Source organism: Geotrypetes seraphini, chromosome 6, assembly GCF_902459505.1.
Source record: "Geotrypetes seraphini chromosome 6, aGeoSer1.1, whole genome shotgun sequence".
Classification (NCBI taxonomy): Eukaryota; Metazoa; Chordata; class Amphibia; order Gymnophiona; family Dermophiidae; genus Geotrypetes; species Geotrypetes seraphini.
The window spans coordinates 64,714,231-64,836,126 of record NC_047089.1 but is presented as its reverse complement, the minus strand read 5'-3'; the positions used below and the strand labels follow the sequence as shown (position 1 = coordinate 64,836,126).

Below are 121,896 nucleotides of genomic sequence, written 5' to 3'. Positions count from 1 at the left end.
TATTCAGTCAATAGACACCATGAAGTACCTAAGGTCTATATAGATTCAGCTTTTATAATTTATCCTCAAATCATTTCAGTAATTCGATCCTGTTTTTACTCACTGCGTAAAATTTGCTCAATTTATTCCTATATTAATACAACAAGCTGTGCTTCTCTTCTATTCGCCCTGATGGCTTCTAAACTAGATTACTGTAATATTAGTTTAGTTTATTGTCATTTCTAGCCCGCCTTTATCTAAGGCGAATTACAAAATATACATATACAATAAACAATTATAATACACACACAACAGTTAACAAGTTTCAAGTTTATTAAGTTTTAATATACCGACCATCGACGGACACCTGTCCGGTTTACAATGTCAAAAATGAAAGGTTAAGAGTAAATTATTATTTTAAAAAATATACTTAATGTCACAGAACACATACCTTCTTATCCACTGTTTAAGTTATTCTGTCACACTAAGGGCCTCTTCTTTCATCCTACGAGCATCGGGAGTAGTGCGGGCCATTCAGTGCGGCTCTCTGCTCTAAAAACTGCTAGCACAGTTTGATAGAAGAGGCCCTAAGTGATGCATGATGCAGAACAAATGTTTTTTAAACATTTGCTTAAATTCCTGCAGATCTTTCAACTGTCATAAATGCACAGATAATTTGTTCCACTCCATAGGCCCTGCACAAGAAAACACACTTTTCCTTGTATTCTCATGGTGAAGACTTTTTGAAGATGGAACAATCAAACTTGCCTTTGTGGAAGATCTTAATTGTCTCATTGAAACATATGGCGCCAAACAATCGCTTAAATACCTAGGTGCCATATGATTAAAACTCAAATAAACCATCAGCAATAATTTGTATTTTACTCAAAACTCCATGGTCAACCAGTACATTGCAATAGAATTTCTTGTGACATGTTCAAATTTTCCAATCCCACACAACAACTGTATTATTGAATTATGAGCCATCTGCAATGCATGGATGCAAGTTGCTGGGATCCCCCATAAAACAATATTGCAGTAATCCAACCCTGCGAGTACCACTGTTTGAACAACTTTCTTAAAATCATACTTTGATATTACTGTATCTATACTGGCTTTCCTACAATTATGTTGAAAAAACTTCAAACAATTCAAAATACAGTGATAAGACTGCTCACCAATGCCTGTAGATATGATCATGTATCACCATTACTCAAAGAGCATCACTGGTTGCTCATTAAGTTTCGTTTAATACATAAAGCATTAACTTTGGCTTTCAAAGCCCTAAGTTCAGGGAATTCTTACTATTTGGCCAATCTCTGATCCCTTACAGACCAGCATGGACATTGTGCTCCTCTATCTCTCTTCAATTAACATTACCATCAGTTCTTATGACAAAATTATCAGTTACCTACCACTTAGCTTTTTTCGCATCATTTCCGACCTTATGGAACTCTCTCCCTACTGAGATTTGATGTGAACTCTCTTATTCTAGATTCTTGGCACTTCTGAAATCCTATCTTTTCAGTCTGGCATTCCGAGTAGATACAAAATAAGGTTAGAAGTCCATGGTTATTGCAGTAACCTGGATGACAGTATGTATAGATAGATGATGGTTGCATTGTCTGTGTGTAGGTTGTATGAAGCGTCCTTTGTCTTCTTCCGTCTCTTGCTCTCTCTCCTAAAAAATGGTGTTCTTTTCCTATTCCCATTATTGTAAACTGCTTTGGTGTAAAGCAAAGGGTGGTCTAAAAGTTACAATAAACATAAACATCACATTCAATGAAGTGGATGATTTGACAAGCTTGCAGCACAAGCTAAAATCCATACAACTAGAGCTAGAAGAACTCTTGTATTTCTGGGTGGTTTGCTTACTGAATGTTTTCAAAGGATGAACTATGGCACAACATCAATATATCCTTAAGCATATGCCAAAAAGAGATGTTAGAATAGAAATTCATTGCTGACAAGATGACACACAGCACATAATTGATCCAAATGGCTACCGATTCAAATATAAATGTTTGTCATAGATCTTGCCAGAAGCTAACACTTATCACTTCTATGATGTTGCCTATTTATTAGGGCTGTTGGTCGATTAAAAATGTAATTCTAGTTAGTCTCAAATTAAAATTTTTAATCTTGAGTTAACTGTTCCGGCATTGCTATACTTGCCTGGGTCATGGGCAGCATCTGCAATTCAAGAAGGCTTTCTCCATTGGCTCTTAAAGCTTTCCTGCAGCCGCATCCTGCTTTCTCTTATGCAACTTCCTAGTTCTGTGGCTCTAGGAAGGCTCTTGGGGCTGGAAGAGTTAACTGGTCTGTTACAAATATCTCTGTACTTGCCAGGGTCACGGGTAGTATCTGCAGTTCAAGCAGACTTCCTCTGCCAGCCCTGAGAGCTTCCTTTGATGCAACTTCCTGTTTCTGCCATTGCAGGAAGACTCAGAGCCAGTGAAGGGACTTTTTTCTCTTTTTCATTATGTAGAACATATAGGAGTTAACTCATCAGTATGACTGAGTATGCTAAACCCATTGCAGATTATTTCTCCTTTTACAAAGTGAAGTGACTTGCTCAATATTGGGTGTGCTGGCACTTTTAAGGGCAATGTCTCCAAATGGCTTATTTGTGCACATCCAACTGGGATAGTAGAGAAAAAATAACCACCAAAATACCCTGCTCAAAAACACCGAGCAGCACCTACTATATAGAGTAATATACAACACCTCAACACATATTCATTTGTACTCAATTGCCTACCCTGGACATTAAAGAGCTCAACCAGAGGGAAGTAAAAGCTTCAGGTTTTCAATGGGAAGTATATAGAGAAGTTTCATTTGCTTGGGGCTAGAAGACTGCACTGGAGTTGCACTGGAGACTATCTTTAATGATTAGAAGTTGTAATTTCTCTGATGCAGCGGCATTGGTAGCTGCGAAACACTGTCAGTATTAGAGAGCAGAAAGTCTGTTAAGACAGAGAGCAGAAAGCCTGTAAAGACTTATTGGGAGACTCTAGGTGAAAGGTGTAGAGGAATCACAGCAAGTATAAAAGTTTTTTGAAATGTAGTATTTGATGGATGTCTGATGGCCAAAGGAATGTTTTGAAACTTCTGCATGATGGACTGATAAAAGAAAAAGTTGACTGTCTTTTGTTTGCTTAACTGGAGAAATGTTTATACTGTTTTAGGCATATTTTTGTAATCATGTAAAGATTTTTGAGCACCAGAGGGTAGGTTTTTATCCCAGTGACTGAGCTAGGAAGTTTGGAGAATTTCTCTATATAACTCCCGTTGAAAATCTGAGGCTTTTCCTTCCCTCTGGTTGAGCTCTTTAATTTTCAAGGTAGGCAACTGGATATGAATGAATATGTGTTGAAGTGTTGCATATTACTCTATATAGTAGGTGCTGCTCTGTGTTTTTGAGCAGGGCATTTTGGTGGTTATTTTTGCACATACCATGACAATAATGAAGCTTACTTATAAGTCAGGATATTTGGAGTATAATCTAAGTCTCTCAAATTTACTGCTAATGCTCCCTATAACATTGTGCAAAACAGCTGAATTGATCCCTAAAGATGATACTGAGCTTGATGGACCTTCAGTCTGTCCCAGTATGGCAATTCTTATGTTGTTATGATAGTTGCAACCCAGAACAACAGATTACAGATAAATGGTTTACAGAAAACATAGAAAAAAATGCAATACAAAAGACATCTGTAGATGCTGTAAGAAAGAATTGAAATGATCACTCGTAGCTGGCTTTGAAGGTCCAAAGGCAGAACATTTCTATACAGAAAGGCACCACAAGGTGGCACATTTCATCCATTGGAAACTTTGGAAACATTACAGCACCACTGTACTGGAAAAGCACTGGGATCATGACCGTAGGAGAATTATGGAGAATGAAGAAGTCATCCTTCACTGGTGCTAGACTGAAGTTTGCTGCTGCAAGGGGAAACTACTAAGTGCTGAGTAAAGTGCACCAGGATAGGAGACGCATTAGGCCCAAGGTAGCCCAGCTACCTCCCACAGCGAGCCTGGACATTCACTGCCAGGGCTATATCCGGCCCTGGCATTGAATATATGAGGCAAAGTTTGGAGGCTAGCACTTAGCTGGCCAAGCTGATTTACAACAGTTGGCTGGCTAAGACAAAATGGTCAAAGATAGACCTGCTTTTTAGATGAGTCTTTCTGGCCATGTGCCTTAGCCAGCCAATGAAAATCAGCGGTGGTCGGCTATGTTAGGCGACATAACCTGTCACTGGGCTAGCTGGCAAGCCCAACTATCTCCCACTGAATATCGGTAGATAGCCAGCCAAATGGGACTTAGCCCAGCCGGGAAAAATCTCCAGCCAACTAAGTCCTGCTGAATATTGGGGGGGATTATCAAGTGTGCTGAATTAAGGCCAAGTGATCCCCTAAGTACAGCCCAACAATGGTGCCTCTTGGCCCTTCCATTGCTTAACTGACAAGACATTAAGACTCGTTACATGCTGAAAATTATCATTATTGTACAAAACAAAACATATGTAGAAAAACACTGAAATTCATGTTAGATAATGGATGTGGCAGACCGCAGTGAAAGAGCTAAAGGAGAAATAACTCTGTGGTGTCCCCTTCCATTAGTGTCCTAAGCATGTGTTTATTTTGCTTAATGGTTAATCCAGGGCTGTATAGTGCCTGGGCATAATAAGAATGAAGCATGGGCAGAAGCCTAAAACTATACATAGCACCGCTATTTGTATGTTTACCAGCAGTCACCATATTACATCTGCAGTATATTAAACAACACTGACTGTACAAGCAAGGATATGGAATGTATGTACTGTAGCACCAAGACCAGCATTTGAGAAAGAAATACAGTAACCAGTGATGTAGTAAGGGGGGCAGGGGAGTAGACTGACTTGGCTGCTGCCTTCATGAGGGCCACCGCCGACAACAGCACCTCTCCTCCTCTCTGTCCCCCCCCACCACCATCACTACCATACTTCTTTATATGTTCGCCAGCGCAAGCAGTATCTTCCACTTGCTGCTCGTGCTGGCCCCTGCTCCCTTCTGACATCACTTCCTGGTCATGGAACCAGGACATGATGTCAGAAGGAAGGCAAAGCCAACGCGAGCAGCAGGTGGAAGATGTGCTCACACCCGCAAACATTTCAAGAGGTATGCAGGGGGCGGGGGTGCTCAAGTGGCAGGGAAGAGTTGGGGGGCGCACAGTGCAAAGATGCCAGACACCAACCTCCCTCACTAATTTCCCTCACCAGTTGATGGAGGTTGCCAGACATCAACCTCCATCACAACCAGCCACTGACGGTGACTGCCAGGTTTCATTATTGATTTGTTTATATTATCTGCTTTGTATACCCTGACAGCCATACTGTCTGCTGCTCCATGCTGCTCCAGGCCTCTCTTTTATGCACTTTTCTCTTCCCACCAGAGCTGCGCTCCATCATTCACACACCCAACCACACAACTTCTTGAAGAAAGTGGGGACACACTAAAGCTTATATATTCAGACCACAGGAGCTAGCCAGGCTGACTCCCGCAGTCAGTGCTGAGCCTGGATATTCAATGCCAGGCCATTTCCAGTGACCAACACTGAATATCCAGTCTTATTTTTGGTCTCTAAAAATGTAGCCAGCCAAGTAATTATTCAGCACTGGCCAGCTAAGTTTATGGCAGCCAAAGACAGACCAGCTATTTAAGCAGCCTAGTTTGGGCACCAAACGTAGCCGGCCAGTGCTTTAAATTTAGTGGATAGCCAGGTAAGTCAAGCAAGATATCCAGCAAGCCACTAAGGATCAGATTCTGCAGCCAGCGCCTCCAAAACTGGTGCCAATTGCATGTCAATCAAGCACATAGGCACCGGACATGTAGGCCAGGGTTTTGAAGGCCTACATTTCCAGCGCCTATGTTTGATGTGAATCATGTCTACAGAGGTGCCTACTGGCGCCTGAGGTCATTTTCGGCATTAACCACGCCTCTATCAACCTTAAACACTGGTAGGCACCTCCATAGATGAGATTCTGGTGCTGGAAATGTAGGCAGGCACCTAACTTTTATTTAATGCGATTTGAATTGCTTTTAAACAACGCAGTCAATTACTGAGTTGCTTAAAGGCAATTAAACCAATTAAGTTAGGCGGTGGTAGGGCACCTACCGCTGCCTGTCTTCTGGCACCACTTCCAGAATCAGGGCCTAAGTGCTAATATTCAGCGGCCATCTCACGCTGGATTTGCTATTTAACTGGCCAGGAGTCATTCCTGGATGGTTAAATAGTGCTGAACATCAGGTGGACTGAATTCTGGCTGGGCTGGCAAAGTATCCAGCAAATGATTTATCTTGTTATAAACTGCTGCAAGAATATTGTTCCACAGGAGACTAGTCAATTGAGGACTAAGTGACTTTATTGTGGGTGTATGACAGCGACATGATACAGTAATCTATCAGAACAATCAACAGACACACACGTTAGAGGCAGATATTCAAAACAGAGATATTTAGTCACTATTTTCCAGTTGTTATTTCCTGAGGCTTTCATCATCGCACAGCAACTGGACTGGAGAGGTAGAAGGTAGAGTTGGAGAAAAGGGTTAGAGAGCATAGAGCACCCACTACCAATGGCACACTAAGACAGAATTCGGTCACTTTGTCTTTCAGTAGCAAAGGGACCCGAAAACATTTCTATTTTGGCAAGCAGGGATGTTTTTCATTGTTCAGAATATCAATTTATGCATATCTTAGTACACTAGGGTTACTAGATTTACCATTCAGAAAATCCTGACCTCTTAGACCCGCCTCCCAGGCCTGCCAAGTTCTACCCATCACGCCCCAATCTCGCCCTAAACCCACACGTCCCTGCCCCCTGCTGCCTGCTCTAGTCAGGCAGGAGGACATGCGAGTATGCGACGCGATGACGTTGCACACAAGCACGTGTGTGTGACATGATTGCTTTGCCCTCCTGCCTGACGGCAATTTTGAGGGAGGCTTTTCAAAACCTGGACAAAGTGCTGGGTTTTGAAAAGCTGTCCGGACCCCCTAACATGTCTTCAAAAGGAGGACATGTCCAGAGAAATCCGGATATCTGGTAACCCTATAGTATACACTGGAAGCAAGAACATGGGAGTTAAATAAAATCAAGTAGCACATGAACAGGTTATCTGCATCATGTTTCAATAGTTCTCAGTATTATTTGCTCTATATTTACTATGTACTCCTAAATACCGTGTTAATCTCCACATTGTTAATCTCTCGATTTGTAAATTGCCTTGAACCTTGTTAGGCACAGAGCAACCAAGAAATTGCAGATTAGATTAGATTTGATTCTCCTTCAAAATAATAAATGCTTTCTTCCCTCAAGAATACACTGAATTTAATACTGTAGCCATTGATACAAAGCATAATGGAAGCCTGATTCTTTGGAACATTATCAGAAACATATTCCAGAACTCAACACCCTGACACCAACTATAGGAACTTTTCATTTTTCTAGACAAGAGTCTCTTTGATGAACAAGGATGCAAAGGATAATTTCATTCAACACATTTTCAATGATCAAGTGTTGTCTTTAGAAGAGCACTGTTCAACAGCTAAGCTTGACCAAAGAAAACTAGGGGAAAGATGTAGGCTTTCTTTTTGAGCATGGATCCAGTCATGTGGGAATCTAGCATGTTGCTAATACTTCCAAATTTGTTTTTCTTTAAATTATCTTCATTCCTCTTCCCATGAGGCAAGCAAAGACTGTCATGACCATTTTTGGGTTCACTTCCACCAAGTCTTCTGGAAGAGCGTAGACTCTGGCTCCAATTTTTCTCGCCATGGAAATGGCATACCTGCAAGAAAAATTAAGGTATGTAAAATTTCAAAGGCAAGATAGCCAGTGCCGGATTTAGACTTGGTGAGGACCTAAGCTATATAAATATTTTATTTATTATTTTATTTATTTAGATTTATATCCCGTCCTCCCAGTAGCTCAGAACGGTCTACAAGTAAACATACACAATGGAAGTAATTAGACAAATAAGATGTACAATAGGTTTAAATGTTTGGACATACAAGACTGTGCAGTATTTAAATACAGGGGGTATATGGCAAATTAGGAGTAGAGTTTAAGTATAAGCAGTTTAGTTTAGATAAGTCGTTTAGTTTAGTATAAGTAGATTAGTTTAGTACAAGTTATTTGAGTTTAGATACAATTTATCAGAGTACAGACTAAGAGAGGACTATACTGAAATTTAGGGAGAAGTTAAACAGGGGAGAGAAGAAAGAGGTGGGGTTTAAGGGGGGGTGTAGACTGAGGGAGACCTTTAGTTGAAGAGGAGGGTCTTTACCATTTTATGGAATGTCAATAAAGAGTTCTGTTGCCTGAGTTGAGGGGGGAGTTGATTCCAGAGATGTGGAATGAAGTGGCTGTAGGATCGTTTGCGGGCAGTTTCTGAGAGGAGGGACCTTCCAGGGGGAATGCATAGGCGTATTTCTGATTTTGAGCGGAGGGTGCGAATGGGGGTGTAGATGGGAAGCTTGGATTTTATGTAGGAGGGGGTGGTGGCATAAATTCTCTTGTGGGCTATTGCTAGGAAATGGAATTTTTAAAATAATTTTAGCATGCATTGATATATATGTTTATAACAATAATAATAATAACAATTTATATACCGCAATACCATTAAGTTCTATGCGGTTTACAATAGATTAAGCGAGGTACAAATTGATTGAATTTAAGAGGGGAGAAGAGGAGAGTTAATGGCAGATAAAGGCCAAATGGCCCATCTAGTCTGCCCATCTGCAGTAGCCATTATCTCTTCCTCTCTCTAAGAGATCCCCCATGTGCCTATACCATGCCTTCTTGAATTCAGACACAGTCTCTGTCTCCATCACTTCTTCCGGGAGACTGTTCCACGCATCTACCACCCTTTCTGTAAAAACGTATTTCCTCAGATTACTCCTGAGCCTATCACCTCTTAACTTCATTATTGGTTTGCCTCTACTTTTTTGTTGTTTTATTTTATTCTCTTTTTTTCCCTACTTTTGGCATCCATTGCCTCCATAGCACCCAATATTCAAAGGGGCTGGCCAACATCTAAAGTTACAAACCACAACCAATTCAACTAGCATAGCTGAATATACCTAAGGCTGATGATAATACTGATGATTATACAGATATCACCATTAAGGAGGCAATTCTACAGTTGGTCTTCATTTAGACACCCCAAGAATGTGCGGTAGCAGCCTGGTGCCCAGGTTTCATTATAGAATACTAATGGAACCCAATATCACTGCATCTAATATTTACACGTGTGCAGTCAAACCAGGTATATTTCAAGGTTTCAAGGTTTATTAAATATTTGATGAATCGCTAAATCTGATTACAAAGCGATGTACATAATTATAAAATTGGATAGAATTAAAAATAAATACAAAATAAATAAACATTAAGATTAAGACAGGACAGACATTAGTTGGAGGGGAAGGAGGGTAAAAAGTTACAACTGTTATATCAAGAAAACATATAAGGGAAAAACAAAAGGAAACTAGGTAATATTAAAAGGAAAAATCATAAAATCAAGAAAGTTTAAACGTTAAAAGCATCTTTAAAAAGGTATGTTTTCAGGGATTTTTTAAAAGAAGGGATATCTTTTTCGTTTTTGATATGTTGGGGCAAAGAGTTCCACCACTGGGGACCAATTACAGAGAACATGTCTGATCTTCGTGTGCCTATTATTTTTAAAGAGGGAACAACTAGTAAATTTTGAGAAGATGGCCTGAGTGCACGCGCGGAACTGTGGGGAATTAGCATTTTTGATATAAACTGAGGTTCATTGTTAACCAAGGTTTTAAATATAAGTAACAAGACCTTAAACATTATGCGATGGCTAATAGGGAGCCAATGAGCGTCAATAAGTAATGGTGTTACGTGATCATATTTCCTGGCGTTATAAATCAATTTGATAGCAGTGTTTTGAATAATTTGCAAACGTCGTTTTTCTTTTTGAGTAATGTTAAGCAGTAAAGAATTACAATAATCCATTTTGGTTATTACTAATGAATGAATTAAAATATTGCGTGATTTGGGCTCAAGAAATTTGGAAATGGATCGTATTAAGCGTAGTTTATAGAAGCATATTTTAACTATATTGTTGATATGGTCTTTGAATTCTAGTTTGTCATCGATTATAACTCCTAAGATTTTTAATTTGGGAACGATTTCAATTGGAGTATTGTTAAGAATAAATGGTAAGAATAAATATTTATTATCCACTGTACATAATAATTTCAAGAATAAACTGTACAGAAAAATGCTTAAGTACCTGAATGTAAACCACTTAGACAACCTCCATTGATAGGTGGTATACAGTAAAAATAACTTAAATAAATGCTTAATGCAGACATAAAGCTGGGCCAGAAGAGGCACTGGCTCAAGGCATCAAAATTTAGGCCCAACATCTCTCCTTTTCTCTTCCCTTTCCCTTGCAGGTGTGTGTGTAGGGGGAAAGCATTAGAGAAAGAAGCTAAACTGGGGTTCGGGATTCTGGGGCCATTATTCATAAGGGGGGGAACACTTTAGACAGGGGTATTGGGAGAGGGGTTACGGAAAGGCACTGGTCTGGGATTTGGGATTCTGGTGCCATTATTCACAAATGGAGGGAACAACTTTAGAGAGGGAAAAGCTACCAGATCTCAGATAGGGAAGGGGTGTCAATGTAAAAGTTAGCTCAGGATGTTACAGTCCCTTGAGCCAGCTCTGCATAGAAGGGTAAATTATCATTTTTGCATTCCTTTATCGGACCTTTGGCATATGTTCCCTCCCTCAGAGCACTATCTTGGATCGCCCTCTTAAAGGACCAATTTTATCCACATAAGCACCAAAAGTCAATCAAGTTATGTATTCGCCAACCATCAGCAAATGTATAATCTGCACTGAATATCAGGTTATACAGTACTAAATAATCTGAGATTTCAGTCATAGACATTAGAGAATGACATGGGGGCAACTTTTTCTCCGTCCCCGCAGGAACTCAATTTCCCCATCCCGTCCCTGAGAGTTTTGTCACTGTCCCTATTCCTGCCCCATTCCTGCAAGCTTTGCCCCAACCGCACAAGTCTCCTCTGATGCAACTTCCTGTTTCCGGTTGCATCGGAGGAGGCTTTTCTAGCAGGCAACCCGACGCGACTTCAAGGCTCCGGCTGTAATACAGCTCATAGCCTTATGGAAATCGCCAGTTTCAACAAGAAAAGGTAAGGGAAAAGGAGGAAGGGAGGGAAATGCACGGCTGGCTGGCAGGAAGGAGCTGCTGGACCGCGTGAAGGGTGCTGGGGGTGGGGAGATGGAGAGAAGAAGACGCTGAAGACGGGGACAGAGACGGGGCAGTGAAAGGGACATCGGGGACGGGGACGGGGCGGTGAAGGGGACGGCAGAGACGGGGACAGGGCGGTGAAAGGGACGGCGGGGACGGGGCGGTGAAGAGGATGGTGGTCCGGGGACAGGGCGGGGACGGGGACAGAATTTTTCCCCGTGTCATTCTCTAATGTGAATGTGAAAGTGGCATGAAAGCAGTAAATAGTCCACGTGAGGGACCCAGGTCACTGCATGATTTGCTTTACTTCTATTACAAAGTTAGGTGATCTGAACATACTTGGCATTATTGAGTTTCTCCTCATCATTCAAGTCCTCTGTTTTCAAAAGGTCATATTTGATTGAACCCGGCTGAATAGCATCAATGAGATCCAGGACTGGCAGACTTGTGCTAATCCTACTGTCCTACACATAAAAAACATGAAAAAGACACATGTGAAACAGCAAGATGTTAAGGAAAATATTATCATTTTCTAAGCAGTAGCTGTTATGGGTACATAACTGTTTACCCATGGAAATAAACCCTTTAAAATTTTCCCAGGGCCTCTATTTTTTTGGCGGGGGGGGGGGGGGGGGGGGGGGGGGGGAGATAGGGTTACCAGATTTTCCTTTGGGAAAATCCAGACCCATGGCTCCGCCCCCAGGTCCACCCAGTTCCACCTCTTTCCCTCTCTGTTCTGTCCTCCAGCCCTGCCCCAGACAGCATCAACGCATGCACGGATGCCCCTTCCCGACACGATTATGTTGGGATGCTTTTCAAAACCTGGACAAAGTGCCTGGTTTTGAAAAGCCGTCCGGACCTCCGGACATGTCCTCAAAAAGAGGGCATGTCCGGGGAAATCCAGATGTCTGGGAACCCTAGGAAGAGAGTATGCATGATGTTCACTGTGCAACCTAATTTTACCTGCAGAGTAGGATGGATAAAAATTATCCCTGCTAAACTGGCTACCATGAGATTTTCAAAGAGAAACTCTGCAAGGAGTTTTTCTTCGAAATGCAGCTTCCAAGCCCATGATTTCAAAAGGGGTAAGTCTATAACTGTGTGCCTCCATCGAGGGGCCCTGAAAACACGTGGTCAGAGCCTACTGTACACCACACCTGGGCATCCAAATTCTGTATGAGAATACTGGCACAACCTAGCATTGTCGTGCCTTGCATTGAACCCGGCTGTCGTGCCCGACATTTCCATGTCCACATAGTCCCTAAATTGCGTGTCTAAATGGGAGCCCTGCCAGTGCTCTGTTCATGTGCATGTCCCCTTGCATTTATGCCCTGTGCTATTTATGCACACCATTACAGAATAGCGCTTAAGTGCCTTGCCAGCATTTCATGGGAAAGTGTGCACGTAACGTGCAGAAAGTGCTATTAGTATTGTACACCAGTGGTTCTTAAACCCAATCAGTCAGGTTTCAAGATATCCCTAATGCAGGGGTAGGGAACTCCGGTCCTCGAGAGCCGTATTCTAGTCAGGTTTTCAGGATTTCCCCAATGAATATGCATTGAAAGCAGTGCATACAAACAGATCTCATGCATATTCATTGGGGAAATCCTGAAAACCCGACTGGAATACGGCTCTCGAGGACCGGAGTTCCCTACCCCTGCCCTAATGAATATGCATGACGCAGATTTGCAAGTCTGTCACCACTATAATATGCAAATCTGCATCATGCATATTCATTAGGGATATCTTGAAACCTGAGTGATTGGGGCTGGTTTAAGAACCACTGCTATACACTGTAGAATTGCCCTTAAAAGCGCCAAAACATAGCAGAAAAATGAGTACTAAGCTCAAACGTGGTCGCCGTTTATAAAATACCACTTAGCACTGGGATTTGTGCCCAATTTTAGGCATAAGGATTTAGATCTGGGTACAGATCCACACAGAAATCCAAATTAGTGTTAATAAACATCAATGATTGCTTGTTAACAGCCAATTATTGATTAACAGCTCATTACACTATGTAACAATTTTATTTTTTTGTTCCTGGGTAATAAGTGTTCTTTCTTAATTGCCTATGCCACAAAAGTATAGAAAATGTCTATCATTCCCCTCAAACTTTGCTGTTGCGATCAGGACATTGATATTTTGAAATTTACATTTTTTTTGCAGAACATTCCAGATTGATTCCAAGCTGAGTAAACTTAGGGGCCCTTTTACTAAGGTAAAAAAAGAGCCATGAAGTTTGCTTTACCAAGAATTTGGCAGGAACCCACTGACCACTCAAGCAACTGCTACTTCTGCATGGTGGAACCTTCCAAATGTCGAACTGGCAAGTATGCTTCTGCAATCACATATCCAGATATTCCTTCATCCATCGCCCCAGTGCCACATTGCCCTGATCTCCCAATACCACTCCCCCAAAGAGAAAGAGCAGCTTCAGAAAAGAGCAGCAAGTCATAGAGTAAAGGAGAGGTTGTAGATCCAGTTTACAATATCAGTGGTGCAGCTGAGGAGAGAAACCCATTCTATCCAAACCAAAAAGACCTCAACGACATGATCAGAGATCTTGGTCTCTCCAAGTCTAGTGCCGAGCTTTTGATGTCTAGGCTCAAGCAGTGGAACTTGTCAGATAAAAGTGTGCAAGTCACAGATCAGAGGAAGCGTCACCAAGCTTCTTCCACCTTCTCCACTCATCAAGATGGGCTCTGCTTCTGCCACAATGTGCCCAGTCTGTTTGAGGCAATTGGAATCACCTTTAACCTGAAAGAGTGATGTCTCTTCATTGAAAGTTCATGCAGGAGCATCAAAGCCGTGCTGCTCCATAACAGGAACAAATACCCATCTCTTCCACTGACTCACTCAGTGTACCTGTGTTGTAAACATCAAGACCTTACTAGGTGCCGTATGATGAGTACAGCTGGGAAGTCATTGGAGAAATCAAAATGGTGGCATTCCTAATGTGTCTCCAAGGCGGTTTTACCATGTCTCCCTGCTATCTCTACCTTTGGGATGGCAGGGACACAAAGGCACACTACTAAAGGCAGGGCTGGCCATAGTGGACCAAGTTCTGTGTGGGGAGAAATAACATCAAATGGGAACCTCTGGTGGATCCCCAGAAGGTGCTGATGCCACTACTGCATATCCTAATGAAACAATTTGTTAGAGCTCCACATAAGGAGTCAGAAGCCTTCAAGTACCTTCATGATATCTTCCATAATCTGTCTGATGTCTTCGTCGGACCAGAGATAAAAAAGCTAACTAGGAAGAAGAAAGTAGCTTGGAACAGCTTTGTCACAGCGGTTTGAGGCTTCCTGGGCAATCACAAGGCCAAAAACTACATGGATTTGGTTGAGAATCTGGTGAATTACAGTAAAATGGTTTGTAAGATGTCTCTCAAAGTGCATATCCTTTATACTCATCTTGAAACATTCAAGAAGAACATGGTCGCATATTCAGAAGAGCAAGGTGAGCGCTACCAAAGACAATATAATGCAAACATGATGGGAGACTATATCTGGGAGCTGATACATGAAAGTGACTTACAATATAATCGCAAATCACGAAAAACTACTCACTTCTAAATCTTCTGTGGTCATCTTTGTACAACTTCAATCTAAATACATGTTAACTGTGATTCATATGCTGCTTTTTATGATGTTAAAAGAATAAAAAGATGAAAATTCAGCATTTTCACATTTTAAATAGATAAATTGCAAAATTTGACTATCCTGGTCACAAAAGCAAAGTTTTATAGAAATAGACATTTTCTATCCTTTTTAGGCATGAGCAATTAGGAAAGTACACTTACTGCTCAGGAACAAAAATCGTGTTATAATTATCTAATTTATTTGCTTGTGGATCTCAGGATTTGTAGAATTTGCAGGGGCGTGCCCAGTTGGTGCTGAGAACTGTATGCTGAATGTGAGAGCAACCAAAGAGAGTAAGCATTATCAAATTACTGCTCTTGTCCATCAAGGGCACTCTCGCTGTTAGAATGTGAGATAACACGAGATCAATTATAGGATCAACAGCAACAATTAATAGGAGGGGGCACACATTTCAGCTCTCTTTGAACCTCAGTGAGCATGCATCCTAGGTCCCACCCATAGGTGTCACTGTTACATAATGCCTGAGTTTTCTTCTCTACACAGGCTGGGAATTTTGCCTATAAAATAAGATGTCATGTTTTAGAATGTACCTTGAAACTGGAGATGCAGGAGCTTTTCTCAGCTTCTTTCAAGATTTCATTTACCCAGTTAATGATTATGTCATCGTTGACCTTCTCTCCATCCCCGATATCTTCCAGCATGTTCAGTGTGTACCTTAACACAAACAAGCTCTGGTTCTCAACTTAATAGGCCCACAATTGCTATGTTATATATATCCCACTACGTGGGGCTTTACATTTAGGTGATTTTGCAAACATAGGGCTGACTTAACTTATGGACCAGGTGAGGCTGTGGACAGGGTGCCAGGACTAAAGGGTGCCAAATGCCCAGGGCTATGATGTCGCTGTCCCATAAGTTAAGCCTTTAGTAAAGTGAGCACTCAGTAGAGGGCAGTAAACAGCTTTTCCAATACCTCCGCATCAGCTGCCAGAGCAAGGCCAGTGTCAGAGTTCGATTTCCTTCATTCAGATCCTGACCAGCAACGCCAACCAGTGAAAATTTGGCTTGATTCTTTCCGAGCTCAACAGCATAGTTGCAGTTTTCAAGCTGTAAGTGAAACGAAGCCAATGACATGTGGTATGCTGCTGGTATTCAAACTTATAAGATAATAGGAAATAAAATGTGTCACAGTCTAATGAAAGGTACCAAGTCTTAGTGCACGTTTACTTGAGAAATGAGGCAACAATGTCAGTTGGGTTCTATTTATAACGAAAAAGTTTTGTTAATTGAAATGATATATCTCTGGCAAATGAAAAGATAGAAAGATGTGGTGTGCTCTCCTTTCTTCTTCTCTTTTTTTCCTTCATATATTTGGCTGTTGCCCTTATACCTTTAGGCAAATGCTCAGTGTTTTCCAATTCATGTGGCCCCCCCCCCCCCTTTTTTTAATCTACAATTGCAGGTTTGAATTCTCTGCAGCTAGCCTTAAAATTGTATCTCCGTTTGGATTTCTCTTGCTGCAATTAATTATTTAAAGTATCATTTTGTAATAGCCTTTTGGGGAGTCTTTATATTTCACATCATTTACATCTTTTAGTATAATGTGGTGGGCATTTCTAGATTATCTATCGGCTGTGTTGTTTTTAATTGCACATTACAGATATCATTTGTAAGGAAGGTTGGTTTTAAAATTATTGTTGTTTATTTTTGTATTCATGACCTTTTAAATTATATGAAGATTTATGATGATTGTTTGTTTATTCAGATGGAAATTATATGAAGACTCATGATGATTGTTTGCTTATCACTAATTTATATTTATATTTTATTAGTAATATACCATACTCTGTTTATTTTTAATTATTTTTCTCTTCTGGTCTTGACATATATTTAAAATTATTTTATGTTTATATGTTTTCTTTTTATGTCCCTTGATAGCTATTTTTCCAGGCATTTTTGTTATATTTTTCTTTTTTTCTTTATCACCATGGTATGTATTGCATATTTACAATTTTATCTCTCTTCTCTTTCTTTTCATTTCTCATTCTTTGTCCTTATCACTTTTTAGGTATTCTCACCTTTTCCCATATTACTTTTACACTCCCCCCTCTCTTACACTTGGTTAACCTTGGTCTAATTTTATATTTTATATTTTATATCTATTTGTTTTTCATTTAGATTCATTCAGTATGTTTATGCATATTAAAATCAGAAAAATTTTTTATATTTATATATACGCTTTTACCTATGCATGAATTTTCTCTTCTTTTCTTCACTCTCTTACTCATTTTTCCCTTTCCACATATTTCTATTTTCCACACATCTATCATAAGCACAAGTAGGATCATCATAAAATACAATATTTTATTATTTTACTATTTATTTCTTATATGGTTGTGTTAATATTGTATTTGTACCTATTAGGACCCCTGATGAAGGTTGTCCGAAACACGGACCGTGTTGGGTCCCTCGCCTGGTAAAAGATTTTTAGTTAAGATTTATTTGTCAAAATAAAATTTGCCTGCACCGTGTACAAGTCTGCAGTTTTGGTTTGTTTGTGCTGCATTTGAATCAGCATCTTTTTGATTATTTAGCCAGCTGAATAACTCAATTTCTAAGACTAGACTAGGTCCCTTTTCTTGTATTAAGACACAAATGATTTGAGTGAGCAGAAGACATAGAGCAGATTGCCCTTATATGGAAGGCTGACCCCTAGTGGTATTTCTGTGAAACCACTAATAGGGGTCTGGGTTACCTTTTGTAACCAGGAGCAAGATGAGGTGGGTTATATAGAATCCGTGGAATGGTATATTATTGTGCATTTACATGTACATGAGGGCCCACATCCTTGAACACTTTGTTTTATAGAATTGCTCTTTTTATTTTTAAAGGCATGCTAATGAACCAGATATACACTAACAAATGCATATTCCTAGTGGGTAGTTTCTTTATCTAAACTACTTCCACATAGCCACACAGAATGATTTGTCTTCCTGTAAAATGACTTATATGTTCCTCTTTCTTTATTTAACTAGCTATTTCATACGCGTGATGAGACATACGTGGGGCTCTTGGTAGTGACAGACTTGAGAAATTGCAGCAGCAGTGTTTCATACTCAAAAATACTCAAAAATAAAAATCTTATGTGTGCACAAGGGTAAATGTGCAACAACCCCCAGATTCTATATAAGGAGCTGAAGGCCAATTGTTGCTTGAAATTCCATCATTTAAGTTTGTGGTCCATTTGACTCTTTGGCACGCAATAATCTCCATATAAGGTGCCTCTTTACGGAATGTGTTGCCCACTGATGTTAAGGGATCTTCAAGTGTGTTTACAATTTGTGAAGACAGTTTTGTTTAAGCAAGCCTTTTCTTGAAGGCTAACATTATTTTATTGTTGTTTCTGCAGTTTTTGGGATTGCCTGTTTTGATTTTTTTGTATGTGTGTGTATGTTCTATTGAACCCCGCGCAAAATTTTGGGATGCTGCAGGTCATAAATTTTTAAATAAATTTAGGCACAGTGGCCCTGATTCTATAAATGACGCCTAAAGTTAGGTACCTAGATTGGCACAGCCAGCTGAGCTAGCTGCCTAACTTAGGCCCTCTTTTACAAAGGTGCGCTATGCGTTTTAGCGCAGATTTAGTGTGTGCCGAATCAATGCATGCACTAACCGCTAATGCGTCCATAGGATAACATGCACGCGTTAGCGTTTAGCGCGTGTTGAGTACGCGATAATATTTAGCATGCGCTAAAAAGCATAGCGCACCTTTATAAAAGAGGGGGTTAGGGTTACCAGATTTTCTGGAATGAAAATCTGGACCCTTGGTCCCGCCCCTGGGCCTGCCACTGCAGAGGTCTCCAGGAGCCACCATTTGCCCCCAAGTCTTGCATTGAAGAACACTGCCTTAAGCCAATGCTGGTCGTGAATGCAAACAAATCTGGTGTCATGTCCCCACATAGGAAAAAAAAAAAACCCCAGCATGGTGATTGGGCTCATGGTAGCATTCAAACAGAAAGGAACACCCTACAGACCATGTGAGCTTCTCTTTAAGTTTATTAGGATTTTATATACCGCCTATCAAGGTTTTCTAAGCGGTTTTACAATCAGGTACTCAAGCATTTTCCCTATCTGTCCCGGTGGGCTCACAATCTATCTAATGTACCTGGGGCTATGGAGGATTAAGTGACTTGCCCAGGGTCACAAGGAGCAGCGCGGGGTTTGAACCCACAACCCCAGGATGCTGAGGCTGTAGCTCCAACCACCGCGCCACACATTTTGAAATTCAAGATTCTTTCTGCAGTGAGGAAAAATTTGTAGCTGAGTTATTCAGATGCCCCTTTATGTTTATCTGTTGAAAATGTGCCCTTATTCTCTTGCTGTAGATTTTAATTTTGTATGCATTCATTTGGTCTATATTATGTTTTTATATGCTTGTTTTTGGTGCTATATTGGTTTTGTAAAAATCTAATGCAATTCAGAAAGCTGCTTAAGACCCATCTGTTTGTGCAGGTTCTAAGCTAATATCCTGCTTTTTTAAGTTAATATTCAATTTTCTGAATATCATCTTCTTTTTCAGGTAATTAGATCTGTTTTGCTTTATTGTGAAGAAATGGTAGTAGATGAATGGTTGAGAGGTAATTTAAAGGTTCAGATGATATAATCCTACGATTTTTACTGATGTATGTGACTTTTTAAGATGTGCAAACCTGAAATGTGTATGTGATACTGTGAGCCACCTTGGACAAAGACGGATTAGAAGTGTTCTGAGAAGAGTGAGAGAACTCTTTCATCGGCAACATTTCTCAGTATTGGTTCAATCAATCATTTTGTCAAGGTTGGATTATTGTAACTCAATGTATTTGGGCCTTTCAAAGGCTAGTCTGCAGAGACTTCAACTAATACAGAATACTGCAGCTAAGTTTATTTTCGGTAAGAGTAAATTCGATCACGTGACCCCTCTGCTCAAGGAACTACATTGGCTCCTAGTGTATCTCAGAATTCAATTCAAGTGCATTTGCATTGCATTTAAGATCTTATTTGGCATTTTCATCACTTTGGTTCCTTTAGACTGGAATGTGCATAGGTCTCATATTGCCAGAAGGTCTCAAAAATTAAAACTTACATTTCCCTCTCTCAGTGGTAAAAACAGAACCTTCAAGCGATTTAGTCACTCTTTATTACAAACACATTGTTTTACTAAATAGGGATGAATAAAGAGAAAAACTACAAAGGAGGCATTGTTATATCTGCTACAGCCCTGGTAACAATTGCAGTGGGCCATCTTGCAAAAAAAACTCCTGAATCATAATTTTACCTTTTTCATGTTGCCACCCCTATTAGGATAGGGTGCTTTGTTCACTCTGCTCCAGTCTACTGGAACTTTAATCTTTTCATACAGCTGGAAGATCACAAGTGCATCTCGTAAATCCCTGAAGTAGAAATAGACAATACATTGAAATTCGTAAAGTTAATGTATGATTAAATTTGTAGGAATGTATCAAGGCCAGATTAAGTCCAACTGATGCTCTAAGCACAACCCAACACAGACTTTCCATTACTTAAATGGCCATGCCTAAAATTAGACACGGTCGAGTGCCATTTATAGAATAGCAGTCAGTGCTATTTTTTTCAGCAGTGAAATTTTTTAGGCACCATTTATAGAATTGAGGCCACAGTGTTAATTACGCATAAGTGCTGTTATCGACTACTAATGTTAGTCTGCACCTAACTTTAGGCACGAGCACGTACGTTAGCTCAATGGTATAGTGAGAATGGAAGGCGCTGCTTCACCCACTTGATTGCCTCACTTTCCGCCGCACATGCTCCCTTCCCCGGTATCTGTTTAGCTCCCCCAGCGCAAGCAACATCTCTAACTTGCTGCCCACACCAGCATCGGCTCTTCCTCTGACATCACTTCCTAGTCACGGGAACCGGAAGTAACGTCATAGGGGAACACTGAGGCCAGCTCGAGTAGCAGGTTGGAGCTGCTGCTCGCCAGAGAAGAGCTAGAGGTGCTTGTGACTTGGATTGGCCTCCGTGAAGATCGCATACTGGGCTAGATGGAACATTGGTATGATCCAGTAAGGCTATGCCATGTGTTCTTAGAGGGGCGGGGAATTGAAGGCATGCGCATGGTGGGGGAGAAGTGGGAAGGAGCAAGGAGGTGAAAAGGAGAGGCCCCCACCATAATTGCTCCCAGGGTGGTCCACCCCACTGGCTAGTGTAAGTGTTTACACCTAACTCCTGTCAGTTAAGTGTGTAACTGACAGTGTTCTATAACTTTAGCCAGGATTCTCTAAATGGTGCTGCTGTCAGAATCACATATATAACCTTAGATACACATATTTTTTCCGTTTAGGACCTCAGCGGTGCAAGCTGTGAGAGCATTTCATTCACAGAGTTGTTTGCACTAAAGTCTTCATCGGTCTTATGTTATATATTTTTTTATAAATTATTTTTCTTATTTAAGTATTTTAATTATAGAAAAGTTAGAAAAGTACTCATCTCTTTTAGAGAAGCATAGCAGGGGCTCTTCACCAACATAGGCTATGTTTCGCCCAGGGGGCTTTATCAAGGTATTTTCCCCTTTGTTATGCCGGTTCCATGAATACTGCCGATAGTAAAAAACACACTATCGGCAGTATTCATGGAACCGGCATAACAAAGGGGAAAATACCTTGATAAAGCCCCCTGGGCGAAACTTAGCCTATGTTGCTGAAGAGCCCCTGCTATGCTTCTCTAAAAGAGATGAGTACTTTTCTAACTTTTCTATAATTAAAATACTTAAATAAGAAAAAGAATTTATAAAAAAAAATATAAAATAAGACCGATGAAGACTTTAGTGCAAACAACTCTGTGAATGAAATGCTCTCACAGCTTGCACCGCTGAGGTCCTAAACGGAAAAAATATGTGTATCTAAGGTTATATATGTGATACTAATTGAACCTAACCTTGGAAAAGAAATATACTCTTTCTTGCCTTAGCTGCTGTCAGAAGCCACCTTAAAAGCAGCCTTTGATCATGTATCAGTCACATGATGACGCCATTTAGAGAATCGCTCCTCCAGCAAAGATAGGCACCAGAAATGTAGGCCAGTGTTTTCAAGGCCTACATTTCCTGCACCTACCTTTGACATGTATTGTGCTTCCAGAGGCATCTACCAAACATCTATAAAACATCTACCAGGCATCCATAAAACAAGTAAAGCATGTGCAGGAAGTAATATTGTGCAGGGAGTAATATTGTGGAACACATTGCTATTGGAAATAAAGAGTGCTTCTAGTCTACTTATCTCTTACCCGACCTAATCCCTTCAAAAAAGTTCCCCCCCCCCCCACCTTCATTGCCTGTATCTTTATCAAAATTTTGTAAATCCGTGTGCTATCACGGACCTTAATTTAATGGATGTAAACCGCCTAGAACTTTACGGGTATGGCGGTATACAAGAATAAAATTATTATTATTATTATTATTACTTCAATTCAGGAAAATGATAAAAACTATAGGGTCCTTTTATTAAGACGTGCTAACCGATTAGCACCTTAATAAAAGGACCCCTATGTTATGTAGGAAATGTTTTTTGTAAATAACTGAGTCTGGAAGAATGTTATTTCATATGATGCAGTTTTTGATATGATGATTGTGGCTATTAATGATATAATTATTTTAATTTGTACTGGTTGTTTGTAATATTTGTTTTAATTATGTATGTTTTACTGTAACTCGCTCAGAATTGTTGGATGTTTGCGAGTAATCGGTTTTTAAATAAATAAATCTACTAGCGCCTCACACCACTTCCAGCGTTCGTCACGCCTATAATGGTGCTAGTAGGCGCCTCCAGAGGTGCGATTCCATTGCCTTGAAATTCTTTTAAATACTGTTTTAATTGGCATTTTGGAATTAACATAGGCGATAGTGGGGCACCTACCGGCATCTAAGTTAAGGCCATGTTTAGAAAATATGGGCCTTAGTGCATACGTGCTGGGCACATCCCTGACCCCCCCCATGCCCCTCCCATGTCCACACACCCCTAGCAGTTTCGCAGATGAGGTGTTAAGCCATAAGATTGTAGAATACCAATTAACTCCAATTATTGATAATGCCAATTTAACAATTAAGTTATATGTGTAACTGTCTGGTAGTATTCTATAGCCTGTTTGCACAATTTTGTGCACTAAACCCCAAATTCTATAAATTGCATTTTGAGTCACATGTGCAAATTTAGGCACGCACACAGTTTGTGCAAGCAACTTGATTGAATAATGAGCTAATTAGCACTGAAAATCAGCTTCCTGATTTAAATTTATGTGTGTAAATTTAGACATGGCAAAAAAGGAGACGCGGAAATGGGAGTGTCGTGGGCGAATTAGGAGTGTTTGTCAAAGTTATGTGCATAATTATAGATTACGGGGCATCCACACCTAACTTCAGGCACAAGGTTTTGCACCATGTTTTCACAGTCGTGCCTAAAGTTTGGTCTGGCTCCTGAAGTGAATGCTCTATTCTGTGAGCAGCACCCATCTTTAAGCGCTGTTTATAAAATAGCGCTTAGGTGGATATTTTGACAGCAATTTTTAGGCGCAATATATAGAATTCAATCTTCATGAAAATGGGTGCACGAGATGATAGAATTAGAGAGTTGTGTTCCCATTAAATCCAGTCTTGCTATGTATTGTGAGGTGATCTCATTATATTTCATGGATACTGCCCTGTGTTTTATAGGTATCAATAGCTAGGAGATTCTTTCTTACCCATACAAATGATTTACACGTGGATTCACTCCCAGAGAATTCATCCAATTCCTAAATGTTCTCTCTTCTCTTGTTTCACCTGAAGTAATATTAGCAAAAAAGTCAATAATGTCAATGATCTAATTATGCAAGACCTAATGTATATCACTAAAGGAATATTCCATGTTAGCAACCATTCGATATTCCTTTATTACTAATAAAGTAATAAAATATAATGTTATGACAGACTAAATACAGTCGGCCCTCCTTATTCATGAAGGATTAATTCCAGGGCCTTCCACAGATACTAAAATCCATGAATGTTCAAGTCTCTTGGTTACCCACACACCCCTCCACCCCAAACGCACCGCATGGCAGCTCTCTGTATCAGGTCTCCCGATGAAACCTTGGTATCGTGTCTTTAGTCCTGCAGGGCCCCTGCATCAACAGCAACAACCAAACTTAAAGTCTATGGCCTGAACCAGGCCTCTCTTTCTGACCTGGCCTGCTCTTCTGATGCAACTTCCTGGGCGGGCCGGGTCAGAGGGAGAGGCCCGGTGCAGGCTGCAGTCTTTGAGTACAGCTGCTGTTGTTGCTGCAGGAGCCTAGTATGGCCGAAGACAGCATGATGTCAGTTTACACCGATGGCGGGAGACCTGATACAAAGAGCCATGGTCAGGTCCATGGTTGGTTGAATTAAGTCACACATTCATTTAGAGAAACATTTTAGGAAGGATGTACAAATTGGACTTGAGATGTCCAGGCCGGAACGTCTCAAGTTTTGCTAGTATGTTAGAACAGGATCTGCTAATACATAGAGAAACAGACATTAATGCATTTGTTACATGTGGGAGGATCATCCATGTTAAATTAATAAATGCCTAAAATATCAATTTAAATGTACAGTGCTGCGTACATCTAGCAGCGTTATAGAAATGATAAGTGATAGCATTACAGTAGTAGTAATAGGAACAACCAGTATTTCAATATGTACAGGCACTAGACACTATGTTAGCCATTTTAGAAACATGCATATCTGTGGTTTCTTTCACTGTAACAGAGCCTGATATCCTTGACTGGCATCACTTTTGGGGCTGGTGGGGAGGGAGGGAACAAGAAACACTGGAGAATTAAGGGGACAACCTTTTCTTTGTGACTCTGGACAAATCACTTAAACCTCCATTGCCCCAGGTACAAAATAAGTGCCTGTATACAATATGTAAACCACTTTGATTGTAACTACAGAAATGCGGTATATCAAATTCCATCCCCTTTCCCTTTCACCTTTCCAGTGGATTACTGCAGAAAACAGGCACTTTTCTAAAAGCTAGACATCCTTGGGAGCAGGTGTAAACATCGACATCTGAGTGCCTAAACGGATACGGCCCACTTAGAGAATTGCCTCCTATAAATATATATATACATTACAATACCACTCAAATTACACCCCAGGAATGCCTACATGAAGAAAGTGTAAAAATAGATATACTCTTTATCCCTCAAGGCAGCCATTTCCTTTTTAGGCGAATCACTGTTGACATGTTGATGCTGTCAGCCCATCTGTGATGTTTTGGGCAGTTTTTAAATCTTATTAGTATCTGGTTTGTGCTTTATGCATGGGACTTTCCAGTGTTGTTTTGCTTGAAGAGCTTTATTTCAAATAAAGACTGCTCTTAATATTTACAGTAAGAAACAATGGAACTTGTTTTGTGTGGAAGGGATTTTTCATTGTGGTTTCTTTTTTGAAGAGCTTTATTTGAAACAAAGGATCTTTAGAATATTCCAGAAACTGTGAAGATTTGGGCTGCCAACATTTTGCCAACCCCCCCCCCCCAAAAAAAAAAAAACCCAAAACAACCCAGCACCCACCTTGCTCCATATCCCCTAGTCCCTTGCCATACCTACTGTTGTACCCTTCACCACCCCTCCCCTCAATGACCAATTGACTGCACTAGAGTTGCTATCTCAGAAGAAAAAACTGCCATGTGTATGTATATTCTGACATATATGGCTTGAAAGGGAGGGTATGCTTTTCATTATCGTTTTTATTTCAAGAACATTATTGAAAAGGCAATTACAATAGGTGATACTTTCTAATTTCTTTTATATCTTTCAGACTTCTGAAGCAGGCCATGGGCCAAAACACATATGTGTTGAGTCTTAATTGATATAATAAAGAAATTGAGCACCTCAGGTAGCCTTCACTGTTATTCTTATCAATTTTTTAGGTGCCATTTATAGAATCTAGTCCTAATTCCAATATTTCCATGTCTGAGGTCAGCTAGACATAAGATATGTTCTCAAGAAAGAAGGATAGCAGAATCCAGAAACCAAATCTAAAATAAAATGTATTTTTATTTGCACAATTTGTTATCTTTTTGATCTACAGTAAAACCTTGGTTTGCGAGCATAATTCTTTCTAGAAGCATGCTTGTAATCCAAAGCACTTGTATATCAGTGAATTTCCCCATATGAAATAATGGAAACTCAGACGATTTGTTCCACAATCCAAAAACTTTAATACAAAATACTATACGTACTTGTATTGCAAGACCTTGCTCATTTAGAACAGTCACTACACTCCTGCAGCATCAGAGAGAGAAGAACCATCGGCTCAGTTGTAATGATGTGACGCATGTATACTGTATGTACTCGTATTGCAAGACTTTGCTTGTTTAGAGCAATCACTACACTCTTGCAGTGTCAGAGAGAGAAGAACCATCAGCTCAGTTGTGATGTGTGTACATACTGTATGTACTTGTATTGTAAGACATTGCTTGTATATCAAGTTCAAATTTAATAAAATGTTTTGCTTGTCTTGCAAAACACTTGCAAACCAATTTACTTGCAATCCAAGGTTTTACTGTACTTGCCTTCAATAGAACTCCAGTCAATGTCCTGGTTCTCTGGTTTTTGAAGAGCAGGATACTTGTTAAACAGGTTGGCGATGAAGGCCAGATTTAGTTTTGGATTTCCACGGACGACGTCTGTGGCCGTCACAAACTGTCGGCAGCCCAGCCTGTCTGCCTGCTCCAACATACACTCAGCTCTCTTAATGTCATCCTTTTCCTATGTCAATAAAATGCAGAGATATACCACGTGCAACTCAAAAAATAATAGTTATTAAGCAATGTGCCTTCTCTACAACACATTACAAATCATATGTCTAAAGTATGAGAGTAATTTTAAGATTGTCTGGATAGGTGCAAAGGTGTTGAGTACTTCTTCCTGTAGACTTTGAATTAATTTTGAAAAGGAAAGTACATACGAGTAGGTTATTTTGAAAATTATCTAGGGGAAGATACTTGCCCACAATTATACCTGTCAATTTTCTCAGAAAAAGATACAAGCATACTTTTGAAAATTCAACAGTACTCGTACACATGTATTTCCATACCCTGCCCTCAGGAACACCTCTCCCGATTGTGGTAAAAGTGCATGAACAATATGGTTTATTGTTTATTAATGCATGATATACCAACTTTTCCATTGAGTGGGTCAATGTGGTTTACAATAATAAAATTTACATAAACGGAAAGGAACTCCATTAAAAACATGATAGAATAGGTCCACACTCACTCCAGACTTAGATTTAAAAAACAGTTCTTGTGTCACCTGTGCCCAGCCAGGCCTGGAAACTATTACGAGAAGTTTGAAAGGTAGCTTCTAAATGAAAGGCCGTACAGAAAAGGTGGGATTTCAGTAAGGTCTTCAATATGGAAAAAGTGTTTTCTAAACAAAGGGATGGGGAAGGTTATTCTAAAGTTTTGGGGGGACAACAAAATAGAAACCTGTATTTCTAGTGAACTCATATTGAGCCTGTTTCGGACCTGGAAGAACCAGGTGGTTTGTGTCAAGAGAACGGAAAGCTTATGTAGGAGTGTAGGGAATGATCAGAGAAGAAAGATAAGGAGGTTGACCTGAGTGAAGCGTTTTATGAGCCAAACAGAGAATTTTAAAAGGAACGTGAAAGAGAACCGGAAGCCAGTGTAATCATAGGAAGAGTGGGGTAATGTGGTCAAAGTAATGAGCATGGCAGAGCGTATGAATAGCAGAGTTTTGTAGAGTCTGTAATCGCTTAGTTGTAATACCAGAAAAGACAATTACAATAGTCAAGCTTAGAGATAATCAAAGAATGAAAGGCGACAAAGTGGAGGTAATGAAGCTGATGGAGAGAATAGAATCCGGACTGAATGGTGACTGAAATAACTTTGAATCCAGAATGACTCCTAGGTATCTAAAGCTTGTGACGTTTGGGATAGGTATGTTGAAAAGAACAGGGGTTAGCATAGGAAGTGATGTGTGAGAGAATGGGCCCTGCCGGGGCTGGCCGTGAGCATCCTTGTTTTGAGTGCTGCCTCCTGCTGACCAGCTGCCACTTCGGGTAAGGAAGGGAGGGAGCGAGAGGGATCATGGCTCAGGACTGCCACCTGTTTCTGCTGCTTTGGGGCTTAAGGGATGGAGGGGGGGCTTTGCGGCTCAGGACCACTGCTGTGCTGGTGCTTTGGGGCGGGAGGGAGGGGTGTTCGCAACTCAGCTGATTTGGGACTTGGGTGCTGGTGCTTCAGGGGACTTTTTTCCCCCCAGTGATTTTTTTTTTTGCCGTTTGGGTGAGAATGCCTGTTAACCAAGTACCAGTTAACTGAGGTTCTACTGTATTAAAAAAGGAGGAAGGAAAACCAAACGGCAGCTGGCGTGGTTAACTAGTGAAGTGAAGGAAACTATTAGAGCTAAAAAAAGAATCCTTCAAAAAGTGGAAGAAGGATCCAACTGAAAATAATTGAAAACAGTTTTAGTAAGACATTGTAACATCCTTTTTAAAGGCCACTTGAAAGAAACAAAGTCCATTTTTGTTAAGATCCCAACTGTTGCAGCTGGATGGGTTGCTTTGCTGAATATTCCTTGCAAATGTGTCATTTCCAACAGTGGCCAACCCAGGTCCCAAGTACCTAGCTAGATCCCAAATAGTAAAACAGATTTTATGCTGCTTATCCTAAGAATAAGCAGTAGATTTCCCCAATGCGTCTCAATAATCATCTATGAACTTCCCTTTTAGGAATTTATCCAAACTTTTTTTAAACTCTGCTAAGCTAACTGATTTCACCACGTTCTCCAGCAATGAATTCCAGAGTTTAATTATACGTTGTGTGAAGAAATATTTTCTCCAGTTTTGTTTTAAATCTACTATTTAGTAGTTTCATTGCATACCCCCTAGTCCTGGTATTTTTGGAAAGACAACTCATGTTGTTCTCTATCTGTATAATTTGAACATTTTTATTTATCAAGATCAGGCAATATCTTTCAGACTGAAATTTAGGTGAATGGAACCATCAGTTGCTCAGTTCTTACCCTCAGTCCTGTCATGTCAATAGCAATGGCAGGGACTCCATCTTCTTCTCCCTTTGGGGCAACTTCATTAAGTAGGTTATAGTAAGCTTTGGAATCCTTTTGTAAATCAAGAAATCACAGGTTTTAAAATCTAAATAGAATATGCTTTATAATCTTATACTGTACCACATACAATGATAGAAGATAAGAAGATGATCATTTAAAACTCCTCAATTTTCAGGTGAAACATTTCCTAAATTTAGGCATCTAAAACTTAAGGCCTTAAATTTAGGCCTCCTTTTCATTTGCCTGGGTATGGAGTACTAAATTAGTTACCTACTGCTAAAAATCTATGCTAAGGTCCATTTTAACTCCACCACTTTTAAGTTTGTACAGTTGGGATTCTGATAAAAATTTTAGAAAATTTTGAAAATTGTAATATAAATCCTTTATACATATTGGTGTGAAACAGACTTCTGGAAGGTTATAAGTGATCCAATGCTATTCCTTCTTCAATTAAATGAATGTTTTTTTTCAGCAATGATTTTTAATTTATCAATTGATTAGGAGAATTATAATATCAGTGAGCCCCACTCCCCCCCCACACACAAATAATGTAGCTGTAATAATTCAGATATAGACAATGTATTTGATATGTATAAAATCCTTCACAATAATTCACAGACAGTACAAATGCAAAATACTTTCAATACAGTGCAATCACCTAATAGCTTAATCCACTAAGGATAGCGTCAAAAACTGGAGGAAATTTTGGGCTCCTTTTACGAAGCCGCATTAGCGGTTTAACGCATGTAATAGCACCCGCTAATTTGCCTGCCACGCTAGCTGCTACCGCCTCCTCTTGAGCAGGCGGTAGTTTTTCAGCTAGCGCACGCTAAAAAGGTGTATGAGATAAAGCCGCTAACGCGGCTTCGTAAAAGGAGCCCTATATGTTATCAATCTTCATTAAGTATAGTGCAATGATCACAGTTCAGGATTCTTATTAAATATATCTACTAACAAAATTTCAGAGAAAAGCCTCCACATACAGTTTTTCTAAACTGTAAACCAGGGGTCCCCAAAGTCCCTCCTTGAGGGCCGAATCCAGTCGGGTTTTCAGGCTTTCCTCAATGGATATACATTGAAAGCAGTGCATGCACATAGATCTCATGCATATTCATTGGGGAAATCCTGAAAACCCGACTGGATTCGGCCCTCAAGGAGGGACTTTGAGGACCCCTGCTGTAAATGGTCAGAACAGGTCCTCAGAATGCCAGGGAGGAAGTTCCATAATTTTACTCCTGCCACGGACACAATTGCCATTCTAGATTTAGCATTTCCTTCATAGAGGTCAATCTCATAGTACCCTCAGACCTCAGATTCCTCCTCGGCTGGTACACCATCCATTGAGTTTGAAAATTCAAAGGAACAGATCCATACAGATTCTGATGTACTACTGGTAACATCTTAAAGCAAACCCTTTGTGCCACTGGAAGCCAGTGCAACTGTTTTAACACTGGGGTAATATGTTCTCTGCGTGAGATACCCAGAATCAACCTTGCAGCAGAGTTCATCAATTGCTGTAACGCCTTCCATTTAATCTTAGCTAATCCCAGGTAAAGCATATTACAGTAGTCTAAACGAGTCAAAATCAGTGCCTGTACTACTGAATGAAAATCATATGGAAGGAGCATTGGCTTCAGTCAATGAAGTGTCCGCAGCTGCGAGTATCCACCCTGGACCACCCTGAGGACCTGCCTTCCCATTGAGAGAGTATAGTTTAAACAGACACCTAGAATCACCATCTTGATAAACAAACTAGCAAGATAGGTTGAAGAACCACTGATATAGATGACCAGTTATAAATTTAGCCCCAATTTGCACAGCATATAACTGTGCAATTCTATAAAGGGTCACCTATTTCTTATCATTTTAATTTGATGCAAAACAAAATTATAAAATGTATTTCTTTGTCATTTCCAAACAACAGCACATCTTTTAATTAGATCTATATTTATTTATTTGATTTTTTAGCCTGTTTTCCCAAAGGAGCTCAGAATGGGTAACAAATCAAGTACTGAAGCATTTTCCCTATCTGTCCCGGTGGGCTCACATAGAAACATAGAGTATGACAGCAGAAAAGGGCCGTCAGCCCAACACGTCTGGCCACTCAAAACAACCCTCCCCTTAAAAGAACACTCCTCTTAAAAGAACACTCCCTCTAAGCAATTCCCCGAAGTGAACCCATATGTTTATCCCATCATTTCTTGAAGTCGAGCACGTTGCTGTCCTCAACTACCTGATGTGAAATGCCATTCCAACGGTCAACCACCCTTTTGGTGAAGAAGTACTTCCTGATATCACCATGAAATCTCCCACCCTTCAGTTTGAGCGGATGCCCTCTTTTTGCCGTAGGACCCGTAAGAAAAAGGATATCTTCCTCCACCTCGGTACGGCCTGTAAGATATTTGAACATCTCTTTCATGTCTCCCCTCTCTCTGCGTTCATCGAGAGAATATAACTGCAGCCTGCTTAGACGTTCTTCATATGGGAGATCCTTGAGTCCTGAGACCATCTTAGTGGCCATTCGCTGAACCGATTCCATTCTCTTCACATCCTTTTGATAATGTGGCCTCCAAAACTGAACACAGTACTCCAGATGAGGTCTCATCATAGACCTGTATAACGGCATTATGACTTCAGGCTTTCGGCTGACAAAACTTCTTCGCATGCAACCCAGCATTTGTCTAGCCTTGGCCGAAGCTTTCTCTACTTTAGTGGCAGTCTTCATATCTTCGCTAATGATTACACCCAGGTCCCGTTCTGTGACAGTTCTTGTTAAGGTTTCACCATTTAGGGTGTATGTTCTGCCGGGGTTATCGCTACCAAGGTGCATAACCTTACACTTTTTGGCATTAAAACTCAGTTGCCAAGTATTTGACCATTGTTCCAGTAAAAGTAGGTCCTGCCTCATAGTGTCGGGCACGGTTGCGCTGTCAACCACGTTGCATAGCTTAGCATCATCAGCGAATAGTGTAATTTTACCTCGAAGTCCCTGAGGCAGGTCTCATACAAAGATATTAAACAGTATCAGACCCAAGACCGAGCCCTGCGGCACTCCACTGGTCACTTCTGACATTTCTGAGGGGGTACCATTTACTACCACCCTCTGAAGTCTACCACTGAGCCAGTCTTTAACCCATGCCGTCAATGTTTCTCCTAGTCCCATCGTTTTCATCTTATTCAATAACCTAGAGTGTGGGACACTGTCAAAAGCCTTACTGAAGTCCAAGTACACGATATCCAGAGACTCTCCCTTGTCCAGTTGTTTCATTACCCAGTCAAAGAAGCTTATCAGATTGGATTGACAAGACCTTCCCTTCGTGAATCCATGCTGAATCTAATGTACCTGGGGCAATGGAGGATTAAGTGACTTGCCCAGGGTCACAAGGGGCAGCTTGGGGTTTGAACCCACAACCTCAGGGTGCTGAGGCTATAGCTCTAAACACTACACCACACTCTCCTTGAAAAGTATCCTGTATATCTGAGTTATTGAAAGTCATTTAATAAGGAGCCACCTAGTTTTGGTTAGCAGGAATGTGAGTAAATGGTGTCATTTTAGACATTAATGCATGTAAGCGACCACTTGCATAAATGACTTCACAGAATACCAACTAGCAGAAAAGTACACAACATGTTTTGATAACTTGTATTTTGCCAGTGGAAGTGCATATGAACGAAGCACATAAATTATTTTATTCTATAACTTACATGTATTCTGGTTAAGTTTCAAAATTCCAAGTTTATTTACATTTTAATATACCGACCATCAACATGTATCTGGCCGGTTTACAAAGCTAAAAACATAATAGTAAATAAAAAATAAAAACGGGGTAAAAAAGAAATAGGTAAAATATGAAATAGACGAAGACAATGACGTATATGGACTTAGGGGGAGAGGGGGAGAGTAAAGTTTATAATTACATCATAAAAATGAAGGTATGAAGTAAGGGGGAAAATATCCAGGGCTCCTTTTACAAAGGTGCGCTAGTGTTTTTAGTGCACGCACCGGATTAGCACGCACTACCCGAAAAACTACCACCTGCTCAAGAGGAGGCGGTAGCGGATAGCACATACGGCATTTTAGTGCACAATATTCCGCACGTTAAGGCCCTAACGCACCTTTGTAAAAGAAGCCCCTAGACATGGGCATTTACACTAGCTGTAGAGCTGCTGTAAGCGATAGTACCATAAATGAAAGAGGGTTTTCTGCCACTTGAGCTAGAATTCTGTAATGAAAGTAGGCACCTACTTTTCTTTATAGAATAGGCTTGAAACCACCTGCATACCTTATTATTCAAGGTGGCTCGTCATAGAATTAGCCTCTACCTGTCTATAGCTAAGATGCCGAGGAGCTGTGAATGTCTTGTTAATGTACCTTGATGTCAGAGCTGAAGTTGTTGATTTTGTTGCAGCCAGCATGTTCCAGATGATAGTTGGCCCATCTCAGCAGCAGCTCCTCTGGAGACAGCTTCATCAGATCTTCGAGGCTCTCACCTTCCCGCAAAAGTGCAATCAGTGCTGAGAGAGAAAACACACTTTATTAGACGCTCAATACATGTCCGTTCCAAATATCTTTCTTGTGATGGCTTTTGATAAAATTATAAGCATCCAATTATTTTACATAGAAAAGTATGTTTTCATAATCTGTTTCTCCTATTTTAAATTCACCAGTAGATATCTTGCCCTATCATTGAAGCCTAAAACAAGTTAGTTTACAAAAATTAAAGGCATACATACATTACCATGCAAATCAAAAGACTTAGAAACATGATGGCAGATAAAGGCCAAATGGCCCATCTAGTCTGCCCATCCACAGTAACCATTATCTCTTTCTCTCTCTGAGAGATCCCATGTGCCTATCCTAAGCCCTCTTTAATTCAGACACAGTCTCTGTTTACACTCTGTATCTGACCATGCATCACCACAATAGCTCTCAGGCTTGCAGGTGTCTTTACTACTGGCTATATATCTGGTTCTGGTGGGCTCACAAGAACCAGAAATTAAAAAGATTAGGGCTCTTCAGCTTGGATAACAGATGGCTGAGGGGAGATATGATTGAAGTCTACAAAATCCTGAGTGGAGTAGAATGGGTACATGTGGATCGATTTTTCACTCCATCAAACATTACAAAGACTAGGGGGCACTCAATTAAGTTACAGGGAAATACTTTTAAAACCAATAGGAGGACATTTTTTTTTCACTCAGAGAATAGTTAAGCTCTGGAACGCATTGCCAGAGGTTGTGGTAAGAGCAGATAGCGTTTTAAGAAAGGTTTGGACAATTTCCTGGAGGAAAAGTCTATAGTCTGTTATTGAGAAAGACATGGGGCAAGACACTGCTTGCCCTGGATCAGTAGCATAGAATATTTCTACTCCTTTGTTTTTGGTCAGGTAATAGGGACCTGGATTGGCCACCATGAGAATGGGCTATTGGGTTTGCTGAACCATTGAAATTTGAACTTGGGTCCCCTGGTTTACAGTCCACTAAACTGACCACTAAGCTACACTTTGGACTTGCTTGTTGCTGTTTTCAGAATGCCCATAATACCTGATGTTGTCAGGGAGCCTATTTTCCCCTTCCAATGTCACTTTCAGGGGTGAGAGAGAGGGACAGTAACCACTGGGCCACTGGGGGATTCATAAGGGGGTCATGCCTTCATCCCTCCAGTGGTCAGCTGCTCAGTCAGACCATCTTTTTGTATCCTGGACATGAATGACACACGTCTAAATAAAAATGTCCTTCTTTTTAGACTTGGATGTTTCTTCCTGTTTGTTATCACTGTTGGCTGTCCTAATTTTGGGCCTTTCCTAGTTCCACCCTATACACTCCCACAAAATGCCCCCTTTCCTATTTGGATTCACTGAAATCGCAATGTGGTTGTTTTGGGCAGATGGACTTTTGGGGGGTGGAGCATTTTGAGACATTCATCTGCTTTGACAATGAGTGCCAAAGCTCTGACTTCCCTGGTTCTCAACCCATTGTTCGTCTCCCAGAGAACTCCATAATCCCACTCTTATTTTTAGTAAAGGGAAGGGAAAGCCAAACAATAGATGATTCCAATTCATTTTACTATCCCACAGTCACCCACATAAGTACGTTCCCTTAGCAGTTGTTGATAGGTTCACTTACTCACACACCTACCAGTGATCCCATAGCCTACTCTCTATTGCAGTAACATTCCAGGCCAGTATCAGAATGTCTCCATGAAATAATTGGAAGAATGTATTACCTTCATTTCTGCTGAGCTCTATGTCGGCAAACAAACCAATTTTGATAACTTGCCAGAGAAGGCCCAAGACAAGGTACGGTTTCCCCTCCTTCAGGTCTTCAGCACCAATGTTAACCACGTGGCACCCAATGGCTGAAGCCGAGTTCAACGCCAAATTCAAATTTTCCTATCAAAGAGATGCCCAGAAATAAAGCACATATGTTATTATGAAGAATATACAGAGTAATGGAGCTGATAGCATTTCAGGTCTGAGCAGTAGGTTCAGAAAGATTCATATTACAGAATAAATGGTTCATAGACAACCCAGCGAAAGACAAGGCGCGCGCCGACAACTGAGCGCAAGACGGAGGCGCGCGCCAAAGAAAATTACAGTTTTTAGGGGCTCCGACGGGGATTTTTGCTGGGGAGCCCCCCCAATTTACTTAATAGAGATCGCGCCGATGTTGTGGGGGGTTTGGGGGGTTGTAACCCTCCACATTTTACTGTAAACTTAACTTTTTCCCTAAAAACAGGAAAAAGTGTTCAGTAAAATGTGGGGGGTTACAACCCCCCAAACCCCCCCCAACACCCCCACAATGCGGCGCGATCTCTATTAAGTAAAGTGGGAGGGTTCCCCCCATGCTCCCCCCCATGCTCCCCCCCACGCTCCCCCCGTCGGAGTCCTAAAAACAGTAATTTTCTGCGGCGTGCGGCGTGCGCCTCCGCCTCCGCGCTGCTCTCAATTGTCTGCACGCGCCTTTGTCCCGGCGTGCTTTTGACCTGACACTGAATAAAAAACACCACTTACTGCATGTTCTAACACAGCAAATTGTGAATGAATAATGTGCTACATGGCTACAGCAAAATGCATTAAAACTAACTTTATCTCAGATGTTAAAGCTGGCTAAGATGAACCTAATCCTACTGTAATGTATCTTCCCCTGTCAGTGTGACCAAAAAATGTCGTGTTCACCAGGACATTGTTTAAAGAATTAATTCAATCTATTAATTACCTATATAATCTACTATTCTATAAATGTTTTATTTATATAATGCATTATTATAAACTAGATGTCCTTGTGTTTCTTCCCCTTTTTCATTTTCTTGGTCATTTTAATTATACACCGCTTAGATATTCACTTTGGCCCCTTTTTAAAATCAAACTGCAGTAGAGCTTTTTACCGCTGGCCAGTGAGGTAAATGCTCCAGCGCTCATAGAAATTGAATGAGTGTCAGAGCATTTACCGCCGCGGGTTCATAAACTTGAACTGCGTCCAAAGAAATGCAAATTCAATCAGATCAGCTTTACCAAATCTAGAAAATTGCTATATAGAATCAGCAAATTTCTTAGTCATACTTTTTTTATTATCATCAGTGTTTCATATTTTCTAATAGCTCACTTCAGATTTAGTCAAATTGTTTGGTTTTCCTTTCGATTTGTTTAAAATACTACACCAGTGTTGTAAAATGATTTCTACTTTTCTTGGTATCTGATGGATTTCTCCAATGTTCTCTTAGGAAAAATTTAAACATTTTATTGAAATTTAAAACTATAGTCTAAGTGGTTCACATTCAGGTACTCAAGCATTTTCTCTATCTGTCCCGGTGGGCTCACACTCTATCTAATGTACCTGGGCCAATGGGGGATTAAGTGACTTTCCCAGGGTCACAAAGAGCAGCATGGGATTTGAACCCACAACCTCAGGGTGCTGAGGCTGTAGCTCTAATCACTGTTTGTGTTCCCTTTCACTTCTATCCTATCATTGCAGAGTTTCCTTTTAACTGAAAGGCTCGACCCCTGTGCATTTATGCAATGGAGGTAAAACATCTCTATCGTATCTCCCCACCCTCGCCTTTTTTTCAAACTTCAAAGTATACATATTGAGATTTTCACGACTGACTTCATCCTGTTTACATCTTTCTGAAGGTGTGATCTCCAAAACGGAACTCAGTGCTCTAAGGCCCTCTTTTACTAAGCTGTGGTAGAGGTTTCTACTGCAGCCCGAGGCCCTAAATGCTATGAGCAATGGAACATTTAGCACCCCAGCCCATGGCAGAAACCTGTACTGCATTATAGCAAAAGGGGGTGGGGGTAGGGGTGGGGGCGGGTTAATGAGGTCTCACCAAGGACTTATACAGAAGCCTTGTCGTCTATCATTTCCTACTGACGGCCATTCCTTTCCCTATGCATCATGTTTTTGCGATTGTGATGACTGTGTATACAAATGCCCTTTCTATTTCTCTGTGAATGAGAGCAATGAAAGAACAATATAATATTCCAGCACCTGAATGGTAAATGGCGTGAGCTTCTTTTTGTTAATGGCTCTCTCATCGATCGTGTCTGGCACCGAAAGGTTTATCATTTTACTGGAAATTAAGGAAAGAAAAAAAAAAACTGGCTTAGGTTTTCTAAATAATGTTACACTGCTTATTTGTAAAGCTCTTCTTCACTGTATTGATATGAAAGAAAAGATAAGCTCTAATATCATTTTTATTAGCAGTAGTAGGCTGCTTTGAAAAGATCCATTTGGAAATTATACAGATTTTTCAATGAAATAAAGATGAGTATTGCATTTATTACAGTTGCATGTGCAGTGGCATAGCCATGGGGTAGGGGCCTTAGGGTAGGGTTACCAGACATCCGGTAAAACCCGGACATGTCCTCTTTTTAGAGGAATGTCTGGGCTCCTGGATGGCTTTTCAAAACCCGGCATTTGTACAGGTTTTGGAAAGCCCCGACAAGTTCCGGCTGCTTATGGAGGGCCTTTGAGCATGAGCGGATGACATCACACACATCCGCACATGTTTCAGGCCTTCCAGACGTGACTGGAGCTTGTCGCAAAAGAGAGGAGCTTGCTGTGGGCGGGGTACGGGCAGAACTGGACGGTGCTGTGGTGCAGAACTGGACAGGGTTGGGGTCAGAACTGGGTGGGGCTGGAGGCAGAACGGGGTGGGGGTATGTCTCTGGGGTTTTCCTTTGTAAAATATGGTAACCCTACCTTGGGGGCCTGGACCCCCTCAGCTTTCAGGGTTGGTAGGAATGCCAAGCCATTCCAGCTGAAGATGCCACCTACCTGGATATCACCTGCAATGGCACTTAATTCATTCAGGCGCGCTAATGCCAGCTCTCTCGTGCAGGCTCAGATCAGGTCTAACTACGCATGTATGGGAGAGTCGGCATTAGTAGCCAATGTACATCTGAGTAAATTAAGGGGCAAATTCTATAAGAAACGCCCAAAAGTTAGGCGCCGATATAGGCACCGTTCAGCACGATTCAAGTACAGTTGGCTACTATTTAGTGAATCACGCTGAAAGATACCTATTTGGGCACCTATTTTGGAGGCACCCAATAAATAGACCAGCTCTAGGCACAACTAAAAGTTAGGCGGCCATGCAGCGCTTAAGCACACTTAAGAGCAGCGATTCTGTAACAAGGCACCTAACACGTAGCTACACCCATACCCAACATGCATAGAGTCTATTTTTTTGAAGGCTGCCTAAATTTTTAGAGGCGCCTTGTTACAGAATCACTTTTTCTTGATAGGCGCCTAAGTTTCAATTATTGCTGATTAAAAAGCTTAATTGGGATTGTTTTTCAATTTAGATAGTTGGGCACCTCCAAAATTGTTTTCTTACATTAGGCGCTGGTTACAGAATTTGGGCCTAAGTGCTACTGCAGGTGTGACCCAGGAGGGAGATATCTTCAGCATCCCCTAATATTGTGGTGGGTGGCCATGGAGGAGAGGGAAAAATATCAGGATCCCCCCAGTCCATTTTTGGGAACCCCCCAAAATGGACTTTTGGCTACACCTCTGGCACAGACTTGTATATTTGATAAAATTTCAACTCTGGCCCTGCTTCTCCCAAACTATGCCCCTGGGAGCACCTACACAGAGCATGAATATTTATGTATTTATTTTTTTGGTTTTATATCCCATCCTCCTCAGGGAGCTCAGAATGGGTTACAAGCATTACATTTAACACTCATAGGGTTACAATAACAGTACATAGGGTTAACTGGTTAACTTACAGTAGTGCGAAGTGTCACAGCTATGCAATCAAGGTGTAGAGTTTGAAGGCTCTATTATCTAATGGTACAATCTAGCACATATGTTCCATAGGGATTAAACTGGGTTAGCATAATCTAATCTAATCTAATCCTTAGGTTTGTATACCACATCATCTCCACGTTCGTAGAGCTCGACACGGTTTACAGTAGGAGAAATAGGAAGGAACTACAACAGAGGGTTAGAGGTAGAAGTGTGAAGAAAATTTAGAGGACTTGGGATGCCAAGATATAATCAAGACAGAGGCGACACAAATTTGGCTACCAAGGCAAACAATCTAATACAAATGTTCCTTAGGAATTGAGCTAGCTAGCATAGGCATGACGGACATGACAGATAATTTGGCTATCATGATGTCCCGCCTACGGGCATTGCTTACATAACATAATTATATTCATATATATTGCAGAACAATTTTATAAAAGACCTTTCCTGCATTTAAAACAAGTTTTAAATGAAGAAATACCTTTAGAAAATTACCCCCTTCATTCTTCAATCCCCCCTAAAATGTGCCATGTACCTAATGACATCACCAAATGCATTTACCTTTCTAAATTACTTCTCTTGTAAAAAGTCCAGTTTTCTTTTGTGAAACTTGGGGTGGCATTTTAGGAAGAACATTTAAATCAGAACTCAAATGTCCGGGTCGAGATGTCAAATTCTGCTATTATTTTAGAAAAGGGATCTGCCAATGTACAGCCTGTCCCAAAATGCACTGAGGAATAGTTTATGTACTAGTCCCACAAAAAAATAGTGGGGTTGAACAAAGGACTTCCAAGCAGGAGAAAAGGATTCCACAGAGGTAAGTTTACTGGTAAAGTCAAAAGGACCCAACACGGTACTATGTTTCGGTGCTGAGAATCACCTGCTTCAGAGGTCAATACAAGTTTGTTGTTGTTATAGTATTATGGCTCATCCCAGTATCTACCCTCTACCAGTGTAATTCCCTGTCTCAGAGGCTGGAAGGAGTGCTTCAGCTGCTTGCTGAGGATAATGTTGTATTTTTAGACATAACAGTACTAAAGGTGAAAAAAAACCTTCATGGATCAATGCAATGGTTACATACAGCAGGATCATCCATTATATAACTATTAATGTCTACTGTAAATTAGCAACGGAGTCAACACAGCAACATAAATGTATATATGCCAGCACATACAACTGAATGTTCTGCAATACATATATACACATGCATATACACATGTATGTGCTGGAATGGACATGTTTATGTCATCTATTTTAGACACATACATATTTATGTCGTCCAAAGCTGTCACTTTTGGGATAGATAGTGGAGGGGGGGGGAATATACACATTGGGAGATTAAGGAAGGACCCATCCTAGTCCCTCCAGTTGAGTGTTAAACAAAACAAGTAACTTTCTAAAATCTAGGTGTCCTTGGGAGTAGGTGCAGGCATAAATGTACATTCCCCTTCTGAAATGGGGAATGCATGAGTATTTTATTGGCCCACTTTAGTCTCACTCATACATAAGCAGATGGAGAACTTGGAAAATGTATATAGGGCACAAAATCTGAGGTTTTGGAATTTTCTGAAGATTTATCTTCTATTACCTATGATTTTGTTGAGGTCTTATTTGAGAAATGTGTTGCACCTGGTTAATAATGATACCATAGTTATTTCTAAAGTGTTCTATTTTTCTTCTGTTTCTAATTTATCTAATGGCCAACTAGGTGAGGCTCGGCAGGGTGAGAATTCTGCTAGCTAATTTAACAGATTTCTTGGAATCGTCACAGGATCTCAGATATAAAATCTACAATTACCTTATCCATCTAATATCAATTAGCAAAATGCTGGAACCAGCTACCACTTGCACTACAATCTTGTGACCACTATCTCAGGTTCAGAAAACTTTTTAAAGCATTTCTATATCATGACAGAGAGCCAGCCCTGAAGTAACTGAAATGGTAATTGTAAAAACCCATTTCTAAATTGTCTAATTCAACTCCTGGGACATAACGATGAGCCTTCGATGACCTACTTGAACTTGTAACTATGTAGTTGTAACTGTGGATTAAAAACTGAAAACAATACTGAATCGTAACTCTGCATGGATGAGGATTCCTCAAAAGCGCAGAGTTACGACTCAGTATTGTTTTCAGTTTTTAATCCACGTGTTCTTATATCAGGACTAACAGGGACCCCCGAGTGTGATACGAATGTGAAACATATGATATGAAAGGATTTTTAATATTGAATGACACTGCCTAGGATCCATGATAGCTGTTACAGGGAAACACAAGTATTATGAGAACGAGCAAGGACTTTTCAGCACCTATTGAGCAGGTCATTGTCAGCTCAGGCAGGCTAAGAGCACAATCCACAAGGATTCAGTTAGCACAATCCACAAGGAAGGGGATGGGAAATTAGCTCATGAGGCAAACTAGGAGTTTCTCACACATACTGATTGGTAAACATCCTCCACAAGGAAGGGGATGGGAAATTAGCTCACGAAGCAGGCTAGGAACACATACTGATTGGTAAACATCATCCCGGCATTCACTTAACTCAATCCACAAGGATAGGGGGATAAATACTGTTTCCCCTAGAAAGAAAAGCAGAGAAGGACATTTCCACTACTGAGAGAGAGGGACATTTAAGCTGTGTGATGACATTTTGTGAGTAAGCCTCCTGAACGTGGTCCTTCGACAGAATGATGATATAATAACCGGTAACGTATTAATTCAAACTCTGTACTTAATCAATGATTATGGCTAGAAATATTGTATATATGTAATATTATGGCTAGAAATATTGTATATATGTAATAAAACTTAATTTGTATACTATTTTGATTTCCTGGCATTCTGTCCAGTGCGGAAAGTGACTGAAGGTCTAAAATGAAGCCTTTTTAAATAGTAATACACCGAGGAAGACAGTATTGTCAAAACACGGACCAAGTTGGGTTCACAGCTCCCAATGGTTTGGGTCCTAGATATATTTTATGTGGATTATCAAATTGTATATTCTTAAATAAAGCCTGCATCTTGAACATCACCATCTCCACAGAGTTTTCATTTTTGCTGGATTTGCATTTTCTGTGGGATTAAGGGTCAATTTTTTGCTTGTATTCTTATGTATGTACAATGAACACAATGACAGTGCCTTTCAGCCCCCTCCCTTAATTTTTTCCACTGCATGTTCAATGACTATGAACTGATTCGTCAGTCATCAAAATATGTACTCACCACAGAACGATGCCGTCGCCAACAGCTGTGAAGAGGCTATCTGTGTTTGGATCCATTGGAATAACATGTTTGCAGTCTGGATCTTTCTCCAGGGCCTTGTTAACCCAGTTCACAAAGGCGTACTTTTCTTCCTCTGTAATCAGGTCAATCACACACTTTTAGGATCACATATTTTATGAGGACAAAAGAGAACTCATCTGTGGGAAATCTTCTAGGGAAGAGAGAGAGCAAAGTGATGGGAAGTGCCTGGGATCCACGTAGCAGCACTAGAAGTCATAAAAGACTTGGGGCCCAGTAGCGTAGCAAGGGGGTAGTCCGCCCTAGGTGCCATCTTCCTCAAGGTACCGGCACCCCTTCTCCTCTCCACCCCCTTCCCACTCCTCCCCCTGCTGTACCCGCGCCCCTTCCCTTCCCCCATACCTTTTTAACTTCAGTGCGAGTAGCCACCAACTTGTTACCCGCATTGGCTTCGGCACTCTCTCTGATGTCACTTCCGGGCCCAGGAAGTGATGTCAGAGAGTGCCAAAGCCGACATGGGCAGCAATTTGGTGGCTGCTCGTGCCAAAGTTATAAAGGTATGGGGAGGGGGGGAGGAGTGCCACTGTCCCGGTACACCAATGTTGGGACCTGATACTCAAAGAGGTTTAACTGGTCAAATCTTGGTCCAAACCTGCTGAACTGGCCAGATGCCAATATTCAGTGGAACCTAACTGGGTAATGTCGCTGAATATCTCTGCTAACTGGCCATTCCCTATTGGCTAGGTTAGGGGCTGGCCAAAGGCGAAGTCTGGGTGAAGACACAACTTAGCCATTTAACAGCGATATTTAGTCCACTAAGGGCCAAATTCTTTATATGGTGCCAAAAATTGGTGCCAACTAGAGCGTGCTTAGTACATTCTATAAAAGGTATGTGCACCTTATAGAATTGTGCTAAGTGCCAGTGCGTGGCATAAATTGTAGGTGCACCCATTTAGGCCAAAGAAAACCAGGTGTATTCTATAACAGTGCGCATAATTTTGAGAAATGCCTATCTACCCATGGTCCTCCCCAGCCGTGCCCCCTTTTCAGATTCACACACTAGAACTGGCATACAGCGCCTTATAGAATACGCCTACCAAGTTGTGCATGAAACTTAATTAGTGCCAATTAGCGTCAGTTATGAGGTGTCTAATTGCCAATTATCAGCGCCAATTAGGCTTGTTAAACAATTAAGTTGTGATTGTAAATCAGCTGTGCACACTGTTTTGCATGCACAACTTAAGGCGCGATATGCAGATAAGATAGCAAAAGGGCTGTTCTAGTTTTATGAACAGAATTAATGAGGCAGCAGTCTGAATATTGGCCAGTGCCTAGTTCAGTGTTTTTCAACCGCTGTTCCGCGGCACACTAGTGTGCCGCGAGATGTTGCCTGGTGTGCCGCAGGGCCGCCGGGCCCGGAGCTTACAGGGGGCCCGAGGCAGGGGCGCCAGTAGCTCGCCAAGGCAAAGTGAGTCGATCACCCAGGACTCACTTTGTCTTGGCGATCTAATCCACAGTTCTTCAACCGCCGGTCCGCAGGAAATTTTGGACCGGCAAGATTGACTCATTTGAACTTCCTGCCGGTCCGCGCAGGACCGGCAAGATCAGCATCGGAAGCGTGCGCTGGGCCGGAGAGATCTTGGGGAGCCTCCGACAGTGGCTTTCTCCCCTCTCTGCAGCTCTCCTTTACTTCCCAGCGCAGCGATTCACGAAGGCAGCCTCGGGGCTTTTGCTGAGTCGCGGCTGCCTTTGATGATGCAACTTCCTCTTTCCTCAGAGGCGGCGCGACCCAACAAAGGACCCGAGGCTGCCTTCGTGAATCGCTGCGCTGGGAAGTAAGAAGAGCTGCTGGGAGGGGAGAAAACCACTATCAGTCTGGGAAGCTGCTGGGCAGGGGAAAAAAGGGACAGCTGCTACTGGAAAGGGAGAAGGAGAGATGCTTCTGGGAGGGGAGGAGGGAAAGGAATCTGGGAAGCTGCTGGGCCAGGAAAAAAAAGGGACAGCTGCTACTGGAGAGGGAGAAGGAGAAGGAGAGATGCATCTGGGAGGGGAGGAGGGAAAGGAATCTGGGAAGCTGCTGGGCCAGGAAAAAAAAGGACAGCTGCTACTGGAGAGGGAGAAGAAGGAGAGATGCTTCTGGGAGGGGAGGAGGGAAAGGAATCTGGGAAGCTGCTGGGCAAGGAAAAAAAGGGACAGCTGCTACTGGATAAGGAGAAGAAGGAGAGATGCTTCTGGGAGGGGAGGAGGGAAAGGAATCTGGGAAGCTGCTGGGCTAGGAAAAAAAGGGACAGCTGCTACTGGAGAGGGAGAAGGAGACGGAGAGATGCTTCTGGGAGGGGAGGAGGGAAAGGAATCTGGGAAGCTGCTGGGCAAGATAAAAAAAAAGGGACAGCTGCTACTGGAGAGGGAGAAGAAGGAGAGATGCTTCTGGGAGGGGAGGAGGGAAAGGAATCTGGGAAGCTGCTGGGCAAGGAAAAAAAAAGGGACAGCTGCTACTGGAGAGGGAGACGGAGAGATGCTGCTGGGAGGGGAGGAAGGGAAGAGAGTTACTGCTGGACAGGAGGCTGGGAGAAAGAAAGAAAGGGGGCAGGCAGGGAAACAGAAGGAAAGAAGAGAAACAGAAAAAAAGAAAGAAAGGTCAGGGAGAGAGGAAGAAAAAGTTGGGGGAGGGAATGAGGTGTGGAGGAGAGAAAGCATACAGGCTGATAGAAGGGAAGAAAGATTGGATGCACAGTCAGAAGAAGAAAGTGCAACCAGAAATCACCAGCCTGGCTGGGCGGAACTTCCTCTCCGATTGCAGAATTGACGTCAGGGAGAGCATGCGTCGGCTTTGGGGCCTGTTATCCATTGGTGGGTCCTGTTCCCCGATGGCAGCGGCAGTGGCAGTGGCTTGGGGAACGGCAGGGAGAAAGAAAGAAAGGGGGCAGGCAGGGAAACAGAAGGAAAGAAGAGAAACAGAAAAAAAGAAAGAAAGGTCAGGGAGAGAGGAAGAAAAAGTTGGGGGAGGGAATGAGGTGTGGAGGAGAGAAAGCATACAGGCTGATAGAAGGGAAGAAAGATTGGATGCACAGTCAGAAGAAGAAAGTGCAACCAGAAATCACCAGACAAGGTAGGAAAAATGATTTTATTTTAAATTTAGCAAAGTGGAGGCAGTATTACCACAGTTTTCAAAGGAATTTGCCCAAATAACTTAATAGTTAACTGGGTAAATTCCCAGAGATGAAAACTTCCCTTCACTTACTATGCACAGTTCTGAATTTATATCTGCTGTCTATATTTTACAATATGGTCACCTTTTACTAAACCGCAATAGTGGTTTTTAGCGCAGGGAGCCTATGAGCGTCAAGAGCAGTGCTGGGCATTCAGCGCAGCTCCCTGCGCTAAAAACTGCTATTGTGGTTTAATAAAAAGGATGGAGGGTATATTTGTCTATTTTTGTATGCTATAAAAACCAAATACAGAGAGAGACTGAGAGCTGTTGACGAAGAGCTACGTGTGTGTCTTTCTTCCATTCCAGCCAGAATATCAGCTTTGTGTTCAGCCAAACAGGCCCAGGTTTCGCACTGAATAAAGTATTTTATAATTTTTATAATTTTTATTTCATAATAAAGTAATTATAAAATACTTTCTTTGTGTTTATTTGATTCCTATTCAAGAGAATTACTTTATATATAGTCAATATAGGCAGAGAGTTAAATTTTTTAACATTTTCTAATGGTGGTGTGCCTCGTGATTTTTTTCATGAAACAAGTGTGCCTTTGCCCAAAAAAGGTTGAAAAACACTGGCCTAGTTAATTCTGGGCAGCATATTCAGATATTCAATGTGGGAAGCTATATATGCCACAGTATTGAATATCCAGATTGATGTTAACTATTTGATCTACCCATGGTGCCCCTAGACATTCATGATTCTAAACTGGATGTTCCTGCTGCATTTAACCAGAACCATAAGAGAGTCAACTTTTCAAAATGATTGGAGGTGCAAAACCCAATGGAAGTGACCTCTCCCTGGACACAATCAAGGAGTTTCCTCAATATTGGCTATGCTCAAGCGCCCACACAGCTCCTATGACCGGCACATAGAAGTTCATTTAACCATATATTTTAGAACAAGTTCTAAGTTAGTAGCAGATCTTGTTCTAAAATATTAGTAGAAGTTAACAGGTCGCAACCTGGATGACTCAGTTCTAATTTATATGTTGTTTCTTAAAAGACACTCTGAGTCAATTTTGTGTATACTAAGGCCCTCCTTTACTAAGCCACGGTAGAGGTTTCTATTGGTGCTCCGACGTTCATAGGAATTCTATGAGCACTGGATCAGCGTTGGAGCATTTAGAACTCCAGGCCACGGTAGAAACCTTAGGTAAAGGAGGGGAGTGGGGGATAAAAATGTTTAAGGCATGCTAATGAACAGAAAGCATGTTAAAGTATACACTTACCAAATAACCTCTAAAATGGGAAAGCACTGCAGTACACCCAGGGCCGGATTTAGATGAAAAGAGGCCCTAGGCTATTCCACTTATGAGGCCCTTTCACCTCCCATTTTTAAGTTTGTAAATTACATGAGAGATAAAATACATCATTACTGTGATGTATATCAATATGTTAAATGAAACATGTTGTTATTGGTACTAAGCTTTATAAAAAATGTGACACGGATAATAAATAAAAAAAAGTCGAGAACACTTATTTGGACATTTATTCTCAGCACCATATATAGTACTTGTAACAATAACTAATCAAACATAACACACAACATTGCCCCTTTCTATGTCCATAGTGCCCCCAGTGCGTCCTTCCTCACCTCACCCCCCCCCCTCCAATGCCTGCCTGCCTCCCATCCCCCTTCCATTGAACACCTCCCCATGCCATCCTGCCTGCCTGCCTTCCATTAAGCCCCCCCACCCCTCCTACGATGCCAGTCTGGGCCGCCCTGTCCTGACGGATCCACGTTTTGCCTCTCTCTCCGGACTGACGTCTTTCCCTCCCCGATCCTCCTCCCAGGGCGAGAAAAAGAAAGGGAGAAGCCGAGTCGGTGCCCCATTGCGACCGGAGCCAGTTCTGATCCCGAAGCGTAGAATTTCTCCTTATTTTCAGTTCAGTGTTTTAGTGTTCATTGTTTTTAGAATAGTGTAATTTTAATTTTGCTAACAATTTGAATGTAGGCCCCTCTTGATCTTGAGGCCCTAGGCTGAAGCCTAGTTAGCCTATAGGAAAATCCGGCCCTGAGTACACCCAGCCCTCTAACAGGTAGAGGGAGGGAAATGAAAATAAGTCTAGTTACCTGTCATGGAGAATGACACAGGGACAAATTTGTCCCCTTCCCCATAGAAACTCAATTTCCCCATCCTGTATCTGCGTGTTTTGTTGGTCTCTATCCCTGCCCCCATTCCTGTAAGCTCTGCCTTAATCACCCAAGCCTTGAACACTTATGATTTTAAAGTGTTTGAGGCCTGTGCAGATGAAAAAAGAGCATCCAGGAATGGGGCAGGGAGAGGAAAAGAACGCACTGGGACAGGACGGGAAAATGAGTTCCCGTGGAGATGGGGAAAAATTTGTCCTCGTGTCATTCTCAAAATCTGTCACATTGGTGCTCATTTTCAAAAGAGAAAAACATCTCAAAATGGATGTTTTGCTTGCAAAAATATCTACGTTTCAATTTTTTGAAAGTCAACATTGGGATGCTTTACTCCACGGCTGTGAGCTAGATGTTTTAAAAAAAATTTTAAAAGCAATTTAAAGTGCTTTCTTTTTAAAGATGCTTTTAACTGAACTACTTTCCCTTAACTATTAATTTTATACTGCTCCCCAGTTCCTAAGTGTTTTTCCCTTATATGTTCCTCACTTTTCTATTACAAGTGTATTTCTTCCCTCTTTTCCTTATGTTTCTATGGCCTACGGGTCAACATTTACCCAGTTTGTACGGTCTGTAGTCTTGTAGTTTATTATAGGAAAGTATGTTTAATTGTCATTTTTGTTAAATGTTAATACTTTTTACTTTGTACAACGCTTTGTAGTATCGAAAAGGCGTTTAATCAAAAATTGAATAAACTATAAACTATTTTAAAAAATATGTTCTGACAAATATCTGAATTCGGACTTAGACATCATATCAAAAATGCCCTTCATTGGCTGTAGATATGCATGATAATTGTATACATGGATATACCTGAATAAGAATGTTGTGTCCCAGCACTGGACTGCTCCGAGGTACCACCGATAGCACAGATGCCTTCCTTCTTATTGATTGCCTTCCTGAAAGTTTTGGCAACATCGGAGCTTTTCAGGCCATGAAATACCTTTAAAAAGTAGATACTATATAAAAATCTCAGATTTTTCTTTACAATCACTAGCAAAAAGCAAGTGACACTACACTTTTCCCTCCATATCCACGGGGGTTAGGTGCAGAGCTGGACTGCGAAGTGTGAAAAATCACGAATAACTTCTCGGCCGGCTCTGATCCACCCCCGCCTCCCTCCCGCCTTCCCCCCCCCCCCCCTGGCATCCTGGACCTTACCTGGTGATCTAGCGGGCTTTGGGGGCAGGAACAATCTTCCTACGCTCCGGCCCCGTGCATATCACTCATAGGAAATGGCTGCCGTGAGCTCCCGTAGTCTCTCGAGACTACGACGGGAACTCCCTGCAGCCATTTCCTATGAATGATCTGCATGGGGCAGGAGTGTAGGAAGATCACTCCTGTCCCGAAAACCCGCTAGACCACCAGGTAAGGCTTAAAAATAGGCAAAAAAATTAAAATCAGCCCCCTTCCCAAAAAAATTTGCAAATAACCGAATCCGCGGATGTTGAAACCGCAGATTCGGAGGGAGAGGTGTATTCTATTTTGTTTCACAAGAACTTCCATAGACTGGTTGAAGAGTTACCGCATGCACAACTCCCAGCATAGTTATATTACGAGGGCCGCTGAAAAGTTCTCAGCTCAGCTAATGAAGTTGGGGCAGTCTCCATCAAGGTCTATACACTTAGTTCAGTGATTGTCCACTTTTTTTGTTTTCTTGGAAAAAAACAGAACAAAAAAAAGTAGAAAATCACTGTATAGCCCTCGATGGAGATTGCCCCAATTTTGTTGGTGGAGCTGAGAACTTTTCAGCAGCCCCTTGTACAGGTACTAGTAACTTGTTACTTTGTAAAAGTAACATATTTCAGATACTAGATGCTTGTTTAATAAAAGTAATGTTATTGTGAAAAGTAACACATTACGAGGGGCCACTGAAAGTGCTCAGCCTAATCAACAAAGCCGGGGCTATACACTTAATCCAGTGATTTTCTATTTTTTTTTTTTTTTTCCATTCTGTATTTTTAGGATGGAACGAAAAAAGTGAAAAATTGGATTACGTTTATAACCCTCAATGGAGACTGCCCCAACTTCATTGGTTGAGCTGTGAACCTTTCAGCAGCCCCTCATATCGTGAAACAAGTCTGACTTATGAAATCAGACCAATATGAAAGTATATTTCCATTGCTAAATGGTAGAAGTAATGTTACTTTATTCTAATAGTTTTATATCGCTAATTATTGCCATGTGTTTGCCAAAGTAACAGGCCTACATGAGTTATTACAAAGTCAAAGTTTCAAAGTTTATTATTTTCTTGATTAATCGCTTTATCTAATTCAAAGCGATGTACATAATAAAAAATAATTATAAGAAAACAAACAATACAAACTTTAAATACTTACAATGAATAATATAAACTACATTACATTGGGAAAGAGGGGTTTATGAAATACATTTGTTAAATAAAAGAAATACATAGGAGAAACACAAAAGGGGAAACATTAAAACGATTGGTACAAAAATATTGAAATTATTGATTTGAATATGATTAAATTAAGTATTAAAAGCATCATTGAATAAAAATGTTTTTAATTGTATTTTAAATTTTACCAAGTCTTGTTCATTACGTAAAAAAATTGGAAGAGCATTCCAGGTTTGTGGGGCTGTTACAGAAAATATAAATTGTCGTCTGGTGTTTATAAATTTTAATGAGGGAACCGTAAGTAAATTTTGATCAATAGATCTTAATGTTCTAGTTGGTTGGTACGGTATTAGCAATTTATAAATGAAAGCAGGTGTCTTATATAGTAATGTCTTGAATGTGAGTAGACAAAGTTTATACGATATTCGATGGATGACAGGAAGCCAATGAGCGTTTTTTAGCAGAGGGGTAACGTGATCGAATTTTTTAGATTTAGTTATGAGTTTTATGGAGACATTCTGGATAATTTGTAAACGTTTAAGTTCAGTTAGTGTTATACCTTTAAAGAGAGCATTACAGTAATCAAGTTTGGCTATCACTAAGGAATGGATGAGAATATTCAATGATTTTGAGCAAAGAAATTTTGAGATATTAATCAAAATGTGGCATGTTTAAATATGCGTTTTACTAAAGCCTGAAGAGCATAATACTCACTGAGATGAATTCTTCAAAACTAATCTTCCCATCATTGTTTTGATCTCCAGTGGTCATCAGGTTCTGTATAATTTCTCGGACCCTATATCCCGGAAGATGCAAATTTGCTGCTTTGAACAGTTCAGTCAGTTCATTAGGGCTAATGAAACCATTTCCATCAGTATCTGTATAGACAAAGATTCATATTACACTTTTTGAAATTGAACACAGATGATTGACTTTGTACAAAATTTTATTAAGATGACAAATCTGAATTGTAAGTATATCCAAGTGGCGGGATTAGGCTTGGAAGAAAGTAAACAGGAATTAGGTCACCACAACTGAAAAATAAGACCAATATTACTGCTGCCTTTTAATCAGAAAGAGGTTTAGAGCAGATTAACGAGCTAAATAGCAAATTACTAGGTCCTCTTGGATTTCACCTCAGGGTTCTAAAGGACGCCTTTGATTTATAAAGTCCAGCGGATATGCATACCGCAGTTATTCTCAATGATAACGTTTCATATTTTCCCAACCCTATTGTTTTTGCCTGTAATGTTTATCTTTCCTATTACGATTGTAGTTCTGCTCGCCTTCCCTCATGTTGAGTGGTTTGTTTATTTTGTCCTTGTAAATAATCAATGTGATCGTATGTTTTGAATTGTACCCATTTTAATTTTTGTACATCGTTTAGGAATTTGATAAGCGATTAATGATGAAACTTGAACTTAAAAGTGTAATTGTAGGGACAGGGAGCAGGATTCAAGATGGCATAGTACCTAGGCATGGAAGTGGCGGGAATTGCTCTGTAGGTACATACAGTATAAGAGTTACTAACTTATGATTTCAGTTGCTCATGAGCAATTTGAGACACATATATATTTCTCTGACTAGCTTTATAGCAGGGATCTCAAAGTCCCTCCTTGAGGGCCGCAATCCAGTCGGGTTTTCAGGATTTCCCCAATGAATATGCATTGAAAGCAGTGCATACACATAGATCGCATGTATATTCATTGGGGAAATCCTGAAAACCCGACTGGATTGCGGCCCTTAAGGAGGGACTTTGAGACCCCTGCTTTATAGCATTTGCTCTTGGTATGAAGTCTATGTGGATGTATGCAAAGGAAAGAGACTCTCCAAGAACCTCCAATCTGGATACCACATGAAGCCCAGACTTGCACATTCCTCCTGCTATTCCACAGGCTGAAACTGCCAGACAGCTAGTCAAAGTGATGCCTCCTTGATGTCTAGAAAGGTCAATCAGCAGAGCAGTGCCATGGTTATGGGAAACTGATGGCTGGAAAAATCTGATAGGTGGGAGAGATTTGAGTCCTTTTGCCAAGAGTTGTGCCTGAAGTTGATGCCAGGGAGTTGTTGGATCTGTAGCTATGGCTAAGGAAAAAAGGAAACTCCCAGATATCCACTGATTCAGAATTGGTGAGACCTGCTGTATTTAAGTTTGAAACATTTTAGGAGGGTATCTGTGCCATTTAAAGGAGTCTATTTGAACAAATTCATGCAATCTCTGATAAGCTCGAAGACTCTTTGCGGAAAGTTTAACTGGAGGCAACTGGTATTAAACACCATTTGGTTTTCCTGGAGGATTGGGGGAAATTGATGCAAGATAAAGAAAACAATTTTGTTTAAAAATCTGTTATAATGGAAATGAAAAATGTTATAAGAAAGTAGAATTTAGGTCTGCTGACTTTTTCTTGCATGCCATCAATTTCTGCACTTTTAAGAGAGCAGTTATTGAAGCAATTTCTGTGAGTAAAATAGTGCTTTGTGTGTAGAAAGGCCTTGTATAAAACAGCCTGTCTAACATGCAGGTAAATTTATCTACACAATGCTGATTTGAGGGGCCGCTGAAAAGTTCTCAGCCCAACCAACAGACTTGGGGCAGTCTCCATCAAAGACTATACACTTAGTCCAGCAAATTTTCCACTTTTTTCATTCTGTATTTTTCTGATGGATTTTGTTCCATCAGTGGAAAATCACTGGACTAAGTGTATAGCCCTTGATGGAGACTGCCTCAACTTTTCAGCGGCCCCTCGTATGTATATAAGTTTCTCTGTAGTTTGAAGTGGGGGGAAGTACTACAGAAGAGTTTGCATTTTTGTACTTAACAAGGATTCTTTTGAATTTTGAGAAGTATCCACATATCCCAGCAGGCACTACTCATACGCATTTGTACCTTGGTGTAAATGTGTGCGAATAAACCTACAGAGAAATTTTCAGTGAGTTCCACTTTGACAGTAAATCACGCAGACTTTACACCAGTGTCGGCTGTTAAACAATTACCTATGAAACATTTTTAAAATACACTACTATTGTACTTAAAAATACAACCTGAGCCCATATGCATTCGCACCAAACTGATGTTGGCATTGTCATTTAGAAGCAGGAACTTTAGATCATTTATTGTTTCATTGCCCATTTATTATGAATTTTTGGAAATCAATTTGGGACCAAATTAATAATTTGTTAGATAACCCTGTGGCATTATCCTATGATACTGTGATATTTGGTATGAAAATGAGAAAAAAAAGTCAGATTTCTGCAAATAACAATAAATTACTACTTATAATGACTGGAGTTGCCATTCAGCAGATCACATTTAATTGGAAGGATTGGAGGAGATTAAATTACAACTTCTGGTGGAACTCTTTATGCCATATATATAATATGGAAAGGTTTATTGCAGTACAGCGGGGTTATTTTAAGAAGTTTCAGGATGTGTGGAAACCATTAACGAAGTATTGTAAAGATTAATTTAAAATTGGTTCCCTTATATTTATTTGTAAATTTAAGGTGCAGGGAAGGGGGGATTTTATTATTACATGTTTTATATGAGAATGGAATTTATGGGAGGGAGGGTTGGGATAGGGATGGGGATAAGAATTTGTGAGATGTGTCATTGATTATTTCTAAGTGATATATTTAATGTTTATGTGATTGAATATATTTTAACACTTAATGTAATCTTGAAAATGAATAAAGAATATAAAAAAAAAAAAAAAAATACAACCTGAGTCAGTGCCTCCCTTCTCTAGGGTCTTTCACTTGTCACCATCTAAAAAGAAGGAATCTGTGGGACAAGAATGGCCTTTGGGTAGGGTGAAAGGTGAAGGGTCACCCAGAATATCAAGAGCACTGCACTGGGCCATGGACTCTAGATGTTATCACCCAGGTACAATCACTGCCAAGTGCTTCCTGTAGCTTGTGCCCCCATTTTGAGTCCGTTCAAAATGTGGTATGCTATGGCTATGGCTAATGTAATTATGGGCATCTAGATTTTGGTGCCCTAATACTGGTTATGCCGGCATTCTATAATAAAATCTGGGTACCCATGTGCTGATATAGTATAGACTCTCAGTACGTGGCATTGTGGCACTGAAAAGGAAGTACTGTACCTACTTATGCAGTTCCCTCCTAGATATAATAATAATAATACAGTGATGCCTTGGAATCCAAACTTAATCCGTTCCAGAACCCCGTTCGAGTTCCAAAACGTTCAAGTTCCAAGACAATTTTTCCCATTGAAAATAATGGAAACTGGATTAATCCGTTTCTGGGTCCCACAAACTCAAATTTTAACAGTAAATACACTGGATTTTAGAGGCAGAAACACACACATCCATTGTGCAGGGTCTTTGGATTCCAAAGCAGAGTTTGGATTCTGGGGCATAATTTACTACAAAAAAAGTTCGGATTCCAAAACGTTCGAATTCTGGGGCGTTCGGATTCTGAGGTACCACTGTAATTTTATTTCTTATATACCGCCCAACCAGAAGTTCCGGATGGTTCACAACAAGAGAACTAAGGCATATCAGTGAAGATGCAAGATACAGTAGAAATCAGTAGAATACAATGCCATACAATACAATAAAATACAACACAATACAATGTAGAGTGATACAAAGCAAAGTCATCGCATAAATTTATCAAACAGTGATTTTCTAAACTCATAGTAAGATTGGGAGTGGGCAATCAGAGAACACATATATATTGCTGGCTTGCAACATACACATGCATTTGCCAGCACTAAAACATGTATAAGTGCACGTTTTGCAAACCTGCATGGACTGTGTAAGAGCAGCCAATTAAGTAGCCACTCACAATCACTCTGTCTAATTCTTTGTCTCATTCATCTGAAAATAACCCAAAATAATACGCCAATCTGCTTGAGCATTTTCATATCCTACACCCTTGTAAATTCTCTACTGTGTCTGGTTTAATTTGCATCAACACAGCATTCCAGCTGCAATGTCCACAACATTTGTGTTGTGGATATTGCAGCTGATGTGAAAGAAGAAAACTCACCGATCTTGCGAAAAGCCTCCGTGAGCTCCTCCAATTCTTCAGTGGAGATCTGCGCTGAGACGGCCATGTTTCACCTGGAAAAATGCAGGTGTTATCATTTTGGAGGTTTTTTTTTTTTTCTTTTTGCTCCTACCTACCAGTCCCACAGTGAGTCACCACTGGCACTGGGCGGCAGCCTCAGCGATTATACTACCTGAGATGTAGATTCAAACAATTTTTATTGATGCAAACATCATCGAATACAACAAATACATCAAAGCACATCAATAATGCATCAACTTTTATAATATAATATATATAATAAAAGACAAATTCCAATTCCAATAAACCCCCACTTTATCTATATGTGTTTGAACCTTTACCGTCCCTCTCCACACCCACCCCACCCCACCCAATAGAACTTTCTTCCCAATGATACACTCTTTATTTAACTAAATAAAAACCCAATTAAGAGATCCAACTTAAAATCGCACTACGGCCCTTAGGATGCAAATCTTGCAAATATGAATCCCAGATTTGTATAAATAACATCTTTTGCTTTCTTATAATTCCAGCATCTCTCACGGGAAGTATCTCCCACAGTGAACTAGTTTGAGACACTATAGGAATTTCTAGTAGCTTTGGGGCCCTTTACTAAAATGCACTGAAATATGGGTTTAATGCATTCTAATGCAGGACTTTCTTGTGCAGTAAGCCCAAATTTAGCATGACATGTCCAGGATGGGGGGGAGGGAATATTTTATGATTTATTATGCTTAAGTACAATTGTTGGGAATAAGGGGGGAGGGATATTTGATGTGAGTTAAACTTTGTTGGTATAAAATGATTGTATCTTATGTTACACGTGTTGAAAGTTTTTAAAATGAATAGATTTATTAAAAAAAAAAAAAAAAGCATGAAACTTTTATGGATTTTTTATTATTTTTTCTATTTGCAGGTTATGCACTAATTTATTTATTTTTAGTATTAATATACCACTTATAGCCTAAGTGGTTTACATTCAGGTACTCAAGCATTTTTCGCTATCTGTCCCGCTATTTTAGCGGTCTCAAACTCGCAGCCCATGGACCGCATGTGCCCCCCCCCCCCCCCCGGGTGCTATTTTGCAGCCTGTGGTCTTGTACCCAATCTCACACTCTGGGAAGGAAGAGAGGCACCGGCGTCAGCTGACTTGCAACTTCCTGCTGCCATCAGGTATGCCGGGACACCTGCCTTCGCACACAAAGGAAAGGATGGAGTCGGTTCAGAGGAAGGCTACTATAATGATATGTGGTCTTCATCATAGGGTGTATGGGGACAGATTTAAAGATCTCAATCTGTATATTTTGGAGGAAAGGCGGGAGAATGGAGATATGATAGAAATGCTTAAATACCTACGTATTGTAAATGCGCATGAGTCGAGTCTTTTATTTGAAAGGAAACTCTGGAATGAGAGGGCATAGGATGAAGTTAAGAAGTGATAGGCTCCGGAGTAATCTAAGGAAATACTTTTTTTTACAGAAAGGGTGGTAGATGCATGGAATCGTCTCCCAGAAGAGGTTGTGGAGACAGAGACTGTGTCTGAATTCAAAAGGGCCTTGGATATGCATGTGGGATCTCTCACAGAGAGAAAGAGGAGAGCGACACGAATGATTAAGGGCATGGAAAACTTTCATACACTGAAAGATTGGAGAGATTGGGGCTCTTCTCCCTGGAAAAGCGGAGACTCAGAGGAGACATGATAGAGACCTACAAGATTATGAAGGGCATAGAGAGAGTAGAGAGAGACAGATTCTTCAAACTTTCAAATAATAAAAGAACAAGAGGGCATTCGGAAAAGTTGAAAGGGGACAGATTCAAAACGAATGCTAGGAAGTTTTTCTTTACCCAGCATGTGGTGGACACCTGGAATGCGCTTCCAGAGGGCGTAATAGGGCAGAGTACGGTACTGGAGTTCAAGAAAGGATTAGACAATTTCCTGCTGGAAAAAGGGATAGAGGAGTATAGATAAAGGATTACTGCACAGGTCCTAGACCTGTTGGGCTGCCGTGTGAGCGGACTGCTGGACATGATGGACCTCAGGTCTGACCCAGTGGAGGCATTGCTTATGCTCTTATGTTCTTATAATGGTTACTGCGGATGGGCAGACTAGATGGGCCATTTGGCCTTTATCTGCCATCATGTTCCTATGTTTCTATTTAGAGACTTAAGCTCTGCATTGATTTTTTTTTCGGCATCCAAATCTTGGTGCCATTTACTGAATCTAGACCTAGGAGTTCCCGCATGAACTCAGTTAACGGGCTAGCAACTACCAATCCTAACGTCCTTGTTGATTAACATTTCTATAACTATTCTCCATACGTGACATGCCAGTTCTCAAAAATATTTTTAAAAAATACATAGCACACAAGATAACATGCACAAATAGACAAAATATTGCCAGAGGCTTTTAAAAAATTTTGTGGTAGCCTGTTATCCCATGCTAATGCTGCATTAAGGACTAAATTAGCTGCATATGAAAAAGTAAAATAACCTATGCTACACTTATTAACAAGCTAGCTTCCGATGTGCTTTTTTAAGCTGTAAATTAAAGTAGAGTGGTTCCAGTCAGTGGCGTACCTAGGGGGGGGTGGGGGGCGGGGGGGCGGGCCGCCCCGGGTACCAGCCCTAAGGGGGTGTTCCCGGCCTTGCCGTTCAATCCCCCGCCACCCCCGAAGGACCGCTCGCCCCACTGACCTTCCTGCACCACCTGTGAAGCAGCCCGCAGCAGGATCGCGAAGTCAGCGTCAGCATCCCTGCGCTGCTTCCTGCGCCGCGATCCCGCCCCTCCTCTGACGTCAGAGGAGGGGCGGGACCGTGGCGCAGGAAGCAGCACAGGGATCGCTGACGCTGACTTCGCGATCCTGCTGCGGCTGCTTCATAGGTGGTGCGGGGAGGCCAGGGGGGCGAGCGGTCCTTCGGGGTGGGTCGGGGCATCAGGACTTCAGGGTGGGGCGGGCGGGCAGGCAAGCAGGCTTTCAAGGGGGAGGGGGTGACAGGCAGGCAGGCAGGCCTTCAAGAGGGGACAGGCCTTCGGGGGGGGTGCAGACCTTCAAGGGGTGCAGGCCTTCAAGGGGGGCAGGCAGGCCTTCAGGGGGGGGCAGGCCTTCGGGGGGGGGGTAGGCCTTTGGGGGGGGGCAGACCTTCAAGGGGGTGCAGGCCTTCAAGGGGGGGAACAGGCCTTCAAGGGGGGAAAGGCAGGCAGGCCTTCAAGGGGGGGACAGGCCTACAAGGGGGGGGGACAGGCCTACAAGGGGGGGGACAGGCCTTCAAGGGGGGTGCAGGCCTTCAAGGGGGGTGCAGGCCTTCAAGGGGGGGACAGGCCTACAAGGGGAAGGGACAGGCCTTCAAGGGGGGTGCAGGCCTTCAAGGTGGGACAGGCAGACCTTTAAGGGGGGACAGGCCTTTGGGGGGGGACCATGATTTAGAAGTACACGGAGGGAAGGGGGTGTTCAAAGAGACATGCATATGCCAAACTTTGGGGGGGGGAAGAAATAATGGGTCTGAAAATAGAGGAGAGGGAGAGATATGATGGACCATGGGATTTAGGGAGGGAAGGAACAGAAAGGGAGAGAAATTGGACACAAGGGATGGTGTGGAGGAGGGATAGAGATACTGGATAGGAGGGTAATTAGGAAAAGAAACGGAGAGATGGTGGACTCTGGGATGGTGGGGAAGGAGGGAGAGATGCCGGATGAAAGGGTATTTAAGAAAAGGTGGATCTGTGGAGGGAGATGAAAAAAAGGAAAGATACCAGACTTCCTGGGAAGGGAAGGGAAATGGAAAGGGAGGACAGAGTTGGCAGATGGATGGTTAGCATGCAGAAAGAAGGAGACCCTGGCAAGCAAGTTATCAGAAGAAAACCAGAGCCTTGGACCAACAAGATTTGAAATATAACCAGACAACAAAAGGTAGAAAAATTAATTTTATTTTCTGTTTTGTGATTATAACATGTCAGATTTGAAATGTGTATCCTGCCAGAGCTGGTGTTGGACTGCAAACGTGAGCTAGGATTTAACAGAAAGAGGAAAAGTCCTTTTTGTTTCTTTATTTTATTTACACCACAGCGCCAGTGTGGTTAGGAGAAGCCAAAGGGGGTGAAAAAGCTATAAAACCCACCAGGAGTTTTGAAAAAAATCACCCAACTGGGCAGGAAAATCGAATTGAAAAACCAATTCAATAGGGCTGAATCGAATCAAAATTTTTTTTTCCTGTATCTGGCAGCATTAGTTTGCGCTACTGTCTTAGACTTTAGGACCTGGGATTGGGGAGAGATGGCATCCTCAGTACTTTATAATGCAAGTGAAACGAGGATTTGGTCAGACTTTTGAAGGGTCTGCAGAAAAAAAATATTGTATAGGCCGGGGACATGAGACAGCAGGAAATGGGAACTTTTCTTCCTTCTATTTTTGTGAATGGAAAGGCTGAGGATGTCAGAGAGGTCAGTTAAAATATGTGCTTTATAAGAAAATATAATAATGTGTTTTATAAAGTTTATAGCATAGCTGGCCTACCCAGTGAGGTGTTCCTAGTGGTGATGGTGGCAGCGTGTCAATGTGTTGAGAGGAAGAGGTGGTCTGGGAAATTCTGCTGAGCAAACTACGGGCCCATTTCCACCCCCCAGTTAGTCCACTCCACTCAACTGATTCACACACTGAGTGGGTCTTTGGGTGTTGTTTTGGGATCTCTTCCAGTGGTTTATCTCCTTCTGGTCCAAGGAAGGAAACTTTGTTATCCTTAGCATTGACCTACAGAATATGTTTGTAACAGCGCTGCTTGTGTGGCATTAGGCTATGTAGTGATCGAAAGAAAAAAACAGACCTTTGCACATTTTTGCACTATATGGTGGGTGTATGAGGAGATTCACATTTCCTGCACAGTAAGTCCATGTGAAGTTACCTTGTGCTGTATTTGACATCTAGCAAGGTCTCTGTTTGAAAGGAAAGATCTAAACTTAAAAATGAAGTGGCCAGAAGTTATGGTAAAAGCAGATAGTGTAGCTGGTTTTAAGAAAGATTTGGACAAATTCCTGGAGGAAAAGTCCATAATCTGTTATTAAGACATGGGGAAAGTGTCTGCTTGCCCTGGATCGGTAGCATGGAAAGTTGCTACTCTTTGGGTTTTGACCAGGTATTAGTATCCTGGATTGGCTACCATGAGAATGGGCTACTTGGCATGATGGACCATTGGTCTGACCCAGTTAGGCTATTCTTATGTTATGTTCTCATCTGTAGGGGCCTTTGTTTTCACTTCTTATTTTAATATATTTTTTTTCTGGGAACTTATCAGTGTTTTTTAGAATGGGAACAAAAATGGAAGAGAATTAATGTGTGTGGGATGAGGGGGTAACTAATTTCTTCAGCTAAATAATTCAATCCACTTCAAACAGACATAGGAGAACTCACGCACCATTCACACACCCTCCAACCAAAAACGTCAAAAGAAAAAAACTGTTCGACAACCTCCTAGCCATTCGAGCTGCAACACTCGACCCCCAACTCTACAACCAATTGATATCAACCACAGACTGCAAAACCTTCAAAAAGAAATAAAAACCCTTCTATTCAAAAAACACATAAAACCGAACTAACACAATCAGAACTGTCCCAAGCATCACCTGCAACTACTCCATATGTACTTCTAATGTCATGACAATTTAGACATAATTTATGTTATGTTATGTTTGGAATAATGGTTACATATATGAGGTTCAATAAAAGAAAATTTTCACTGCCTGTTTCTATTCTGACCATTTATTCCATTTCATGGTTATTGCAAAAAAAAAAAAAAATTTTTTTACATGGGGGGGGGGGGTGTCAAAAAATGATGGGCCCCGGGTGCCACATACCCTAGGTACGCCACTAGTTCCAGTTGTAAGCAGTAGAACAATTAAAGTATTCTGTGCTCATGCAGCACAAATGATTCATCTTGACTTTCAACACCTTTCTGTATTTAGAGGAAACATCCGGTTAAAGTTAACCACATAACTAACTATATAATCAGTTATTCAGCTGACTTAGCTGATTAAATTGGATTACTGAGCACTGCTGTACAGTTTATATCCTAAAGTAAACCAGATACTGATATGATCTAAGTTAACCTTTTTTTTTTTTTTCATTTAGCTCTGAGGAAGCTACAACTTATCCAGAATATGGCGGCTAAATTGATATACGGTAAACATAAATATGACCATGTCACACCTTTACTTAGATCCCTTCACTGGCTTCTTGTCTACAGGAGGATCCAATTTAAGTGTGCAACTGTAATTTTCAAAATCCTATATGGTAGTTTTTTCTTCTTTGGTCCCCATTTAATTCACAAGACATCTCTAATTCTAGGAGCTCTCAGAAATATAAACTTGGCTTTCCCACTGTTAAAGGAATAAAAACTACGGCCAATTTTTGCCGATCGTTTTCTTTTTTTATTCGTAAAAGTTTGGAATGACCTTCCTTCTATAATTAGAGTTCTCTCCCATCTAACCACTTTTCGTAAAGCATTGAAGACACATTTATTTCAAAAATTTACTAATGATTCTTCTTTTTCAAACAATCAACCATAAAAGAAAAAAATTTTGTCCTACAAGATATAGGGCTCCTTTTACGAAGGTGCGCTAACATTTTTAGCGCACGCACCGGATTAGCACACGCTATAGCGTGCGCTACCTGAAAAACTATCGCCTGCTCAAGAGGAGGTGGTAGCAGCTAGCGTGCGCGGCAATTTAGCACGTGCTATTCCGCGCGTTAAGGCCCTAACGCACCTTTGTATAAAGAGCCCATAGTTTCTGTTCTAATCTCTTGTACGATTTATTAATATCTTGTTAACCGAGTCGAGCCCTCCTGTTGGGATGATTCGGTATATAAAATCAAAGATTAGATTAGATTTGGGGTATAGAGATTAAACATCAAATTTCTGTGTCTAAATGGACACAAATTTGGGCTTGGAGGTTGAGATGTACAGTGTCAGCATCTATGAGACAAACATGGTTTGTTCTGTTACATAGAGCGTTATGGACCCCTGCTCGGTTACAAAAATTGGATAGCTCTAAGTCTAATAGATGTTGGCATTGTCATCTCGAAGCAGGGACTTTAGAGCATTTATTGTTCTATTGTCCATTTATTATGACCTTTTGGAAATCAATTTGGGACCAAATTAATTGTTTATTAGACAATCCAGTGGCATTGTCATATGATACTGTGTTGTTTGGTATGGCAATGAGAGCAAAAAGTCAGATTTCTTCAAATAATAACAAATTATTACTTATAATGACCGGGGTTGCCATTCAACAAATTACGTACAATTGGAAAAACTGGAGTAAGCTAAACTATAATTTTTGGTGGAATTCCCTATGTCATATATATAAAATGGAAAGATATATTGCAATACAGCGAGGGTGTTTTAGAAAATTTCAAGATGTGTGGGAGCAATTAATAAAATATTGCAATGATTAAATGATTCTTTTCTCTTGATTTACAGGTTCAATTACGAGGGGGAGGGGGATAATTTTATTATTTTATTAATGTATGTTGTACATTGTATTTGATTATATAATATAGGAAGGGTTGGGGAGGGTGGGGGTTAATAGCATTTTATGTGTACTCTTGATGACTATTAAATGATATATTTATGATCTATTTGTTATATTATATTGATGCACTTATTGTACGTTTAAAAATGAATAAGGAATTTAAAATAAAAAAAAGATTAGATTAGATTACTTTACCAGAAGTAGCTCATGGCCAGTCCTGGATTAACTATTATGCAAAATAAGCACATGCTTCTGGCAATCAAGGGAAGGGGAGCACTACAGAGATTTTTTCCCTAGCTATCATGCCCTTAACTCTTTCACTGCCATCTGATAACACCCTAAATTTCAGTGTTCTAATCATTATAAATATTGCGGCCGGGTGTGGACCCTTGGCATGTGCCTAACAGGGTTGCCTCAGTCACTGATTCTCGATCAAGTGGTAAGTTCTGTAAAGGAGTTGGTGGAACTGGCTGCCAAAAAGATGCAAATACTCAAAATGCATAACCAAAAACAGTTTCTTTACCTTTTGCAAATTATGCAAAAATAGCTCAACAGAAGAATGTCAAAGCGACAAACAAAAACACAGGATCATTTCCTTTAGCAGACTTGTGCTGTTATCTTCAAAACAGTTCATAACATAGCACAGATGATTTTAAACTGCTTCCAAACAGGGAAAAATATTTCTTTCGCAGGAACAGTTCACGGACTTATCCACAACAAGTCCTGGCCAGAGCTAGGTTCTGCTTCTCTGTAGCTGAGTTTCCTATTCTGCTTCCTCTGGGCTTTGCTACTGGTCGTTTCTGCTACTCCCCTATAGTAGGAAAAGAACCACCCTTTTCTCTTCAAGGAGCTACATGATTGCTATCAGCCCTAGCTGTGTTCCTCTCTCTGATTGTCTGGAGGTTCTTCACAGCTCTACTCGGGTCATGGGGCATTCCTAGGAGTTATATGTGCATATTATAGAATTGTGAACGGGCTGAGCAGTCAACTCCCATCGCTTCACCACTATATGTAGTGCTCCTGGTTGGGTTTTCCAAAAAAAAAAAAAACCCAAAACAAACCTTGTGTATTCTTGGAAGGTGAAATAAAACACTTTTATTTGTTCACATACCTGAGCCTGTTTCCTCAGAGGCTCAGGGAAAGCAAAACTGTATACTTTATCTTTTATATCTTAGTCCAATGCAGCAATCTATACTCCAGGCAGCATATCATCTCACATTCAATTCAGCAATCCTTAGCTTTTAGTCAATTAACCAGCTCTCAGCATATTCAAAGAACATAAATGGCTTACCTCAGCCAGCAAAGAACCATTCTGTTTCACTAGATTTTTTTTCCCTCTGCTTCAGAGGCAGCATTCAGCTTCCCAGGTCTTCTGCCTTAGCTCACACCTAAGAAAAGCTGGGAAGTCTCTCCCTCTCATGGGACCTCCCCCTCTGGGACCTCACTCCCATGGGAACCTCTTCTAACTGATCTCATATATTCAGCTTCTTGCCTGAGAACCACCCCTGTGACTCAGCAGGGTTGCTGAGCCCAGTGTATGCTGGGATCTGTAGTTCATCCCCTCTTGGGCTAACACCCCATGCTGCCCAGTGAAACAACTGCAATTTCAGTGAGGGGGAATCCCTGACTCCCTCACAAGAATATTAGGGTTATATGTCTAACTGCCAATGGTTAGGGAGTAGAGGAATAGATTAATGGTTAGTGCAATGGGTTGAGAACCTGGGGAACTGAGTTGAAGTTCCACAGCAGCTCCTTGTGATCCAGGGTAAGCCATTTAACCCTCCATTACTCCAGGTACAAAAAAAAGTTTAGATTGTGTGCCTGTTAGGGACAGAGAAAGGACCTGCATATAATGTATACAGTGTAACGCATGTCTAGTAGCACTATAGAAATAATAAGTAGTAGTAAAGCCGCCTATTCTTTAATAAATTTGATGGTAGAAGGGGGATTTGTCAGATTTCAGAGAACAACTGTCTCTTTTGATACCAGCCATCTATACTTTAGCAGGCACAAATCCCCAAACCCTGATTCCAGGTGCTGAAGGGCCAAGCCCCAAAATAAACTCCAGTAACATGAGGATATAAGGGATCTTGGCTCCTGCCAGGGCACAAATGGCCACATGGGTACACAGGGTAGGCCCCAATAGCTGTTCATTATATTGCCTCTTTCATTTTTAAAGCAAGACAACTGACAGAACTTTCTAGATTTGTGCTCCAAAACACACCAAACGAAAACTCTCATGCCAGTCTCACTTGGCATGTCAGGGCAAAAAAAGGCAGAGGGTGGACTGAGAAGGAACAGTTGGCCCATTTCTCTCCCCCCTCCCTAATACTTTCTGACCTGTCATGTCTCTGAGAGCAGCCACTGCTGTTTTCGTCCAAACTACTTCCCTGTACCAGAGCACCTGTCTCACTCCAGTCTCCTCATGTAAACTGTCTTCTTTTCTCTCCCCCTTGTTGGCATGCTTTCTGTTTCTTCCTGTAGAAACCACCCTATTCCATGCTCATTTTCACTTCTGTTGAAGAAGTGCTTACAGCTAGCCTTTTCTAACTCATTTTAAACTTAGTGATACTAGTTCCTCTCCCATAATTACAGTTATTCCAACTGCAACATAACAGACTACTACTGGAATTTCTATTTACTCTTGACACACTTGATTACTACCGTACAAACATACGCTTTATTGTACATTTATCCTGGCTACAAAATTGTACATGACAGAAAATACCCTAAAATCCATTCATTTACAGACAGTTTACAGATTTCAGTGCTGTCTTTGCAAAATAAAATAGCACCTCATGAATAAAACTATCTCTGGCTTTCTATGGTTTCATTTTTTGAATCATCAAGTCACAGGAAATACTAATTAAAAAAATCCCCCTCCCCCCCTTTTATGAAGCCGAATTAGGCTTTTTTATCATTGGCCGTGGCAGTAAAAATTCTAATGTTCATAGGAATTCTATGAGCACTGGAGTTTTTACCACCGTGGCCAGCGATAAAAAGCCTAAAGTGGCTTCATAAAAGGAAGAGTAAATTAACAATTAATTTACAATATATTTTTGAAAAAAATGAAGGTATATATGTAATTACCTAGAGAAAAGTGTAATCAGATTGATTAGTTAAAAATAGTTAAATTAAACCGCAAACAAAAATAAACATGAACCTGTGTAAATCAAGGGTAATCGCTGCGAAAGGCACATCCTGAAGCAGTCAGCTGGTGCCAGTGTCTCGCGACACACAGTTTGCGATACACTGCTATAAAGGGAGCACACCACTAATAAAATAGCACTTCACACTGACTTTTTTCTCTGTCCAAATTTTGTGTGCCATTTGGTGAATCTGGTTGCATCTATAGAATCTGGGGGTTAAAGAGTGATCAGCGCACGCAAACAAGGCTACCACTGAAAAAAGTTTAAGCATTTTGCAATATTATGCCTGTTTGCATGTTACTGATTTTTTTCAAAATATTTTCCAGAGCATTGCAGAGAGTCGGCACTTCTGCATTATCCAACTAAAGTGTTATGATTTGCGCACAGTAACTTGGTAACGTAGACTTTTACTAAGCTGAGATAGCGTTTTTAGCATGGCCAGAATTTTAGCGTGTGATAAACCCGCACTATGCGGCTAGAACTAACGCCAGCTCAATGCTGGCGTTAGCGTCTAGTGTGTGCGGCAATTCTGCACAAGCTAAAACCGCTATAACGAGCGATTTAAGGGTCTTAACAAACGTTAATTGGAACTTAGATGAAGTTAGCCGTCCTTAGAGCATAGATGCGAGATAGGTGCAGATTTAAGGGAATAGTCATGTCTAAGTTTGTAGACATGAGCGTAACATGGGCGTGGTAAAGATAGGCACCACATAGACGCTAGTTAGGTGACAGAGGATGTCTAAACAGTGTGGAAAATGTAGGCGTAAGAAAAGCTGGTCTAAGTGTAGTTTTTGCTTCATTTCAATGCAGTTTCAGCTTTCATAGCCGGAGACTTCCTATAGAGACAGAGTAGGCGTGCTTTCAGCTTTCACAATATTTCCTATAGTGAGTTTGAATATGGTTTTTTTTTTCTTCTTCTTTCTCCCTCCTAATAGATTTAATAAACCACCATATCAATAGAGCACATCAATATAAACATATTGCATGGAAAACATAGTACTTTTCTGCTCAAACAGCAATATAATTTAGTCATTACACCACCTTTGGCTTTCCTGCTTAAAAAGAACCCCCTTTTTTCTCAACAAACAGTGCTGCAATCAGCTCTTTCTTGAAAGCAAAGAAAGAACATGAAAAACATATCATTATTGCACACAATACTTCATTTCTTAGCGCTTAAAAAGAGAAAAACCAGATACAGACCTTAACATGCATTTTCCTTCATTGCAAAATGGAGCTCTTCAGCTTCACAAAGCTGACCTCATTGTGAGATCATCAAGCTGCACCTTCAAGGTAGCATGCCACAATTAAAAGATGCACTGGGTTTTGAACTCACAACCTCTGTATGACAGCACAGGACTTTAACCCATAGAGATAAATCAGCTTCTACTCAAGTGGATCTCACTGCCCTTTCATATCATAGTTGACTGACATGCCTATGTATCATCTGATTAGCTATCATATCACAATCACCGCAAAGAAAGCATTTGTGGCTCACCAGATTAATTCATCCTGTCCATCTTCTCAAGTACCCTGGTTCAAATTCCATCTTCACTTATTTTAACAGCTTCCTATTAGCTGTCATAAGAGGGTCTTCTAGATGGTGGACTTTGCCGTTTTTAGCAGCACATTTCCCTTTCCAGACAAACTTATTTTCTCCTTCCCATAGCTAGGACATCTCCTCTGACAGAAAGATGTCATTTGTGGCTCACCAGGTTAATGTGCCTTGTTGTAACTTGTCCATCTTCTGAAGCTCCCTGGTTCAAATCCCAACCTCACCTTTACTCATTTTAACAGCATCCTAACAGCTCTCATAAGTGGTGGACTTTGCTGTTTTTCATCAGCATGTTGCAGGCACAGGTACAGGTGCATCAGATTCTCTCTACTACAAGCCATTGTGGTAGGAATGGATCTCCTTCTATGCAATATCTATACAGGGCAACAGATAGAAGAGTTTTCTAAAACTTCAGAGGGCTTGGACAGGTATTGAAGGAAGGTACATGTTTTTGAGATGTATCCTAGAGACATTCCTATTGGTATATTCAGCTTGGCTGTTTGTGGTTTCATGCTTGAGGAGTGTGTGTTGGGGTGGGGGAGGGGGGTTTAGGAAGAGAGAACAGGCTGCTTTAGACATCTGAGAATTGCTGCAGATCATTTTAAAGATCAACTCAAATAAGTTTAAGCAAAGAAATGGCCAATTAGTTTGAAGGTTTTCTGGTAGAAAAATGAATATCAAATATTTGCTAACCACACTCAAGACTTGAACCCCTGACCTATGGAAGATAAAAATAGTACCTTAAGGCACAGAGCTATAGAGGGAACTTTGTTTAGAGTTTGGTAACAGTGCCTCTATAGAGTAAGCAGATGACAAATGGCTTCTAGTAAAAGCTTTGAGAAGGGAAGGAATTGATTAAAAGTCAGGACAGGTGTGTTTGCCCAAACCGCACCTAAAGCATCCCAATCAGATTTAAAGTTTTCTGGTGGGAAGTCCAAACGGTGCCTATGACGTCAGATGCTACTTAGGCATGCTTAGTATAAGAAGATCCATCAGAGCAGTGTTTTCTCTTTTAGGACTCCTATTCTGTGTTAATGCTTATTTTGCAGACTTTACTTTTCTTGATTATCTTTTAACCTTTTCATTCCTATATCTGCTACAACTCTCCATTTCATAGGACCATTATCAGCTATAGTAATTTGCAATTTTGATGTTTGTCTAAATTTTGATGTTTGTCTTTTTCATTTTTCCAGGAACAAATCTAAGTGAGAATGATATATTGCTAGTTATTTAGGTCTCTTTATTAGATAAGAGCTCAGGCAGGACTGATTTCTTCTTTTGGACAACTTTTGGACATTTTTTGGTGATTCTCCATTAACTTTTTCTCCCCCTGAAATCTGCCACAATTTTCTCCATTCAACAGGGTCATTAGCAGGTCTGAGAATTAGTGATGATAATAATTGGTTCCAGGAATCTTGGCTGAAAAAACCCCTATGCTGTTTGAAACTTTGGTGCCAGCAAAATGGATATGCAAGTTACATGAATATGTGGAACCTATAGCGGTGCTTTTCCTCATAGAGCTAAAGGTAAATCTTTTTAGAGTCGTAATTGTTAGGTATCCTTATTATTAAAAAAAAGGAACAGTGTTTCTTTTGCTTCTGTTCATTCTAGCTGTTATTCTGAGACTGTGCTGCATTTTATTTTTCCACATATGTCTTGATCTTTCCTCCTTTTCTCCTGATTTCCAGTTCCCAGGTCTGTTCAAACCGAGTTCAGCACAAGAGCTTGCACCTGAACAAAGCTCAAATACTAAAACAGACAGAATAGATAAGAATGATGTACTGAAACCTTTGTTTGCCCTTGTGATGAATTATCTACATTTTCACAATACTAACATGTTTCACACTTTTTTTTTCCTTCAGAAGGGTGTAGTTATAAAAGATTTTCTGAGAAAACAGTCAATTGGTGAGTTTTACAAAGGCATGCTAAATCCATACATGCGCTAACTACTAATGTGTGCATAGGATAAAATGCATGCGTTAACCTTTACCACACGCTAATGGCGCCTAAACAGTGCCACTTCAGCACACAGTTAAAAAAAAAAAGTTTTACCGCATGTTGAATTGGCACCGTTTAGGTGCCGTTAGTGTGTGGTAAAGGTTAACGCATGCATTTTATCCTATGCACACATTAGTAGTTAGTGCATGTGTGGATTTGTAAAACACAGCTTAAAATTCAACAATCAACTCTTAATTTGTCTTAATCCATTTTCCTTTTGCTTCAGCCTGCCTTCTCCTACCAGAAACAGATTCTGGGACCTTACCAATTCTACCACAGTAACAACTTGGACCTATGAGTGCCTTACTCTGCATACCTGTCATCTATCTCATCGAACTGCAGTTGCTGCTTTCCTGGACTGTGCAATAAAAATCTTATACCATCTTTCACCTTGTGCTTATTTCTATTGAGTAGCAGCTGGGCATTAGTGTTTCCTTAATGGGCACCACTTCAGCTCCTTGGTCACATTGACCTTTGTCTTATCTAGTGTTCCATGAGGCCCAAGCTGCAAAGGGGGGACGGGGGTGGCAAACAGGGTAGCTGGCATGTTTCCTGTTTCACAGTCTGCAACTAGCATAATATTTGAGAACATGAGATTAGATGAGAGGTAGAGAGGATGAACCAGGTGCCTTAACTTGGTGGCTTCTTTCAGTCGGTTTTCTACCCTGACAGCTTGAGATATGCTGAACTGCATCCGATTCTGCATTCTTTGGGTGCCCATAGGATGCCTAAACAGCACTGTATAATCCAGTTAGAATTGCTATGCTTTTATGGCTGATTCTGTAGCACAGTGGTTAGAATGAAGGTTGGGGTATGAGCCTGGTCTGGGTTCAACTCCTTCAGCTGACAAAATGCTCATTTTAATAAAAAGTACAAGCTACAGACCAATCATATCTAATTTTCATCTCAAACAGCACAATATTAGCAATACTAGAAACAATCTACTCCAAAAGTTGAATTTGCATTTGATTCAAAACAGCAGTATTTGAATCCACGTCACATTTATTGAACCCAACTTGAGATTCTAGCTTTTGGGACAATGAAACAGCACTTTAAGCCATTGAGCTACCAGTCTTTTGTCTCAGCTAACTCTGAGATGAAAGCTAAGCAGATTTTACCTTAGCAGATCACTAAACTATGATATGACAGGGGAGTCAAAGAAACTGGAGCGGAAGGTGCTGTAGCTCAATGAGTAAAAGCACTGAACTGATCTTCCAGAGATTGTGAGTTCAACTCCTGGCCTGTCTATTACTTGTGCAGGTGGTGGTGGTAGGGTGCCTACCGCCGCCTAACTTACAGTGCCATTTACAGAATCAGGCCCTTAGGGGCAGGTTCTATAAAGGACATCTAACTTTAACGTCCACAATGTGGACGTCCATCGAATTAGGCATACAAATAAAGTGGATAATAAGCCCAATTAATGAATTTAACAAGCAATAATTTGAAGTTAGACGTCCAAAGGTTGGACATGATTCACAAAAATAGGTGCTCACAATTTTGTGGACTCCCATCAGAAAAAGCTGCACCTAACAGGATAGGCTTGGACATGGCTTAGAAATAGACATCCATTTACAGAATCGTATATCACTCAGCATCCTGACACATCTACCTAACGCCTAAAATATAGGTGTTGCAAAAGCAAGTCTACTTTTAAGCATAGTTGGCCGCTAGGTTGGCACAAGTTAGGTGGATGCAACATAGGCGTCACTTAGGCCTGCCAAGGTATCCACATATAGATGAATGGGTTTTTTTTATATTGGGATAAAGAGGACTCCAGTTTGATATTAAGGGCAAAAGATATTTAATAATCCATTACTTAAGCAAGGCACCATGAAAAAAATATACAATATATTTTGTGTACTAAACCTTCTATTTTTGGAGGTAAAGAGGACTCCTCTACATAACGCCTAAAAGGCAATTCTGCATAGGACATCTGACAATATAGATTCACTCAGCACCACTGAGCGCAATTTTCTATAGTACATCTATGCATTATAGAATCGCGTTCAGCATTCTGCTCCAAAATTCCTCTCAGTATCTTTCCCATACTTTCACTAGCCCTATATTGCAAGTATAACTAACATCTCTCAACTCTGTACAATAAAAAGAGGCTGTTTGTTCCACTGCACAAATTTTAGAATGAAGCCTCAGAAATCTGGAGGCCTTCTCAGTTTTTGCCACCTCCCCTGACACTAGCCGTAGCCTTTTAAAAAATCATGCTTGCAGCATACCATAATGATTCCACAAATATGAGAACTAGGGCACATGCGATGTAGCTACTAAGTAGCAGATTTAAAACAAACTGGAGAAAATATTTCTTCATACAATGTGTAATTAAACTCTAGGATTCGTTGCCAGAGAATGTGGTGAAATCAGTTAGCTTAGCGGGGTTTAAAAAAAGGTTTGGATAATTTGCTAAAAGAGAAATCCATAGGCCATTATTGAGATGGCTTGGGGAAATCCACTGCTTATTCCTAAGACAAGCAGCATATAATCAGTTGGAATCTAGCTAGGTACTTGGGACCTTGGTTGGCCACTTTTGGAAACAGGTTACTGGGCTTGATGGACCTTCAGTCTGTCCCAGTCTGGCAATTCTTATGTTCTTATTCCATAAATATAAGAAAAAAAATACTTATGTACTTATATACCAGTTCTTCACTCATTTCATATTTTTTAAAGATAATCCTAATCTTGCTAATAACTGACAAATAGGTTGAATATAAAGATTAAATAAAATGCTGATAATATAAACCCTTGAGGAACACCGGTAAAAAGAGGTACCCAGACAAAAATTTAAAAGTATTCCGCCTATACCAAATGAAGACAATCTTTGTAAAAGTATAGCATAATTAATGGTATCCAAGGCAGCAGAAAAATGCTTATCAGATCTGCAATGAGCCTCATCAAAACTAGATAAAAACAAACCCATTGCCAGAGGATGTGGTAAGAGTGGATATCGTAGCTGGTTTTAAGAAAGGTTTAGACAAGTTCCTGGAGGAAAAGTCCATAGGCTGTTATTGAGAAAGACATGGGGGCAGCCACTGCTTGCCCTGTATCGGTGGCATAGAATATTGCTACTCCTTGAGTTTTGGCCAGGTACTAGTGACCTGATTGGCCACCGTGAGAACGGGCTACTGGGCTCGATGCACCATTAGTCTGACCCACTAAGGCTATTCTTAAGTTCTTAATTGACAATTATCTAATAAATCTTCTGCCAAAACAGAATCCCAAAGCTAATTATATACCACTCTTTCAAGAATTTTTGCCAAAAATGAAAAAGAGGATGCAGTTACTGGGATTCTTGGGGTCTAAAGTTTTTTTGTTTGTTTTTTTCAAAATATAACTTACAGTATCTTGTCTTTTACAGACCTTCTGAAACAAATCAGAACTCCCTACCCATTGTTCCCTCTAAGTTGGGTGGGAGTCCTCTAACTGCATTTCTGCAAGTGGGAGTCAGCTCTTTAGCACACTTCTCCCTCCATATTCGTGGGAGATATGTTCGAAGACGGCCCATGAATCCCCAAAAAAGTTAATAACTTTTTCCTATCATATTCACGGGTTTTTGGCATAGCCCCCACGAGTACCGTGAAATTGTGAATAAAAGTTATCGTTGTTATTTGCGATTACTTTTATTTATTTATTTATATATCTTTATTCATTTTTCTGTCTAAAAACAGTGCGTAAAGGAATACATACGAGTAATTTGAAAAACTTACTTCAGTCAATAAATATATAATAAACCATTTTCACCCCCTCCCCCCATCCTTATTCCAATCTATTCAATAAAATCCTAATATTTATAAATTTTCAAATATACACAATCAAGATTTAACTTGTACAGAAAGCAAGAATCAAGAAATAAAGAAACAGCAACTAAAACAAAGATATAAAAATTCAAGAAATAAATCCTATCTTAAGTCTCGCTCAAGTCCTCATAAAAGATCCAAGATTAAGTTAAATGGAATTTAGGCAGTTAATTAAAAAGAAAAAAAACAGTTATAGGTTAATCTGTGCTAAGGGCAGTCATCTATACTTCATTGAGCTTTCTCCAGCCTCGACAGAGACAGGAATGTTGTCAGTTGTAAGGGCTCAAAGAAAACAAATTTATGTGACTTATAATGAATAATACATTTACAAGGGTATCGAAGAAAAAAGGTAGCACCCAAGGATGTAATAGCTGGTCTTAACAATAGAAATTCTTTTCTACGCCTCTGTGTGTCCCTGGCCAGGTCGGGAAACATAAGAACATAAGAACATAAGTAGTCGCCTCCGCCGGGGCAGACCAGAGGTCCATCCTGCCCAGCGGTCCGCTCACGCGGCGGCCCATCAGGCATATTGCCTGAGCAGCAGTCCCTGACTAATTTTATACCTACCTCTACACTTATCTCTAAACCTTCCACTGCTCTTATCTGTACCCCTCAATCCCTTTGTCCTCCAGGAACCTATCCAGGTCTTCCTTGAAACCCTGTACTGTGTTATTTCCGATCACGGCTTCCGGAAGGGTGTTCCATGTGTCCACCACCCTCTGTGTGAAAAAAAATTTCCTTGCGTTTGTTCTAAACCTGTCCCCCTTCAATTTCATCGAGTGTCCCCTTGTTCTTGTGGTTTCTTTCAAATTGAAAAATCTGTCCTTGTCAACCTTTTCGATGCCCCTCAGGATCTTGAAGGTCTCTATCATATCTCCTCTGAGTCTCCGCTTCTCCAGGGAGAACAGCCCCAGCCTTTTCAGTCTGTAAGTGTATGTAAGGTTTTCCATACCCTTAATCAGTTTAGTTGCTCTTCTCTGGACTCCCTCAAGCATTGCCATGTCCTTTTTGAGGTACGGTGACCAGTACTGTACACAGTATTCCAGATGGGGGCGCACCATAGCCCGGTACAGTGGCAGGATGACTTCCTTCGTTCTGGTCGAGATACCCTTCTTAATGATACCTAGCATTTGGTTTGCTTTCCTCGAGGCTGTGGCGCACTGTGCTGACGCCTTCAATGTCGTGTCTACCATCACTCCCAGGTCTCTTTCCAGCTTACTGACCCCTAGCATTGTTCCCCCCATTTTGTAAGTGAACATCGGGTTCCTTCTCCCTATATGCATGACCTTGCATTTCCCCACGTTGAAGCTCATTTGCCACTTTTTCGCCCATTCTTCCAGTGTCGTAAGATCCCTTTGGAGATCCTCGCAATCTACCGTGGTTTCAACCCTGCTGAATAGTTTGATATCATCTGCGAATTTGATGACCTCACATTTTGTTCCCGCCTCCAGGTCGTCGATGAATATGTTAAACAGGAGCGGTCCCAGCACTGACCCTTGAGGAACCCCGCTCGTGACTCCTTGCCAGTCCGAGTAGTGGCCCTTTACACCAACCCTCTGCTTCCTGTCTGACAGCCAGTTTTTGATCCATCGGTGGACCTCCCCTCGCACCCCATGATTCCATAGTTTCCTGAGCAATCGTTCATGTGGTACCTTATCGAAGGCTTTCTGGAAGTCTAGGTAAATTATGTCTATGGGTTCACCTTTGTCCACCTGGCTATTTACCCTCTCAAAGAACTTTCAGTCCTAAAAACTCTTTATGTTTATTTTTAAAGTATAGTTTCAATAGCCACGTTTTGCCTAAAGTAAGGGCGACTGAGAGAAGCAAAGTAGCTGGAGTGGCTACTTCCTTGTCAGAAGTCTCTAATAAGGCTGATATATCCAATGAATCTTGAATCACTTCTTGTGGGTTCTTTTGGTCCTTAACGTCTTTAACAGGAAGATAATAAACCTGTATGAGAGGTGGAATAGAGGACTCAGGAATTTCCAATATTTCCGTTAAATACCGGTTCAGCATTTCCCTAGGGGTTGTTGTAACAATCCTAGGGAAATTAATTAGTCTAAGATTACACTTCCCCCTCCCCATTCGCGGTTTCTGCACTCGCGATTTCACATAATCGCAATTTTTTTTCTGGGTAGGGGGAAAATTTTAAAAACCCATATTTTTTACCTCCATGCTGCCTTCCCAGCTTTACCTGGTGGTCTAGCGGGCTTTCGGGGCAGGAGCGATCTTCCTACGCTCCTGCCCCATGCAGATCACCATGAGGAAATGGCTGTAGGGAGTTCCCATCGTAGTCTCGAGAGACTATGGGAACTCACAGCAGCCATTTCCTCATGGCGATCTGCACGGGGCAGGAGCGTAGAAAGATCGCTCCTGCTCCGAAAGCCCTCTAGACCAATGTTCTTCAATCACTGGTTCATGGACCAGTGCAGGTCCACAGAAATTTTGTGCCGGTCCACAGGGCCAGCACGTGTATCGGTCCACGGTGTGATCGATGCAGCGTTATCTTCAAGCCAGCACCCTCTTCATAACTGATTCAGCGCACAAAGCCACAGGCAGTGGCTCTATGGGCATCCTGCGCCTGAACCGGAAGCCTTCTCTCTGACATTGCAACGTCAGAGGGAAGGCTTCCAGATGAGGCACAGGACGTGCAAGGTGCAATTAGTACTATTATGGGGGTGGGGTCTGGGGTGGCGATTGGGTAGAGATGGGCGGGGTTTGGCCCATAACTTAGCCCCGTGTTCTTCAACCGCCGGTCCATGGACCGATGCCGTTCTACAGAATAATTCTTTTATTTCTGCCGGTCCATAGGTGCAAAAAGGTTGAAAAACACTGCTCTAGACCACCAGGTAAGGCCTGGAAGGCGGCAGGGGGGTGGGGGTGGTTTTTCGCCATTCGCGGTCTGGCTCTGCCCGTATCCCCCGCGAATAACGAGGGAGAAGTGTATTACTTCTTGAAAAGTTTTCAAGTGATTCAAGTTTTCTTCTTAAGTTCATATTATCCTTGATTAGTGTCTTCTGTACTAGTTTAGAAGATTTAATGGTAAAATCCTAATATAATATCCCTCTCCCTCCCACCAACCCCCCTTCCCTGGTTGTGGAAACCAAACCAAAAATAGGAAAATAAACCATTTAATTAAAATTGATAAAATTGGTCAATGGACCCCCACGTCAGTTTAAAAAACTTATTATTACGCATAATTTCAGAATTCATTTTCTCGTATTTATAACACAACATAAGAACATAAGAAGTTGCCTCCGCTGGGTCAGACCAGAGGTCCATCGCACCCGTGGCGGCCCATCAGGTCCATGACCTGTAAGGTGATCCTTTTCTAAGCCCTTTAATCCCTCTTATCTTTCTATCTATACTCTTTCTATAACCTATCTCTACCTCTATCTGCATCCCTCAATCCCCCTATCCTTCAGGAATTTATCCATTCCTTCTTTGAACCCCCATAGTGTACTCTGTCCTATCACAACCTCTGGAAGCGCATTCCAGGTGTCCACAATCCTCTGGGTGAAAAAGAACTTCCTAGCATTGGTTCTAAAATTGTCCCATTTCAGTTTCTCCGAGTGCCCCCTTGTGCTTGTGGTTCCCAATAGTCTGAAGAATCTGTCCCTTTCCACCTTCTCGATGCTTTTCATGATCTTGAAAGTCTCTATCATGTCTCCTCTGAGTCTCCGCTTTTCCAGGGAGAAGAGCCCCAGCCTTTCCAACCTGCAGAATGAATTCCACCAAAAGGTGAAATTTAATCTGTCAAAATTCTTCCAATTTTTAGTAACAATGGTCATTATACCAAGTAATCTGCTCTTATGTCTACCTATTGCAGGTGTAGGAGATCACAATGACCCACAGATTATGTGATTACTTTAAAAAAGAAGCTGGGCATTGCAGTTCTTGCATTGTACTTTACATAGGGTTACCAGGTTTTAGTTAAATAAAATCCGGACACATAGCCCCACCCAGTTCCACTCCATTATGCCCACACTCCTGCCCTGTGTAGATCGCCAATAGGAAATGGCTGTGGGGAGTTCCCGTCATAGTCTCAAAAGACTACGGGAACTCACGGCAGCCATTTCCTATTGGTGATCTGCACGGGGCAGGAGTGTAGGAAGATCGCTCCTGTCCCGAAAGCCCACTAGACCACCAGGTAAGGCCACGATGCCGGAGGCGGAGGTGGGCCAGAGCCAGACCAGAAGATATTCACGGTATTTTACCATTTGAGTTCCAGCTCTGCCCCTATCCCCCGCGAATCCGGAGGGAGAAGTGTATACTGTAATACTGTAACACATACCAATCTCAGAGCTTTCTCTGAATTTCAGGATGATGCCATTTGGGGGCACGGAGCCATCAAGACAAAAACTGCGAATAACTGAAGTCGCAAGTGCTGAAGTCGCAAATATGGAGGGAAAAGCTTATTGTGTTTTCCATCATTATGAACAGGCAGATTCCCTGGAGCGTGTCTGCCTCTCACTATTGAAAATAACAGAGGTACAGGACTCCCACTCAGAGGGAACTGTGTCCCCTAAAAAGGATAGCACCTCAAATTTAACACAAAGGGCCTTATTCTACAAATGGCACCTAATTCAGTAGGTGCCTAGGAAAATGGTGCCTATTGCATGTCATTCAAAGTTGGGCATTGCTTGTAGAATCGCTCCTAACAGCGACTAAATTCAGTTAGGCACCAGTATATTAGTCCGAGCTTTTCTTGGCCTAAAATACCAGCACCTAACTCATTCTACACTTCTCCCTCCTTATTTGCATTCATGCTTTCAATTATTTGCGGTTTTTAGTTTGCTGGCATCTCCCTCCCCCCCCCATTACATCATTTTGCATAGAGAAATCGCTGATTCCAAGCACTTTCTTCACCATGTTTTGCCTCTCCTTCAGGAACAGGCCAGGTATCCCACCATGTTAATTGCGGTTTCACCATATTTACGATGGTTTTTAATAGAAAACAGTGAATAACATATGAAAAAGTTATTCACGGTTTTTCTGTATTCGCGGGTCTGTTAATCCCCTATCACAGCGAATACGGAGGGAGAAGTGTATGTCCAAACTCTGCCCCCCTAACCACGTCTACTTTCCAGGTAGGTGCCACTAGGCACCGATAGGCTCCTAGCGTGTAGACACCTATATTGAAGTTACAGGTGCCTACCAAGTTTGGCGCCTACCTTCTAATTACTTTTTTAAATTGTTTTTTAATCGATTTTTAATAATGTTTTCAATTATTTATGCCAATTTACCAATTTTAAAACATTAATTTAGGCATCTCAGTAGACGCCCCAATCTAGGCATCTACTGGTAGACGCTGTTTATAGAATCAGGGCCAAAGAGCCCTTTTAAAGGGTTCAATACAGCAGAAGCGCATTAAGATAGGTTTTGCAATAGATCAGCAGCATTTGTAGATCACCAATGACTAGAAATATGGTATGGGAATTCAGAATGAACTCAGAGGCACAAGGAAGAACTTGAAACGGGAAGCTGTACAATAAAAAACAGAGGAACTTATAAACATTTGGACGGTTTCAGGGTATGTTATTAATTCCTCTTTTAGAATGAGGAGCTCATTTTTTTTTTTTTAGCATAAGCCAGCAAAATATTTAAAACATCTTCCTGTCAACTGCAAGTTCCACAAAAAACAACTGGCAGTAGGCGGCTGTTGGAGCTTTGTAGGAAGTTGGTAAATGATTGGCAGCTTTAAAGTAGAAAACTGAACCTTCACTGTGTTTTCTTTATGATTATGACTATTGTTGTTATTAAAATCATTTGTATAATGTTATCAGGTGTACACAGCATTTTATAGATAACATAGTCCAGCTTCTTAGCATTTAGAATTTAATAAGACAGACAAGCAACACAGATAAAATATATGAGGTGGGGTCTCAGTTAAAATGATGGGGCCAGCTGCAAGGAGTGTGGTTTCAAGGTTCAAGGTTTCATTAAAAAATTTTTATCCCGCTTTATCCAAAATTCAAAGCAGTGTACAATAAACTCCATTATAAGCATACAATGGCACAAAACAGATGATTAAAACCAAAACGTATCATAACTGGGGATTGGTTAGTAAAAACAAAGACACATACACCAGAGAAAAAACAAAAGTTGAAACGAGAGGGAAAAAGGAGGAACTACAATAAGTACAGAAAAGAACAAATAAGGAAAAAACAATAAGGTGTCATAAAACTCAGAGCTGAGAGAGAAGGTAGAGGCAACTGCCTTAGCCGATTAGCTGAATTGGTAGGAAAAATTTGAGTTAAAAACTTTCTAGTATGTGCAATTGTTTGAACCAAAGGAAATTTAAACATTTTCAATCTTGTTTCATATTGTTTTTAATCAGAAACAATATGAAATAACTCGCACCATAGGGCCAAAATCCACCCCACCTTAATCACAGCCCAAATTCTTCCTAATCACAACCTAAAATCCACTAAGACCATCAACTCACCCTGATCCTTTCTGATCTCCACCACCAGCATTGGGTATTGTGTCATACCCACCCTCTGATCCCCCATGCATCACTCCCTCTCTAACCCCATCCCCAAAAAAGTAGCCCCGAATCTCCCCCAGAACTTATCAGGTATACCATTAGTGGTATAGAATTGGGACGCAAGTGATCCCCTTTTACTTCCAGTCCTGGGTTCAAAATTGTGGATCTGGGTAGTGGTAGTCTTGCAGTACCCAGAGATAGCACCAGCTAATTCTTGCAATAATTGATATAGAAAATGCAGACATTTTGGAAATGGGTGACAGAGTCTGTTTTCCAAATGAGAAAGGCTGCAAGGATGAGAGATGCTTTTATACTGCAAAAGAAGGGGGAGCGCTATGGTCACCGTCGGTATCATGAGATTTGCCACTATGGATCAGAACTACTATTTTGAACTTGGGCTAGGAAAGAAGGGGAATTGTTCCTGCCCTGGCCCTATGAGGTTGAAAGGCACAGATCACATGTCAAGATGGTGTGGGCTGCTCCTTTTGACCTCTTGTGGGCTGTCTGCAGGCTGCTGGTTCCTCTGCTCTGTTCCAAGCATAGAGGGTAATATTATAAAAGAGGTACTGGTATTTACATGCCAATTGCACATGTAACTCATTAGAATACCAGCATATATGTGTATATGTATCACAATTCTACCTACCGTAATAATAATAACTGTATTTATAATCCACCCATACTTTACAGCTCAGAGCGGCTCACAATATATCTAAGAAAACTGGAAAATATCCAGGAATTATAAAAATCTAAAATAGAAAAAGCAATTTATCCTCGATACCTACAAATTTACAGAATATCACTACATTATTAAATTTCTTAAACAAGTAGGTACTTTTCTATCACTCTCTACTGCGACTGTACCTGATGCATTCAAACATGCCATAGTTACGCCGCTCCTCAAAAATCCATTGCTGGATCCTACTTGCCCTTCCAATTATCACCCCATCTCCCTCCTCCTCTTCCTATCCAAGCTACTTGAACATGTTGTCTTGATTTTCTTTCATTTTGAGCTATTCTTGACCCCCTTCAATTGGGCTTTCGCCCTCTCCATTCTATGAAAAACCATCTATGCTAAAGTCTTCACTGACCTTCTCCTAGCCAAATCCAAAGACCTCTACTCTGACTCATCCTCCTTGATCTATCTGTGACATTTGACACTGTAGATCACTGCCTACTCATCAATATGCTGTCCTCGCTTGAATTCCTGTGCTCTGTTGACTCATGGCTATTTTCCTATCTTTTCCCATCACACTTTTAGCATATGCTGCGAAGGATCCTCCTCCACTATCTCTGTCCTGGGAGATCTTCTTTTTTCCATGTACACTTTCTGCCTTGGCGCGCTAATCTTCTCCCACAGCTTCCAGTACTTTCTCTTTGGTGATGACTCACAAATCTACTTCTCTACACCTGAATTTTCTATGGGAATTCAGACCCAAGTCTCAGCCTGCCTGTCTAACATTGCTACCTGGATGTCTCCCCGCTAATTAAAATTAAATATAGCCAAGACTGAACTCCTTTTCTTTCCTTCTATACTTGCCTCTCCCCTTCCTCCATTCTCTGTTTCAGTAGAGAAAACTCTCATCCCCTCTGTCTTGTTGGCTCGCAACCTCAGGGTCATCTTTGACTCATCTCTCTCCTTCTCCTCGCATATCCAACAGACCACCAAAACGTGTCGCTTCTTTCTATACATCGCTAAAATCAAGACTTTTCTGCCAAGACCCTCATCTATGCACTCGTCACCTTTCATCTAGATTACTGCAATGTGCTTCTTGCAGGGCTTCTGCTAAGCCATCTCTTTCCCCTTCAATCTGTTCAGAATTCTGCTGTATGCCTTGTATTTTGCCAGAGTTGTTATAGTCAAGTTAACCCCCCCCCCCTTCAAGTCGCTTCATTGGCTCCCTGTCCACCTCTGCATACAGTTCATACTTCTTTTACTGACCTACAAGTGTATTCACTCTGCAGTTCCTCAATATCTCTCCTATTTCTCCCTATACTCCACCCTCGGAAATCCATTCGCCAGGTAAGTCTGTCTTCTCTGTACCCTTCTCCTCTACAGCCAACTCCCAGCTCAGTCCCTTGCTGCGCCATATTCTTACAACAACCTGCCTGACTCGATACTTCGGGCTCTGTCTCTGGCAATATTCAAGTCCAGGCTGAAGGTTGACTTTTTCAAATCTGTGCTTAAGTCTTAACCCTACTAATTTGTAAAGCACCACATTTATTGGTGTGCCATTCCCTCTGTAGCCCCCTACCCTCTCTACCTCTTCTCATGAGCAGCATATATTTATTCACCATTTTTGTCCATCGTGTCTTTCATATTTAGGCTGCAGAAGAGGTTTCTATCACGGCCTCCAGCGCTAAATGTTCCGGCACTGCTCCGAAGCTCATAGGAATTCTACCACGGCTTATTAAAAGGTGTGTGTGTGAAGGGGGAGTTAGATTGTAAGCTCTTTTGAGCAGGGCCTGTGTCTTGTGTGTTTAATGTACAGTGATGCGTGCATCGGGTAGCACTATAGAAATAATAAATAGTAGTAGTAGTAATACTTTTCTGTAAATATGCACAAATCTTACATAGCAAGAATTTAACAGGTGGACATACACATGAGCAAAGGCTGGGTGGGCTCCCACTAATACACTCTATAAGTTGAACTTAAATATGGGATCTAGAAAAGATCAGCTCTAAATGCTATTCTATAAAAGGTGTGTGCCCTTTATAGAATAGTGCTTAGTGCCAGTTTCTGCACCTAACTCCAGGCACCAGACTTATGCCAGAGTAAATCCCGGCACCCCAGTTAAGTGGAGCAACCCAATATTCTATGACAGTGGTTGCAACCTTTTGGAATGCCCATGCCACTTACATGGCCACGCCCCCTTTGGGTTGCACACTATGGGGATGATTCTATAAAGGGCACCTAATTTATTTGGCAAAATACCCTTAATATACTGGACTACTGTAATATCATTTACCTGAGCTCCACGAAGAAAACCATCAGAAGACTTAGAATGATTCAGAACACCGCGGTCCGCCTCATATTCGGCCTGAAAAAATGGGAACACGTCACCCCTTTCTACCGCAAGCTTCATTGGCTGCCATTAGAATCCAGAGTCCTATTCAAATTCGCCTGCTTTTGTTACAAAACAGTATCCTGTCTATTCCCAAGCTACCTCAACCCACACTTCCTCCTGAACCCCAGCAACAAGAACTCCCGCAGAATTCAGCTGTTTGCCTTCCCATCCCTAAAACTCTGTCACTCCAATAAATTCCTCGACAAAACCTTCGCCTACCAGGCCGCCAAACTAAACCCATGGCTAGCCCAAATGATCCTTGAGGCCCCCACCTATCTCGGCTTCAGAAAACTATTCAAAACTCACCTCTTCCAAGGCCAGGACCCTTAATGCCCCTCCACAAAGAACCAAAACCTCCCCCCCTCCCCCCATTGGTACTACCCTACCCTCTCCCCCTCGACCCACTCTCTTCTACTCCTTACAACATCTACTACTTTGTCGCCCATAACTTTGATCAACCGATATTGTACCGTTTGTAACTCTGATTAATTGATGTGAACCGCCTAGAACTCCCTGGGTATGGCGGTATACAAAAAAATAAAGTTAGTTAGTTAGTTAATAGCCTCAATAAATGGTTTAAAAAAATGCAATTGGGTGATAGGCACTTAACCAATTCTATAAAAGATAAGCGCCTATTGTATGGTGCATAGCGGTGCCTAATGCCTAAGTGGGAGTTTCTATGGGTAGAGCATGACAGCTGCCACTAAGTGCAATTCTCCAAAAACATAGGCGCCTGAAACATAGGTCTTTAAAATCCTGGCCTACGTTTCAGGTGCCTAAGTTTTTATGTAGACGCCGCTAGCCTGTAGATGGCACCTAAGTGTGATTGACATGCAGCCAGCACAATTTTTCTAGGCGCTGGCCCATTTAGTTGTCATTTAGAGAATCAGTGCCTATGGAATTTCGCTTATGATTTAGCTGGTTACTACTGATTTTCAATGCTTTTCCACTCCAAGGGGGTGGGAGCGGGAGGGGGGTATATCTTTTGTTTTGGTATTATCCTGATGGTAATGATGGATGGGGGAGGGAATTATTATCTTTTATATAGATACTGATTGATTATAAGTGCTTGGTTGATTATCATTATTTGTATATAAATTTTATTGCACTTTTTGTTGGCATTAAAAACTAAATAAAGTTTTTAAAAAAATGCTTTTCCACTCATGGTATAATACTGTACTTCTGGGGATGATGCTTAGAACCTAGTATAGAACAAAGAAAAGGAACAAAACCCCCACGTAAAATCCAAACAAAAAGAGAACAAGTGGGGTGTGGGCTAGAACACGTCGACCTTGGGACAAACAAATTTTTATTTTTATAAATTCAAAATAAATACAAGAGCACGTGTATAAAAAGTCCTATGACAGGATCCAGCCAATGACCCGACACGGTCCGTGTTTCAGCCCCCAGGTGGAGGCCTGCCTCAAGGGTGTGTCTGTAGGTCCACTAGGTGCCACCCCAGTGCTGGGAATACAAACCTAGTGCCAGTGTTAGAGCTGATTAGTGCAGGACTAGCACTGGTGTTAATCTGTGTAGAACGTTCAGAGGGGTTTAGTGCAAGAAACAATGTGCGCACCAAAGATGGCCTCAAACTGTATTTATATGTAGTCAAGTTTATATTAATGGGGTTATTTGTTTTGCACAAACAAAACCGCTTTTATTTATTTGGTTTTATGTCCCGTCCTCCCAAGAGAGCTCAGAACGGATTACAAGTTTACATATACAGAACTCCCCCGAAATTCGCAGGGGGGGTCCGATCCAGGAACTCCTGCAAATTTTGAAAAACCGTGAATACGGTTTTTCATCTGTCAAAAGGCAGGGGAGGCAGGCAGGTGGAGCGCCGGCGGGTGAAGAAAATCACTCGTGGTCTGCTCCGACCGTCTCTTCCTGTAGTAAAGTCTGGTTACACCAATCAGGAGCTGCTTTGACACGCAGCTCTTGATTGGTGTAGCCCGACTTTACTATAGGAAGAGGTGGTCAGAGCAGACCGCAAATGAGTGAGTCCTTGAACCGTGAATTTGCGGGGGAACACTGTATAATAAATCGTATCATATGAAGTGATGGAAAACATAATATGGTAAAAGATAGCATGGGAAAACATTGACAAAATGGCAAAACATAGTTGACAAAGCATGGTAAAACATTATATGACAAAAACCATGACATGGTAAGACATAGCATGGTGAGCACAGCATGGCAAACATAGGTCCTCTTGAATGTCCTTTTTATCGCCAGCCATGGTGATATTAATTCCAATGCTCTTAGGAATTCTATGTGTGTTCGAGATTTTACTGCTGTGGCCAGTGATAAAAATGTCTAACATGGCTTCATAAAAGGTGTGTGTGGGGGGGGAGGGTGTTAGTGTGGTAAATATGACGTATAGTATAGTATGACACAATGGTGACAGAATGACAGCGTGTGGCAAAACATAATATGGGCTCTTCAGTTTGGAAAAGAGATAGCTGAAGGGAGATATGATTGAAGTCTACAAAATCTTGAGTGAAGTAGAATGGGTACAAGTGGATCAATTTTTCATTCCGTCAAAAATGACAAAACTAGGGGACACTCGATGAAGTTACAGGGAAATACTTTTAAAACCAATAAGAGGGAATATTTTTTCACTCAGAGAATAGTTAAGCTCTAGAAAACATTGCCAGAGGTTGTGGTAAGAACGGATAGCGTAGCTGGTTTTAAGAAAGGTTTGGACAAATGTCCATAGTCTGTTATTGAGAAAGACATGGGGGAAGCCACTGCTTGTCCTGGAATGTTGCTACTCTTTGGGTTTTGGCCAGGAACTAGTGACCTGAATTGGCCACCATGAGAACAGGCTAGTAGGGCTTGATGGACCATTGGTCTGACCCAGTAAGGCTATTCTTATGTTCTTATGGTATGGTGAGACATAGCAAGGTGAGCACAGTATGGCAAAAGATAGCATGGCAAAAATAGTTAAGGCAAGCGTAGCATGAAAATGCAATTATTTCTTATTAAAAAAGATTTCATGAAACAAAATTTGACTCCTAACCCACATGCTGCACAATTTGTGGTTTTGAAAAACACCAGTTTCTTAGAACTGTGCGCTTTCCTTTAACTGAAAGCAACAGTTGAGCCTAAATTTATCAGCCAACAACAAATGTAAAACTCTTTGCAGTGCAGTATTTTTGTGTTAATCCTCAAAATCTGGTTTGAAAATGCTGAGTCTTTTCTTCAAATGTCCGATTTCTAAGATGCAAATCGTTCTGAACTGTAACCAATGGCACCCTGATCCCGGCAAAGGCATTGTGAAGGGAAAGGAGAGAAGCTTTTCATGGACCTGGAATATCTCTAGATAAAATACTCAGAATCACTATAAGGAAAAAAAAAAAAGGAACTGTGGTCTTACATTTACAAATGAATACTCAGATCACTTGTCTTTTTTGGTGCCGGGTAGACTGTAGAGGTGGTGACTCAGGTCCAGGGAGAGACAGAAGATTTGTACCACACTTTTAACTGACCTTTCTTAGAAAATGTGATGCTGAGGGTATAAATCTGTCATGATTCCATTAGAACCAAAACTTTCAACATGCTTGGTCCAACAGTATGGAACTTATTACCCCATGTCTTAGGTTGCATAAGAACATAAGAATAGTCTTACTGAGTCAAACCAATGGCCCATCACACCCAGTAGCCCGTTCTCACGGTGGCCAAAACCCAAGGTGTAGCAATATTCCATGCCACCGATACTGGGCAACAGAGCTTTTCCCCCATGTCTTTCTCAATAACAGACTTTGCTAGTGTCCGCCCCCTCTGATGCATTTCCCGTTTTCCGGCAGGGGTGAACGTTGCCGAGGAAGAAGTCGTGTCAGAGGGGGGCGGGACGCCGGTGGAGGCCGACTTCAGACAAGAGCATGAAGGTAGGACGGAAGAAGGAGTTTGAGAGAGCGGTACCGATCGCGGAAGTAGGGGGAGATAACGCTGGGCCGGGAAGGGTGGAAGAGATGGCAGGGATCACAGGGGAGGGAACGGGGCCGGTCCCCGAATGCAAGTGAAATGGGGTGCTTGGCGTGTGACTTTGTATCTCTGTTAACGTTTCTGTTAGGGGACACTGAGTTAGTGCCCCTATTCCAAAGGCCACACAAGGTGTATTCTAAACTCGGTCAAGAGGTTAGCAGGTTAAATTTTCCAGTCTTTTTTTCCTCATTGTCCAGGGCATACGTTCGGATTCCAAAGCAGCGTTCGGATTCCAGGGCCAAATATGCTCTAAAAATTAGTTTGGATTCCAAGTTGTTTGAGTTCTGGGACGTTCGGATTCCAAGGTACCACTGTAGTCTCTTTTCTATTACTTACCCCCTCCCCCTCTTTTACAAAACTTGCGCAAGCGGTTTTTAGGAACTCTATGAGCGTCAGAGCAGCGCAGAGCGTTCAGTACGCTGGCCTGCGCTAAAAACCACTTGTGCAGTTTTGTCAAAGGAGGGGGTTAATGTACTAGCCGCTTAGCTAAATTTGACAGCTCCTTGCCTTTAGCTGTATATCAAATTCTCAATAAAACTTAAAAACCTGTTTGGGAGAGACACGTCTCCCCCTCCCCTACACTCCCTCAGTTCTTGGACTAGAGAAGGTCCCAGAGCCTCCCGGATATGTCTTCTATACATGAGAGGGTCAAAGATGGCAGCAAACAGGGAAAACCCAAAAATTACAAAGTCTAATTTTGAACGCCAGACATTTCTCAAACACAGCAATGTGAAAGTTTCTTGCATTCTGCATTATCAAATGCTTGTTACAAGGGGTTTTTCCTGAACTGTTATCTGATTTGGCATGATATAGAATATGTATTTTATTTATTTTTTAAAATATTATTTTTTTACGCACCATCATAACATTCTGGGAGGAAAACAGTGCACAATCAAAAATATAGTATTTGCAAAATACAACAATTAAAGCAATTAATCATTAAAATAAATTTACCCCCTAGCATCTTATCAAACCACAATCTAGTCCCAGTTCCAACGTCATAACTCAATGATATTAATTCAACTCAGCTCATATCTTTCAATTCAGATTACGCCATATGCTGTTGAAACAAAAGGTTTTCAAGTTCATTTTAAACTGCCCTATAGTCCGTATAGTTCAAATATTGTATGGTAGAGTTCCACAGGCTGGGTCCAGCAATATAGAAAATTGAAAATCTACATTCTTCCAATCTGACTGAATGAAAATGCAACAAAACAGATTTTGTAACATAAACAAAAACAAAAAAAGCAATGAAATTTGGTGGTTTCTAATTTGTTTCATTTCCACTGCATGTCATTTTGCAAATAAAAAACAAAAAGGGGTACTTTCGATAGGATGGCTAAGGGCTCCTTTTACTAAGGTGCGCTAGCGTTTTTTAGCGCAAGAAGGATATTACCACGCACTACACGGCTAGAACTAACGCCAGCTCAATGCTGGCATTAGCGTCTAGCGCTTACGGCAATGTAGCGCGTGCTATTCCGCAGCTTCGTAAAAGGAGCCCTAAGTCCTACTTTGGGTGTTTTGAGAAAAAAATCCAAAAATCAGGTGGAGAAAATGCTCATTTTTGAACTTACAAGACTTCTATGAATTTCATATTACGGGTGCCAAGTACACATCTCACCATAGCCCCCATACATTACATGGTGAACAGTCCAAAACTCCCCCAAAACATACTGTACCTACATGTCTACCACACCAATAGCCCTTATACCTGCAGGTGTCATCTATATAACAGTATAGTGGGGGTTTTAATGGGTTTTGGTGGGCTTACACTTTCCACTACAAGTATACTGGGGTGACATATGAGCCTGGGTCCCCTTCTCTGCAGTCCACTGCACAACCCACCAGGCTACTCCAGAGACCTGTTTGCTGTTCTACCAGGACAGTCCATAGTATCTGTAGCTGTCATAGAGACAGATATGTACTGTTTCATGCAGATATTTGGGAGGTGGGAGGGGAGTCAGTGACCATATTTTTATCTCTCCAGTGGTCATCTGGGCAGTTTCGGTACCTTTTTGGCCCTTATTCATTTTAAAAACAGATCTAGCCCAAGACATCCAAATTGTGCCCTGGACATTTTGTAAAATGTTTCATTATCGCTGTAAAATGTGCAAGTTCTAATCCCATCTCTAACATGCCCTCTTAAGATTTAGACACATTGGAGATAAAGGGCCTGATTCTGTAAACATGTGTCCCGATGGTAGGTGGCAGTAGGCGTCTACTGCTGTCTCTCAGTCAATCGGGATGCACTTTTTTTTTTATTAAAGGAGAAGGATGCCTACATTGTAGGCATATGTTGTGCATCATAGGGACGCTTAAGCACACCCAAGGCAAGTTGTGGATATGGTTTCACCCTACGGGTCTCCATAGGTACGAGACAGCTGCCTTAAATGTAGGCCTTCAAAATGCTGGCCTATATTTAAGGTGTCTGTTCAACGATGCAGACATGATTCTCTTTAGGACGCCGATGTGTAATTGACACAAGATTGGCAGCCGCCTCTTAAGCATTCACCAAGATTGGCATCCTAAAGAGAATCAGGCCCAAAAAGACCACAAGGATATCTAAAATGTCAATTTTGAAAATGCCCACTTGGAAGTTTTGACTAGTAAGTCATCCATGTGCCAGTTTAGCCATCTTTTGAACGTATATCTTTTTTGAAAATGAGCTACAAAACAACAACAAAAAATAAAACCTGCTGCTATCTTGATATATCCCTCCACCATCACTTGAAGAAATGAAAAACTAGTGGTATGTATGCTACTAGGCCTCAATACAGTACTAGGCCTGAGAAGCTTAAGGAACTCTTTTATTAAGCTGCATTAGATACTAGCATAGCTTAAAATGGCGTAATGTGGGATGCAAATAAACAAAAAAAAAGGGAAAGACTAGTCCACAGCACAAGAATACGAAAAAACAATAGACAAAGGTTGCATGAATATAAAGTACCTGGATGATGACAGAAAAAATGCAAAAACTCGAAAAATTGTAAATTATTTATTTATTAAAAACAGAGCTCGCTGTGTTTTGTCATATATTGTGTACATATTTTCTTGCTCCCAGATTTCTTGGTAGGCCACTCTTGCATTTTTCATCTCTATAATATTGCATATTTCTTTTTCTGGTAACTACACAAATAGCACATAGGTGGGCTCATAGTTAATATCTTCTGGATCTCTACCTGGGTCCATCATCTGGATCATGATATGGGTCTATACATGCCGATAATCACTATTTATTCACTCTTATTTAGATGCTTATTCTTGTCTATCACTCTTCATCAATTTTTAGTATCTCTGTCACATAATACCAAACCCTTACAATATTTATCACAGTAAATAGCCACCACACTTTTAAATGACTCTACCACACAATATCATACTTCTGTTATTTATTATATTTCACAACAGTTCATCGCTGTACACTTCCACCACTATCCATATGATTGTTTCTCTATTCTTTGTTTGAGGACTCCTAAGGAAGGCCCAGTGCCGAAACACAGACTCTTTCGGGTCCATTTATGATCTTTACAATTTTTTACGTTTTGCATTTTTCCTATCATCATCCAAGTATTTTATATTCATACAGTCTTTGTCTACTGTTTTTTCCATCATAATGTGGGATGCACTCAAGTGTCCTATAGTAAGTTCCAATTTAGCATCTACTAAATCTACTACTACTATTACTATTTATCACTTTTATAACATTGCAAGGCATATGCAGCGCTGTACAAATTGACATTTAATAGACAGTCCCTGCTCAGAAGAGCTTACAATCTAACTTGAACAGACAGACATGAAATATAGTGTTTTTAGGATGCAGAATCCAAAGTGAGAGGAGTTAGGAGTTGAAAGCAGTCTCAAAGAGATGGATTTTTAACTGGACCTTGAACACTGCCAGAGACGGCTTTTATTGGGGGGGGGGAAGGGGGAGTGTTAGGGATACGTCCCAGCGCTAATCAGCACAGCTACATTACTGCATGCTACCTGGTTAGTGCTGGATAACCACACAAGTCCTTACTGCCTACAAAATGGGTGGCAGTAAGGACTCATGCTCTAATCTTTTTTAATGGTCATGCACTAATGGTACTTTAGCATATGGCCATTAACACAAAAAATGGGAAATCAGCCATTTTAAGACTATAGTAAAAATGGCCTTAGCGCTTGGGAAAAACTCACTTTTTGCAGCTTAATAAAAGCATCCCTAAATGACTCAAATTATGGAAATATTTGATCACTGCAGTGATCATTTTCTAGAAGCAAACAAATAAAAAAGCAACTGGTTGCTGACTCTACCCCTGCTGCAGCAGGGAAAAGGCAGCAAATTGAGAAAAATTATAGGTGGTTCCAGAGCATAACATGGTATGACCTAGCAGAATATCATCATTAGAGAGGATTCTCACTGGGTTTAATCCAGCCTCTACATTTTTGTACATCTCTGGGTTTTTATACAATTAGATAGATTGTGAGCCCACCGGGGACTGACAGGGAAGAATGCTGGAGTACCTGAATAAGCTCATATAAACCGTTCTCAGCTCTCCTGGGAGAACGGTATAGAAAACTGAATAAATTAAATTAAAATCCTGTAAAGGATAAACTCTATACCAACATTTATTTATTTATTCATTCATTCAATTTTCTATTTTCAATTTTCTATTTTGAAGGTCTCTATCATATCCCCCCTGAGCCTCCTCTTTTCCAGAGAGAAGAGCCCCAGTTTGAGAGGCTGGATAAACTGGGGCTCTTCTCTCTGGAAAAGAGGAGGCTCAGGGGGATATGATAGAGACCTTCAAAATACTTAGGGGCATAGAGAAGGTGGACAGGGACAGGTTCTTCAGACTAAAAGGGACGAGGGGGCACTCAGAGAAACTGAAGGGAGATAGGTTCAAATCAAATGCAAGGAAGTTTTTCTTCACCCAAAGGGTTGTGGACACATGGAATGCGCTCCCGGAGGAAGTGATCCGGCAGAGTACAGTACAGGGATTCAAACAGGGATTGGACAGATTCCTGAGGGAAAAGGGGATCGTGGGGTACTGAGGGAGGTGCTGGGGTGTTGCATAAGTATAGACAGCTCACCAGGTCGTGCAGGTGCAAGGCCGGAGGGTTAGGACATTGATGGGAAGATAGGACTTCGATGAGAAACCTAGGGGGCAAGGGGGCCCCTTCTGGTGATTAAGGCAGGTCATGACCTGTTGGGCCGCCACGGGGGCGGACTGCTGGGCGGGATGGACCTCTGGTCTGACCCGGCAGAGGCACTGCTTATGTTCTTATACCGTTCTCCCAGGGAGCTCAGAACGGTTTCACATTAAACTTAAAGCACAATCCTTGGATCACATTATTTCCAAACTACACATCATAATTGTCTCTTGGATTTTTGTTGGGGGGGGTCATTATAAACATATTACAGATCACTACTAACTTTTCAAAAATGAGAAACTAAGAAAAATAAATGAAAAAAAAACTCTAAAGCTATGGCTTAGACACATTTTTTTTCTAGGAACTCACGGTAGGCCACAATCACTGAATCACTTATTCTCTGCTGTTGCTCTGACCACACGTTTCCTGTACAGTTAAACTGCTGCACCAGCATCCTTCATCTTCCATAGCCGATGAGTGCAATCAAATGCCATAAACCCTTTCAAGAGTCACAAAGCTGCCAAGGGCCCATCTGGATAATGAACACGGAGCAAATCATATCCAAATCACAAAGGGAGTAGCTTTTGATTTTTCTTAAAATTTACCTGATCCAAGCTTCAGACGACAAGGTGTTGCAGGATCAAGCGAGCCCAGGAGACCCTCCTGTATGATCTGAGAATGCCACTTGTCAACCTCCAGTACATGGCAAGAAGGAAGGAAGTAACTAGAGCGACAGAGCGTCACCCATCAGCGAGAGAGAGATTTTGACTTTATAAGGAAATTTTGTTGGCAATAAGTCACTCTCTTCTTAAACCACTACCCTCCCCCAACACCTGATTACTCACAGAACAGGTCATAGTGAAATATACATATAGCTCTTACCACTTCCTCTGAAGCCCTACTGAAATGTTCTCTTTGCAGATACAAAATTGCTTATGTTCTCCTTTTTTTACACATGGAAAGCCAGCTGTAGCCTCGGCTCCCTTTCCCCTTACTAAACATACTATCATGTTCTTTCTATTTGCTAAGATAAAGTTCAGAGAAGGAAGTGGAGCGGTCTCTGTATTAGTTCACTGAAATATGAAGAACTAAGATTTAGGAGACAAATTACAATAACCTTTTTCACCAAGGTACTGAACATGTAAACCACTAGAAAAAAATGTTTTCCCCCACCTATACAATAAGAGGCTCATAAGCAAAAGAGAAAAACGTCCAAAAACTGGCCTAAGTCGGCACTTGGACGATCATAAACGAAAGACGTCCAAGTGCCGATAATTAAACCGGGTTTTGGACGTATTTCTATAGGCCTTCATAGTGCCGCTGAACGACCATAACTAAACGGGGCGTTTCAAGAGGAGTGTTGAGGGCGGGATTTGGGCGGGACGTGGACCGGCTTAGACTTAGTTGTACTGCAAACACATAATACAGACCCCCACACACTACCCCAGTGATCAGCGACCCCCCAACCCCCACCCCCTTGTATGGATGCCTCTGTATTTACATGTTTTGTTGTAAAAAAAATTAATAAAAATTTTTCATGAACTTAAAAAATATTAATCACAACTTGAAAATTGTGCCTCCAAACATCAACTCATGGCAGCCTGGCATAGGAAAGCCTAGTTGTGCTGCACAGAGGCGTCTTAAACCATCATGGGGTGGGTTAGGGACCCATACAGAGGTGGACCCATGCCCATAAGCACCTGTAATCACTGCATTGATACTTAAACATGTGCATTCCCCTATACACCCTCAAAACCCTTTTTTACTAGCATATAAGTGACTCCTGCAGCTATAAGGGCTATTGGGGTGGTAGATAAGTGGGTCTAGGGGATTCTGGAGGTGGTTTGGGAGGCTCACCATGACCTATAAGGGAGCTGTAGTGAGATGAAGACATGGCACCCTTTTTGTGAAGTTCACAGCAGTGCCCTGTAAGGCACCCTACTATTTAGGTGCCATGTCTGGGTGTTTAGTCCATCACTTTGCAGACTTCTCCCACGTCCAACAGGGCTTGTTCTAGGCATTTTTGACTTGGATGAAAAGTTGGACGAAAATGTGGTATAAAGATGGACAATTTAGTGGCTTGGACGATCAGATCGGCAGGACGTATAGTAAGACAATTTTCAAAATGAAAAAAAATTTGGACGTATTTTTCGAAAATGCATCCTAAGCTATTTTTCACTTTGGATGACTTGAGACTTGGACGAAAACGGACTTAACCGTTCCTTTCGATTATGGCCCTCCACGTTTTAATTTGAGATTGCTAGTCATACCGCCTTTATCATTGCCCAAGCAAAATGAACTGTAGCGTAGATATTCTTAGTCCATTCAAATTCATAAAATCAAAATTAAAACAAACATACTGATGATTATACATGGACCTCTCCTCCCTGCTCCCTCCCCACAGTTTCCCTTCTATCACAGGAATGTTTTTTATGGTTCATATATATTTTCTGTGAATGCCATCTCTTACTGATTCTCTCCTGACCTGTGGAAGGGGGGGGTCTAAGCTCCTGAAAGAAATGTTCTAAATTCTCAAATAAACCATTGGTTAGGTTACAGTGGCAGTGTTTGCTTTCAAAGTCACAAAAGGATGTACAGAAAATATAGAGAGGGGGATGGACATGGTTATTAAAACACTACAACACATCCAGTTCATGTCTACTGTTTTCCTTCTATTGAGAGTTTCCAAACCCACATTCACTCCATGGTCACCAGCAAGTAAATCCGTATTGTTCACCCTCCCTTTCTTATACTGTAGAAACACATACCTCCTATGTGAGAATAATAATTTGTCTTTCTTGACTTTATTTCCAAATTGAGCTCTAGCTGGTTGAGGATGTTATTTCAGATTTGATGAGTCCCTGCTCCAAAGAACTTACAATGTACTTGAGATAACAGAAGATAAATTGATTTGTTCACAGTCACACAGAATGTAATTGGGTGATATGGGATGTGAATCCTAGTTTTCCTGATTTGCATCCTATCTCTCTCTCTAACCACTAGAGCACACCTCTTCAAACCACTCAGAGGCTTTATTTACTAAAGTACACTAAGATCTTGCAGGAACCACACAGTAATTGCCCAAATTAGCAAGCAATAATTGCAAAATCTCTGAGTCAGTGGCGTACCTAGGGTATGTGGCACCCGGGGCCCATCATTTTTTTGACACCCCCCCCCCCCCATGTAAAAAAATATTTTTTGTAATGACCATGAAACAGAATAAATGGTCAGAATAGAAACAGGCAGTGAAAATTTTCTTATATTCCAAACATAACATAACATAAATTATGTCTGAATTGTCATGACATCAGAAGTACATATGGAGTAGTTGCAGGTGATGCTTGGGACAGTTCTGATTGTGTTAGTTCGGTTTTATGTGTTTTTTGAATAGAAGGGTTTTTATTTCTTTTTGAAGGTTTTGCAGTCTGTGGTTGATGTCAATTGGTTGTAGAGTTGGGGGTCGAGTGTTGCAGCTCGAATGGCTAGGAGGTTGTCGAACAGTTTTTTTCTTTTGACGTTTTTGGTTGGAGGGTGTGTGAATGGTGCGTGAGTTCTCCTATGTCTGTTTGAAGTGGATTGAATTATTTAGCTGAAGAAATTAGTTACCCCCTCATCCCACACACATTAATTCTCTTCCATTTTTGTTCCCATTATAAAAAACACTGATAAGTTCCCAGAAAAAAAATACATTAAAATAAGAAATGAAAACAAAGGCCCCTACAGATGAGAACATAACATAAGAATAGCCTAACTGGGTCAGACCAATGGTCCATCATGCCCAGTAGCCCATTCTCATGGTAGCCAATCCAGGTCACTAGTACCTGGTCAAAACCTAAAGAGTAGCAACATTCCAACTTCCCCATGTCTTAATAACAGACTATGGACTTTTCCTCCAGGAATTTGTCCAAATCTTTCTTAAAACCAGCTAAGCTATCTGCTTTTACCATAACTTCTGGCCACTTCATTTTTAAGTTTAGATCTTTCCTTTCAAACAGAGACCTTGCTAGATGTCAAATACAGCACAAGGTAACTTCACATGGACTTAGCTGTGCAGGAAATGTGAATCTCCTCATACACCCACCATATAGTGCAAAAATGTGCAAAGGTCTGTTTTTTTCTTTCGATCACTACATAGCCTAATGCCACACAAGCAGCGCTGTTACAAACATATTCTGTAGGTCAATGCTAAGGATAACAAAGTTTCCTTCCTTGGACCAGAAGGAGATAAACCACTGGAAGAGATCCCAAAACAACACCCAAAGACCCACTCAGTGTGTGAACCAGTTGAGTGGAGTGGACTAACTGGGGGGTGGAAATGGGCCCGGAGTTTGCTCAGCAGAATTTCCCAGACCACCTCTTCCTCTCAACACATTGACACGCTGCCACCATCACCACTAGGAACACCTCACTGGGTAGGCCAGCTATGCTATAAACTTTATAAAACACATTATTATATTTTCTTATAAAGCACATATTTTAACTGAACTCTCTGACATCCTCAGCCTTTCCATTCACAAAAATAGAAGGAAGAAAAGTTCCCATTTCCTGCTGTCTCATGTCCCCGGCCTATACAATATTTTTTTTCTGCAGACCCTTCAAAAGTCTGACCAAATCCTCGTTTCACTTGCATTATAAAGTACTGAGGATGCCATCTCTCCCCAATCCCAGGTCCTAAAGTCTAAGACAGTAGCGCAAACTAATGCTGCCAGATACAGGAAAAAAATGTTTGATTCGATTCAGCCCTATTGAATTGATTTTTCAATTCGATTTTCCTGCCCAGTTGGGTGTTTTTTTCAAAACTCCTGGTGGGTTTTATAGCTTTTTCACCCCCTTTGGCTTCTCCTAACCACACTGGCACTGTGGTGTAAATAAAATAAAGAAACAAAAAGGACTTTTCCTCTCTCTGTTAAATCCTAGCTCACGTTTGCAGTCCAACACCAGCTCTGGCAGGATACACATTTCAAATCTGACATATTATAATCACAAAACAGAAAATAAAATTAATTTTTCTACCTTTTGTTGTCTGGTTATATTTCAAATCTTGTTGGTCCAAGGCTCTGGTTTTCTTCTGATAACTTGCTTGCCAGGGTCTCCTTCTTTCTGCATGCTAACCATCCATCTGCCAACTCTGTCCTCCCTTTCCATTTCCCTTCCCTTCCCAGGAAGTCTGGTATCTTTCCTTTTTTTCATCTCCCTCCACAGATCCACCTTTTCTTAAATACCCTTTCATCCGGCATCTCTCCCTCCTTCCCCACCATCCCAGAGTCCACCATCTCTCCCTTTCTTTTCCTAATTACCCTCCTATCCAGTATCTCTATCCCTCTTCCACACCATCCCTTGTGTCCAATTTCTCTCCCTTTCTGTTCCTTCCCTCCCTAAATCCCATGGTCCATCATCTCTCTCCCTCTCCTCTATTTTCAGACCCATTATTTCTTCCCCCCCCCCAAAGTTTGGCATATGCACGTCTCTTTGAACACCCCCTTCCCTCCGTGTACTTCTAAATCATGGTCCCCCCCAAAGGCCTGTCCCCCCTTAAAGGTCTGCCTGTCCCCCCTTGAAGGCCTGTCCCCTCCTTGAAAACCTGCCTGCCTGTCCCCCCCTTGAAGGTCTGCACCCCCCGAAGGCCTGCACCCCCCGAAGGCCTGTCCCCCACTTGAAGGCCTGTCCCACCCCCTTGTAGCTTCTCCCCCCCCTTGTAGGCCTGTCCCCCCTTGAAGGCCTGCCTGCCTGCCTTTGCCCCCCTTGAAGGCCTGTCCCCCCTTGAAGGCCTGCACCCCCTTGAAGGCCTGTACCCCCCCTCGAAGGCCTGCACTCCCTTGAAGGTCTGCACCCCCCCCGAAGGCCTGTCCCCCACTTGAAGGCCTGTCCCACCCCCTTGTAGCTTCTCCCCCCCTTGTAGGCCTGTCCCCCCCTTGAAGGCCTGCCTGCCTGCCTGCCTTTCCCCCCCTTGAAGGCCTGCACCCCCTTGAAGGCCTGCACCCCCCCGAAGGCCTGCACTCCCTTGAAGGTCTGCACCCCCCCCGAAGGCCTGTCCCCCCCTTGAAGGCCTGTCCCACCCCCTTGTAGGCCTGTCCCCCCCTTGTAGGCCTGTCCCCCCTTTAAAGCCTGCCTGCCTGCCTTTCCCCCCCTTGAAGGCCTGTCTCCCCCTTGAAGGCCTGCACCCCCCCTGAAGGCCTGCACCCCCCCTTGAAGGCCTGTCCCACCCCCTTGTAGGCCTGTCCCCCCCTTGAAGGCCTGCCTGCCTTTCCCCCCTTGAAGGCCTGTTCCCCCCCTTGAAGGCCTGCACCCCCTTGAAGGTCTGCACCCCTCCAAAGGCCTACACCCCCCCCGAAGGCCTGCACCCCCCCTGAAGGCCTGCCTGCCCCCCTTGAAGGCCTGCACCCCTTGAAGGTCTGCACCCCCCCCCCCGAAGGCCTGTCCCCCCTTGAAGGCCTGCCTGCCTGCCTGTCACCCCCCTCCCCCTTGAAAGCCTGCTTGCCTGCCCGCCCGCCCCACCCTGAAGGCCTGATGCCCCGACCCACCCCGAAGGACCGCTCGCCCCCCTGGCCTCCCCGCACCACCTATGAAGCAGCCGCAGCAGGATCGCGAAGTCAGCGTCAGCGATCCCTGTGCTGCTTCCTGCGTCACGGTCCGCCCCTCCTCTGACGTCAGAGGAGGGGCGGGATCGCGGCGCAGGAAGCAGCGCAGGGATCGCTGACACTGACTTCGCGATCCTGCTGCGGGCTGCTTCACAGGTGGTGCAGGAAGGTCAGTGGGGCGAGCGGTCCTTCGGGGGTGGCGGGGGACTGAACGGCAAGGCCGGGAACACCCCCTTAGGGCTGGCACCCGGGGCGGACCTCCCCCCCCCTTGGTACGCCACTGCTCTGAGTTAACAGTGGGGGACTTTCCCAACTGTTTCTGTTAATGCAAAGACATATTTTAACAGGAGTTAACTAAATGGCAGACAATTTGATGCAATTAACTACTGTGTTTCCCTGAAAATAAGAGTGTCATATTAATTTTGGGTCCAAAAAAATGCACTAGGGCTTATTTTGGGGATGTCTTATTTTTTTCATGTACAGCGATCATCTCTCTCTTCCTCTCCTCCACCCCAATTCTTCCTCTTTCCTTTCTTCCCTCCCCCCCCCAGTGTGCAGCATCTTTCCTCCCCTCCCACCCATCCCCCTGCGCAACATCTTTCCATTTCTCCCTCCCATCCCCCCATGCAGCAGAACTCCACTGACCCTCCCACCGCAAGACCGACATACCTCCACTCCAAATAGCAGTGACAGCAGCACTCTGAACAAGCTGCTTTGCGGCCTTCCCCACCAGGGCTTTCCCCATGCCGCGTCACTGATGACATCAAAACTGTTTTTATCCTCTTGGAAGAATCTACATTTAGCTACTTACTATAAATAGTGGAATGTTTGTTTTACTTATAGAGCTGAGTTATATTTAGTAAAGAGAAATAGATTACCTATTTCTTATGCTGCAAAATGGTCATTACTTAAACAGTATCTTAAAATGTAAACGTATTTGTAATATTTATAGTATTATAGAAAATATCATGCATTTTGATTTTATTTCTGTATTATGTATATTATTTATATTCTTTTACTGCTTATTTTGTATAATTTTAAAATGTTAATAAAATTTCCTTGTCTTAAAAGAAACAAAAACTAGAAATCTGAAACACCAAAACCTGAAGAAAGAAACAGAAATGTAATGCCTCCTTTACTGAGCAAAACTCAAAGCTGTAAAATACACACACATTGCCAAAGAGACTCTCAAAATAAGATGCGTTTTTATACTTGAGTCTGAATTCTCCCATCTTTCATTCTTCAGTTTCTCTCTTCTCACCTACATATTCATTTTCCATCTCCCACTCTTACCTCCCCAGTCCTCCCATTCTCCTCCCCTTTCCCTGGTCTCCTATTCCTGCTTTTCACCCATCTCTAGTCCCTCATTTCTTTGCCAGCCTTAGCTCTTTCCCTGCCTGCAGGCCCTTTCTTCTGTTTGTTTGTTTTTATTTCTCACCCGCCCTTATCCAGGGCGAGTTACATATTAACATACAAAATTAAGGATTTACATTTATCGTACAAAACACTTCAGAAACACACTAACAAATTACATACTTACCTATCCAATCAAATTACATATAACATACATGTCGCATCAACGATGAATATCGTTTAAGGTCAAAACTAGCCAAACAAAATATAAAATTCCATAAGTCATACAAGATGCCTCAGTAACAGACATCAATAAACCAAATAAAACACACCAGACCAGCACTCCATGACCAGCACTCAAGAGTATCTCTTGTTACCTATCCAATCTCCCATTCTTCTCTCATGTTCTCCATTTCTACCCTCCTTGAAAGGCCTGTCTTCTTCCTCTAAGTCCCATCTACAATTCTTTCTGCTGCTTCAGTCTTTCTTCATATTTCTTCACCCTTGTTCCTACTCCTCTCGTACTCTCCATGCCCTGTCACCTAGTTTCTATTTCCTCTTGTTCCCCTAATCTTAGTTCAAAAATTAACCTCTTCCTCCCATCTGAACACTGAGTCCCCATTATCTCAAAAAAAACAAACCTCAGAACCCAGCCAAAACATGAATCTGTGTTCTTCTCCCACCCAATCTGCAATTCTCTGCTATCTCTATCCCCATGTCCCTAGTACCCACCAACTCGCCTTTGCCTTTCTTTCTTCTAGCATCTCCTGTTTCCTCTCTTCTTATCTCCCCTTAGCATCTGCCCCCTCCCAACTATTTCCCCTGCATTTATTCCCTCTGCCTCTTTCTTGGCAACCATGCAATGTGGGATCTGTAGTGCTTGACCCTGCCCATTGAACTCAGTGCTGCAAGTCCCGTTATGCACCAGGATGGGCTGGTCGGAAATCCAGTACGTCCCAAAATCTCCAGCCTGGAACTGGGTAACTTGGCATCTCTGCTTTTGTACAAATGTGCTTGTTGTAGGCTCCTTCCACTCCCAACCTTTGTTATGCAGTCCCAACTCCAGGGCGTGGCTGCACTGGGTCCCAAGTCTTCCCCTCCCCCGCCTTCCGAGCTGAGAATCTCATGTGTGAATGTGGCGATCTGTTGCTAAGGTCCATCTCTAAGGACTCATTCCTGCAGCTTCAGTGAGGATGCTGTTTGGGTCACACTGCAGGGAGTGAGAGTGCCTTGGCTCCAATATATAAACAGAAGACTGAGTTTAGAAGTTAGCGTAAAGCATCTTCTATTTGCTCCATTCCAGGTGTGTTGGAACATCCTATGTTGAGGAGCAACAAGCCCTTCTCATGTTATTTGAACGCTGAGTGCTGGAAAGGGTGGTGGGAAGGTGAGTCATGAAACACAGTATCAGAAATGGCGACTCGTGTGCGATGGCAGCGGGACACACTGTGTTAGTACCATGACACACAAGAAAATAGAAAAAAAATGAGAAGACTGTAAATGAAGACTGTATTTATAATAATAATAACAACTTTATTTTTGTTTCATGCTTTCCTTGAAATCTGCCAAAGCACGTTACAGCAATTACACTAACAGTTCAATTGAAAAATTAATTGAATATGACACTTAAAAATACATATGTTTACAGATCTTTACTTTAGAAGGTTTCAGACATATAAATAGCAGCTTTTTCACGTGTAAAGGTGATTTTGAAAGCTGCCATGTATACATGAGGAACCACACCATATCCAGCTAGCAGTAGACTTTATTACGGTATTCAGAGGAAGTGTTGTGGACAGGCCTGTCCTAGTGACATGCAGGCCCCACTTTACAAGGAGAATACACATCACTAGCCAAAGTATGGATGTCAACATTTATACCTGTCCTGCTTGAAAGAACAGGTTTAAAAGGTGAGGCCAGACCCCCCCCCCCCCCTCCATATATACCTTATATACTCGAATGTATGCTGAGATTTTGGGGCAAAATATAAGGCCCAAAAATGTCTAGTGGTATCTCCGAGACCCCCCAACTCAGCATGACCCCCCTTCCCTCCTTCTGACTCATAAAGGGGTCCTTTTATTAAGGTGTAATAACCAATTTAGCTCACACTAAATGCTAAGGTGGCCATAGAATATGATGGATGCCTTAGCATTTAGCGCGCCTTGATAAATGGAGCCCCAAATGAATTACCTGGTGTTGACAACTTCTGTTCAAAGATTTTCAGTGTAAATGGGCCCATACTTTGGAACTCATTACCATTTCATCTTCATTTAGAAAATAATCTTAAAAGATTGAAAACATTTTTGTTTAAGGTTGTTTTTGAGTGCCTAAGCCCCTGGTCCCTCTCTGCAACATGACAGTGCGAGTGCAATAGCCTAGTTCTGCATAACAGTGCTTCGCCTACCCTTTTCAATTTGACTCTTCTTTTCTGTCCTATTCAATTATTGCAGCTCTTTTCCTTTTCTTTGAAATTTTAATGTTTGTGGACTGGCCAGAATGTATTTACTTATGGTACAGTATATCAAATGACATTAAACTTGACTCTAGTAGCACCCACCCTCCTGACCCCTCCCCCAGGTACTCCAACCCTCACTTCAAGTTATAGCATTCCTTCCTCAAGCGTCATTGTCTTGAAAGATGGCAGTGCCTGACCCTACACGGTGCATCCTGGAATGCACCAAATGAGGTCAGTCTGCCAAATAAGGAATTTTTTTCCTTATTTGGTAGTCTCTACCCAGACTACCAAATAAGGGGAAAATGTCCATGTATGGCAAACCAACTAAGCTTGGTGCATCGGAGGATGCACCATGTAGGGTTAGGCATTGCCATTTTTCAAGATAGCAACACCAGAGATAGAAAAAGTGAGCATCAACCCTGCCTCTACTAATATAGAACCTGGAGGTATGGATCAAAGAGTTCTGAGGAGGAACTGGCTGGGGATGCCACTAGACACCAAGGTCTGCTATTTAAGCAGCCTATTTTAGCTGCTAAACATAGCTGGTTAGATGCAGATTATCCACACCTAGTCAGTTATGTCGGTGATATAGCCAGTTAATGGGTAGCTGCTAATTGTGGATATTCAGTGGAAGATAGCTGGCTATCTCCCACTGAATATCTGCAGTTAGGTGCCAATATGCTATTTGTTTGTTTATTCATTTATAACCCACGTTTTACAGAGCGGTTTACAATAAGAACATACACAGTATTTAAAACACATTTACACACACACCAAACATGGTTAAAACACCAATAAATCAATTACCTTCGCTTACACTATTGTAATAAACTCAGTTCCCATATTTCATGTTACAAAACAAGTGTCTTTTCAATAACTTCTTAAAGGTTCCTAAATTTTCCTGCTGTCGTATATACATAGGTACTCAATTCCATTCCATATAAGAAAATATGCTTGTTCTTGATACCTTCAACCTCAAGCACATAACAGGGGGTATTTGCAAATCTGCATGATGGACAGAACGCAGCTTCGGTAATGGGACATAAGGCAGAATAGTCCCCATCAAACTTTTTGGTGCCAGGCCATGCATACATAAATAAACCATCACTAACAATCTATAGCGTATGCGATCCTCCAGCTTTAACCAATATTACTTCACGGAATATTCTGTTACATGTTCAGTCCTCTTTAACCGAAACAGAGTTCTGACAACTGAATTTTGCACACCCTGCAACGCATTGATCGTGGTTGCAGGCAGGCCCAAAAGAACAAGGTTGCAATAGTCAAGGCATGATAACACCATAGACTGTAACACTATCCTAAATGTACCATCCCGCAAATACAGTCTAAGTTTACTCAAGAGGCGCAACCTAAAGAAAATGTTTTATATTTAACTGGTTAAGTAGTTTTGAATATCATAGGGGGTAGGGAACCATTTGGTAGAAAGTTTCTATAAGGACCAGTCAGCCGAAAGAATGTAGGAATGGACCAATTGTGTGGTGCTGCCTCATAAAGTGGAGACAGGAATTAATATAGAAGTAGGAACAGGCCTCAGTTCACCTATGTAGAGTCTGGGTCCTGCAAGATAATAGTTGTGTACCAAAGAGGATTGAATGGTGAAATTTATTGGCTTGTATGCGTATATTGCTATCATAAATTTGTAGGCAAACATTTTCATAATAATATAGCAATGCATTATTTTGTATTAGATATTATTAACACACGGGGCATTTCATCTTTTCTGTCACAGCCCCTCAAACATGGAATTCCCGCCCTATTTATTTAAGGGAACAACACAATTTGGATAAATTTAAGAGCAAACTAAAAAACTTTATTTTTAAGGATGCATTTGATAATTAGAAAGCTTGACTAGGAGTTTTATTCCAATTCCATAATCTCTCTGAGGTTCATTGATCTCTCCCTTCCTATTGTTTCTTACCGTAATTGTCTACTCTCCTATCAACAATTGTATTTCTTTTCCCATCCTTTCCTCTTGTCTTAATATGTTTGTAAAGTTAGTCTCTAATATGTTTCGTAAGGTTTAGTCCTTTGTTTGTTTTATTGCCCCTCAAACTTTGTAATTTTACTGATATGTTCATTACTTAGAATTTTGAACGAGTGATTAATCAAATTTATAATAAACTTGAAACTTGATATGTTTGTTGAGGTAATGCATGTGAGATGGTATATGATTACATGGAGAATATGGGTGGTGCTTGACACCTTCCTAGTTGTGCTGCAAACTGCCAGGGTTTTCTTATGATCAAAATTACACAGCAGGTTGGAATTATATTTCAGAAAGTACAGTATTTGGTGGTGTATTATTGCTCAGTACCATACAGAGTACAGCAGAACCTCAATATTTACGGGCTTTAGGGGTAGAGCCGGCCCGCAAATATTAAAATATCGTGAATAATTTTAGGGCCAGCTCTGACCCACCCCGCCTCTCTCCTGTGTCCCTGACCTTCCCCAGACCTTACCTGGTGGTCTAGCGGCGATGAAGGGCAGGATCGATCATCCTACGCTCCTGCCCCATGCAGAGCCTTCATCAAAATGGCTGCCATGAGTTGTAGTCTTGATGATGGCTCTGCATGGGGCAGGAGCATAGGACGATCGATCCTGCCCTGCGTCACCGCTAGACAATCAGGTAAGGTCTGGGGAAGATCTGATGCAGAGTTTTGTTAAAAAAAAAAAAAAAAATCACGCATAACCGAATCCGTGGGTACTGAAACCGCAGATTCGGAGAACTTACTGTATTACTAATGCTGGTTAAAATATATTTAATCCCCCCCCCCTCCCTTTTACTAAACTGCGATAACAGTTATTAGCGCAAGGAGCTGCGCTGAATGCTCCGTGCTGCTCCTGATGCTCATAGGAACTCTATAAGCGTCAGGAGCAGCGCAGAGCATACAGCGTGACTCCCTGCACTAATAACCGTTATCACAGTTTAGTGAAAGGGGGGATTAATTTTGTAAATACACTAATAAAATAAACAACACAGCAATATGTCAAGAGTTCACCAATATCTGGTTCTTCGTTAATGGGTACAGGATTTTATATGGACAGGTGGTATTATTTGAGAGACTTTTTAATTCCATATTCTTACTGATCAGGCCTTTATTGTGGTTCTAAGGTGCCTTCTTCCATTATACACTCTATGACAGAAAAATGATCCTATATGGTAAAACAATTTGATGTGTTTAGTATTTCATTACAGTTATCATTAATTGTTATTTCTACTTCATTTGTGCATTAACAAATATATATATATATTTTTTTTTATACTGAGTGCCTGGCGTGTAGACTTTACATAGCCTGCATACTTTGATCTTTTCTGTTTTCTAGGCAATAAATATATTCGTTAATTCAACTCAAAATGCTTGAACAGCCAAAATTGTTACGCAGACCTCTTCCACCAAAGCTTCTACCTCCGTTGCCTCCATCCACATCCAAACAGAATAACCAGAATAACCATAAAGGTAAATAACCATAATAGAGTTTTTGGGGTTTTTTTAAAGATTTTATTTGAAGCCATTTATGGGGTAATTTTATATACTGGACACTAAAATTTATGTGCAAATTATGCATGCAAATGATTAGGATAATTGCATATACGTATATATATATATATATATATATGCCAAAACTCTGCCTAAGCACCATTTTGCAAGTGCACGTGAATATCCTACAAATTGTATGTTTTATAGGTAGGCACCTTGGCATAGTGAGGGAAGTTGGCACCTTGGGCAGGGGTGCCTAGCCTTGCCCTGTACCCCCTCATACTCTTCCCTGCTGCCTGAGGGTCCTCCTGCCCCTTGAATACCTCTTGAAATGTTTGCAGGCATGAGTAGCATCTTCCACCCTACTGCTCGCACCGACATATGCTCTCTTCTGTCACAATGTCCTGGTCCCACGACCAGGAAGGGAAGTCAGTAGGGAGCAGAGGCCAATGAGAGCAGCAAGTGGAAGATGCTGATTGCACTGGCAAACATTTACAGGAGGTATGTTGGGGGGCAGAGAGGAGGAGAGGCACTGGTGCGACCCACAAAGATAGCACCCAGGAAAGACAACCCCCTCCCTTACTACACCACTGGGTAGGCATGCACATTGGTAGAGCATGAGTGGGGCATCCAGTTATATCCATAACATACCTTATGTATTTCCATTTTTTAAGTGTAAGCACTTATGCTGGTTCTACAGTGATTCATTTTCGAGTAAGCTGGTATAAGCTGTCTCGTTGCATCTTCATATGTCACTCCCTCTCCTTCTAGCAGAGAAGCTAGTGAGGTGGTAGAGACAAAGGGGCTGATAGACCACAGGAGTTAGCCAAGCTGACTCCTGTACTTGGCATTGACCTTGGATATTTTTTTTTGTAAACTTTTTATCTTTCTTTGCTTTTTTAAGAAATGCCATCCCTACCTTCCTCTTGTTATTCCATACCCCTCTATCCTTACTCTTATTTTTTTTTTATATATATTGTAATTAAAACATCCCTACCCCCTAGTACCTTTCGACTCTAATAAGTCCAAATTTGTCATAGTTTTAGTTTTACCCTTTTTTAAATTTCATATTAATTAGATTTTTAAAATTCAACAGGTTTGTTTTTTTAAAAAAAATTCTTAACATTGTAAACCGTTCAGATATATGTGATGGTCGGTATATCAAGCCTTAAATAAACTTGAAACTTGAATGCCAGGCTCTTTCCAATGACCAACACTGAATATTCAGTCTAGTCTTGGCCACTAAAAGCTTTGCCAGCCTTGTTGATATTCAGCGCTGGCCAGCAGTCAAAGTTAGCCGGCCAGCAGTCTGAAGTTCATCATGCAACATAACTGGCTGTTATGGATGGGTAAACTGGATAGATCTTTATCTGTCATCATTTTCTCTGTTTTTATGTATTGGGTTAATCTAATAAGACATATATCGCCAACATATTGACCCTTATTTCTTAAAATTAGTGATATAGAAAATATAAATTAGGTAAGCATATATCTTATTGATTACAAATGTAATACAATATCTCAAAAATATGTTTTCAGAGATAACTTCTTGGGTTAAGCAGCCAATTGAAAAAATAACCTCATCAGAAGAAATTATCGAGAAGGAACGCAAAATTCATATTTTGGATTATTCACCTACTTTTCCTGCTCCAGAGATCAAAAAGTCTAAACCATTAGGTAGAGTAAGTTACTTGCATGCCTCTATGATGTGGTATACAAATGAATATGATTTTTACCTGCATAGGTATGCATATTCGTATCTATAGTGCATAACTGAAGCATAGTCATATTGTATATGAATGTGTTAAATTGCATAGAAAGCTATAATAGCCAAGTGTCCTCTAAATGACTCTAACCCCCTCTTCTACGAAACTGCACTAGCGGTTTTTAGCACAGAGAGCCGCACTGAATGGCCTGCACTGCTCCCGACGCGCGGCTTCATAGAATAGGGGGTAAGTTTCAAGTTTATATTAAATCTTCTACATTTCTTTTACTTTTTTAGGCTTCAGTGCTTTCCAACATGCACCTACACCTCCAGTGAGTATAATTACTCCCAGTGTATATGACGCACAACAGAAATACAGCCCAATCAGTTTGAAAACGCACACCTCGGACCATACTGAAGAAAAGCCTCTTTCGGAGACCAGTAGACCTACTGATTCTCGTGACTATGATGCTCATCTCCTTCAGCTCGTGGATGATGTTCCTGCTCATCATTTGTCTACACAGTTTTCTTTGGAAGATCTTATCACAAAGTCGTCGGACCACATGTATGTAAAGGAAAATCTTCAAAAGCCATTAATTTCTCGATTTAACTACAATGTACTGGTGAGACGTCTGGGTAACGAGCTGCAGAAAAGCAGGCAGACAAAAGTAAATAAAGTTGAAATAACCTTTGATAACATCCAAGAGGCTTCAATACGATTTCCTTGGAGGCAGCATTTGCTTGGTACTGCATATTTTTTTCTTATATTTTAAAAAAGTATACTTATTTAACATAGACTCACGCTGTTACTGCCCTTGAAGCTACTGTGTGTAAATCATTGTTGGTAAATATTCTTTGGAAGGTAGGAAAGAGTTCTATATTTAAGAGTACCAGAGCCTTGTAAAATAATTTGTGCAGTCCTTCAGTCCTAACAGTAATTATAATAGAGCAATTCTTTATGAAAATCTGAAGATGAAAAACAAATGCTTGGTACATCTTTTTTCACCAACAATGGGTGTTTTGATTGCCATAGAATAAACACAGTAGGGACAGGGGATAAAATAGTCATAGCACAGATAACCAGATTTATCAGGAAGTTAGTACTTCCAAGATGAACATAGATCATGATACAGACACTAAGGGGTCCTTTTACTAAGGCGTGCTAATCGTTTTAGCATGCACTAAAGATTAGCACACGCTAAATGCTAAGGCACCCATTATATTCTATGAGCGCCTTAGCATTTAGCGTGCACTAAATCAGTTAGCAGGCGCTAAATTGGTTATTGCGCCTTAATAAAAGGACCCCTAAGCGCAAATTGAAATAGGGGTAGTATGAACACAGTACTCGATACTAAATATGGATGTATATATTTATATATGTGTATAAGAAGGTATAATATAAATAAATATATGATATATTTTATATAGTTTTGTACAAGTAGGTAGGTATAAGCAAGTAGATTGATTATATATTATAGGCGGAAATAGGAAAGAGGATTGATTATGGTTTAAGAGGGCTGTATTGAGAACCAACTCAGAAAACACTAACTCTGTATTGTAACACCTCTACAAAAGCACAAGTATTGATTAAGGTTTAATAATGTATTGATTATGGTTTAATAATGTCTGTATTGAAACCATCCCAAGAAACGCAAACTCTGTATTATAACACCATTACAGAGGCTCATGTATTGTAACACTATTACAAAGCTCATATAAATTGCTCATTGTCTCCCCCAGTCATTAGCAGCAGTATAGAAGTTTTCAATAAACAATAATGTTATAGATGATCCTCCAGGGTTCTCATATAAACAGTTTTAGTGACTATCGGCCCCTTTTATCATGCTGCCCTAGAGGTTTTTAGCACAAGCCCTATATGATGGCAGGGGCAGTGTGGACTCAATTAAACTTTGTGAAGGTTATATCCAGTTGGTGAACAGTGACCAAATATTGGGTTTACCCAAACATCTTCTGTCATAAAAGGAATTATTTCACTACCTTATGGTATGGTTTGAAACACTCAGGGGCACTGATCCCTCTAAGCTGAGCAGCAGTCCACTAACTGCTTTACTATTGTGTTTTTAATTTCTAGGGGCAGACAGGTTGCCTGGAATCCTGCAGAGCTTACCTAGGCCTCACTATTGAAAATGTGATATAAAACAGCCCAAGGCAGGACTACCCCTCATCTTAAATGGAATAATGCTCAAGGTTGTTTTTTTTAATAAACAGTGGCAAAAAGTGGCCTTAGTGCATCCTTATGCTGGCCATTTTTACCACTGGAGTAATATGGCCAATTTTGCTATTTTTCCTATTAATGGCCACACGCTAGTTTTCCCATTATCATATGACCATTAGCGCCTGAGCTCCTACCATCACCGATTTTGTAGGAAGTAGGGACTCGTGCATTAAACCTGTGCTAATTTGTTAGCACACTGCAAGTGTAGAGCATGCCCACTCCCTGTCCCAGACCTGCCCCAGCACTAAAAAATAAATTTTATTTTTTTAGCATATGGGTAGCATGCGCATATCCCAAAATTACTGTGAGATGCCTCAACGCACCCCACAGTAAGCCATTTTTGCTGCGGTAAGCATGCATTAGCATTTATCACAGCTTTGTAAAAGGGTCCCTCAATATGTAATAGGTTACTAGCAACCACCATCCCATCCCCCAACAAAAAAGCATGCAGGAGATGGAACTAGCCTGTAATCTCCATAATCTTGCTCCATTTTCCCTTTTGCCATGCCTCCAAAGGGTTAATCACCCACTTAGATAAACGGCTTTCATTTAGCTCTCAAAAGAAAAAAAAAAAAGACAAACTACTTCCCCAGACTGTCATCAAAAGATAAACATCAAAAAGTGGAGCAGGTATATAAACATTCAAAAATTGTAAAAATCTTTCAAATATTTTCCAAAATATGCTGATTATGAAATATCACAATAATGTTCTAGGAAGGTGGAAGGTCCTCAGACTCCCCTTCCCAACTCACAACAGAACAGTATATACTGGTCTATTCAATGAGTATCATTTCAATCATTGGTCCACCGCCCCCTCAAATTTTAAGTTAAATGTGCAACAAGTCCAAATTTGTATATATCAGCAGTAAAAGACAGGAACTTAGCTTTAATTAATGAAATTCTGATCTCTGATCTCGACGGAGCCCGTTTCGCACTGAGCTTCTTCAGGAAATCAGGGGGATAGTTCATTACCATACAGCCATGTTCCAAATGATTCTTAAAGAACAATAATGTCCTCAGTTTGTACTTATAGTGGAATCAAACACTTCTTTTTTGTTCACGAAGCAGCGGGGCGCCATTTTGAAAGACAGGAATCAGGAATAAGGGAGCACATTTAGATGTCCTTTTTAGGAGCTTAAATTTATTAACTTAACTATTTTTAACTATTAGGCCCAGAAGGCCCATTAGAATGGTTGGGGGAGGGGTGGGGGAGGGGGAGGGGGAGTGGAAATCACAAGGTAATTCTAAATGAATGCTCTTGGTTTGGAGAAAATGTTAAACCAAAAACAAAAAATGAACACCCCTTGACAGGGAGAAACTGAGTTACTAGTGTCAATAACTTATAAACAAGTTCAAATGAATCAGAACCATTTTTTAACTTGACTCTGGTGTTTTGCCAATGACTAAATAAAGTTTTGTTTACTTAGAAAGGGTGCAAGGAATAAAATACCACTATCTTAGTAGTGTACTTTATCAGGAATGTTTATTTTATTTTGTTATGCAGTGTTAACCTAGGTCAGGGGTAGGCAATTCCGGTCCTCGAGAGCCAGAGCCAGGTCAGGTTTTCAGGATATCCACAATAAATATGCATGAGATAGATTTGCATCTCAAGGAGGCAGTGCATGCAAGTCCATCTCATACATATTCATTGTGGATATCCTGAAAACCTGACCTGGCTCCAGCTCTCGAGGACTGGAATTGCCTACCACTGACCTAGGTCAATGCCAAACCCTGTGCTAGATGTCAATCCTTATTTGCACTTATTTAGCATACAGGCCTCAGACCCACCACTCCACCGCCTAGCAAAAACTTCAAGCGGGAAGAATTATTTGGCTCTTCATCACTGGCCCCTGCAAATAAGGATTGGCATCTAGCACAGGGTTTGGCATTGATATATATGTGCTGGATATATTCTGGCTTTAACATCAAGGTTTTCAGTCTGTGAGTATTAACCTACTGTAGGGCTGTAGCGGACATAAATTAGTTATTATAACAGAAATTAAAATTACCTTTGCAGAACAGAGAACGAAATCTTTGAACATATCAGAAGGAATTAGATATACAATTTATGATGGAAAAAAAAGAAAGTTTGAAACTACTGGTAAGGTTGCATTGTGAATTGTTTACTTTAGCATACCAGTGACTTATTACAAATTGGCCTGTAGATATCTACCTAACGCTGGGCCCCTTTTTACAAAGCTACGGTAGCATGTCCTGGCGTGGCAAATGCGACACAGTCCACTGGAACTGAATGGGCTGCGTTGCACTTGCCCTGCGGGAATTGCTTCCACAGCTTTGTAAAAGGGGCCCATTGTTTCATGGCACAATCAAAATATATATTTATTTATTCGTGTGTTCGTTTATTTCTTTTTGTATTGAGATTTTTTAACCACCTTTATAAAATGATTCGCCCAAGGTGGTGTACAGCAGGTACAATTTAACATGAAACTTAGAATTTTGTTAACAGCGTAACAATAGTAAAATGATCAAATATAAGCATTAATACAATCAATGAGGTAAATTTGGAAATACAATAAAGTCTCAATTATCCAATGTAAATGTACTGATCTTTATCATATTTCTGTGCTTACCATATTATTTGACTTTTCATTTGTCTAAAAATATGGTAAGCACAGAAATATGATAAAGGTCAGTACAATGCAAACAATACCATAATAGACAGCATGGAAGTACATTCAAATAACAGATACCAATGATGCAACTAATAAGCACACATGGAACATTCAAATAATATAGATATGATGCTAATGCTGTTCATGCAATGCAGATAAAAGACATGAAATACATTGCATTTTCCAAACTGGCAGCTGTAAACTATAAGACATTCTCAAGTACAAAGAGTCTGCTGCTAAAAGTCACAGCAGCCATTTTGAAAAGGCAGATGCACTGGCAGGAGCATGTGAGTATTGCTCTTGCCCATAAGCTCCACTAGACAACCAGGAACCCTCAAGGCTCAAGGTAGGCAGGTAGGGTTACCAGACATCTGGGAAAACCCAGACTTGTCTTCTTTTTGGAAGACTGTCCTGGTGACTGGATGGATTGGAACCCCCCCCCCCCCAAAAAAAAAAAAAAAAAACAGTTATTTGTCCAGATTTTCAAAGAGTGCCAAGCTTGGGGCCGAGTTTGGAATGCTTCTGAGCATGTGCAGATGTGACGTGATGAGTGGGTGAGTACTAAGTGTCACCGCTGAAGCCTATTATAATGAATGAACTGCTGCTTTGAACTTAGAAGAAACAATGAATGTACACTCTATGAATTGATAAGAAAAACTGTGTGTAAGCGCATGATATTATCACATCTCATCTGCACATGCTCAGAGGCCCTCCAGACACGTTCCCGAGCTGGAGGTAAGAGAGGAGAAGAGGGGGCGAGGCCAGGCCTAACAGGGCAGGGATGGGGTGGGGCTGAGGGCGGGGTGACGTCTGTTTTTTGGTCTTCATGAAATCTGGTAACCCTAGGATGAGGCATCCTTGAATATTCTTCAGGAGGTAGGAGGGGGATGAAGATGAGAGGTTTCAGCATTTCTGCAGGTCCAGGGGGTAAGAGGGAGGATTGGAAAGGGGCAGCACTAACTGGAGATTAACCAATACTCAGACTGGTGCCCAGTTACCTCCATAGTTAAAGTTAGAACAGTCCTTTTACAGGCTTGAGACTCAGCAAGGACTTGAAATCTTTTAGGAAGGAATTGAAAACTGATTTATTTTTTCAAACATTTAATTAATGTGGCATACTTTTCTAGATAAGATGCATATAATTAGATATTCTGATAGTAGAAGATAGATGTGTTAGCTGACATGTTGCTTTCAATGTTATATGTAAGAGCTTATGAATGTGCTTTAATATAATTTGGTTAGGTTTTAAGCGGAATAGAAATTTTAAAATAATTAAATAAATATGGCTGCTAACCAGTTAGTCCCAGGTCATCCCAGGTTTCACCCAAGTTCAGTCTACGGTTCACCCTAACACTAACCATACAACGCAGGGGTATTTTGTGGTGTTATTCCGCAGAACTCTCCAGTTAAAAGCCGTTGAATATCAGTGCTTAGGTGGACTTAAGTGATTTAACTAGGCAGGGACCTCTCCTGTCCCCTGTCTGGCTAAATCACTTTGGATATCAGTCAGTGTGTATATTGTAATGATATGAGGGGGGCCACCGAAAAGTTCTCAGCCCAATCGAAAAGAGAATGATATGGAGCCATGAAGCTTATAAGTTATTAATAATAATCAATTTATATTCCACAGGGCCGTAAAGTTCTATGCGGTTTACAAAAAATTAAAAAAGATTACAATTAAGAGATGAAATTAGATAACCAAATAATTAGAAATAATACTATAATAATCTAAGTAGTTCATTACAATATCCATACCAATTAGTTGCCTAAATGTTTCAGGAATAAATATGTCTTTAAATGTCTCCTAAATCCCACATAGGAATCAGATAGTGTAATCAGATGTTCCAGGTCTTTACCCCATAAAGCTGCTTCATATGACAGCAGATATTCATGGTGTTTTTTTAATTTGCAGCCCCTAACAGGCAGAAAAACAAAATTCAAATGCAAATTTCTCTTATGTTATTCAGGTTTCAGGGTTATTAAAAAACTGTCTTATCAAATATCAAAGCAGTTTTACAAAGTGTTATTAAAAGAAGACATTGAAAACAAATTTTCTATACAGCATCAAGAAAACCAACAGACAGACAATGACTTACTGGTACGAAAGGTAACAGGGAGGAACTACAATATTTAGATAGTAAAGAAAAGAGAGTAGAAATACAATAGGGAGGAACAAGCAGATACATCAGCCAACGGGGCTTGGCTTAGGAAAGTATAAAAACTTCCTTAATACGTTCTTAAAAGTACGATTATAGATTGTATGCATCTTTAAAAAGACATGCTTTTAAGTTAGCATTGAATTTCTCAAGGGATGTAATTTCTCATAAATGATTGGGGATCGAATTCCAGAGAGTAGGAGCCATAACTGAGAAAATACTGGATCTCATCATGTTGATGTATCTTAATGAGGGGATAGTCAACAGATTTTGATTCGAGGAACGTAAAGCACATTGAGTAGTGTGAGGGATCAGTAGTCTGATAATGAACTCTGGTTGACCGGCGATTTTTGTTTTAAGGGTCAATAATATGATTTTATAGGTGATTCGATGCTCAATGGATAGCTAGTGAGCTTTGATCAGGAGGGGGTGACATGGTCGTATTTGCGTGCTTTTGAGATAATTTTTACAGTGGTGTTTTGAATGATTTGAAAGCATCTTAATTCTTTCTTAGTGATACCCTTATAAAATGAGTTACCACAATACAGACATGATGGCCTGGATTCTGTATAGGATGCCCGGGATGGGCGTCCTATACAGAATTGGGCCTACGTTCACCCAAAATAAACCCGATTCTGTAACCAACGTCCATGTTACAGACACTGGTTACAGAACCGGGTTAATGTAGATGTGGCCCTTCCACGATAAGTATAGTGGCCACGGCTGCCAGTCCCCCTGAACGATCACGGCAGGAGGGAGCCCAACTCCTCCTGCCCAAAGACCACCCACCCCCATGTAGATCGCAGCAGGAGGGAGACCAACCCCTCCTGCCTGAAGACTGCCCCCCCGAACGATCATGGCAGGAGGGAGCCCAAACCTTCCTGCCAGACCCCCCCATGAACCCCCTATCCCTCCACGATGATCGCCGGCAAGAGAGTGCCCAACCCCTCCTTGTGGACCCCCCAACAAGCCCCCCTCTCCAGACCCTCCCCAACTGAAACACCCAACCCATCTCCCTGGAACCCCCACTCTGGGCTCACCTTGAAACCCCCCCCCCCCCCGGGCTCACCGGTTGTGCATCCTCCTGCCAGCGATCATCAGGGAGGGGTGGGGGGTTCGTTGGGGGGGTCCGGCAGGAAGGTTTGGGCTCCCTCTTGCCGCAATTGTTCGAGAGGGGAGTGGGTGGTCTTTGGGCAGGAGGGGTTGGGCTCCCTCCTGCTGCAATCTATGTGGGGAGTGGGCAGTCTTCAGGCAGGAGGGGTTGGGCTCTCTCCTGCCACAATCTACATGGGGGGGCCGGTTTTCAGGCAGGAGGGGTTGGGCTCCCTCCTACCACGATTGTTATGGGAGGGGACTGGCGGCCGCAGCCACGGCCGCTATATTTATCTCGGCAGGGAGATCCCTTGCTGCGATAAGTGTAGTGGCCACGTCTACTTACACTGGCCTACATTGTAGGCATCTCCTACTGGCATAGAGAGACATGTACGGCCGTCTAGGTTTGCCTAAAGCTACTCCTAGCCTTAGGTGGTTTTGCAGGCCTCCCTAGGCTCCTGAAGGCACCTTCAATATAGGAAGCCTGCCTGGGGAGCTTTTTTTTTTTTTTTTAAACATCTGTCCCGATTGGCTAGTTAGACAGCTGTATGACGCCTACAGCTGCCTACAATCGGGACATAGTTTACAGAATCCAGGCTGATATGTCCACACTTTTCTTGACACTGTTTGTTTCGTTTCATATCATTGAAACGAAAAGTGTCAAGAAAAGTATAGAATAACTTGTGAGTTTCATGGTTTCACATCATTCTCTTCTTTGGTGGACTGAGAATTTTTCAGCAGCCTCTCATATTCACTCCCAGTCCTTGAGAGGTGAAACAGGTCAGGTTTCTTGAATATCCCTAATGACTATGCATGTGAGAGATTTGCATACTTACCTCCATTGCAAGCAAAACTAGCTCATGCAATATTTATTAGCTATATTCTGAAAATCTGACTTGTTTGTAGCCCTCATGGAATGGGAAAGAATGCCACTGAAATTTAGCAATTCACCTACATATATAGCTGTTCTAGAAAGGGGCTTTTCAATAGTCACCTAGAGGTTGCCTAATTGGGTCCTAGTCTATATAGAACACTAGTCTTTATAGAACACTAGCATAAGTTTCAAGTTTATTAGGTTTTTATATACCGCCTATCATGATTATCTAAGCAGTTTTTACAATAAGGTACTGAAGCATTTTCCCTATCTGTCCCGGTGGGCTCACAATCTATCTAACCTATATACCTGGGGCATATATGGACATACAGTATGTGTATAGAGCAGTCATAGAGCTGGTGTAAATGACCAGGTGCTTTCCTTATCTGTATTTTACAAAAGGTTCTATGTTCAGCAAGCCTTTTGTAAAATACATTGCCAGTTATGAATGTCCCAGTTCAGATATTACTTTTCTTACTTAGATCTTTGCAAACTTGGGTTTATAGTTTGTCTTATGAAAAAATATCACAGCTAAGTACATCATCCTTTGTTAGGTGCTGTGGTCTTGTTTAAAATGCTATCCCCTAAGTAAGTAAAATATGGTTTAATTATTGTAGAACTGGGAGGAGGAGAAAAATAATATACTGCAATTATATTGCTTCATCTGGTCCAATATATTCTTTTTCTATTGCTTCATGGTTATTTGAAATGCTCACTGATTCATAACATCTAAGTTTTAAAAAAAATATCTAATATTTTCACAGACCCAAAAGTAAATACAATATACATACCAGAAGGTGGTAGGTTTGACGTGGAAAAGCCGACGTTCGAACATGAAAAGAGAAAATGGAGGCATGCAGGTAAGCATAGAGAGGTATCCTTTTCAAAAGCTTAAATGGGACCTACACATGTAAAATAAGGCATTGGCTGTGTACATTGGCAATTTACATGGGTAGATTGCACACATAACGTGCATATATTTAGCTGTATACAAAAGGGCATTTCAAGGATATTATGAAATTGAATGTACGTATGTCCATGATTTCAATTTTCAGAAAGTACACACATTTTATATGAGTATTATGGGTTCTGAAATCATGCTCCTTCTGAATGCTGTATAAGTTATCTGGCTGACATTCAGCCAATGACAGTCAGCTTTGGTTGGGCCACCGCCAGCTTTGTTCCTGGATATTCAATGATGGGCCATATTCAGGCATACTGTATGTGGCTGGATCGCACTTATGCAGCTAAATGCAATGTTCAGCATTTAACTGCATAAGATGAACCACATATAGATAGGATAACTTTTTATGTGGCCCAATTTAATGCTACAGTAAGGAGGGGTGGGGCTACGGTAGGGTAGAGCAGGGCAAGGGGGAGCACGTTAAATCCTTGGAGTTGGGGGCTGACACCTATGTTAGCAGTATATTAACTTAAACCACTGTTGGGTAATAAATTTTACAGCTAGTGTCTCAAAATAGTGAAACGCTCATCAATAGTAAAAAAAAAAAAAAATAGGAGCACTATAATCATAAGAACACTTTATAAGTTTCCTAGAGGAGCTCAGAACCATAAGATGGTATAGAAATCACAACCAGGGTGAAACCCTGAAGAGTGTTTCAAAATGACTATTTTTGCTCCATCTTGAAGTTATATAAAGTTGTTTCATATGATGTAGAACTAAATAAATAAGGATGTTTATAAATGAAGGTGGAAATGTTCAAAGACGAACTTCTTATGGGCATTGATTATCTCCATCCTTACATCCTGGACGCCTGATGCAGGCTCACTCGCCGAAACACGGCCTATGTTGAGTCCTGTGTTTGTTTAGCCTATATTGGTTGCTATTAAAGTGGGGTTCGTTTGAAGACCAGGCCCTCTCGGCTTTTTCTTTTGGATTCCTTTATATACAGTGCTTGCCACTGAGCCTCAAGGCTGGCACAGGAAATTTTTGTTTTCCCCAAATATTTTTAAATCATTCTCTTTTCATATATGTGGGATAGATAAAGCTGTACCCTGTGGCCTCTGAGGCCTTTTTTTCCTCTTTAATGTTTCCTTCATAAGGTTTCACTGGTATTGGTGATGAGGGTATAATTGGCATAATACCCAGCATTTAATTAACTGGAGGGTGTTTTTTTTACTTATTTGATTGATATTTACTCCAGTTCCTCTATTGTTTGATTTGGGATAGATAAACCTAACATGCCAAGAACAATAAAGAGCAATAAATACCATGACAGAAAACTCATACAAATTGTCTTAGTATTGTGCTATCCTACTTTATATATTATGTGGTAACTATTCAGCCAGCGACAGTTAGCTGCTTGTAGTCACCACCGCCGGCTTTATGCTCTGATATCCAGTACAAAGCTATGTACTGACACTGGCTGGATGGCACTTATCCAGTTAATGCCAAAATTCAGCCCTTAACCATGTAGGTGAAATCGGACAAAAAAAGAACTGAGTTTTATGCAATTTTTTTCGGCATCAAACTTTGAATGCTATTTACTGAATCTAGTCCTAACTGGGTAACTTGCCAATATAAAAGACTGCTCTAACTTACTCCCCTCTTACAAAAGCCAGTAGCGTGGGCCAGTGTGGAAAATGCTCCGACGCCCATAGGAATTGAATGGGCATCGGAGCTTTTGTTGCACGGCATTCAACTGCACAGCTTTGTAAAAGGGGGCTTTTTTCTGGTTCACCCGATACTGGTTTGAATATCTTAAGTATCAGCACCCAAATTATACCCTGTTACGAGAGGGTGCTGGAAAGTTCTCAGCCCAACCAATCAACTTCCTAATTCTGAGCTTTATTTTGCCAGTGTAGCTGAAAAGAAGGTTGTCTTATTTTGTTAAGTGCCAATTTGCAGAAACAAAATTCTATATTTTGCATTGCTTCAGATCATTGATTGAACCATATCCATGTCATTCTCTTCTTGGGTGGTAGGGCTGAGAACTTTTCAGCACCCCCTCGTATTTGGTGGCAGCTGGTATCTAGATATTGGTGTATCCGAGTAAAAAATAACTGTAGCGGCCAGTATCTTAATTAAATGCTGGCTACTGCAGCTGAGTAATACTCCCTAGATCAGGGGTCTCCAAAGTCCCTCCTTGAGGGCCGAATCCAGTCGGGCTTTCAGGATTTCCCCAATGAATATGCATTGAAAGCAATGCATGCACATAGATCTCATGCATATTCATTGGGGAAATCCTGAAAACCCGACTGGATTTGGCCCTCAAGGAGGGACTTTGGAGACCCCTGCCCTAGATTATTACTGTGATTAGAATTTGTGCAGTCTAACTAAAGCAAGCATATTTTTTTGCAGGACGGAAGTTGAAAGTAACAGACCTTTCTCAAACTAATGGCACATTTATTACGTCTGATGATTCAAATTATTATCCTGATGAAGAAGAAGAAGATTCACCTGGTAAGTTTATGGCATGGATTATCTCTTTGAATATTAAGCTAAAAAATTAGGGGGGAATATCAGTGGCGTACCTAGCATATGTGACACCCGGGGCCCATCATTTTTTGACACCTCCCCCCCATCTGTACGTAAAACATGATTTTTAGTAACAAGCCACATGTCACACATGAGTACCTAGGAAAAGGCAGTATCTTACATATGCAGTGAGCAGTACATCAATACACCCATTGTAAAACTAAACAAACCAGACTAGTACAGATCAATCCTACACCGTCAATCCTAACAGAAAACCATGTCTTTTGGAACACAGAAAACACCTTTGCCTAATATGTAATCACAAACTAACCCCTCCCTCTTTTACAAAACTGTAGTGTGGATTTTAGTCACAGTGGTAACAGCTCTGACGCTCATAGAATTCTGAGCATCAGAGCTGCTACCACCACGGCTGGCGCTAAAAAACGTTCCACAGTTTTGTAAAAGGGGGGGATAAAATAGAAATACATAGACAAAGGTTAAATTGAACCAGTAAGAAACTGGACTCTGCATACAGTGCACCACAGAAACAGTGACACATGTCTCCTAAAGCAATAAATATATAGAAAATTTTTTTCTACCTTTGTCTTCTGTGGTTTCTGCTTTCCTCATCTTCTTGTAACTCTCTTCCTTCCATCCACTGTCTGCCGTCTCTCTTCCCCTATATGGCATCTTCTCTCCTTCTATGCCCCTTCCAGAAACTGTATGCCTCCCCCTTCCATCTCTCCTTTCACCCCCATTGGTCTACCATCTCTATCCTCTCCTTCCCTCTCCCACACCTCTCCTCTGCAACCCCTTTCCCTTTTATTCCTCATTTTCCTTTTCAATTTATTTTCTGCATCTGTCTAGATTACGTTCTTACTACCTTCTCAATGTCCTTTTTTACTGTCTACCTAAAGCTTGCCACCTCTTTCCCTCACCCCCTCCAGTGTTTCTCTAACTCAATCCTTTTCTCCCCATCATGTGCCCTCCTTTTATTTATCCTCTCCTTCCATCATGTACCCTCTTTCTCCAACCCTTCCATCTAGTACCTTCTCTCTCTGTCCACTTCCATCCAGCGTCTGCTCCCCTCTTTCTCTCCTCCCATTCCCTTCCTGCATTTGCTCCCTTATCTCTCCCATCTGCACTTCCATCCAGCATAGGCTCCTCACTACCATCCAATGTCTTCCCTTTCTCTCGCCATCCACCCCTCTTCAATCAGCATCTGCCCCCTTTCTTTCCCTCCAATATCCTTCCCCCTTATGTCTCTCCCCTTTCTCTGTACATCAATTCTATCAGCACCACCCTTCCATACCACCCTACCCCCTTTCTTTCCCTCCACCACTCTTCCATTCCAGCAATCTTGCTCCTTTCTCTCCCTTCATTTAGCAAGGTCCCACGATGACTGTAGCTGCCAGCTGCCAGTCCACCCCACTCTGACCTACTTGCTCTGGAGTGGACTCAGCAGCCGCATGCTGGAAGGTCCCGCGATGACTCGTCTGCTGGCTCTGCTCTGGAAGAATTAAGTTACGTCGGAGGCGGTGGACCCGGCAGACGTAGGGAGTTGTGGCAAAGTCCCGCAATGACTGCGTCTGCCGTAACTTACTTCTTCCTGAGCAGAGCCGGCAGATGAGTCATCACGGGACCTTCCTGCACCTCAGCGCAGCTGCCGACTCTGCTGCAGAAAAAGTAAGTCAGAGGTAACGTGACCATTTATTTTTTTCATCAATAGGGGACTTCTATTAATTGACTGTGTATTCTTTCTTTCATGTCTTTCTTTCTGCATTCAGGCCCAACAATTATCCCTTTCTATTCCCTCCCTCCTTCCTTCACATGTCCTTAGTGTCCCCAGTGCCTCCTTCCTGTGTCCATAGTGCCCCCAGTGCCCCGTCCTGTGTCCTTAGTGCGCCCAGT

At 41.3% G+C, this 121,896-nt stretch overlaps 1 protein-coding gene across 2 annotated transcripts; it reads right to left on the bottom strand.

Annotated features, from left to right (window-relative positions):
* Positions 1–6,364: 6,364 nt before the first annotated feature.
* Positions 6,365–92,696, bottom strand: LCP1 (lymphocyte cytosolic protein 1). Of its 2 annotated transcripts, none has more exons than XM_033949805.1 (16): positions 92,570–92,696; positions 55,238–55,311; positions 50,936–51,099; positions 48,676–48,805; positions 42,489–42,621; positions 37,499–37,580; positions 35,235–35,400; positions 33,381–33,523; positions 28,964–29,059; positions 26,488–26,683; positions 23,636–23,714; positions 20,199–20,313; positions 15,855–15,988; positions 15,472–15,595; positions 11,613–11,737; positions 6,365–7,811 (listed from the first exon to the last, which is right to left on the bottom strand). In XM_033949805.1, the coding sequence occupies exons 2-16, from the start codon at positions 55,302–55,304 to the stop codon at positions 7,679–7,681; spliced, it is 1,887 nt and encodes a 628-aa protein (XP_033805696.1). In that variant the 5' UTR covers positions 55,305–55,311; positions 92,570–92,696; the 3' UTR covers positions 6,365–7,678. The 2 variants fall into 2 exon arrangements, with proteins under 2 accessions (XP_033805696.1, XP_033805697.1); XM_033949806.1 differs by lacking the exon at positions 92,570–92,696 and adding an exon at positions 64,072–64,121.
* Between the last annotated feature and the right edge of the window lie 29,200 nt (positions 92,697–121,896).

Excerpts from the sequence above, each read along its gene's own strand:
- LCP1 (XM_033949805.1), bottom strand. The coding sequence starts at position 55,304 with ATGGCCGTCTCAGCGCAGATCTCCACTGAAGAATTGGAGGAGCTCACG. Across the intron at positions 15,596-15,854 it reads CTCTGGCAGCTGATGCGGAG|GTACACACTGAACATGCTGG; the intron begins GTATTGGAAAAG and ends GTTTGTGTTAAG. Across the intron at positions 7,812-11,612 it reads GAGAAACTCAATAATGCCAA|GTATGCCATTTCCATGGCGA; the intron begins GTATGTTCAGAT and ends TTTTTCTTGCAG.